This window comes from Opisthocomus hoazin, chromosome 3 (genome assembly GCF_030867145.1).
Source record: "Opisthocomus hoazin isolate bOpiHoa1 chromosome 3, bOpiHoa1.hap1, whole genome shotgun sequence".
Taxonomy (NCBI): Eukaryota; Metazoa; Chordata; class Aves; order Opisthocomiformes; family Opisthocomidae; genus Opisthocomus; species Opisthocomus hoazin.
Genome location: NC_134416.1, coordinates 33836732 through 33980910, shown reverse-complemented (window position 1 = coordinate 33980910; position 144179 = coordinate 33836732). Strand labels below are relative to the sequence as shown.

General features: G+C 41.9%; 4 protein-coding genes across 8 annotated transcripts; 1 reads left to right on the top strand and 3 right to left on the bottom strand.

The window, feature by feature from the left end:
• Window positions 1–25088: 25088 nt before the first annotated feature.
• Window positions 25089–36414, bottom strand: IMPA1 (inositol monophosphatase 1). Of its 2 annotated transcripts, none has more exons than XM_075415939.1 (9): window positions 36350–36414; window positions 34687–34768; window positions 33379–33512; window positions 31377–31481; window positions 30023–30068; window positions 29781–29889; window positions 28951–29059; window positions 27349–27500; window positions 25089–26932 (listed from the first exon to the last, which is right to left on the bottom strand). In XM_075415939.1, the coding sequence occupies exons 2-9, from the start codon at window positions 34747–34749 to the stop codon at window positions 26814–26816; spliced, it is 837 nt and encodes a 278-aa protein (XP_075272054.1). In that variant the 5' UTR covers window positions 34750–34768; window positions 36350–36414; the 3' UTR covers window positions 25089–26813. The 2 variants fall into 2 exon arrangements, with proteins under 2 accessions (XP_075272054.1, XP_075272053.1); XM_075415938.1 differs by having other exon boundaries at window positions 36314–36410.
• Window positions 36415–42836: 6422 nt separating this feature from the next.
• On the bottom strand, window positions 42837–57367 carry ZFAND1 (zinc finger AN1-type containing 1). Its single transcript, XM_075415937.1, has 8 exons — window positions 57290–57367; window positions 56549–56591; window positions 55785–55824; window positions 55304–55431; window positions 55129–55220; window positions 54185–54309; window positions 43842–43997; window positions 42837–43696 (listed from the first exon to the last, which is right to left on the bottom strand). Exons 1-8 carry the CDS (start codon window positions 57342–57344, stop codon window positions 43526–43528), a joined length of 810 nt encoding a protein of 269 aa, XP_075272052.1. The 5' UTR covers window positions 57345–57367; the 3' UTR covers window positions 42837–43525.
• Window positions 57368–57560: 193 nt separating this feature from the next.
• Window positions 57561–74595, top strand: CHMP4C (charged multivesicular body protein 4C). Its single transcript, XM_075415936.1, has 5 exons — window positions 57561–58054; window positions 65383–65560; window positions 66515–66629; window positions 69054–69162; window positions 71367–74595. Exons 1-5 carry the CDS (start codon window positions 57859–57861, stop codon window positions 71429–71431), a joined length of 663 nt encoding a protein of 220 aa, XP_075272051.1. The 5' UTR covers window positions 57561–57858; the 3' UTR covers window positions 71432–74595.
• Window positions 74596–84760: 10165 nt separating this feature from the next.
• On the bottom strand, window positions 84761–114429 carry SNX16 (sorting nexin 16). 4 transcript variants are annotated; one of them, XM_075415931.1, is made up of 8 exons: window positions 114349–114429; window positions 109781–110244; window positions 105921–106007; window positions 99618–99766; window positions 93839–93908; window positions 89223–89359; window positions 86852–86968; window positions 84761–86587 (listed from the first exon to the last, which is right to left on the bottom strand). In XM_075415931.1, the coding sequence occupies exons 2-8, from the start codon at window positions 110150–110152 to the stop codon at window positions 86479–86481; spliced, it is 1041 nt and encodes a 346-aa protein (XP_075272046.1). In that variant the 5' UTR covers window positions 110153–110244; window positions 114349–114429; the 3' UTR covers window positions 84761–86478. The 4 variants fall into 4 exon arrangements, with proteins under 4 accessions (XP_075272046.1, XP_075272048.1, XP_075272049.1 ...); XM_075415933.1 differs by lacking the exon at window positions 114349–114429 and adding an exon at window positions 113537–113673; XM_075415934.1 differs by lacking the exon at window positions 114349–114429 and adding an exon at window positions 113380–113450.
• Window positions 114430–144179: the final 29750 nt, after the last annotated feature.

Below are 144179 nucleotides of genomic sequence, written 5' to 3'. Positions count from 1 at the left end.
GATCACGTGCCTTTCAGCACTGATTGTCATGCTGGGTTTGGCTGGCCTGCCTGGTTTCCGTGAGGACAAAACCACTGAAAAAAGAAAACAAACAAAAAAAATCAAATTTTGTAATCTCTGCCAGAAACCTGAGCAAACTCTTGGGGAATTGAATGTCTTCTAAAGAGAAAAGTGGTGCTAATGGGAAATGTAAACATTTCACAGCATGTGGTCTTGAAGAGCTCTTAATATCTGTAGTATTTAATTTCCTACTGAAGATAGGATATGATGTATCATCTACTAAAGTCAGTGGCTCTTATTTGCTAAGTAGAAAAGACATTTTCCATTGTTGCCAGGTCACTGCTGTCCACTGCTGTCTTTTACAACTGCCTTAGAAATGCTTTGTGAGATATTCCAAATGCATGTAGAACTGCTACAACGTGCATTTGGAACAGCACTTGTGAACAGAATGCACTTCATGAGGTGACGGTAAAGGCATATGTTAAACCACCTACATAATATGAGTTATTGCTAAGGGCAATTGTGCATTCCCCTTTCCAGCTTTCCTGGTTGGATAAAATGTTAACAGCAACTGAGTACTAAGTGGGGAACTGGACACAAATAAGGCTAGATGCTTTTGGCATGTGTACTGGCTCTGGGAAGAAAACCAGGTGCATAATAACATTTAGAGCTGTAGGGTTTCTGCCCACCATCTCCATTTACTGCCAAAGCTGCTCATGACCAGACAAGCTGAAATACAAGATTCAAACATCCCACCAGCATCAGGCCTGAAAACAAACCAAGGAGAGAGGCAGATTGACTCACTCCTGTAGCAGGACTCTTCCAGAGTCTGAAGATCCTTTGTGCTGAAGAATGAAAATCACGTAACACCCCAGCTGGTTAAATCTTGTTATCCTCTCCTGAGATGCTGCTTAAAAGGGAAGGTGAATCTGCAGAACATATTGCTGCTCTATGGTATTCCCCTGCACCTTTCAATCAACATATCCCGTTTCATAATGAACTGAGAAAGGATCCTAAAAGTTTAGCATAGTAGTCAATCTTGAGTCAGAGAAGACATATTTTCACATGGATTTCACACAGAAATGACAGTGGCTGTAGAAGCTAAACGTGCAAAAACACAAAATACAGTGTCCTGTTAATTTCTGGGGTGATACCAACTGAGTTATTGCCAGGTTGTCTGATGTTAAAAGAAACAGGAAACTTTGTCCTGAACTTGTGTCCCAGCTGCCTGGGTGGTCCAGAGCTGAAAACAGCCAAAATCACCACATGCCCTATATGCTGTAGACACAGACGTGTGAATGCTGTGTGATGAGGGTGCTGTCTGTGGCCACTCTGCCTGTGGACCGGAGGCTGTTCCCACCCGCAGAGAAGTCCCTGCAGACCAGCAGTGTGTTCGGCAAACAGCTGCAGCACACGTTTCTGTCTACCTGGCCATGCAATCATGCAATCAAAACTTCTCCCAAGCTGACTGAGGATGAGCCGCAAGCCTGAAGGAAAAATCCAGGAATTCCCAGAGCTGCTAATAGACTGAGCAAGCTGAAACAAATTCACATGATCAATCTAAAGAAAAATACTTGCAATGTTCATAGCTCTGCACCCTTTGTGGAAAGCTGTTGGGAACTTTCTTTCCAGCTTCGGCTTTTCAAAGCTGGGAGATGGGCAATGACACAATTGCTATGGCAAGTGCCCTTATATCTATGGTCTGGCGAGATGTTTTCCCAAGCATTGCTAGTACATTCTGAACTCTATCTGACTGGCTTGCTCATTGCTGGATAAAGATACCTTAAGGAGAGCAATTCTGCAAGTGTTTTTTATGCAAACATCAACAACATTACAGTTGATAAAAACTGAGACAAAATGATCTCTTCAGACTTCATTCCTTACAAAGACAAGTCTAGGAAGGACATCAACAACATTACAGTTGATAAAAACTGAGACAAAATGATCTCTTCAGACTTCATTCCTTACAAAGACAAGTCTAGGAAGGACAATCACAACAAAATCTTATTAGAAGTCCCCTAGGGAGATTCTGTCACACCTCGAGGAAAGCAAAGTTTTTCAGGAATGATTAATGGAAAGTGGTTGTGCGCTTAAGGTGGGGCAGCTCAGAGTTCACGGAACACCTACCAGAACTAGATGGATTTGGGAATTATTGAACAGGCATATCTCAGGGTAGAAAAGGGGTCTGAGATAAGCTGTTAATGTCTCAATGTTTGATTGCAGGGGCATTGCAAAAGAGAAAAAAAACAACAACAAAACCCCCAAACATAATTTGCTTATTTCTAGCAACTGAAGAACAAGTGTCTCTGCTTTTATCTTCTATGCCTTCTTCCAGATGTTGGCTCTTTTGAAATTGTTCTTGGTATTTAAACAGATTTGCATTGAAACATTATTTCTTTGCTTTCTAGATGCAGGATATCATCCTTTCAATTAGGGTCCTGGATTCATTATTCTCATGGGAAACAAAAATGATCATTAAGATATTAAAACCTAGTTTACTTTTTAACACTATTCCATGATAAAGATACCATCTTCAGCAGAACTGCTTGAGTTAGAAGACTGACAGATGGGTTATCAGCAAGTGGATGTAATAACAGAGACTTGACACTCTTTTCTAGGTGAAGAAGATTACACAGGCAGTTTCCTCTACAAAATAGGTTACTCCCTGCAGTTTCATTTCCAGTCTCTGCCCAGTCTATTACTCCTTCTCTCCCTGCAGGATATGTTATCTCTTCACAGTTATTGCCTTCCTATTCTTGCAAATAAGATAGTAAATGATTTCATTCTTTCTCTTCTATCCTTATTTCTCTTATTGTCTTTTAAATTGTCTCAATAATTTTTTTAAGATAATGTCATACATATACAGTCACATATATTTTTACATATATACTACACATATATATAAACTGCATATCATCTAGTTCTTTCATTTATTATTCAAATTTATCACAGGGGGTTGATCTCTACGTTCCCAGAAGATGATCAGCCACCTTTCTGGATGTGGTGAAATGCTGTTTCTGAAGGATAAAAAGAAACAACTCTTTTGTTAGCATAATCCAAAGGGGACTCATTTGCAATCTGTCCCTTAGTGTCCCTGTGTGTGTGACACATAGAAAACAGCATTTTCTAGTGTATGATGGCATGTGCCACTTAGCCAAGACTGATGGAAAAAATCACCTCAGAAGCCAATCCACAAGCACTTCACTTTCACATCTCGGTCTTCACCTCACGACATTTCGGTTTTCCCATCAGCAGTTCAGGAGGGTAGAGCAGCCTCGCTGAACCTGAGTAAAAGCAGTAGCTAAAACCAAACACAGACAGGACTGGATCTGCTTCCTGCTACTCTGCTCTTTTCATAAAGGCATCAGGAGTCAAGTCTACACAGGTGATTTTGCGCTTTTTTTGGGGGGAGGCTGATAACACTGGTGTGGCTTCTCAGAGGCAAAGGATGTTCAGCGCTCCAGCCCTTGGCTGAACATCAGCAATAGGCAGGATATTTCACAGGGTGGGGAGCGAAGGTCACCCAAGCAGACATAGGAATAGTTAGTAAATCTGAGAATTTGTGGTTTTGAGAAGCTGATCCCACAGTGACAAAAGACCATTTCTGCAGCCTCTGAAAGACAAAGCGGAGTGAAAGAACTGCGGGAACTGGGGAGGAAGAGATTGCAGTTGAAAAGGAGGTGAGGAGATTCAGGGATCTCCTAGAAGTGGAGAAGAGATGAGATTACTTCTGTATGTTGGCAGAAAACAGAAAGTTAAAAAACACAAGCATGAAGAGCTCTGCTCAAATAATCTGAGTGGTTGTGGGGAAACCTGCCAAACACGGTTTCAAATATCCAGAGGAGAAAGAAGAGTTGGGAGTTAACCAGGCAGGATTCAAGGACTTCTCTGCTTAGTTGCTGGACATGTTGTTGTCAAGGGCTGAAAGCTGTATTTGTGTTTAAATGTTAACCAAACAGCTATCCCTGCCTTTTGATGGTGCTATACGGTTTTGATCTGAGTTTTGAGCCTGATTCTCCATTACAGCGTACAAGGGCTGGAGCTGGGACACCCTGCTAATGCCACTGTGCAATGTGAAGTGGGGAGGCCACATCACAAAGCAGTTTTCAGTGTCTCAGCAGGTCCCATCAGGATGCTTTTTAGTGTTGCTTTTTTAGCAACAGCCAGCGAGAAGGTGAGCAATGCAACCTCTGAATAAAATTCCTATAGAGAAACTGAAGGAAAAATAAATTTTCTGGGTAGAGATGAGTGCTGAAAATCTCACTTGTTTTCTATTACTTTAGGTCCTTCCTCGGTGTCAGAAGCAGCAGCTCGTTCTGTGATCCTTTACCATCATCATATGATTGTTTTTCCAACTAATTCACTTACTGTAGGTTATCTGGAACATAGCATTTTAAAATCAACTCGTGTTTCACTCCTGGTGGATGAAAATCAAGGATTTGACCAATTTGTTGTTTCAGATTTTGAGAAAAACTTTCATGTTTTTGGAGCGGCTTAGTCCAATAGGGAGGTAATATCTTTAATTAAACCAAATAAAATCATTGGGAACAAAGCCAAACACACTTCTACTCATGTAAGAATTTTCTTCATATCTGAAATGGATGTAATGGTCTGTAAAACCAAGATTGGGTTGGAAGCAAGAAGATTTTCTCAAATGAATTTCTTACTCCTGTCTAGTTGTACTTGTGGCACTACATTTTTTTCCCTGCGTGTAACATTCAGACTCCAGACAGCACAGCTGAAAACTACTGTTTTCTTGGGAGTCACCTGGAAGGTTTTTTCAGACAGGCCAAACCTGTCGCTGTGTTAAATCTGATGTGATGTCGTGGGTGAACGTAGCCCACTACTTTGGAGTTTTAGAGAGCTGTGTTATACCCACGCCTGGGGAGAGGGAGGGTGGGTGGCCCTCTGCTCCATCCACTGTGTGATGCGAGGACACCAGCACAGGGCTTGTGCCCAAAATAACCGGGTGTGATGTAAACAACAGCGAGTGATGTAAGCAATTACACCTACTAAAAAAGATTAACACTTCCTACCGAAAGACTGTTGCCCCATGACTCTCTGTGGAAGGACCTGGGAAACCCAGGTGCATTGAAGCTTAATCCCAATGAGATGCATCCCACTACAGCTAATACTGGCCAATTATTCAAGCTACCAGTGTGTCATTTCTGGTAGGCAGCTCTCCATGCCCTTACCATTTCCCTAATCTTCTTTTCACCAAATCCCACTCTAAACAATTACTTAAGAGAGAAAGTGGTACTGGGTAAAGCAGGATTAAAATACTGATCTCTCAATGAGCTGAGACTCAGGAAAATGAAGGTATCTCACAAACATGAAAGTCACTAAAACTTAGATTTACTACTGCTGAATAGGATTAAAAAGAATTTGACAACTTGCTAATATTTCGCCTAAGGCTTTCCTCCCCATCACACTAACGTGGACAATCATGTAACATAAAGAACTGCAGAAACCTACTGAAGAAATTCAAGAGTACTCTGAATCTGAAGTTTAAAAATGAATCCTTGACTAGGAAGAGAGTGAGAGGCATGGGCTTTGTGTATGAAAAACACTGAATATTGCCCAGTGACGGATAAAGCTTTGTGATGTGGTGAAAACTTGTTATTCAAGACGACACCCTTTAAACAGTGATTTTATCATCCTTAGGGCATAACAGTCCAAATACTGCTTCCCACACCTTTGCAAGACATGTGCAGTTTGCCCTTGAGAACATACCTGGAAAAATATGCACACCTTCCAGTAACTGATGGGAGTCTTACGTGTGCAGGCAGGGCTGGCTGACAGAAGTCTCAAGTGTGCCAGCAAAGCTGGCAGATTGCTTCCACAACATTTTCTTTCTGGGGAAATGAAGGGCTTTTTTAAAACGCAGCAGGTGCCTTGCTAAGAAAAGCAATTCAAGCTATGTGCCAAAGCCCTGACAGGAACTGATGATGAAAATAGCCTGTAGCTGGGTGGCTTCAGCTTTGGCGAGTGCAACTGTGCTCTGGAAGTCTTGTCACTGATATGAAGACTGACCAGCTGTGAAGTAAAAAAAAAAAAGGAAGAAAAAAAAAGTACGTTACCATTTATCTTCCCTAGCAAAACAGGATTTATCGTGCTGTGAGCAACAATAGAGCAAACACTTCTTGCCTTCACAGAACACAGATGATGATGCTTTCTGCTATTCAGCTTATTTATCTCAATATCAGTTATTCTGTGGTATCATAAATTGGTTTTGCAAAGCATCTAAAACCAGTCAAAAGACTATAATAAATCTGATCTTTCTTATAGCTTTCTTAAAAATATTTTTTTCTAAGAAATGTGACTGTTTTCTGATTCCATCATTTTGGAGATATTCCCCATAGTATCTGCACAGATTATCTCTACTCTGCTATCAGTGTTGACAGTGATGGGTTTACCTGCACCTCTCAACATTCAGTAGCTTCCTTCAAGTCCTGTGAGAGAGAGAGGCTTTAATTTAAAACCTGAGTTTCTAGCTTTGATGACTACGAAAAAGAAAGAACCTGAAAATGTGTACTCAAAAAGAAAAAACATCTAATTTATTGATTCAATATGCAGATATTTAAAATTAGCTATATGAGCTCATGGTTGTTGGGTTTTTTGTAATGTTGGGGACTGACTACACTGAATTTCTTAATGTATATTTATTTATTTATAGTGTGCCAGGTCAGAGCTAGGTGTTGATCGGCTGACTGACTATGTCTTTTCTAATACCAGTTGTGTAATGCCATCAACTAAAGAGGAGACCTAGTTCTCTCTGTCTTGTACCATCAGGAGACTGTGAATTTCTGCTAACCCAAGCCAACAAAGACGTCTAAGAGAGTGGCAGGGTTTGTAAGGACAATAACCGTATTTACAGACCAGCTGATCTGTAGGGAAAAAATGGACAAGCTTCTGAACACACCAGCTCTTCCAAGGTTTTCTTTGCTTTTCAGTCTTATGTGAAGTCAGGACTGCAGGTGTATCAGCCTTTGTGATGGGGGCCATGAGATACAAACCATATGTGGTTACCTTCTGCCTAAAATCAGCCAAACTGTAATGGCAGCCCCAAAGCTTGCAGAGATTCACCAGTCTGTCCACAAGTTCTGCAGGCTGTAGCAAGCTCCTGGCAAGCTGGCTTGCTCACTTCTGCTTGGAGGGTTTCCCATCAGACATTAGGGCTGGTCATGGCAATGGCTTCTTCAGGGAAATTAGGTGTCAGCTCCCAGACCTGGACAGGTTCCCAGAAATGTTGTCTTGAACAGTTCTGATGCCCAACAGTGCCAGCAGCGTTGTCCACCTATATTATTGCCATGACAGTCATGACCCTGGCCTTTGATCCTCTCCTGGCTTTCCCAGGTCACACTCACACTGTGTGGCATGCATGGCATCTCTCTCCCATCACCGTGTGGCACTGGAGCCTCTGCTGCAGAATGAAGTCTCCTAATGACTGGTCCCAGCTCCAGAGGCAGATCCAGTGGGCTGGTAATGGGAACAAGCTGAGCAGACAAGATGCCCTACTCACACAACCTGCAATCTTATGGACCCATTATCCAAGAAACTTTAAAGTTAGTAGTGATATAGTGATACATTTCTGATAACCATCATCATGACAGATTCAAATGGGTTTCTCACCATCATACACTGTGCATGCATAAGCATACTCAAATAGCTTGGTGGGTTATTTGAAAAACATTTCCCAGGCTCATTAAACCTGACCTTCTGTTCCTGCATCAAAAGTAAAGCTACAGGGCCCAAGCTACTGCTGTCTGCTTTTGTCCAGTAAGGGGAGAGGGATCTTTGCATTTCAGAGACAAACCATGGCAGAGCACTCAGAAAACACAAAAAAATAAAACTAAAACTAAAGATCACATGTCCCTTGCCTCCTCACTTCTATCACCATCCTCTAAAAAGAGATTCTCTTAAAATAAACTTGATTTGAATGATATAGTGTGGTTTCTTTCCAAAAAGTGATGTCGTCAAACTGATGGCTTAGCAGGAAAAAAGGGGTTTGCTTTTTCTTGATAAACACGATGTATGTTGTTGTCAAACTGACATGCAGAAACAAGTAGCAAAAGCAAAGGAAAGGGCTTTCAAAAGGAGAGAGAAAGGGCCCAGCTCACTGTGCGTGAATTATAATATAACTGAACAGGGAAAGGCCTCTAAGAACAGTGTGAACAACAGCTGTCACACTGAGCAAGGGCTGCCCGGTCCAGGCAGAGCACACACATCTAAAAGTGAACTTGGGTGTGATTTCCTTTCGAAATCATTGATGTCAGTTTTATGAGTACCTAAAATCGAAGGGTCTAAACTCAGGGGGCTCCTACAAACCACATCTCTGCCTTCACCTCACACACTAATATTACTGAGCATACATCACACTCAGCATCGCCCACTTGTAATTAGCCAGTTTGTAGCCAGGAGGAACAGTTTTTAGCAGCATTTTTAGGAGCATCTTTTCCTAAACATAGTAGAGGACCAAAGATCTTACCCAGTAATTTTTCACTCTGCTTTTTGGCACCAAAATATGGTTCATACACAGCAGAATATCATCAGGAAGGAAGGCTGAGATCGCTGGCTTCCACAATGCCCTGCAGCTTTTCGACTAGGTCGTTAGTCTTAAAAGGAGGCGGCCTTGGTGTGCCAAACTGGGGGTAGAAAGTAATTTAGCCTGGGTTTCCCATTTCAAACTATTACAGTTATGAAGAATGTAGATTCCTTGCTAGCCGTTTTCTGGCATGAACAAGAAATGATCTGACTGTAGGAAAGGAACTGGCCTTTGACTGGATGGATGAGCCTTTCCCTGACCTGGGTAAAAATCAGGTAAATCTGAGCTGCGTGAGGCTTCTTCCACTCCTTGCCTACGTTGAGTTTCTTCCAACCATGCTTAGTTACTCTTCCCTCCATGTGCTGGCTTTCGTGGTTGCCACTCCTATGGGTCTACCTTTCCCCCCTGCTCTTTGTCTCTATCCCTTTCAGCTCCATTGTAAAGGAAGGAGACCTGGGCAGGCAGCTGGAGAGGAGACACAGCGTGCTCTGGGCAGCTGGAGTCAGGGTCCCTGGACCCTGCTTTCACATGCACTGGTCACCCTGTCGAGGTGTGCAGCCACATTTCTGTGTATGTCTGTTCCTACTTTGCAACTTGGGTCCTATTTCTCCATTTGCTCACTACACACCCTTGAGCCCTCTCAGCCCAACAGCTTGAAAATCCAGCTGTCCCAGAATACTTGTAAAATTCCCTTGTCAAAAATTTTTCAAATCAACATGACCCTGGTCAAAATACTTTTTTTTTTTCCTACAGAAACATCTTCTTATTCCTTTCCTGCATTGCATAACAAGTAGAGTGTTCGGTTGCATTATGAAACACCTGGGCTGGGCCACTTACATTTTGTGGCAAACGTGGCTGAGTGTGGAGGGATAGTGTCCAAAAAGCTGAGATCAGAAATCAGCAGGTCTTGTTTCAACAAGCCAGTAGAATTACAGGTTTTTTGCTGAGTGTGCAAGCAGCAACAAAGAAGAAAAACTGCAGTGCTCAAGTGGTGTAACTGCTCCTCACTCTTCCCCGGTGGCTCACGTCTGACAGCTTAGGATGATTAAATGTGCTAGTCTGAAATCTGCAGCAGCAAATGGGACACCTTTGGCTCTCTTCATGAACGGCTAACAACAATTTTTCCCGCCTTTTGTTGGACGAAAACCGTATCACTGCATCTGGTGCAGTGTACCTCTTAAAGATCAGGATTTTGTGCATGTGGCCTCAATTCTACCAATTTGTTAGAGGTTTGTCTAACTCCATAATTAATATCCTGATGGTGCTGCCATTAAAGCTGTTGGACTCATTTGACTGCTGTAGTAGTGATGCATACTAATGATTAGAGGACCTCTCCATTCCCTCCTGGTGACATTGCAGACAACGAAAAGCCTGTTATTAGCTGCTACTGTAACTATTTACACATCTTCCAGCTCTGCAGCAAGCCCAAGAGAAATGAAAGTAGATTCTGTTTCCATCATCTAAGTGTCTTTACGCATGTCATTTAAGCAAAAGTTTTGGTTTCTGCTTCCGTGTTTGTCTGCTTTTTGTATTCAGACACTGCCCCAGGGACCTTCCAGTCTCCCGAGGCAGAGCAGCAAAGGAGAGTAACTTTCTAAAGTTTTTAATTAGTTGGATTTTCTTCCAGTTGCTAACAGCTCCTGTCATATCTGCATCTGTTCTGTATCTTATCATAGAAGTACAGACAATACTGCTGGAAGGGACTTTGAGAGGTCATTGTCCCTGAAGAGATGATCACTAACATCCCATTTCTGATGGGTATCTGCATAAACTGTTCTTGACAACTTGCAAGCAGATATTTCCCAATCTCTTTGAGTTTCTTTTCTAACGCAAATTAGTCTTTCTTGCTGCAGTTTATGTCTATTATTTCTTGTTCTGTCTCCACTGAATGTTTTATTCCTTTACTTTTTGCAGCAGCTGCCTGAGCTCTTTCGGTAATATGAAGTATGCCCTCAGTTTTCTCATCTCTGCTTAACAACCTCCCTTCTTCACAGCCCTAGTCTTCAAGGTGCTTTTTTCTGAACTCCCACTGACAAAGATGGGGTTCTCTAACTTGCTGCTTCTTCACTGCTGTCAATGCTTAGCACGCCATTCAGTAGTGACCAGCAAAAAAAAGACTTCAGTATGTCTCTGTGGCTGGTCCTTTTGCAGAAACCAGTTTAAAATATACTGTTATTCTGAGATGTATAAAACCAGCTTATGAGGATAGTCACAGTCTTTGGCTTTGTTCTGTTAGTCATCCTGCTGGCAGAAATACAACATTTGTGCATGAGCAGCTCCGAAAGTCTTCCATGTACAGACCTGTAAGTAGCAGGAAAGGCAAACAATGACCCATTTGTGTGTAGGAGGAGAAGTGGGTTCATGAGGAAGTTAAGAGGGATTTGGAGAGATGGGTTTCCAAATGAGGCATTAATGGTCCTAACCATAGAAATCTGGTCCTAAACAGAGAGATTTGGGGGTTGCTGCACACAGGCACACAAGGTGTTGCTTTGAAGCTGTATGAACAGAGTGCTGGATGCTCAGTCTAACCTCAGCTGGTTAGAAATGCTCAAACACTACCTGCAACATTTTCTCCATGACCAGAATATTTGCTTTTGCCACCAGAAAGCAGAGCAGAGGCTTCTGCTGCCTCCATGCCTGTGCTCCTGACACATGCGATGCACTTGGTGATGGCTGAGGCAGATTGAGCCCTTAACTAAATCAACCACCTGGGAGAAACGCAAAGAGCATCCCCAGAATCTGTATCACAGCGTCTCTTCCCTGTAAGCACCTGCCTGTCGCTTGTGTTCCTCTGTCTATGCTGACAGCTTTTACTGCTGAGAACTCAGCAGATATGTCTGACTTTTCCAGTGTGCCTTATCTGCTGCCTGGACACAGGGCTAACATCCTTGCACTGTGGAGGTTTTAGATGCTGTTTTCACTAAATAAACTTTTGTGAAGTGTGAAGCTGCAAGTGACATAATAGGTTTGGATCTAGTGCTGTTATCAAGATCAAGAGGCCATATTACGCACACAGGGTGTGAAGCAGTCTTTACAGTCACAGGTGTCTGAATCATAGAAAATTATGTCTGGAAAGGGCTTCCACAGATCAGCCATTCTACCTCCCACCCAAACACTGGATAAGCTCTACCTACCACTTCCCTGGCAGATGTTTGTCTTATGTCTTGTTAAAAGTCTCCCATGATGCAGCTTTTCACAGATTTCCTCAGGCAATTTATTCCAGTGCTTGATTATACTCACCCATTTACTCATTTTCCTAATGTATAATTTAGACAGAACTAATGCGTAACTTATCATTAGACAAGCAAGCAGTCTGATCAGAGAAAGGTAACATTTCTATCTATCTCTCGTACAACTGCAATAAGACATCAACACACTTAAATAACTCGAAAGAGCTCACCGAGAGAGACCTGTATAGATACATACGTGGATTCAAGCATGGCAGCAGCAAACCTGTCAGGGAGCTATGGAAATTAGGTGGCTGGAAGTGCTGAGGTCTGACATTTTTCTTAAGTTTATCCCTCTCTGGGCCGTAGGTGTCTTTCTTAGTCAGTGCTATGAAGTGATGCTTCCCTCCATGCAGGTTTCACAGCTCTGAGCCTGCACCTGGAGCCTCTCCTTTGGCAGTAGAGGCAGAGCTCACTCCCTTTCTGCAACATAGATTGGCAGGAGGAACAAACTCTTTTTAGAAATCACTCAGTTGCAGAGCACTCATGCAAGTCAAGGAAAATTGGGTTCAATGCCCTTTTTTGCCTAATGAGTCCAGGCTCACAACTTGCACTAAGGTGCCTTGCCTGCAGATTGCTCGCAGTTTTCCCCTGTTGCAATGCCCTGCTTGACGTGAAAAAAGTTTCGTCGCACTGGAAAGCAAGACTGTGATTTTCAGCCTTGCAATTAGATGCTTGCGTTGAAGCTTGGAACAGTGGGTTTGGGCCTGGCCACAGGGATTGCATCAATATTTTATGCAATATTTGTTCCATGCAAAATGCATACACAAACTTTGGCATCACACTCCACCTCCAACCGCTTTTCTCAGGATTTCTGCTCACTTTCCATGACTCACTGAACGTTTTGTTTTTCCACACAGTGAAACAAGTTCAGCAGGTGAAACAGAGCCTACCCTGCCCTCGTTTACACACCCTTTGAAAGGTGAGCCATGGTGGTTTGAATCATTTCCCACTAAGAGAAGAATGAACCTTGTAGCCCCCTTCTTGGTGGCTACTACAGAGCATTCAACATTTTCCATCCAGCTGCATGTTGAGGGAAAGCAGCAGCTTCCACTGGACTTCATGGGGATCCAAATCTGGGAGCTCAGAGCGACTTTGCCCGCCCACAGGGCAGGCAGGACACAGTCTAGGGGAATTTAGACAAGTAAAGGCAGGGGCTGAGCTGCACATTGCCATCCCAAAGGGCCCAGTAAATGGAGCTGCTGCTGCAAGAAGGGAGGTCATGCCAGAAACCCCTCTCCCTTCATGGTGAAATATGAACAAATACCTTGAGGGCCCCAGATAGAGACAGCTGGATTTAAATTTAAATTTAAATTTAAATTCTCTTCCCAAAAACCAGCAAGAAAACTACAAATCTGAAAACTTCCCATGTCCTGGTGCAGTGAGCCAGATCCTGAAAGAAACTTACTCCTGTTACACCACTAACGTGTGAAGGGATGTTGACTGCTTTTAAAATTGTTATCCTGCATCTTAGAGAACAGGGTACCAATTAATTAACATAACCTTCTTGCTGCTATTCATCAAAGAATTTTTATCTAATTACAGTAATTTACTACAAACTTTTCCCCAGGGAGTTTCAGACTGTGGTATTGCTAGGTGTGCTGAATGAGTTAAGAATGCACATTTCTAATTTGGCCATTCAGCAGTATTTTAGTGCCTAATTCCCATAGAGTTTCTTATCTCTTTTTTTGTAATTTAAGATGTGGTTAAGTTAATTCCAGAAAATTAATTAACAACCAGTAGAGAGAATCTGCAATTGAAAACAGCTTGCAGGAATGTAGCCGAAAGAAAGAGAATTCACAATTGAAAGGTGAAGAAAAAAAGGAGACTAGCAAAACAAACAACAGACCTCAGGAAGGTAGGTTTGACTGAACTGAGGTCACGCATCACTAAAATTTCATGGGAAGCCGATGAGAGGGAAGGCTAAGCTAAGCAGAACAGCTGGCACTCAGAAAGGAACACTATGAAGGACAGATACAGATAAATTCAGACAGGACACAGAGGCAGCTTGCCTCTTTTCCAGTTTGTCCCTGTCCTCAAATGCAAGAGGAGAAAAAAAAAATGGAAAAGAGGGCATACGAGTAGCTACAGAAAAAGAATAATGATCATGAGCAGTTAGGGGCAGGATCTGAAAGATCAAGGCATAAAGGAAGATGCACCTGGAAGAAGATGGCAAATAACAAGAAATTTGGCTATAAACAGTCTTAGTAAGGGAAGAGTCAGGCAAGAGGAGGGCCTCTGCTTCACTCGCTGAACAGCTCAATGTGAAAAAAGCCAAAACATTCAGTTTCTTCTTTTGTTCGACTTTCCCTAAAAAGTTCAATGATGAGCAAATCTATAATAATACCAGCCAAAAATGTGTAAGATTTCACCCTGGAATAGGGGAAGGATAGGGTAGGGAGGTCTTGGAAGGTAAAACTCTTAGATGTTTGATGTTTCAGCAAGGCTGGTAAATTCCCTGGTATGATGTTTAAAGACAGGCTGAAGCAATCTCAGTGGAGAACATACGGGAGAGGAACAGGAGTTCAGGAAAAACACTTGCCCTTAGGAGAGAGGGAAAGAATTGGAGATGAAATAGGGAATAACAGGCCTTACCAACAACAACTGAAAAATAACTGTAAGTATCTGGATGATGAAAGAAAATCTGGTACTTGCCAATATAGATGTCAACAGCAAATTCCGTCAATTCAATCATATTTTCTTTTTCAAAAGGGTAATGGGTCTTTTGGTGAAGGAAGAAGTAATATGCCACCTAACCTGACTTTAATAGGGGCTTTTGACACTCTCTTTGGATGCTCTTTTAAGGGTGTTAAGGAGACAGAGATAGGACTAAATTAGTACAAAATTACAAGGAAAACTGTATTTCTCCATGGTTTGTTGTAAAAATGGAAGGACTGGGGTTTCTGCAAGACCCTTACTTAGGTTCAGTTCTGTTAAGTTTTCTACTCAATATAAGAATAATTTTTGTTTTACATGCTTACACAGGATGGAACAAGAAGTAATGAGCTTAAATTTTAGGAAGATTCATTTCAGACATTAGTAAAAACATTTCCAACCTTAAGTGGCACAAGGAGAAGGCAACAACTGCAGAGTGTCCCTCACTGGTAGTCTGTAATAACAGCTTAAACAAACATCTGTCAGGGATGGACAACTGTAGTTGACCCTGACTCTCCTCTCCCTCTCTTTTTGCTGTGATTAAAGGCATTCAAAGAAAAACATTTTGACTGCAAATGCAATAAACCCTCTCACTTATCCTGACTTTAAAAGGAGAAGAACCCTCCCATTGGTTTGTGGAGTCAGGCACTTACATAGCTTTGAGAATAAAAGCCTCAATCACGTCAAATGCTAATGATGTTTGTGAAGATCACTATTTATCTGTATCTTTTATCTTTGTTTCTAACAGCTGTAATCATAATTAGATTCCAACACTGCTGTTGTGGTTCATGATAAAGTTTCTTGCTTTGCAATGGTATAGCTGAGACAGTGATCAGTCTCTGGAGCTGTTAATTAAAGGACAAACATTCATGGCAGAGAATTCTGAAAAAATGTGTTTGTTGTGGGAGACAAAGTGTGAAACGGAAATGCAGGCATCTATCAAGAGAAGCAGTAGCAACACAGAGAAAATAATTCCAATGAACAAACAAGATAAAAGAAAGCTTCAGCAAACACAATTATTAAAAAGAAATGTTAGCATTGCCTCCTCGGGCTCAGCACATGCACTGGTGCTTGCTGGGGTGGGGGGCTCTGCTGAAAAATGCTGTTCTGCTGAAAAATACTGACAGAGAAAGGCATGGAACTGCGAGCCAGGGGACTACGCCTGCGAATCAGAAACACCTTTGAGAAGTGCGGCTGGCGACTTTGGCAACTTCTTGTCTGAAAAACGTGGAAACAGTCTGGGAAAATAAAATGGGGCTGAAAGAACAGAAAGCAGCATCGTCTATTGGCTGTTACAGGTGAAAAATCGAAATTAACAGCATCTATTGGCTGCTCAAGGTAGTGATGTCCTATACCCTCATGCCTCTGTGACATGAGAGGGATTTATTTTTTTTTCCAAAACGAAGCCCCTCTCTCTGAGAACTTCCCATGCTGCATGTGCTTTTTCTTTCCTGAACAAGTTGAATTGCACACAAACTTTCTATGATCTCTCGGATGCTCACCAAAGACGCCTGACTGACTCCAGACTTGGTGACAATGATCATCTCCGAAGTGAGACTCTGTCTGTTTATCTTACTGGGCCCCATTTGGACCCAGTTTTGGGGGCTTGTCCTCCCACTTGTGGGATGGCAACAAGGATCCATTTGTCTTCTCCTTTGGGATCGTTTGGCCCTTTCTGAAATCTGTCTAAGCTAATTCACTTGATACCAGTATTATATATCCATAGAAGTCATCTATCATAAGTATATCTGCTGCTACATTGTTGATAAGTTGCTTCACTAATGATAAGCTTGTAGTAACCTGCAATAGTGTATGCCTACTTGGTTGTTGCTGTAATTGATTCCTGCTACACTATTGGTTGCTGCTATTATTGACTGCTGCCATTCTGCTGACTGATACCATATTACTGATTGCTGACTGTAATTTCTAACAGCTTGATATATGTATATACTCACTTTATTAATCACAGAGGTACTTGCTGTTGGTGATTTTTGTGGTATTTGTGGTTATATCTGTAAAAAAGTGGAGATACCTAGAGGATCAAAGCCTCCTGTCCTTGTGTATCACGGAGCCCTACGAACCCACGGTCGTGATCTCTACCCACCCGCAGGCCGGGTAGCCCTTTAGGTCATGACATATTCCCAGGCATGTCATGATTTTCCCTAAGTATGCTGCATGGCACCATAAGGAATACAATTGAACCTAAAGGTGAGCATGTGACAAAATGTTTTGCTGGATGTATATGAAGCTGTAAAAATCAGTAACAGCCCACCAACTGACAGGATCCTGTAGGCGCTGCAAGGAAGGGAAAATACACCTGCATCAGTTAAATGGCTTGTCATCCACTAACGGTGTTGAGACTGGGCTGCTGTCTTCGTTCAGATCTACAGCGTCGCAGGATCGGGCTGTTGAGCAGGCAGCGACTCATCGGGCCGGCTGCAGCTGAAGAGGCAGCCGGTGGTCTGAACACTTGACCCCCAGAAGCTGGGGAAAAAGGGACAGTTCCCCCGTGCTGCCTGCTCCTCTCCGACATGGTGTTGGTTGGTCACTGTCAAAAGTGGAGGCTCAGTGATGTAAAGCATTTAGGTGGTGTCGAGCAGAAAATATTTGGCACCAGATCTCCCAGCCTAGCCATGAAAAAAGCACATTGGTGGGTACAAGTTACATTACTATTTACCAAGCTAGAGTTTAAAATTTTAAAATTCATCATGCCTGAATTTATACAAGAATTTCAGGTTCTCCAAACCAGTTTTGTTTTGATGTATGTGGACATCGGCTAGGTAAAAATATGTACGATATAGATTTATATGGATTTTGGTGGAGTAACGTAACATTTTCTCATGATGCTACGAGGAGGCATTTCTGTGGCTCACGAATACATCACTTGCAGTTCCAGCATGAAGTCGATGGAGTTAGTTACACATAGAACTACCTTGCCCTTCCAGGTTTCCTCATCTACCTTCAGTCACCTAATTAGCTCATATTGCATCAACTACAGTCTGGTTTGATATGACAAAGTACCTGCGGTATGTCTATTCAGGCCCACTTGCGTACCTGCTGGGAATGTCTCTGCTTTAAAAAGCTTGTGAACTGAGTGGAAATGAAACCAAACCAAGCATACTCTTGCTTGGAGCTTCAGTTTACCCAAACGTCTTCCCTTTAGGGGAAAGCTATTGCAAAATGCACTCTCTACCATTAGCTTGCGAGATCTCCGCCACCATAAGACAGCCCTCCCTTACATGCCCTTTTCAAAAATAAATTCATCTTGTCTTTAATGGTGTTTCAGTCTGAGTTCATGAAGTTCATGTTGTCTCTGAAGTTGCTGACAGAAGACGTTACAACAGGCAGGGTGGGAATGGGTTTACAGCTACTGTGCTAGGTTTGGAAATGCTAGGGACCAACTTTCACAAGCTGTAATGGCAGAGTCGCACATCAGAGACACTGCCTCCGCGTGTCGTCTTGCATATCTTGGAAGATATGAAGCAAGCGGGGGAAAAAAAAGCCTTCCAGGGAAACAAATCTTGAATGAGTATGCTCAGGTAAAGGCAAATACAGCAGAAAATGTGAAATGTGATTGATACAATAAAATTTCCTCTCCAAGACAGCTTAGGCTATTGCTAATTTTCCCACAGTATTACCTAGTCTTTTTGAGTCTTGGCTCCATAATCCAAACAATATTATTAATGTAGTTGCAGATCTCACTTGTTTTATTTTATTTGGTGCTTACATTATCTCAACAGCCGTAAATTGATTTGGGAGTTTTTTATTGTAACTGATGCCACCTTTAGAAAACCATTAGTCTCTTTACAGGTTAAAATCATAACTGAGTCCTGCTTCTTTATCTTCTGTTCCATCTTCTGTGCAGATGGTGCCTTTTCTTGTGAAGGTTAAGTCAATATAATAGTTTTAAATATCTGTGGAAAAACTGACCAATGACTTTTTTTCCTAGGTGTTGTGCTACAATAAAATTATTCTTCTAATAGATGCAAATGTGTCTTTTCCAGAGAGCACTCTATAAAAGCTTCATTCTGGATTACATCAGAACTGCAGGGCTCCACATGGGTACAGACTCTTCTGGAGCAGGTCCGCGTGTGAAGTCGGAAGTAACTGGGTTCAGCGTTCGTTTTGTTTTCCAAGTATTCACTCGGACTTGTTACCACAAAACACAAGCTAAATAAGAAACATCTGACAGATTCCATAAGGATAGTCTGTTAAACGCTCAAGCAGTTGAACCATCTCACTGTATTCAGGAAGTATGTTCTTTAGTTAAATATGTACAAATGTCACTGCCAGAGCAGACTGTGGTTCTGATCCTGTGCTGCTGAAGTGATGGACCACTCAGTGGGTAAGGAATTGGTTGGATGGTTACACTCAAGGAGTTATGGTCAATGGCTCGATGGCCAAGTGGAGACCAGTGATGAGTGGCGCTCCTCAGGGGTTGGTATTGGGACCAGCACTGTTTAACATCTTTGGCAGGGACATGGACAGTGGGATTGAGGGCACCTTCAGCAAGTCTGCCAATGACATCCAGCTGTATGGCGTGGTGGACACACTGGAGGGAAGGGATGCCATCCAGAGGGACCTTGACAGACTTAAGAGGTGGGCCTGTGCAAACCTCATGAGGTTCAACAAGGCCAAGTGCAATGTCCTGCCTGTGTGTTGGGGCAATCCCAAGCACAAGTACAGGCTGGGCAGAGAATGGATTGAGAGCAGTCCTGAGGAGGACCTGGGGGCTTTGGTTGACGAGAAGCTCAACATGACCCAGCAGTGTGCTCCTGCAGCTCAGGAAGCCAACTGTATCCTGGGCTGCAGCAAAAGCAGCATGGCCAGCAGGTCGAGGGAGGTGATTCTGCCACTCTGCTCTGGTGAGACCTCACCTGGAGTCCTGCGTCCAGCTCTGGAGCCCTCAGCACAGGAAAGACATGGACCTGTTGGAGTGGGTCCAGAGGAGGGCCACAGAAATGATCAGAGGGCTGGAACACCTCTCCTATGAAGCAAGGTTGAGAGAGTTGGGGCTGTTCATCCTGGAGAAGAGAAGGCTCTGGGCAGACCTCATTGCAGCCTTCCAGTACCTGAAGGGGCCTACAAAAAAGCTGGAGAGGGTCTTTACAAGGGTATGTAGTGATAGGACAAGGAGTAATGGCTTTAAACTGAAAGAGGGGAAATTTAGATTAGACAGAAGAAAGAAATTCTTTACTATGAGTGTGGTGAGGCACTGGAACAAGTTGTCCAGAGACGCTATGGCTTCCCCTTCCATGAAAGTGTTCAAGGCCAGGTTGGACGGGGCTTTGAGCACCCTGGTCTAGTGGAAGGTGTCCCTACCCATGGCAGGGGAGTTGGAACTAGGTGATCTTTAAGGTGCCTTCCAACCCAAAGCATGCTATGATTCTATGAAATACTTCTGATAGAGTCTACTATTTACTCATTTTTTATGATATTTAAATAAAAGAAGGGAGAAATTAACTGAACAGGAGTGTGCACCAGGGGAAAACTTATTTTCTTTCTCAACAGATTTGGTCGATGGAATAGCAGTGTTTTTCAGAGTCAGATGCACAAATGACTGCTGACGGGAATCATTATGTCTGGGTTTGCACTTCCTTTCAGTGGAAACTGCTATTACGATTTAAGTGCCTACAGAAGTCATTAACCTCTCCCTGCTTGACAGTTTATCATTATGAATTCCATTCAACATAGTGAGCAAAACAAGGTGCACAGCTGAAGTGGGTTACAATTTAATTTTACACAGCTAATACATTGCTAATTACACCTGAATAAATATTAAAACTGGAATTTCTTCAACATTAACCATTATTCTCTTTTAAATGTGTTTTGCTGGAGGACTGATCAGAACTGCAATCACAATTTCAAGTATAATGCAGCAGAACTAAAAGGGAGTTTTTATTATTTTTAGTTTTTAGTAGTGAGGTGAAAATAATAAGTATTTTTCAGCTGTTTGCTTACACGAGGCTAATGCAAACACCTAGTAATGTGGAGGTTTCTGCCATTAATAATACATAAAGTCATCCTGATGATCTCATAGACCTGAATTCACTTTTTTTATTCTGGAAAAGATGTAGAAAATTGAAAATCTCTACAGAGGCTTTCTATACGGCTACACAGAAATCTATACGATGTCACTCTGCCTGGAGTGACATTCTGGAAAAGAATGACCTTACTAAAACTAGGAAAACCCCCTGTAGGTACTAATATAAGCGGGTCTCAAACTAGAACCTCTTGTCCAGTTTGTAGCTACCTGCAGCTGCTGGCCTTCTCTGGCCAGCTGCTCTCCTACCTTCCCCAGATCACAAACCCCATGCATCCCCCAGGTCGACACATCCCCTCCGCTGGGCCCCTCTTTCTGCAGCTATTTGTCCTCAGCCAAGGTCCTCACTGCCAGAAACAGCATTTGCAGCTTTCCTCCTGTCCAAAGGGGAATTTGCAACTGAGGATAGGTGGAAGAACGAGAATATATGTAGCTGTCTTGCAACACCATAGAGAAGCCGCAGTAGAAGACCATTCTATGACGCTGATCCCACACTAGAGTAACTTGCTCGTTCTTAGTCCTCCTGACCTGTACTGACAGCGCCTTGCAGACGCTCCAGCACGCATCTGTCCCTTCGCTACGTGCTGTCAGGAAGCAGAGAGCCTTGGGGCCCGTCCAACAGCCTGTGCTAACGCTGGGCATGCTCTGGGTGTTGCGCTCTAGCAGGGCACCTCCGGACATGTCACAGGGAGGGCAGGGAAGTCTTTGCCCGAGAACTCTGTTGAGGCAAACCTTAATCAGTCACATTGACATAAATAGTGAACCTTTAGTCAGTAATACTTTGGCACTTAATCTCTAGGCCACCACCTTCCTGAAGAAGGTCACAAATACACAAACTTTTTCTAGGATGCAGCACATACAGCTGTGAACTAATGAAATACGGGGATGAGTTGCCTGACCATGCTTGAACAGGTTCTGAAAAATATAGACTCAGTATGCTATATGGCACAGTGACAATGCAGACATAGCTGGTAAAGGTCCTTTACATCATCACAACACATCTGGAGGTAAAATACCGGGTTTGTGTTCTCTTTGGAAAATAAAAGAGTTGCGTCTCAAAGATCATAATGAGCTGCTCATTTGTGTCTGGGTTTGTGGCCCTTCGGGTAGTTGTATCTGCATACAGATTGAGGCATGCATGTCCTGTAGATTTTCTGGTAGGTTTAAAAAAAGGCTTCTAAAAGCCATGTCCTAATTTATGGCAGCAAAAATCTATGGGAAATGACTGCAGCCTTAAATGCAGTATAAGCTGATCATTTGTACAGCTTTTATCCTATTTTAGAATTCAGATTCATGTTCTTGTGATAGATAGCACAACCTTCAATACACGTACATGGAAAAGGAGGGAATGTTAATGCTGCTGACACAAGTCCTGTTTCAAATTTCTTGTCAAGTCACAGAAACGTAGAGCCCAAGTCCTCAAAAATTTGTGATATAAGTCTTTTGAATAATTCTCAGATTTGCTCTTAGTTGCAACCAACATTAATTACAGAGAGCAGAAGGAGGGTGGGAGGGAGGAGTGGAAAAGCGAATCTTACCTATGGAACAGGAACCCTGGTCCTGCCGGTGTTCTCCTGGCTGCGGCTGCCATCTAGTGCTTGTCAGGCATGGTGAGGTGCTGGGCTTATTTCGAGTCTGCGCGAATCTTCTCCAAGACTGAACTCCGCCTGTGTACACAGGCAGGATAAATAGCACAGAACCACCTCTCTAAGGGGCAGCAGAGGAGGGAGATTTAACCCAGCAAGCTGAGGAAGAGCTCCTAAGAAATCAGTTCTCAAGTATCAAGTATTTTGAGTAGCATCACTTCCTCCGAGTTAACTGCTTGACGTGGTTGTAAGCGTGGTTTCTACTGAGCCAAGGACAGACATAACGAAGAACAAACCTTGATCTTCCACTGCATAAAAGGGTGTCAGGCTTCTGTTCTTCCCTACTGCTGTGTAGTTGCTGTTGTATTTTGAAATTCTTTTCCTTTCACTTAAATGGCTGTACAGAAGGCCTGATTACAGCAACATTGGTGTAGCGAGAATCATGTCAGTGTAACACTCATCACTGGAACTGTGCAAGCCAAGCGTACGTATGGCACACAGCGTATAAACTCCAGCTAATGCAGCTGTCATTGGCATAGACTGTAAGCTTCCGGGACAGGATGCACATATGTCATTATTTTTAGCATTTTACTACCTTCGATTGTGCTACAAGATTATTTCTGCTGGATTTATTCTGATTAGATCAGGGAGATCTAATCCACCCTCCTCAAACAGGCAAGAGTTTGTAGCTCCTTAATACAGTGGGACAACGTGCTCTCAGCTGAGTGCACTCCTCCGGCTGGTTTGTTCCAGATGGTGCACGTGGCTTTGAAGTGTGGCAGGTTGTGTTTGCCCTGCTGTTGTAGGAGGCAGACAGCGGACAGTGGGCACAAGAGACGTTTCAGAAGCTCCTGCTGATCTCGGGGAAGCCGTGGACCTTTGTGTGAATATTGTACAAACTGACGAGTGAGGTGACAGACTACATCCACTGGCACTTTTGGTGCAGGACAAGCAGTAATCCAGAGATCGAATGGATTATGTTGTCCAGGAGGCCTGGCTGACTCCGGCTCTGGCAGAGACTCTTGAGGTGTCACATCACTGACAACGTCCTTCTGATGCCTGGAGTTTGTGCAAACAAACGAAGCCATGCCAACTGCTGTGGATTCAAAAACAATGTGCCATTGGAAAGTTGCCTGTCAGCACTTTCGCTGCAGGATCAGACTCGTGAAGCAGTTACTTCACTCACAGGTAACGAATAGAGCTGAATTAGCAGCTGGCTTTGAGAGGATGGGAAGCAGCTCAGGAAAAGAAAGAGATCTCCCTTACTGGAATTGCTTCATACCGAGGTCACAGGTTAATGTCTTGTATCTAGTCAGAACCTCTAGTTCACACCCTGGCATCACACCATGCAGAATTAAAACACAGCTTTGAGTCACAGGTATTACGAGGAACAGTCTGTATTCCAAGGGGGGCGGGGGAAGGGATTTTCTGCGAGGCTGCTTAACAGGGCTGCACACAGGCCTGAAACCTTCTACGACTTTGTCTTCAGCAGTTTTTCATGCTGGCAAAAGCTCTGACGGATGGAATCTACTGGAACACCTGCTTTGAAGACGGAGCAAATCTTTGCAGTTTGTCACAGAAAACAATCACAAACTATCAGCAAAGCAATAAATAGAGAGGGCTAGCAAAAAGCAGTGATAGCCAGGACAGTAGGCTAAGGCTACCTCCCCTTTTTCATACGTATCAGTGCTAGAAATCAGTATTACCTGTTTTGTAGTACTGATTGTTTTAGTCTCAGCTGAAGACCTTTGTTAAGAACAGCAATAGGCTCTCTAGCAACTATAGTGATGATGTTGACCATTCAATCAAATTCTCAAAGTAAAGGTTAAGGGACTGGTTAAATTTGCCCATACATTCCTTTAATCTCCAGTAGTGTTTCTTGGAATTTTTCACTCGCTCCAGTTGCTGAATCTGTCTGCCTGTCTCCTCCTTCCTGCACTTGTAAGTTTTGAGTGTTCTTCGCTCAAAATTCAATTTCAGAGTTGAAATTCAAACCATAGTAGAATTTGCCAGCTGAAGGCATGAGTTGTTCACTGAAAAGCTATGTAAGAAAGCTTCCTGTATACTGGACTGTTGATGTATTCGAGGAGGAATACTCCTGATTTTAATTTGACAGTCTACCTGTTCAATCTGTGGTAAATGGGTTTCCTTTCTGATAGTCTCATTGCCCAGAAAAAGCTATCTTATAAATATATACCTTTACCTTAAATTATAAAAAAAAAAAACCCCTAAGATGATGATCTCTGTCATTCCATCTTTCAAAGCAACAAAACCAGGTATTTTATCATTCTGAACATTCAGGGACTACCTCTCGTATATTATCTCTCAAAAGCATTTTGATTACACAGCAATCATGACTTCTCCGTTTTGTACGAAAAAAAACTTACTACAAAAATTTACCAAAATTGCAGGCTAGCACAGAACCAAAAAGAAAATGCCTTTAAACCTAATAATTACATTTCGGTTTCCTTTTGCATATTAGATGAAGAATTATCTGAGAAGATAACGCTTAGCAGAGTAGCAAGTAGCAGGGGCTTCTGATCTCCCTGAAAGGGAGACTAACACTAAAAAAAAAAAGCAGTCAGTTGATAAAAGCTGCCATTTACAGTCAAAAAACAATTAGGTTGGTCTCCAACACAGAGAGGGCCAAGATGGGAAATTGATATAAATTTTTCCTCTAAGAGTAATATTAGGAAAGCCAACAGTGAGAAAGCTACATGCTTCTACCAGCTGATGGACCTCCAAAACAAATCCCAGGCAATCCATAAAGTTTGAGCTCTGAGTTTGGAGATGATCAATGCACCATGATCTTGTTGAAAAGTGTTGGAATATTCACTCTAAAAACCTACTGCAGGTGTATACATAACCCCACTTGTATAAATGCACAACAGTTTATGATCTCTCTACATCAGTGGCCAAGGAGAGAAAATCTTCAGCTCAGACAAAGTTTGATGCCCCCAGATCCAGCTTGTTGGGGCCCAGCACTGTACTCTGGTGAACGTTAAGAAAGGAAGCACATCTGAAGCCGCTGCTGCTAAAGCATATTTATTTCAAATGTGTTCTCCCATCCCAAATATTTTTTAGATGTGTCTCCATTTCACAAATAAATCATTTTAAAAAGTTATGCAGAATTTGTTATACAACAGCCACAAAAATGGTACAGTAGACATACTTCTCAAGAAATAAGGATGACCCCACATCATTTACAGCAACAAAGTTACAGTGAAATGCTCAAAAAGTTTCTATATTTGTCAATGGGAATTTAAAAAGCAACATAAATGCAAGTCTGGCTTTTTAAGAAGACCTTTAAATAGCAGGCTGATTTCATTAACATTAATCATCTGGCATTAGATATAACTTCAAATTAAATATTTCTGCAAAATCTGCAAAAATCAACTGATACTAAAGACTGAAATTTATAATACAATATTCGCTGAAACTTCAAGACAGGGAACATCACTGTCCAAAACAAAAATAGTGGGACACCAGTACAAAAAGTCAGATTTTCCAAAGCATTGCTGTGTCTTGACTGAACCACCAACGAGACAACTTTCTGCAGGAAACTTTAGACATCAGTCTGAAAACTGATCCAAGTTAATTAAATTTTTAAAGTGCACTAAATATTTGAACAGTATGCTGATACTTTTAACAATCTTAAATACAAAAATTCAAAGGACCAGTACAGTTAACAAAATTAAGAACTGGCACCAAGAACAAAATTACTAATATTTCTTAGCTTTATAAACCCTTTAGGTTTAGATACGTATCTTCTTTTGTGCCTGTACACTCTATAACAGAATGGAAACCTGATCCTGGTTGGTCACTGTTTTCACAACTTACTGAAAAGTATGTAAAAAATCTGGACTGTGCGCTTTTTTTTTTGCCAGCTGAGTAACTCTCTTGGATTTTAATGCTTCCTTAGACTTTGAAACACACTCATCCATGAAATCCAAGGAAAACGAACAAGAATTACAACTGCCAAGAGTAATACAGAGGACCTACTATCAGCCGATTCCAATGGTCAAATGCAAATCATACTTCATCTTAATTTAGAGGAAGTCCATTTGGTGATAGAAGGTGTGCTCAGAACTTATTTCTGGGAGAGGCACATACTTTGTGGCACAATAATTATTATCTTTTGCAACTGCAATGAATTTGCAAGCGTACTTGCCATGTAAAAGGCTAAAGAGATTGTGTTTATCTACCATAAGAAAGGTAGAACGATGACTGAAAAAACAATGACAGCGAAGTAATAAAGGCTTTAAATTAGAACCAAAACTACAAGCAACTAACAATGTTTGGAAATGTGTGAACTACCTCTACAGAAATTGTAACAAGGTAAGGAACAATAATGCCTTCATCTTTTGGGGTTCCGGATCAGATGTGATGATGATGATGTGCTAAGAGGGTGAATTTTGTTTGCAACCTATGGAACTAGATATTTTTATTTATCTATACATCAAAGAGTCTCTTATCGTGCCTTCTGTGTAGTATAAAACTTGAAAACATCAGTTGTATGTATTTGCTTCTTTTTATAGATCTTTAGGTAATCGTGATGTTAAATAAAACACTTAACAGTAAAAGCTTACTTAGAATGTTGGTCCAATCTCAAAACACTACTCAGCAGTCACACCAGCACTGAAAGACTACCATCTATTTACGTATCTTTTTATCAGGTTCAAGGTGTAGAACAACCACCACATGGGACTATGAGACAACATTTTACAATCATCACATTTAAGGTGTAGTTTTGGTATTCAGTTAGCTGCATCATCCCTTTTCAGAGGAATTATTTGAAGGGCTTTGGCTATTCTCTCTCCTACAGCTCGACTACTTGCTGCAATTATTCTTCGAGACATCAAATCAAACGGTCCACCTAGAAATCAAAGCAAACAAAGTAACTATCTTGTATCTGCAGAAAACTGAATGTTGCTAAGAAAATGAGCATTGCAAAAATCAAGCGTAAGGGACACTTCACTATTTAGGACCAAATTTTGCCCCTGGACACAACAGGTATCTCATACGAGCAACATTTAAAATCTCTTCAGTGTATGTTTACTGCCTTTTTTCACCCTTTCAGGTGCTCAGCCAAGGCAGTAAAGGTTGTCTTGTAGCTTAAGAAGATACAATTGACCCTCTCTTTGTCTATGAACTGGATGGGAACTCTGTTCAGTTGTGGTAAGTTTGAGAGAGGATTGAAAAAATCTCTTTGCCTTCTCATTTCAGCTGTGTTTTGCTCCCAACTGGCTGTTTAAAAGGACAAAATAGTATCACGCATGCCTGTGTATTTACCTGATGCATCTAAGAGTACTCCGCCTGCTTCAGTAATAATGATTCCAGCCCCTGCCATATCCCAGCAGTGAATCCCCATTTCATAATAGGCATCAGCTCCACCCGTTGCCACAAGGCACATGTTCACAGCTGCTGTACCAACAGCTCTAATCCTAAAGGAGACATAGTTGTTGTTTCCGTTGAGAACAGTTTGTAAGAAAGTCACAATGTCTGTGTACACTGCATGAGAACACAAAAGCATCACATGCAAAGTGAACTGAGCTAGAGGAAATGTGATGGAATGCTGCACTAAAACAAATAAAAAATTGGATATGAAGTTATGCCTGAGTAGCTTGAAGACCTCTCTGAATATAGCAAATTTCTAGAAATAACATTTATGAATTCTATTAAACAATTTTTTTTTTAGAGTGAAAACACATCTTAAACAGCTTCCATATTATGGAAGATATCCACCTGTGAAACAATAACAGATATTCTGCTTTGCTTTTTGAATGTTATAAACCAGTTACTTCTGTTTCTCTGGTGATGCTCAGTAAGCATCTCTGACTTGCAAAAAACCCTAACAGCAATAAACACAAAAAATAAATTACATAGTATAAATTTGGTCTGGATAACTTCATCAAAACCCTTGTGTTCCAAATTCCAGTTTCTTTTGGAAATGCTGATGCACTTAGAAAGTGTAACTTGTACGAACAACTGCAGTTATTTCAATTATCAGTAAAACATACATTAAATTGTAACTGATAGCAGCCAAGATACTGCAAGAAGCAACTTAAATCAACTCCAATCTCAATCTAGTCTTTACAAATAAACACAAAAGTTAAACTGACAACATACCTAAAATGTATTCCCTACTTCCAATTTTGCATATATTCTTTAATGACATCAGAAGACTTTCTGAACGTAGAAAAAAATCTACATGTTAAGTGTCAAAGCAAGAATCCTGTGAATCTCAGCATAAAACTACAACCCCTTTTAGATCAGAAACATGAGTAGGGTTGAGTGAAACCACCTTTAGATGTAAAATGGTTTGCAGAAATGTAGGCTTTGGCTTATCTGGAGGAGAGGAAGCAGGGAATGTAATCAAAATAAGGGCAGTTTATGGACAATTTCAACTACTTTGACATATTCAAAAAAATTGTAAGGTGTTGAAAGAGAAAAGGGAGATCTACATTTGTCTTCTGATATATATAAAAAAACCCTACAACGATTTTCGTTACTACATGGAAAGAAAACTAAGAAACGTAATATGGCTTCTGTTTATCCAGTTTTGCTCCTTGTGTGTTTTGGGGAGGGGGGGGAAGCACAAAATTGTTTTGTTGTTTTTTTTAAATAGTAAACATCATGCTTTTTAGTCCTACAAAACCAACCATGCTTTGCTTCTCAATACTGATGTTAGGGCTCTCTTATATACGTCCCAGATTGAAAAAGCTAAAGACACTTAGAGTTTCTCTGCAGAAGCTACTAGACAAAAACATTTAAAGCATATTTCACATTTAAGGTGTCAAATGTAATGCAACCAATCCTTCCTAAAAATTATCGTATTAACATATTTACAATATTAACAGTACCATTAAATATAAAAAATAGGCAGTATCTTACCCATGAATTGGAATACTAAGTAGTCTTTCCATGTTAGAAAGAATTATTTTTATAGTCTCTGGATCACGATTTGATCCCAGTTCTGTTACTAAAAGAGATTTTGTAATGTCTGGAAAAGAAACAAAACCTCACTTTTACAACAGTACAACTTGTATAATAACACTAATTAGCAGAGTTTACTCCATTGCTTTCTTATAAGACTGAACAGAAGTAAGGTATTTTAATATATTACATATATTGAATGTATAAAAATCTGTTCTTACATGGAAAATGGTAGAAAAAAAATACAACAAATAAAGCATGATCTGTTTAAATTGTGCATATACATTAATCGATGGCATTAGTAAATAAAATTCTACTGCTATAAAATTTAGAACAGCCCTCAGATCTTTAAAGGTCCCACTTCAAGTGCGGATATTACTTTACGTAGGGTAGTAAGTATACAAGAGCAATACTGATTTAAACCACTAGTTCACACCTGAAGAAGTTGAATTGTTTGGTAGATTTGTTACAGACTCTGAAGAACAATCACAGAGAGATTGCAGACATACAGGGAATGAAAAACAAACAAACAAAGAAACCGCAGCACAGACATACAGGGAATAAAATCTTCAATTGCCGAGTCTGCTTTTGCAAAGATCACAAGCATGTTATACTCATCAAAGAGAACATAAAAGCTATTTCTCAAAACTGAAAAACCTGTGGCCAAACTGTCTTTGCAAATGAAACTATGACCTAAGAAACAGGAATATATCCAGATGTAAAACTGTTAATGCCTCATTTGCAAAATCAAAGTCGTTACTAGAAATAAGCTACTCAGTTCAGCTTACCTTCTTGGCCTGATACTTGAAGTTTTTGACCATTGCAAAATGCACCTTTTCCTTTTCTGGCAGTATACATCTTGTCTTCTATACAACTATACACAATTCCAAACTCTATCTGCAAGAAAAAGTAAAGACATCTTTTTTCCCTTTCTTCCTATTTGCTGTGAAAATACAGATTGTACTTATAACTAGAAACAAAGAATTAATTTGGTTTGTCTTGATTAGATATTAAGTAATAAAAAGTATACCTTTTTGTTTACAACAAAGCCAATTGAAACTGCCACAAATGGAAACCTACAAAACAAAACATTTCACTAATTTATAGTGAGATACTATGCTTCTTTCATTACCATGCTTACTCTTAATAAAAACAAAATTCAGTTAAATGTAATGCATATTTCAAAAAGAAACTTGGACTACATAGGAAATATCAGTTTTCTGAAACTTGCACAATTTACTATGAAAACAGACCCAACAACACTGATTACCATTTAAAATATAAGCTTTTCCAACCACTGAAACTAAGCCTGTTACAGCTATTACTAGCTTAGGGACTGTCATTTTACAGCCAAAGAATACAAACAAGCCTCTATGCTAACCTTTCTCAAAAGGAACAACCTGGCCAGAACTGTCTCATGAAAGAAGTCACCTCTCCTTCCACCTCCGCCTTCTCCACCAAAGCAACGAGAAAGACAGACATTGAAGTGAGAAGAAAGAATGCAGGGGGAAGAGTGAAGGCGGTGGGAGTATGTAGGACATGACAGGCTGCATCTCAGTCTTACTAAGTTTTTAATGATCAACCAATTAATTTATTTTCATTGTTTGGTTTTTTTTAGTCTTCAAAATCTGCAGTTCCAAAACATTTGCTTTAATTACTATCTGCAAAAAATGCAGACTATTAAGCCTGTAAATTCAACAGAATGGGTTCTTTTCTTATAGCTTTTTGAACATGTTATTTAGTAGGATTCAGCAGCTGTTTAAAGCCATGGCACACATAGCAGCAGTCACTTCAAAATCGGAATCAAGTACGCTCAGAAAAGCTCATCAGCACCAAAATCCATCATGTTCCAAAGACAGAAGGAATAGGCAGTCAGCATGACAGTGAAAGCACCCTCCCTACCCTGGTGTAAAATACCACTAGACAACCACTGGTGATATTCTTCTTTCTTTCATGGTAGCAACTCCTACATCTCAGTGAACTTGAAACTTCTTAGAAATCAGCACCTGCAGCTGTTACTGGTTCTCACCAAAGCCTCTCTGAAAGAAGCTGCAACTCCTAAATTCAAGTCCTGCGTTACAATCTGTCCATCTGCCTTTGGCATCCATGCCAAAGGCTGCTGACCCCTGCTTTATAGTATGGGCCTCTCATGGAACAACTGGTGTTGGTTATAGAGTGACACTACTGTAATACAGAAATACTAAAATGATTACAAAAACTGCTCAACGGCTCTCAATAAATGCCAATAGCAATTTGTAACTATTAACAAGTTCATAGTATCACTTTAAAAGCAATTTATAAGTGAAAAAACCTTACTTTTGCAACTGGAGAAAGAAAAAAGGTAAACAGATGACGCTGCTAACATAAAAAAATAAAAAGTGGACCTGTGTACGAAATTGGTAGTTCCGTCAATAGGGTCTATAATCCATGTGGGGTTATCTGTCAAAACGCTGCCCTCTCCAGCTGCAACAGATTCTTCTCCAATGAAGCTAGAGTTGCAAAAACAAGATACAAAGAAATTGTTTAAAAGGTTTGAATTACAACACTGTCCTTGAAATTAAAATTCTTAGAAGTGAAATGTAGGCTTTTGCACCATCAGTGATCATATCGAAAAAGTTGAGAAATACAGTTTATCTGGAAAGCACCAACGACATCTGACCAAGCTTACACCAATATTTATCATGTCACAGATAATCACAATATGTGGGGAAGAGATCTTAATGTAATTAACTTTACATTTTAATATTGAAGTTTTCATCATTTTTTTCCAGTAACATCATCATCAAATTTTAGTCAGAATAATTGTAGCTATTTACACCTTTCAGTTTATTTGTACTATAAACCACTACTTTTTAGCTTATGTTTTAACTGAAGAAAGCCTTTGTGGTCATACGCATCTGGTTAGACCACTGCAGTAACTGTCAAATTCATAGTCTAATTTCAACCCAAACAAGACATGAAGCTGTTAGTCTCAAAACTGTTCAGTTTTACAAGTATTACAAAAACTGAAGAAGGCGGCAGAGTGCATGCTCAACCCTAACACTAAACCCGAGGTATATACAAGGCACAGTGCTACAGGAACCCAAATTTCACCATTTTTGCTGCTCATGAAAGTATTTGTTTTGAACTGCAAAATTATTGGGATAAGTGGGTCGAATTCTCTTCTATGCCTTTCGTATGTTGTTAGATTTATCACATATTACTGATCCTATGAAAAGCATGCATCAAACACATGCCTTCCTCCACTATCATGTAAAATGAGGAGAACTGCTGAGTAAACAAATAAGCTCCTTTAATATTAATTAGGATTAACTATGGAAGTGAAGATGATTGCTCAGAAAGAAACAGCATGTTTCCAAAAAGCAGTGGATCTTCACCAAGAGAAGAGGGAGACTGAATAGTTATCTAGGTGGATGAGTAATTTATTACAAAGAGAAATCCAACACCAGTACGTCAAATATGGTATCGATTATCTAATATAAAAAGAAGCTACAATATTCTAAAATGTTTATCAATGCCACAGAAACTGTTATTTCAAGGTCATTCCATAAATCTGTATGCTTACACTAATTTGGTTAGATTACTGACATTTTGCATCACCTCAGTTGTTCCAATTCTATGCATATTTATTACATTTCACATAAACGGCTACAATAAGAAAATCTCCAAGAAAATGCAAGAAAAAATAGTAAACCCACTTTAAGGAAACTGTATTAAACCTGAGGCACTATGTCAAAACGGGAAAGAAAGTCCTATGTAAGTAAAAGTAAGTGAAATACATACAATTCACCCTTCAAGCATAAATTTATTTTGGTGGGCAGGAGGAGCAGGGGGAGTAAAAAAAAAAAAAATGGAGGAGCAATAAAAAAATCAGTGTTTTCTATGACAGACTTTCAGTTGTGCAGAATCAGAATATTCTGTCTTCTTTTAAGGATGTTTGATGTTCTTAAAGTGTAGGAGATTTGCCAAAGGCACACTCATGGGACTCATCCAGCACAGACAGTGAAGGCATGCTAGTTTCAACAGCTACCAGCAGACAAGAAATTTGGGTTCTGGGTATCTTGGGGCCACCTTTGATTCTCCAGCACAAGTAACCAAGAAGTTACTTACAGCTGGCTCTACTGGAAGTGACTTTCAGCATAAGTCTTGAGCTCATGTCAGCAGACCCTGGGGACACCTTGTTTTGTTACTACAGCCCTGGGCAAAACTTCCAACGCACTACTACTCTAAAATACTTAATATATTGAGGCGAAAAGAGAATTCTGTAACTTTCCAGCATGCCAATCGTAAAGAAATTATACCTAGAAAAACCATAGACTTTCCATTTTCTTCTTCAAGTCACCTCTCCCCTTCTTCTGCCAAAAGTGTATCGATAAAAAGCCATACCTGTGAGAAGGATACTTTTCTTTTATCAAAGAAATAATGAAGTTTTCTACTTTTTGATCAGTTTCTGTCACTAGATCTACTGGTGAACTTTTAGTCATAATAGATATTTCTTCTTTGAGTGCTCCACGGATTATCTGTTAACAAAAGAAAAAAAAAAAATCTTTCTCCAGTAACAGTATGGAAAATATTAGTTTTCCCAAAAATCTGATCATCATTTTTAGCGTAATTTTCTGTACTGCACATACAAAACAAACACAAGCAGTGACAAAACGTGGATTTAATTGCAGGAGCTGAGGCTTACCCCTGCATCTATCTCCAGTCCCTACCCCACACAAAATTTTACACGACCTTAAATCTAAGGACTACATGAAGATCCACTGGTACATGAAATTGAGCTCTATTTTGTTATGACAAATTTTAGATTTATAAATTTAAGTAACAGAGGTGAAGGAAACACTTAAGACTGAGCTTAAGTCAGCTACTTTTAGCCAGACTCTGCATTTATGATCTTAAAACTGTTAGTATCAGCTTAAGCAAGAATCCATGCCTCACAGCCCACAAAATTATTTTACTATAACTTAGAAAGATTTTCTGAGGGAAGACTCTAATGAGGTCATTGCAGGGGCAATGATCTGCAGATTCTGCAGCTCCAGGGAACAGAATTAGTACATGTGCCATCTTGTCAAGCTGCCATAGCATTCAAATGTACCAGGCAGAACTACCAAGAACTGAACATTTGGTAATCACTCTTATGCTGAGGCTCTGCCAAGACGTGCAAACTACTTGTTCTGAGCCATCTTAGATCACAAATGGGCAAATTACCACCACTGCAAGGGATGATGCTTATTTATAGAAGTAAAGGAGCCTTTATGAAGAGAACACGATGAGGTACCTTGTGGCAACAATAAGCCACTGTATAAAGTTGACTGAAGTGTTTGCAAGACACACTGTCAACAGCTTTCAGATGGTAAAATAATAAGGTGCAGTTTAAGGGGAAAACCAGAGATGCTCTTTATTTACCACAGTTCAATTTTTTTTTTTTTAATAAAATTTAAGGAGCAAAAGATACTCCTTAGTCTTTAATCAGACTCTGGTCTGAAGAAAAGTGCAAAGTTGTTTTCTTCAATTAACTAAGCTGTGAACATGAAAGACACTTCAGTCTTAAACTTGAACACTGACCGATTCTACTAATTTATGCTTTTGATAAAATATTGCTCAGAATAACATCCAACATCAAACTCCTTCAAAAGCTATATACATGCTAGACTCAATAAACAATGTTATTATTTACAGATAGTTTATACTTACCTCCCCAGCTTTCCTTGCTAAAGCAACTGCATAATCCATACACTCTTGCCAAGGATCTGCCATCTTTTCTTAGATATACAGCCTACCAAAAAGACAGATTAACACAAAAATGATTATGGCTATTTTTTTCACAAATTCTAATTTTCTACGCCCCCCTGTTCTGCACTGCACTGTTTTCCCCTTGCTGGAAGCTTGTCCTATCCTTTACTCTGGGGAAAAAAAACAAACAAAACCAAACAAAACGTATTAAAAGCTTAGCCTAAGTTACCAGGCATAATATAAAAACATTAACAAGTACAGAACCTCAGACCTGAAAGATACATGTGTATACAAGATTCCACATTTAGACACTGACCTCAATGTACATAAAAGCTCTGAAAAGCAACAGTGTGGTTACACACAAGGACATTCTCAAATACAGTGTACAGCTCAGGGCCTTTTTGCTTAAAAATACTAGAATCTTCACTGTAAATTATTGCTGCTGACATACAGCTTAGCCTATTTATAAGCATGGTTTAAATTACTTTGAGTATTTTAAAGTAGAAGATTAGAATCTTAAAGCCCAAATCTAACCTTTCTGTATTTTAGTCCTCCATGCCTTGTTCTAGGGGTTTACTCAAAACACAAACATAAAATGGTTTTGATTTTACATTATAAAGTTACAAAATCCCACAGTCATTTAAAAGTATGTTCTATACCTCCAACAGACCACAAATTCATTCAATGACGTAATGGTATTCTGAATTTTGGAAGTCTGTTTCATTTTTGAGCCCTAGCCCTCTCAGAAGCCTTCTGGGTACTTCCTGCTTAAAGTGATTCAGTCTTTAAGTGGTGACCTGGGTAACAGTTTTGCAACACTTGCACATTCACAAAAATTAGATAAATGATCATTAAAAAAACCAGCACTGAAACAGAATAAAAAAATGTGCGCAATTAACATGATCCACAAGTCCCAAGCCCAATCATCCTGATCTAATGGTCCTCGCCTCTTTCCATCTTGGTCCTAAACAGGTAGGCATAGCTAGAAAAGCTAAGTAAAATGCAAAGGGTATGATGCTTCAGTTATGCTGATAACGTTCTTTACTTATCATAGCCTTTACAGTATAGGTTCTGTTATATAAACAGAGAAATAATTTGTCAGGACACAGAACTGGGTACAACACCACTAGATAAAGTTACTCTGTTACCCATAAAAGACTGGTAGTACCAGGGGAACCTTGAGTACACTGATACCCAGCACGACGGCACAACTTCATGTAGCAGAGGGAAAAAAACCCACAATCACTGACATTTAAAACCTCATCAAAACAGTAACCCCAGAACAGGTATTCTAGTTAAATAGCAGCACCTACATTGATTGGAAGAAGTGTCTCCCCCCCCCCCCCCCCCCAGCTTAGTTTTGTCCTCTCCGAATGCCCCGTGACGAGTTTGTCCCACAAACTCAGGGCGTGCGTTCAGAGCAGAGGTTTGGCTGCCGGGCTGGAAGGGTTGAAGGGCGGCCCGGCCCGGGTGACAGCACCTCCCGCCCCGCCGGGCGGCTGCGTAGCCCCGTCACGGGCACAGCCCTGCCCGAGCCGTGACAGAACCGCACAGCCCCCGGGGCAGCGGCGCATCCCCCTCACGGTACCCGAAATGGCGGCTGAGGCAGAAGGAACCGGCTCACCGCTCCCGCGCTCCGCTGCCGCCGCTGCCCTCCCCGCTCGCCGAGGCGCGCAGCCGCGCCAGTGCGCAGGCGCCAGGGGCGACGCCGTTAGCCCCGCCCCTTCCTCGCGGTGCGCAGGGGCTGCGGCCGCACCTGGGCGGTGGGGCCTGCGCGGCCGTCGTTTGGCGGCTACGGCGGGGCTGTGGAAATTACAGGTAAGATGTTGAAATTAGCCTTTAATGTCGGCTTCTTTTTAATAATTGGTCGTGGCAGGATGAAGATGCCGTAAAAGCCTTCCCATGGAGCACGCGGTGGGCGTTCACCGGGGCCTTCAGCTGCTGAGGGCGTCGCGGTTGGAAATGCGACAGCGTGATCCAGCGTGAGGAAAAGAGCTTGGAAGGCCCGTGAAAAAGAACGTGAATATGTGTGCAACAGTCCCCTCGAAGTGAAACGTCATTTAATCCATTTGGGCTACAGTGCTTAAAAACAGTAAAACGAGCAAGTTTCTTGAAGATGTGGCTCTTCTCTTTTCTGTCTCGATTTTTTCCTCAGAACCTGTCCATGCCCGTGAACCAGCTGCCTTTGTCCCCTCACTAGCCCCTCCTGCTGACAGTTCTGCTAACCAGGATAATACCAAACCAGTAATCAGAGAGGCAACCAGTATTTTTAAAATACATGGTAAACACATTTTCCAGAACACTTCCTAGGTTTCAAACAGATTTTTTAAAACAATTTGCAGTGTGAATGATGCATTTTGAAGAGTACTATAACTGAAGTTATACAGAGGAGAAAAGCTTTCCTTTGCAAGGCTGACTGAAACCAGTTTCATTGTTTTTCCGTGGTCTTTTGACCCCGTTGCTTCTATCAAGTAAAGGTAAAACATCGAGGTGTTGCCTTGCGTTCACAAATTGCAACTGATGTAATTGACTGTCAGATGTAAAATGATGATCTAATGTAAACATGACAAGGGCTGTAGTTTGCTTTATGACTGAAATGATCATAAAATGTCCGCACCACCAAAATTAGCAGCCTTACCCTGCTTCCCCAGTGCCAATCCAACCCACAACTAGGCACTCATTCAAGGCCAGGCGGGGGTAGTCTTGTCCTTCTTTCCACATCAGTGAAGATACGGTTCCCATTCCCAGCGGTCTCATATAGTCCCATTCCCATTTTGTAAACAGGAATAGTCACTTATGCCTGGTTTTTAAAGTCTCCACAATCATTAAAGAACTGCGGAGATGATAAGGTGTGGTTTTATCAATTATTTTGCAAGTCATTCTTTACAAGGTTATACTAAAAGCACACAGCCAACCGAAAGAGGCACTTGTGCTCTCATTCAGTTTTCGTTGAGACAAGCTGCCAAATGTGCCTCAGTACAAGCTGTATTGGACTGCACCAGTATTATGGAAAAGAGCTTCTTTGACTGTTAATAGTACACATAACATTACAGCAAGTGTTTTACAGGGTCTATAAGGGGATTTCAAATTCTGTGTTGATCCTAAAATCAGCAGAAGTAAAACAAACAAACTCCTGAAATTATCTCCTATAAGTGTAATAATTTCCCTAATCCAAACCATAATTTCCATTCCAGATGAAAGGAAATTTTCTATTTCAGATAAGAGGCTACTGTGAGGAGAACTGAGCTGCAGGGAGGTGTATATTTATATGACACCTGATAAGTAAGATGAACAGAGGTGATCTGTTGATAAAAGTCTTCAAACCAGACTGATCACACTCCAAGGCACATGCTTTTCTGTCTTTCTAAAACAGACACACAAAAGGAAAATGATGAAAATAAAAGTATGAGAGGTTACCACCTGCTTTTTTAATGTGATGTGTTATTTCTTGTTTGCTACAGCACTGCCCAGCTGATCCAACAGGTCACATATCCAAGCAAAACTAAGCTCTTGATGTTAATATAACCCTTTCCAAACTGTGTTACGTGTATCACAAATATATGCCGGACAATTTTGTAGCAGTATTTGAACTAGAACAACGCCAGGAGCTGCCACCAAGAGCGTTCTCAGCAGTAAAATGTTTGCAAAGCCTTGACCTTGTGCTGAAGGGATTAAAAGGGACTTTAGTAGAAGTGGCATTACCTAATAGTTGCTGTGCATTTAAAAAAAATTATAGTGCTTATCCATTGTGTAAATTAACTGAAGCAGAGAGTCTTGCATCTCCATACAAAGGGGTTAGCTCCTGATAGGGGCTGGGAGTCACCTAGAACTGGTTAAGACCGACCCTGCTGTATGGATGGGAGCCAGGAGAGAACTGAGTTTGGGCAGAAACAAAGGTCAATCAGTGAATGGGCCTTCGTCTTGGGACCCCCGACGACCACCACCAGGAGGCACTGCGCAAGTGCAACTGCGAGGAGTCTATGGCAATTACTCCTTGGAACTGATTTTAATATGGAAATTACTTCTTGGAACTGATTTTAATATGAAGCAGGATAGGTTATGCATAGGTATAGGCGTACTGGTCAATCTAATGCATATGTAATACTTGATTGTATAAGTTGAAGAGACAAGTTGCTGCTCGGCGCGCACGACTTTGGTGGGACTGCCCCCCGTGCCACCCGGCACCGAATAAACATACCTACTTTACAGTCTTACAAATTGTGGAGTCTGCTTTCCGCACGTCAGTGCATTCTGTGAAATCTCTATACAGACATAACTACCAAAAAGCTTGATATTCATCTATTTTAAGTTTGTCTGAAAATACTGTTTATTATAGAATCATTAAATATTTCTTTTGACAAATTCATCTTCTCAGTTAAGTAACTTTGCATACATTTTCTTTGCATCTAGAAGTGAGTTTAACATTTCATTTATTAACTTTGAAGTGAAACAGTTCAGCACCTTCTAAACACAAGCCTGCAAAATTCACAATGGTTTCAAATGTCAAACAGCTCCTCCAAAATGTGGTGGTTTTTTTTTTCAAATCCATTTGTTCAACTTTCCCTGTGAAAAAGTGCTAAGATAATAAGCTTTAGAAAAACCAAAGAAATGTATATGCTGTGTAAAGATATGTAAAGATCTGCTAGAATCTAAACAGCTAAAATGTGGGTAATTCTAGCCTGGGCAAGATAGTGAAGCTCTGGGAAAGTTTCTGCTTTTGTTCCTGGAGTTGATGATTAGGACAGAGTTTTCACCTCTCTCCAATTCTTTGTCCGTCAGACTAGATAAATTTGGTTTTGCTTCTCAGTTCCTGAAAACTAAGTGGAATGAGCTTCTACATACAATGCCAGACACATTCCTGGAATAAGATGAAAGTGAATGTGAAAACTTTTTGGACTCCTATCAGCTGTGACTTGCTGTATTTGTACTGTCATTTACCGGCTGCTAGCCCTTAGCAGTAACTGGTGATTGATGAAAGCAACCTTCCTGGTAAAGCCTTTGAGATGTCCCCAGAGATTTCCTTCCTGCCTCCCAAGTCTATTTTCTCCCTACCCACAACAAACGTTATTTTAATTATTTTGCCTGCAGAAAAATGAGGGGCAGAAGGAAGGGGGTAAGTTCTGCTTCATTTTCTGCAAAAAAAAAAAAAAAATCACTGTTCTGTAGCAGCATTTTCCACTTGCTTCGTTAACAACGGCAGGGGGAGCACGCTCTGTTTGGGGCTCTTCCCTGACTCCCCTGTCCCACCACCATCGCCTTTCTGAATATTCCTTACCACAGCAGCTTAAGGTGCAAAGAAAGGTGAATAGAGAATTGTGGAGGAAAGGGAGGGCAAGAAACAGCAAGGGAAATGTGAGTGTCCCTCTTGCACTGGAAAGGGAGAGGATAAACAGCTGGAGAGATAGGCGGCGGAAAGTGGAGAAATGCACGTATACTTCCCGCTGCCAGGAAACAAAGATGTCCAAAGTATTCTGTCACTGAAGACCCTTTCCATCATGGAAACCAGAAGCACCCTCCTTTTTGTGGCATCCACACCACATCCAGTAAAATAATTTGTCAATACCTAAGTCATGTTAGAACTACAGTACTGTAAAGCAAAATAAGAACAACTAACAGTGACACACTTACAGAGATGTTTTTGGGTTTTATGCAAGTCTAATTAAAATACAATAATCCTACAGATATTTCTAAGCTGTTATAAAGATATACTGCTTGGTAGTACTGAAAACCACGATACTTTACAGCTGGTGGAACAAGGCCACTTTACTGTTCTGCCAATGGAGAGTACCTTTTGGAAAAGATGCTAGGCAGACTCCTCTTACGTCGTGATTTTTTTTTTTTTTTTAGCAGCTGGGTATGTCATGCATGGGTATCTGTTTGTTTTCAAACTGGTACAGATGAAACAGAATCTCGCATTATAGCTGGTGGACAATGGTTCCCTTTCGGCAGGCACATACCAGAGAAAAACCTGGACAGTTTTTCTCAGTTAGTGAACACGGTAACTGAATGAGCCAAAACACCAAACCCAGAGCTGTGAATGCCCAGGTGACCGTGGTGCAGTGTCCACCTCCACTTGCAGGTCTGAGTACACTTCTCTGCCTCATGCCAGCTCTCTGAACCAAGCTCCATCTCTCACAGGACTGGTAATATTCCTTAGCCTCATATCACCTCCCCTCCCCACAGTTTCTCGCCACTTCTATGTATGTCCTGCAATGGCAGGACAATGTCTCTGACATGCACCATATTAACATTTTTGAACAATGCAGGCATTCAGTCTCCCTGTAGCCCAATTACACCTCCAGGCATTACTGATTACATTCAGTCACAGTGTACGCACAAGCTGCAACAGCCTTGCGAACATGAGAACAGCACATGGAGGCAGTTGTCTGAAAGAAAGCTGTCCATGATGAAGCAGAATCACACACTGGTCGGGGTTGGGAGGGACCTCTGTGGGTCATCTAGTCAAACACCCCTGCCGAAGCAGGGTCACCTACAGCAGGCTGCACAGGACCTTGTCCAGGCCGGTCTTGAATGTCTCCAGAGAAGGAGACTCCACAACCTCCCTGGGCAGCCTGTTCCAGTGCTCCGTCACCCTCAGAGGGAAGAAGTTCTTCCTCATGTTCAGACGGAACTTCCTGTGCCTCAGTTTCTGCCCATTGCCCCTTGTCCTGTCACTGGGCACCAGTGAAAAGAGTCTGGCCCCATCCTCCTGACACGCACCCTTAAGACATTTGTAGGCATTTATAAGGTCCCCTCTCAGCCTTCTCCAGGCTAAACAAGCCCAGCTCCCTCAGCCTCTCCTCGTAGGAGAGATGCTCCAGTCCCCTTATCATCTTTGTAGCCCTCCTCTGGACTCTCTCCAGTAGCTCCTCATCTTTCTTGAACTGGGGAGCCCAGAACTGGACACAAAAGAAAAGAAAGGTAGCTCTTTTCAAACGTGTTGAAAGGCGAGTCACGCTGATCTAGCAGTGAGTCAGACTGTGGGAGCCAGAGATTTCTCCCCCTCTACCTGAATACTGCGCCCTAACCACAAGCCACTAAGTCATTTCAGTAGCAATAGCTCATGCCTTACGCGTTGGAGGTGATTGCAGCTGAAAACCTTACTGCATGGTGCTAGCCTATTTAGTGACCGATGGATGGGTTTGCCTCAGTAGTTCATTCGCACTGCACGGCACTGTGGAGCGGTAGAAACACACCGTGGCTTTGCAAACGGAGCTTAGGCTTGTGCCTTCCACTGCTCTGTTTACACTCGATGACACATTGTCCTTTCTGTCATTGTAGGCTTGCCTTTCCAGCTCCTCCCAGCTGGAGAACATTGGCTGAATAATTGTAAACAGCTGAAAGCAAATCGGAGGGATCGGTCTTGAAAGGGTTCTACTCCTCCAGCTTGAGACAGGCTCAAGGCCACTGCAGAGTGAGTTTAGGTTGTAACAGGCCCATTCAAGAAAGATGAAGCAGGCTCCTTGGTTATACATCAGAACTTCTGGTTAGGGCTGTTCAGCGTGGAGAAGGCTCCACGAAGACAATATTGCAGCTGTCCAGTACCCGAAGAGGGCCTACAGGAAAGGTGGAGAGGGACTTTTTACAAGGGCCTGTAGGGATAGGACAGGGGGTAATGGCTTTAGACTGAAAGAGGGGAGATTTAGGTTAGATATAAGGAAGAAATTCTTCACCATGAGGGTGGTGAGGCCCTGGAACAGGTTGCCCAGAGAAGCTGTGGCTGCCCCCTCCCTGACAGTGTTCAAGGCCAGGTTAGATGGGACTTTGAGCAACCTGGTCTAGTGGAAGGTGTCCCTGCCCATGGCAGGGGGGTTGGAACTAGGTGATATTTGAGGTCCCTTCCAACCCAAACCGTGCTATGATTCTATGTTTGTGTGTTTCAGTAATTTGAAACAGCTATAACTGCAGTGAAGATAATCTTGCGGTTCTTCCTTGCTATGTTCACTTTGAATTTACAATCCAGTTTTGAAATCCACCAGAAGAGATCCAAAAACTGGAGTACATCAGCTACTGATATTCTGAACAATCTTTTTAATGAGCACCAAACAATTTCAACACACTGACAACTGAGAAAGCCATTAATTCTATAGGTCATACTTATGCACCCAGAGGTCTAACTTCTTTACGTACCATCACTGTAAACCACCCCTTTAAAACTTCGTAAGTCCCATCTTGCAGACTGCTGAAGAGGAAACAACAGTGATTTACCTAAGGTCAGAAATGTCAGGATGAAACGGCAAGCTGTTGAATGCTATGCTTCTAGTTGAACTGTATTTCTTCCTCTTACACAACAATTAGAAAAGGATAATTTCACATTCTCTTTTTATCCCCCACTTAATCACACAATGATGCCGAGATTTACAAACAAACACAGGAAAGGCATCTGTTTTTGCAGATGTAGAAAAGACACTGCAATAGTGTAATGTGTTTCTTTCAGAAAACTGATACATTGCAAGTTTACATTTTCATTATTTATTGTTTTTAATAAATACTTTTCATATCATTTACATGAAAATAAATATAAAATTTAAGAAAACATTATTGACATTATACAGCTAAATAAAGTAAGAATTTATTCTAGAAAATGAGTGTCTGTAATATTAGTTATTGTAATAACTAATTTTCCTTTCAGGACATAGTTCTTCTGTCAGTCAAGCAATTGTGAAATAGATGGAACTGTGTCTTTGCAACTGAGGACAGATTCTGGCATACCAGTGAATTTAAAAGAAAACTGGACTTGGTTTGAATACCATACCTCAAAAAAAAATTCCGTTTTTTTCTGTTTGTGGTAATTGACTGATTAACTAAAGTACGACTCTATGTCTTCTATAAATAGAACATCATTATTAAGATACTCCAAAATTATATTTCCACCATTGTACAATGGATATTCTTCATCAGATAGCCACGTTTCCAATGTATGCTCAAATGGCAAGGCTTCTCCAGAGGCAGTATGGCATAATCTCAATTTCTGCAAGACAAATAGCACAGAAATTAACATCAAGATTTGCCTATCTGAGATGCAAGAAGTGGGGTGAGGGAGGGACAAAACGGTAAAAAAACCCCAAATCAAAACCCAACAACCTGGAAAATATTTGCTTTTATTACTGATTTACCTGGGCTGTTGATTTGTTGTTGTCATTTTTAAGGCTTGCTAAGGAAGCTGCAAAATCTACTACTTTGCCAATACTCCACTTACTGCAAAAGAACATGGGCTTGCTTTTCTCTTTGCTCCCCTTTGGTAAAAATACTTGAAAGTAAATTCTTTCTGTCTAGGAAAACATGAAAAATGAACAAAAAATTACACACAGAAGAAACACATAATTCCAGTCATACAATCTAATAGTTTTTCAGTAAAAAACTTTAGCTTCAACCCAAAAATTACCAACTGAAACTTGTTCCTATTCCATCAGGACCAAGGCCCCATTTTATTGCAGAATATAAATGACTGAGATCACGAAGTCCAATCCCCTCCAGCTGCAGGCACATACATGATGGACAGCAAGTTCAGAAAGGTGGAGAGAAGATCTTTCAGCAGAGTCCCACAGGAGACTGTTATATATAGACAGACATGAAAAGTTGTCTGCCCCGGCTTTATTAGACAACAATGACTGCTCTGGGGAGAAAAAGGTGAGTTTAAATAAGCAGTGCTGGCATTTGGCAGCAGTACAATGTCTCAGATTGGAATGCAACGGGGGTTAGAACAGAAGAATTCACTGTACTAGAAATGCCTGCTTCACAAACCAACATTCCGGTCATGGCCAGCTGATCATTTATCCTATTTTTTTCTCCTTTTATGTACTAAATGCTCCTTCAGTATCTACTAAACTGAAACATTTATTTAAGAAATTTCAAGAGTAACCTATGAGGGAGAAGTTTTGAATGGAATTGAGACAATCCCCTCTTCAGGTTTATTTCTTCTTGGCACTCAACAGAAGACACAGAGCAAGCATGACTGGTCTATTCATCAGTTAAGAGTGGCCTTGCTGAGTCCAAGCCAGACACCATTAAACAAGACAGAAGTCTGATTTTGAAAAGATTTATTTATGCCTTCCCTGAAAAATATGGAACTACCCTTCCCCCAGCTATGCTCATAAAACCGAGTCTGAATTTCAACCTGTGCATTTTCCCCATAACTTGAGTGCTCTCCACACACAAGAAAATATTTAACATCCAGGAATATTACAAAGGACAAGGGAAGCAGGACCTGAATCTTGCTAAAAGGTAAATGACCACAACTTGTAAAACAGCTTACAGAATGGCCATCCTATTATGGATGCATGCTAATACCACTCAACTGCTATCACTACCCTGGCACCTTTCTACAGTTGCTCCTCCAGTTCGAAGGACGATGAGACAGTCTCCCACAGTTCACTGGACCTTAATTCACAACACAGTTAATTCTACTGTTGCATCCCTAACTATGGGATATGCCTCCTGGAATTTCTGTGCTATATCCAAGAAAATACCGGTCAGTCAGGGACACAATAACCTGATACTCTATTGCAGCATGGTCCTCCTGTTTTGAGCTGGTCAGTCTCAAGAGGGGTAACTCATATCAGGTCTGACACCAAAAGAAGCAATCATCTGCAGAAAGCTATTCTCAAGAAAGAGGTCAGAGAAAAGATATTTCTAAGATAGCCTGATTTTCCAGATGACAGAATAAGAAGGTCCAGAAGGACGTCTGGTGGTCCAAAACCACGTTGAAAGCAGCGACAACTTTAAAGCTAGACCTAACCATAAAAGTAGATCACGTTGCTCCAAGTCAGATTCAATCACGTTTTGAACAGCCCAAAGGTGTAGATTCCACAGATTTTCAAAGCAGCTTGTTCCAAAGTCTGACCACCCTCACTGTGATTTTTCTTCCCATTATCTAACTGGAATTTCACATGTTGCTGCTTGTGCCCATTGCCCCCTGTCCTTTTGCTGTGCACCTCCAAGAAAAATGTGTCAATCTTCTCTATACAGTGATGAGAGAACTGAGGTGCCTAAGAGGCATTCCAGAAACTTCACATTCAGAAGATCTGTCATCAAACTGGAACAAGCTGGGCACAAGAAGGCTAGAAGGAGTCTAGGAAGCAATTTAAACGGCGAGGTGGTGAAGGTTAACAGGCTTGATTTATCAGTGTTAGAATTATCGCTCTTCTAGATGATTAAACAATTAATATTCAAATGAGAAAATGAATAGTGGGAGAAATTAGCATACAGTAATTTGTGCTACATGTTTTAGAGCTTACTGGCTTTGGAATTAGGAAGCAACTTTTAACATTTTCTTATATATATTGAGGGTGGATTTTTTAAATTATGTTCTGCAATATTTGAAATGAATCACTTTCCCTCCAGCACATATTTATTAAAGTGGTACTATCTGTGAAGAATGCTACAATCAGGTGTCTGTATTATGACTTCTGCCTAAGCAGGGTTACCTAATTTCTACGCATGACAAAGTATAAAAAACAAAATTTATAAGAGGACTCAGTAATGGCATAGCTGTAGTTGTTTTAGAAAAAACAACTAAATGTACTCTACTAAGATAAGACCTAACGATAAGACTATCACATAGAATGTTTTCAGTACTATAAAATCAGTATAACAGGCCTAAACTTGGTGTGCCTCAACGTAACAGTGTGGTGAAAGGTAATTTAAATACAGTTCAAGAGGATCCATAAGTACAGCTCTAAAGTGAAATGGCAGACGAAAGACTCAAGGTGTTTCTAAATCAAACATAATGTTGGTGTGTGGAAAAAGGCTTGAACACCAGGTTTGACTGGCCACGGTAGTGAAAACCACTAAGGACTCTGTGAAATACTGCAAGAATCAAATAAACTAAAGGCCGAAAGAAACATAGACAACTCCCAAAACCCTTTTCCAACCCAAAGGCAGGAACAACTGACCTTAGGCCTTTAATACCTCATCCAGAAATGTACCAGATGTCTATTAAATCTGAGTAGCAGAAATAAGAATGGAGCTTGGCAGAACGCAGAGCTCAGTTTTCTGGTACAGGTTTGTTAAGCTGTGTCCTGTCTGTGTCAGAAGCCTCCCAGTACCCAGCATGAAAAGCATCCTTTGCTATGTGCGACTGATAATCCCGGCTCCTGACCCCTGGTAATACGGTTAGCAAACTTACACCACTTTATACGGTAAACGGCCATTCCCTGTGACCAAGCTGGTCACGTATCAGTCCCCTGTCCCCTCCTCCTGATGGCCCTCAAGGTCCTGAGCACCAGGCACACTTCTTCTCCCCTTCCCTATTGGCCTCACAGTCCCTGGCCACCAGGCCGACTATTCCCCTCCCCTCCTTGGTAGCCTTGAAGGTCCCAGGCACCCGGCCAGCGTGGTTGTTGTGACCCCATCACAGAGCAGGGAAGCCGAGCAACACACAGACCCCTGTCCATAAAATCAAGCAGTTACAAGCCCTAAGTGGGACCTGGACCAGAACTGCTGCTGGAACGCAAATCCCGTGATCCCACAGTGGCCAGGGACACCTCCACTGTCACCTGCTTCCCCAAGGACTGAGTGACTCATATCCTTTTACACGTTTCCAGTCCAGACGATGACTGCAATATGGATGCTGCAAGCCAAGTATTAAGATTTGACGTGATCTGCAGAGGGTCCAGGTGATCAGGAACCACAAGCTAAGCTGTGCTATAAAATTCTGTGCTACGTTACTTAAAAAAATTGTGCTACACTGATTCCGACTACAAAAATCCTATGCTACTCTGATTATAAAATTCTATGCTATGCTGATCATCAAAGTCTGGTAAAATAATAAAGCTTTAATTATAACTCAGTGTCATCATCATTCTGCCCAGGATCCCCAAAAGAACCTGTCCCCACAGTGTGGGGTGACAGAATAAATTGGCATAGTCAGCATAATCCTTGGGTCAGTGATGACTGACTTCCCCTATAAATGGGACTCTTGGAGAAAGGGGTTTACAGAAAATAGATGGTGAGATCCCAAGCAGGACAAGAAGTGGCTAGAGGCAATAAGCCATGATCCAAAAGCCATATGGAATCAGTTTAATAAATGGAAGGATACGCTGAAAGTGAAGAAGAACAGACACAAGGAAGGAATTTGCTGGCTATTAGCAGCAGTATGGAAAACCAAGAATGAACAAGTTGAAAGGTTAGAAAAGGAAATTATAAAGTTGAAAGTGAATTGTCAGCGAAGGATTTAGAATTAGTATAACCAAATTAAAGGCTGATCGCGAGTCTAGCATCTCTTGAAAAACAGTGCCACAAATTACAGAAAAAGCACGAAAAGATCACGAAAAACTGTTAAAACATAGCAATATAGACCCCATAAAGGTCTGTGTAGCTGTGTATGATAGCGACTGGGCTGGAGACATTTGGAGCAGCCCAGATGAAATCTGGTGAGGAAGTAATTGATTCTGTACCAGTACGACCCCTAACTAAACAAGAAATTACTACTGCTGACCCACAGGGGAACAATCTGCAGAGAAGGGATACTATTAATATTTGAGATTTTAATATGGATTATTTGCAAAAAATGCAGGCAACATACCAAAACCGACCTGAGCAATCAATAATTAAACAGTTGCACTGCCTCTGGCATGATAAATCAGCAAGAGTATCTCTCTTCGCAGGAGAGGCAAAAGACTTCGATTTAGGTCTTGGAATTTTTCTCACCCTCAGAGGGAGCGTCGCCTGAACCTTATGGACCTCAGCTATTCAGTGGGCAAGAGGGGTCCATTATCAAGACCAGAGCGAGGAACTTACAGTTCCTTGGCCAGGTCCAGATGAACTGGAGGAAGCATAATTACAAGCAGCTATTACAACCTTTTTGCATCGAGCTGAAACCCCAGGTGATGAACCTAGTCCTTGGGACATTCCTGCTACGTCCTCTGATTTGAGGTCTGATGGGAAAGGAGTTGCAGGGTCAAATAAATTAATGTTTATGCAAATATGCCAGGGTTTACCTGCGGAAATCCCTTTTTCACAAGTGCTCCGCAAATGCAAGAACCAAGCCCTGACCCTCCCACATGAAGGGAGCAGCACTGGGTCCTAACTCCCATGGTCCCACCTGGAGGTCGAACAAATGCCCAACACAGCCATCAGGCGAATTTAAATAAACAATATAATATAATATATAATCAGGAGACTTCCTAATCAAACTGAAAATGTGCAATCCGAGCAAAACAAGCGGTGGTGTGCCTGCATAAATCAGGGATACACCGGTGACTTCCTTCACGGTTTGCCTACTAAAAAAACTACAATTTCTAGCGAAGGAAGGGGACAACGAGGAAAAGCTATCCACATCTCTACCTAGCGCCCCTCCCATATATGGAAACCCTTTTAAACCACAAAAATATCCTGACTTACCTCCTATCAGGGCAGTATCAGGGAAACTAGACAAGGGGCTCGGACTGGCGGAGGTACAAATGGCACTACCCTCTGCCACTCAAGGACTGAGTCCCACCCATTGGGCCACAGTAAACAACAAATTAAAGACTGATTTCCTCATAGATACTGGAGCACAACTATTCATGATTAAACCAGAATCATGTCCTGGAGCTATCCCTCTGAAACATCAGAAAACACTAGTAACTGGAATAAATGGAGCAGTGGTTACTTATTCAATTGTTACGGTAAAACTGGAACTTCCCTTTTGCCTCCCCTCGCCCCCCAAAAGAGCAAATGTGACTAGGAAACCTAAATATATTTGGTATGGATATGCTGTGAGCTGGATACAGGGCAATGCAGACCGGGCTACTGAAACAACTGATGAATAAACAATGCCAGGGCCCCAGCCAGGAGATCACCTTTTTGGGGACCAAATGGATAGTGGGTAAGAAATAAGTCCCCTGATCCACTTTGCAAATTGATTATGTCGAACCTTCCCTCGAACACCCGAGGGGTGGCATTATATCCTTACTGGAGTTGAAATAATATCAGACTTATGGAAAGTTCTTGCTTGCTGGAAAGCTGATGGTCTTACCACTGTGGCAGTATTTAATCAATGGTTTGCTGACACTCCCATGCCCTCTGCTGTGCAGTCTGACAACGGCACTCATTTAAAAAACAACAATCTCCACAAATGGTGTGAACATCACAGAAGTTGCCTGGGTCTTCCACCTGCCCTACAGACCCCAAAGTAATGGCACAGTGAAGACGTGGAATGGTCTACTAAAATGAGATTTAGGGCAAAGTTTATATATAGGAAAATGGGGTAAAGCCCTACCTATAGCTGTCTGATGCTTAAATAACAGGCAGGCACCCACCAGATGCCTGGTGGAACAAGCTCATTTTCCTGCTCCCCAACCCATAAAACATCTAAAACCCCCACTGTCAGCCTGATGCTTTTCTCAGAGTGACACTGTTCTTACTAACTACCCTTTGATGGTTAAAATGCCCGTCTGAGAAAAGGGCATATGGAAAACTGTTTCTAAATGGGGACTCCTTTAACTTTCACTGAGGATTGGATAATTCCCAAGACTGAGTAATTTCTTATTGATTCAGGTAATGAACTATACTTGGACAGATTCTTTGGCCTGAACAAAACTGGAGTGCGCCCAAGGAATCATCACTTTACTTTTGTGGAAACCTCAGCTGTAAAGAGATGATCACTACACCCACTGTATTGTACTTACCCTTATGTGTACCCTCTTCCTCCCTGTTTCAAGAATGTGATGATAATTGTGTCATTCAGTTCATGAACATCATTTCTCAAATGGGTAATGAGTCAAACTGTTGGTATTGTTTACACCACCCTCAATCTTCAGATGCTAATTCTGGGTGGGTAGCTGAACCTGCTCCTGAAAGGTCTTGGTACCAACCTAAGTTGGCATACTCACGCCCCAACCCTCCAACTTATCCAACTCAACCTTTTAAGGCACATTCTTATGACATTATGATAAGACCCCATGGTGCACTGCAATGCCCCAGCATATAAATTCAACCTGGGTGGGGAAAACAAGCAATTGTAATTATACCCTGCTGTACAACTGGACACAAACTCAGTTTCAGCTGATACACTATAATTGAATCAGAGTTTGTAATGAATTCAGTTTAAGAACCACATGGATCTGTAAAAACAAATCAGTGGTTACAAATACTACTGTGTTGAGTATTTCGCCACCCTGGAATCTCACATGGACTGTTAATGGCACATTTTGCCAAAGATACTATAATCTCACTGGTCGTAATTCTACATTCTACAGAGTAATGGTTGGTTAAGAACTAATGACAATGGGACCATCTGTAACTGGAATAACACATCTGGCTGTACATACACCAAACCTTTTCATATCATTTCAATGAGCCACACTTGCCTGCTTACATTTGATCATCCTGACAAGGAACAAGAGGCTCAACAATGATGTGAGGAATATTTCCCTAGAAATTTTACAGTACCAAATCAGCGGCCCATCACTGCAGCATCCAGGTGGTTCTGACTCCATGGCACGAATGCCTATAAAAGTCTGCCACCACAAGGGACAGGTGCTTGTACCGTAACATGTCTAGCTCCCTATGCATTTCAATAAAAAAATTAACTTCCACCTTTTTACACAACCATTACCCTGAATGCAATAAGCATGTTGTGATCAATCCATTGGTACAGAAAACTATGAAATTCCATCAATTTATGCATGCATTGTTTCCAAGTTTAACTATTGATGAGCTGGAAGGAACTACTGTAAATTTTTCTACTATGCTTCAAATTGTCCAAAATACTACTGTAGAAGCTTTAAAAAATCTCTGCAATCAGAAATCAGTTCACTTTCACAATCAGCAACTCAAAATCATTGGGCCTGACATTCTTTTAGTGTCACAAGGAGGTATATGTATGTTGTTAAACACCACTTGCTATTTTTATACTAATGAATCTAGACAAATTTAATATGATACAAACATCATTCAATGACAGGTTTGTACTTTTCACCAAATAGCTCAAGAGCAACTCTTCTCAGAAAGTCTATCTGCTGACTGGTTTTGGCTGTGGTCCTGGATGCCTGACTTTGGAACATGGGCCCATCGTGTTTTGTTAATATTCACTCTTATTCTAGCTGCTGGAATTATGTTATTTTGTGCTATATCTTACTTCAAATCTTTATGCATATCAGTTGCTAAAATCAGTGTCTTATACTCTCCTCCTCCTTCAGAACAGCCTTTGGAGAACACATGGCCCATTGCTGCCGTGGAGTCCTCTTTATGAACCTGTTGTTAAGCTGCAGGCCGTGGGCAAGAGGTGATGGTATCACCTACCATCCTTCCCTGTTCATGATGGTGTCAAGGGGTGGGGTGTGCCCAGTATCCCGGCTCCTGACCCCTGATAATACAGTTAGCATAACTTACACCACTTTATACGGTAAACGGCCATTCCCTGTGACCAAGCTGGTCACGTATCAGTCCCCTCTCCCCTCCTCCTGATGGCCCTCAAGGTCCTGAGCACCAGGCACACTTCTTCTCCCCTTCCCTATCGGCCTCACAGTCCCTGGCCACCAGGCCGACTACTCCCCTCCTTACCAGCCTTGAAGGTCCCAGGCACCCGGCCAACATGGTGGTGGTGGCCCTGTCACAGAGCAGGGAAGCTGAGCAGCACACAGAGCCCTGTCCATAAAATCAAGCAGTTACAAGCCCTAAGTGGGACTTGGACCGGAACTACTGCTGGAACGCTGTGGAATTAGTAGTAAAATTAAGGTTTTACATCCAAAAATTAAGGTTTACATGAAAATGTAGCAGTGTTCACCCATTGAGGGAAAGCATGAAATCAAAAGGAGCTCTGAGGATCGGACACAGTTGCAGCAGGCATGTGAGGAATCCACTAACACAGCAACTCCCTGCAACATACCATAGAGGATGGAACAGAGTGGACACTCTGTGGCCATGCTCCGTGATGATATAGTGGGAAGAAATGGTCCTCTAGAACTGATACGCAGCTCATCTGGCCCCCTGAGCCAACAGGTTTTCGAAACCTTGCCAAAGTGCTATCCTCTCGTGAACTTTGCTCATTTTAATATCATTTTAATACCAAAACACACCTCCATCCCAAAGGCTACCCGCCTCCAAGGTGCGACCACCCCTCTTCGAGTCTGCACTCTCAATTTTTCGTAAACTATACGAATGTGAAATGTGAAGTGAGAGAATTTTACACCAATCATGATAAAAAGTATGTATGACTACAGTCACTCAAACTCCACCTTAAAGGTAGAAAGGATATAAAAATTGCCAGGGAAATGGGGGGTTTTCGGAGAAGATCTTCGGACGAAAAGAAGATAACACCGTGAGCAAGTCAAGGGAAACTCCACCTCAGACTGCCTCCGACAGCCGGGATTGGCCGACGGGCTGAGCCTTGCTTCTCTACCCCTTGGGACACCTTGGGTGAGACTTAAACCAAGCGCTTTTCTCAGGAATAGTTACTCCCTAATGTTTATAGCCAGGCTGTATTATTTATAAATTTTTCACACATTTTATATTTGCACGTGCTTTCTTGCAGACAGTCACTATCACCGGCAATTCAAAAAACCTATATACCTGTTGCACAAATAAAACTGCACTGTTTAAGTAGCCAGTTGTCACAGTTTCTCACTGAACGCGACCAACTGCGGCCGTGCCAGTTCATGAGCACAACTGGACTGAAGGTGCAGACTCCTATTAGTGTATCCAGAATCGTGGTAGTTTAACATACATATTAAACGCGACTGGACTGGACTGGTAGTGGCAAATTGGATATCACTCAGAATTTAAACCTAGCCGCACCTACCCTCCCACTCCGGTGAAGAGAGTTAGAACACAAGGGGGTTTATTTTCTGCCAAATTAATGCGACAAACGCAAAACCCGTGATCCTGCGGCGGCCAGGGACACCTCCACTGTCACCTGCTTCCTCCAAGGACTGACTCATATCCTTTCACACGTTTCGAGTCCAGATGATGACTGCAATATTGATGCTGCAAACCAAGTATTAAGATTTGACGTGATCTGCAGAGGGTCCAGGTGATCAGGAACCACAAGCTAAGCTGTGCTATAAAATCAAGTGCTACGCTACTTATCAAATTGTGCTACACTGATTCTGACTATAAAAATCCTGTGCTACTCTGATCATAAAATTCTATGCTATGCTGATCATCAAAGTCTGGTAAAATAATAAAGCTTCAATTGCAACCAGAACTTAGTGTCATCATCATTCTGCCCAGGATCCCCCAAAGAACCTGTCTGTCCCTGCAGTTGAGCAACAGCTGCATGGCAGGCAAATACTTTTCTGCTATAAAACAAAGGGATTTGACGTGACTGCTCCAACTCTACACAGACACCTTATAACAGACGTAAGATTAGTGAGATTGCTTTTGGGTACCGGGCTGAAACAGATGTATAAATGATTGTGGGCTTGAAGAATTAAATCCAAAACCAAACTGAGCGAACTACAGACGAAGAACAAGAAATTTAGAAAACTTCCCATTTCCTTTGAGAATTCAATTATTGAAAACAAACATGACTGACCTGAGGCAAGGACTTGTCCCCACACGCATGCATTTTCAGTTTCATTAATGCCACTTTTGCTGCTGTCTCACTGTTTTTTGCTCCTTTTCGTTTTTTGCTTTTTGCTTCCTCGGTTTTTTTAGAATCTGAAAACAATATTATTCCTGTTAGTGTGATGATGCAGACTGTCTCCTGATCAGGCATTGGAATTAGCCTATTGGGCCTCATTATATCTCCAAGGTTCCCATTCCTTTCATGTCCCTTTCCCCAAGGCTATGATATCAGGCACTCCAAGAATATTTGCAATTGTTACAGTCCTAACAGAACTCCTTTACACTGAAAAGTAGATGAACACTATCACAAGGTAAACACAGGTTGCAAAGCCGAACAGATACAGATTCCTAAGTTTCTACACCTGTGGCTATCACAGCATTCACATGGCAACAGTTTCAGGTCCTCCCTTCTGCACACAACCCCACTGTCCAGTAAGGCAGCGCTGTTTCTTCTCTTTCCTGTCCCAGCTCTTATCTAAGCTGCAAAACATGACATTGTAGACACACATTTTTTTTGCCAGCTTGGTTGTGTAGATACAATGCCAGCAGATTGGCACATGCACCAAATACAACACAACTGCATTATTTGCACATGAATTAATACACAAATAATAACGGCTAGGTACAATTCATTACATTACAGTACTTGCAGAATGAGAACAAGACAATAATTCTGAAAGAAACCTGAGTCGTATTTAAACTTTAAAGATTCTCTTTATAGACATACGTTACTGCTGTCTTGTCTCAGTCTAAATGAACAGCATTACATGTTGCCATGTGAGTTTAGGGATATTTAAACATGGAACCCCCATGCTTTCTTCTTATTTGGTCAAACTTGGACCCTCGGAGAAGGTCACAAGCTCAAACAGCCTTCAGAAGTAAATTGTAGAATACGTATCGCGCTGTACTTGCCTACAATACGTTTAATGAGCTGCTGAGTGGCAGCCATGCGAGGTTTTGGTGCGTCTAGTTTCTCACATTCATGGTCTGATTGATGCCGGTGTCTGTAAACAACAGTGTAAAAGATTTATTACCTTTTCCATACACTAATGAAGGAGTACTGATGTTTAAACACTGTTCCACTCACCTGAGACAAAAATGTTTTTCACAGTAGGGACATAAGACTGGCAAAAGCTCCTTTCCGTTGCAGTCCTTGTATGAGCACGGGTAAAATCTGTGCTGATCTGGTTTCATAGAATGGTTTCTTATATTCACCTAGGCATTAGTACAAAATATTTTGTGTAAATAAACAGATATTACAGACAAAAGTCACCATCCCAGCTTTACATAAGAACTGTGCTAGCTCTCTATTCCATGGGCAAAACCAGTCCAGTGATTCTCTCCTACTTTTGTCCTCGTTAAGTTTAGCTCAGAGTTAGAAAAAGAGCCATTGTCCAAATAAAACTCAGTTTACTTGTGACAGGCAGAAAAGGAGTAGGTTCATTTTTTTTATGCTTATCACATTCTCAGTCAAATAATTCATACTTATATACTATATCTAATCTGAAAACAGACAGTTAAGTTGCACAGAATTTTAATTTTAAGGTGGTCATATACTATTAGGTTACCTCAGAACACCCATGAGCATCCCGGCTCCTGTGCTGCAGGCTTGGTGGCAAAAGAAGAAAATATCACACTGTTATCGACGTTTCAGGAAAAGAAAACTGCCTGTGAAAACATTTATCTGGCAAGTTTTATCACAGGAACACTTGAATTAAATAATGAATCTTCTCCAAAAATTTGTACTAACCAACGTATTTCACATCTTGAAGGGACTGATCATGCTCCTGAGTATGTAAAACATTTAGCCTGTGAAACTTAAGCCCCAAGACCACAAACCATTTCAAGAGAATAAGGACATTAGCATGCTTAATAATTGAGCTCCAAGGAACTGGAGTTTGTCTGTTTTAATGGATTTTGAATCACCTTCCACAAGAGCAGAAATATCTTGAAGGCTTCTAACATGTCAAAGTGAAACCTGCCCTCAGTTTATCTGAGCTTATCTCAGATACCTTCTGCTAACCTGAAGGGTAAACCAAAGTGCAAGCCCTGATTTGAGACCTTGAAAGCGAGTTCATTTTTTTTCTACAAGAAAAAATACCGACCCCCTCAAAAAACCCACAAAATCAATACAAAACAGGGTGTAGATGCCTTTCAAAGTAATCTACCTCTATTGTACAGATATTTCTACTGATTTCAAAGCCCAAAAAAGTGGCAAGTTCAGTGAAACAATTATTTTTTAATGAAGTGTATCTAAATTGAGTCACAGAACGTTTTATATGACATTTAGGTCTACACAACTGCCACACTGAGGTCTTACAGGAGAACTTACCAAAAGACACCTGAACAGCCATCACATACAAAGGGGAGAAAATCTGAAACAAAGAGATTTGTTTTCAGCTAGACAACACGGTCATTGTTTTGGTACTAGTTTTCAGCTTCATGTTTAGATTATTAACTTTTGCTTACCTACACCACGGGGTACGTATCTTAACAAGGACACTTAGCAACTGCATCTACGCAGTACCTAGAAGTGGCTTTTGTAACACAGTTACGCTGTCAACTCTAGTTAGTATTACTGAAAAACACATGGGTAGGTAAATTATATTTACATACATTACAGAAGATGGAACTCTGCATTAAACTACTATTTTTTCAACATCACACGTTGAAGCTAGAATGTTTAGGTAGCCATCAAATGCACCAGTTATGCTAAAAATTGAATCTGTTGCGAGACCACTCAGAATACTATTTACTGACTGCTGGAGCACCGGGAAAACTGCATTTTTATCGCGGCTGGGCAACTGGAGGAGACGCCATCCCTTCCACAGAGCCAGCACCTCCGCCACCTGACAGTCCTGACGACCCTGCTCCTACCTCGCACATGCTTCTGCAGTCCGTGACAGCAGGCGGCTCCCGGGCCGGGGACGCAGCCCCCGCCACCGGGCAGCGCCCCGGAGGCCGCGCCCAGGGGGAGGCACCAGCTCCCGGCCCCTCACCGCCGCCCCGGCCCCGCGGCCCGCCGGGCCCTGCCTCTGCGGCGCTGCCGGCCGCACGCCGCGGCCTCCCTTACCGAGCTGGCGGCAACCCGCCACCCCGCAGTGCCGCCCCAGCTCCAGCTCCGCCATCTCCCGCCCGGCACCGGGCGCGCAAGGGCTGCCGGACCACCGGAGGGCACCGCAGGCGGGGCGCGCGGGGAGGGGCGGGGCTGCTGTGCTGGAGATCCCCGCCCCGGGGCGTGGCTGGCGGCGCTGGGGGCGGGGCCTGGGCGGCGGTGAGGGGTCGCAAGGTGGCGATGCTCCCTCGGGGTGTTGCGCGGAGCTGCGGTGGGTCCCGACGGGCTCCGGGAACCCGGCGCCGAGGCGGGTCGTCCTGGCCCCTGAGGGGGACAGAGCAGGCGGGGAAGCACGAACTCGGCAGCCGCCCCGCCCGGGGACCCCTCCGGGCTGCCGGTCGGCCTCCCCTGGGCGGGCAGAGCGGGGCCGGGCCCGCCCCGCCGGCAGGTGCGGTGCCGCCGCCCGCGGCCCCAGGAAGTGCCGTCACGGCGTGTGCCGGGCGGGGAGGCTCCTGAGGGGCCGGCCGGGTCGGGACGGGCCGGCCAGAGCCTTCCGTCAGGGCCGGTGCCGAGCCGGGGCTGCCGCCATGAGCAAGATTTCCAAGTTCTTCAAGGGGGGCGGCTCGGCCGCCTCCAAGGGCCGCGGGGGGCCCTCGCCGCAGGAGGCGCTGGCCCGGCTGCGGGAGACGGAGGAGATGCTCAGCAAGAAGCAGGAGTACCTGGAGACCAGGATCGAGCGGGAGCTGGCGGCAGCCCGGCAGCACGGCACCAAGAACAAGCGAGGTGAGTCCTCGGCGGCCGGGCCGGGCGCCGCGGCCCTCCGCCGGGGAAGCCCGGGCGCGTCCCGCCTGGCCGGCGGCGGCTGCTCGGCCGCTTGCGAGGCTTGGAATCCAAGGGCTCAGGCGGCTCCGGGTGCGGGGCTCCGCTAAGAAGGCAGGGGGGTGCTCGGGGACTCGCCGGCGCTGTGGGTGGGTCGGGGCTCTGGGCTCCACAGACGTCGGTGCGTTTCGTGGCTCAGCCGCGGGCCCCGAGCAGGGGTCACCGCGGTGGCTTTGGGCCTTGGGCCTCTGCTGGCCTTTGATGTATTGTGGGTTCGTTATGGTGGGCTGATGACGGCGTCTTTTATTCTGAGTTAATTTAACGTCTGTTGTTCCCGGTGCGGTGCTTTTGTTGGTGGTTTGCACCGCAGTCGAAGCAGAGAGGAGCTGGGTAAATGGTGCTGCATCGAACTGCTCAACGCGCGAAGGGGATCGCAGCCTGGGTGTTGAGCATCAGTTGTGCGCGTAGCAGAGGAGCTGAAGCTTGTGAGGATCTCCTGTATGGTCATGGATGAATTCACATTACCCCCCACTCTGAGGGTTGGAGAATATACTGCGGGCAACTGAGGAACAAAGTGATTCAATGATTTGCATCGACTCATGAAAGAAGTACGTGATATCACTGAAAAATGAATGATAGTTCAGAGCATTAGTGACTGCTGGTCAAAGGAGAGGATACTAAGGGATAATAAGGTCTGGATCCTGCTTATCCTGATGTTGTCATCTCTGGGAAGCAAATCATGGTAGCCAGTGTCTTGGGGATATACAGGCCTTTGAGAAACAAGTTAATGGCTTCCTAAAGTCATTTGGAGTCCTGTTTGTCTACTCTGAGCTTTACTTTTCTTTAAATACTTAAGAACAGAAGCAAAACATTTCACATTAAAGAATTGTGATGTAACAACAAAGTAGCTCTCTCATCTGCTCTTTCTGTTGCTTGGTAATTAAACAGTTGATGTCATGTGACTTAGAACTTGTGAGGAGTTACGTGTTAAAGGTGTTTTGATTAGCCCTTTAACGTATTTGTAATAGTTTAGCATTCGCAGAATCACAGAATGTTCGGGGTTGGAAGGGACCTCTGTGGGTCATCTAGTCCACCCCCCCTGCCGAAGCAGGGTTGCCTACAGCAGGCTGCACAGGACCTTGTCCAGGCGGGTCTTCAGCAAAAAGCAGATTAACTAAACTAACTGTTATAGTTAGAAAGGATTTAAAAACATGGGTCGAGATGGGACCGATTTGAAAGCACAGACGGTGTGAGGGAGTAAAGCCAGCTCAGCAGCACAACGGAGCCTGCTGCTCTGCAGCACAGGAGCTGTCAGGGTTGTCACGGTCCCACGCTTTCTAGTCCCCTGGCTTCAACGGGAGTGTCTCTCTTGTCCCCTTGTGCAGGGGGTGGAACCTGTGTGCTGGTGCAGTGAGATAGTTCAGGAAGGTGATCCAGCTGAAAACTCTTTTGCTATGGGACAAAGTGACCAGATAGCTCCTGGGGCTGGGTTCATCGTACAAATTTGAGTGGCCGGGCTGACGCAAGAGGCACAACAGGCCTGCTCCTGTGACTGTAGCAGTTCCTGTTTGGATCCAGACACACGGCTGTGGAACTGCATCCCAAGGGTGGACTTTCAACTGGCACGGTTGCAGGAAGAAGGAATGCTTCCTGCCTTGCTCCTGCCCCTGTGCTGCTCCCTTCCTTCCCCTGGCAGAGCTCCCTGAAGGGGGTGTTTCAGAAAGCTGCATGCAGCTGTAAGAAGTCGTGGGGTGTTTTTGGCTGGGTTTTTACCCAGGGTAGGTTAAGTTCTACTCACCCACTTGACTCTACAGCTGCACAAGTGGTCGGGTACCTGTGAAGGAGAGGGCGGTGCACAGGCAAGAATGAGTACTTGTTGCTGGGAGAAGGTGGAACTGCTTCTCCTTTAACTTGGCTGGTTGATGCTGGTTCCAGGTGTTTGTCACACTATGGCCTTGTGCTTCAGGTGGGCAGTGTTTGAGGTATGAAGCTTTTCTGCCAGATGTTTGTTTCCACTGCTGTTCTCAGTATGTAATTCCCCTAGTTTTATCTATGCCATTGTTTGTGGAGTCATGCAGCAAACTGGATTGTTGAGCTGATCGTGGTTAAAAATAACTTCTTTTTATCTTGCTGTTTGCTCAGGAACCTCTAGTTGAGGACAGTAAAGAGACAGGAGTAGGGGAAGAAGTACAGAGTGGGATTTTTTTCATGCTAGAAATGGTTTTAAAGCGAAAACTGGATAGCGTAACTGCAGTTGGAGGAGAAAAGAGAAACTAACCTTGCTGTGCCACAGTGCTGGAATTTAACAGCCTAGTGAGTGAACTTAACTTCTGAAGAATACTCCTTCATTTGATATGTTAGTTGCTTTACAGTTTAATTGCTGTTAATTTACGTATAACAGTGTATTAGCTGGTACACTGCATAGTTCAGAGGAAGTCTGTGCTAAACAGCATCTGTTGTAGCGTTATGTAAACGTACACACAAAGGAGAGAATGAAAGTTTTCATTTACATTGTCTTGTTAAGGTGAATGTTTCAAAGGGACCTCGCAGTAATTTTTGATGTCACTTTTTTCTTAGTTGCATCTGTGGAGAAGCCTGTGGAAACTAAAATGGGAGTGTCTGAGCCTGGAGCAAGATGCATCTAGGTACAGGAAATGCACCAAATGAGCATAATCTCATTTGATTTTTAGACACGTGTGTCTGAGTCAGTTACACTGACACAAGAGAGAGCAGATTCAAGCACCAGCAATTTTTCATGAGTTGAGATGATTCTTGGATGGGTTCATATGACATCAGTAGGCTTAGCTTGATTTAAAAGTTGTAACACGTTAGCTATTCAAATAGATGTGAAGCATCACTTAAATATTTTTGGCTTCTCCATTATGAAGTGAGTATCTCTGCAGTTCCTGTACCTAATCTGAAATTAGCTACACTTTTGGGGTGATAACATCTCCAGCCTTCCCATTAATATCTTACCATAGCTAGACCACTTTAGCGTTTTTTGAAGTGATGCGGTTGGAATTCCTCTTGCAGAAGTTATGTCACAATAAGCAATATTTCTTTTCACAGTTAGCACTGCCTTTTAATGTCACCCCATTCCAGATACAAACTCGTGATTTTTTTTTTTTATGTCTGTTGCTGTATTTTTTTTTGAGTATCTCAGTTTTGGTCAGTGCGCAGCTGCCAACTCTATACAGGAAAATTTAAAGGACAGAAAATGATACTGAATATTTGAGAACTTGGTTAAAAGGAAATGGATTTTCTGAAGCTGGCCTGTGCCCGTGAAAATAACATACATGCGAATGAGTGTTGTTTCAGCCTGACATCTTCTACAGATCCTAAAAAATGGCTAAAAGGAAAAAAAAAAAGTTAAAAGAAGTAATAGCTGCTGCCTTTTTTTTTTAAATCCAGATTAGAAGTAAAGCTTAACCATAGAGATCCACATAATACTACTGAGGATGAAACCTATATAGAAAATTGGAAGAACAGGTAGGCTTTTACAAGTATATGCTGCTAAATGCGTTGTGTGATACATTTGGGCAGGGCTTACGTAGCTGTGTAGCATTCCTTTTCAATGAGTTAGTTGTAACCAGAAGGCTGTTGAAACCAAACAACAATATAGTAGTTGCGTGTTAACATGGACAGGGCCGTCATACCTCTGTCAGGGTGTATGACAGGCTGGGACTGAGGGTTTCTGTCGGGGAGATACGAGGAAGCTGTTAGTGTGTCTGAGTTCTGTGAGTTACAGCTACTGTTCTCTGCTCTTCATGGTCACGTTTCAAGTGTCTTGCCATGAACTGGAATGGTTATAACGAGTCAAGTGCATTACTGTTCTTGAATTAGCACCTCAGTTGTAACTGTGTGCGGCTTCCCCCACAAGGTTTTAAGGATTATGAATGCTGATAATGAGCTTTCTTAAGGTGGTATGATTTTTATGGCCTCAGCAGCATTTCTTTTGGTTGTCCCTGGAGATCAGAAGTTGTAATTCATCAGTCCCTTGCAGCACTGAAGTGGAGGGCTGTGAACTGTATCCAAGAATGAGATCCAATATTTTCACAGTGGTGTTATATCTTCTGAAGGAACACTCTTTTCCCCCTTTACCAGTTTCCCCCTGGAAATTTTAAGGATTACTAGACAATGCTTTTATTTCTACTTCAGATGACGAGGTTATCGGTAACTCCTGCACTGATGGTTGTTGATGGTGGGCTTGACAGGTGAAGGTGGTGTTAGCACTGTACTGTCTCTTTTCATTCTGATCTGCCATGAAGCCATGAGGAGGGTGCCACAACTCTTTCTGTGTCATTACCTTGGTTCTTTCCTTTAGAAACCTGGATATTCAGTGTGGCCAGGATTACTGTTGCCCAGCTGGCTGTTTCTGCTTTCTTAATAAAGTATCCGCATAGTAGTGGTACTGGAAAAGTGTCCTTCTGTGTGTTAATAACAGTAGTTCTGTAGCATGCATACTTAAACTGACATAATAGTCTGCTGTTGTTCCAGCCACTTATCTCAAAAATAAAATAAAAGCTCAGATGAAAAGCTGTGGTTCCTAATCTATGAGCTGTATCCTGCGTTGGACTCAGAGGATAGGAAATGTGCTAAAGCCAGGCCAACTGCTGACCACTTGGTTATGAGATGCAGGAGTTGAATCTGCTGCTTTGGAGTGCAACAGAGACAGTGTATGAGGGTGGTGTTTTTTTTTTTTCCGGAGAAGACCTCCACCTCTTCCTGGTTGAATTGGTACTAATTACACTTGCTTCCTCAGACTCTTCCCCTGCGTAGACTCTTCCTCGCTGGGCTGTCTTTCTTCTGTGAAATCTTTGGAATGGGCAACACTCTTTTTCAGTGCCATTCTTAGACCTTCAGTGAAGTAAGTTTATGTTCTCTGCTCAGTTTGTTTATTTTTTGATAGATATGTTCTTCTTCAGTTTGGTTATTATAATGCAGTAGTATTTCTGTGAAGTATTTCTTGTAAAGTCTTCTTGTAAGAGTTATACACATTTTAAAATGCTTGTGTATGCATCAGAAAAGCACGTGCAGTTCGTGATAATCTGTAAAACAGAAAACCATATCTCAAATAACAAGGAAATTCTCTTAGCTAAAGGAGCTACTATTACAAAACACTGTGCAGTGAAGGGCATTCATTTAATATAAATGAGAAAAATCATATAGTGTGGTGTGGGAGTTACGCTTTGGTTGATGAGGAAGGAGTATGAATTGATTTCCTATGAAGTGTTTTGTTCTGTAAGTCGCTGGTTGAAACTAAAGAGAATTAATAAAGATGATATGTTGCACTACAATAATTAGGAAAAGCTGTTTATGAATAGGTGAAGTCACACAGAGTCTAGCTTCTTCAGTGGTTTCTTAGTTTGTGTGTGGTTTAATTAAATCTTAATACAGGAACCTTCAGGATTTTGAAAACAACTGCTCTGTGTGTAATTGAGGAAATCCATTTTCTCTCCGAGCAGTCAATAACAACAGCACCATTACAGTCCCATTTCTGAAAAATGCTGACTGGAAGTATTTCCCTGTGGTAGCTACTTACTCCAGCTGAAGCCTTTCTGCATCAGCCAGTTAGTGGTTCTCAGTCCACAGAGCTTTGGAGTCCTCCCTGGCACAGCCGGTGTTATGCACAGTTTCAGCCCATGAAATTTACCTGGAATCTCTGGCTTCCAAACCTGAGAATCCAGGATCAAATTTTGACTCAGCTGAAGCTGAGGAAGGGAGTGGCTAGTGTCCTAATGCTACCAATAACAAGCATAAATAAATAGGGAAACAATAAGTAGACAAAAAGATTATTTGGCATTAAGTCAAACTGATGTATTTTGCAATTGCCAGTGAGAATTCTACAGTTCTCACATTTGCCATCATCTGGGGTTCATGCATCTTTTTCAGAATATGCATGATCTTCAGACCATCCCCCAAAACCTGGGAGAATCTTGAATTTGAGTACTGTGATTAATCTATATTGATTGTGGTTTGCTGCCCAGAAACGTTTTGCTGCAGGTGCTAGAAGGCATTGTGTGTCTTGGCCTGTGTGAGTGCTTGTCCCTGCGCAGCTAATGATGAGCTATTTTGACTGTGTTGATTTAAGCATTTGTCAACAAAGCACGAAATTTTTCAATGTGTTGTTGCACAACCATTGGTCTCTGTCACCTCTTTGGAGGGATCCTAACTTCATTTGGTAAGTTGTGTACCCCAGTGTTAAGGTTCAGTGTTACTGCACGTGGGCAGTTACAGCGACAGTAACTGCTGCTGTCGGTCATTTGAGGTTGGGGGGCTGCAGTGCTGCTGCTGTTTGCTGGCTCTGAACCTGGTTTAAAAATTGCAAGGCAAGGGAAAGGACATGGGTATTAATAGCATTGAAAAAGCTAGGGTTCAACTTAGCCTCTTCTGGATTTGTGTGATTTTTTCCTTGCCTGACACATGGGTAGTTTGGAAAGGACAGTTGTCAGGAAATGCTCGTGGCAAGATTGTGTGTATCCCACACCCAGAGGCCGAGAGAAAGCCCTTTTCTCCTCCTGCTTGTCACGTGCATTTATTCTGGTAATGATTTACTCTGGGCAAAGTATGCTGCTCATAACTTAGCAAATATAAAAGACTAATCGCAACGATTTACAGCCATCATGGGGAGTAGCTGGATTTGACTGTGGCCGTGTCTACAAAGTTCTGTATGTTTTCAAGTTCTAAGGTTTAAAGATCATGCTCCGAAGTGATTGCAAGAAACAGATGCAGCTGAAAGCCAGAGAAGTGCAAGTCCTTCTCTGGTCTCACCCACCTGCTTGGTTAGGCTCTTTGGGCTTTCCATTGCATTTGACAGTTTCCGCTGCTGAGACAAAGTTCAGAAGGCAGCATTGGTGGAGGTGTGATAATCATGACAGCTCTGCTTACTCTGTCTTCCTTAGTTTTTACTTACATTTTACAACCTCTTCTTTTCTTTCTTTCTCCTGTTTCCTCCTTTCTGGCTTCTCTCTGATGTTTTTCTTTTTCCTCCCCATCTTCCCTGCTTTGCCTGTGTGCACAGGATGGAGTTCAAGGTCTCCCGCAGTGGAGGAAGAAGCTGCTCTTCCCTGTGGTGCTGAGGAGTTAATCTAAAAGAGGCTTCCCAGCATGTTCATGCAACAGCATGTTGGTGATAAACAGGCTGCTGATCTGGTGTGGTCAAAGTTTGTCTCACTGCTAGTAAGGTAGGAGAGTGAGAATTATAAATTCTGCAGGTCGGCTTGGTGCTGAACTACTTATCCTTGCATTTTGCTATGAAAATACACAGTGCACTTTGCCTCTTTGCTTTCCAGCTGCCTTACAAGCGCTGAAGAGAAAAAAGAGATACGAGAAACAGTTGAGTCAAATTGATGGGACGCTTTCGACCATTGAGTTCCAGAGAGAGGCATTGGAAAATTCCCACACCAACACAGAAGTGCTCAAGAATATGGGTTATGCTGCACAAGCTATGAAAAAAGTGCATGAAAATATGTAAGTGCTTTCTAATAGCTTTCAGTTTGAGCTTACTAACGACTTTCAAACCATTTCATGGCTATAGTCCATTGTATCAAGTCAGGCAGTTTTGACTTCGTTTTGGGTTCAGGCATTTAGTATCAGGAATGCTATTGGTGCTGTAATGTTACATTTGGCAGAAAAATAAATTTCTTAACAGCAAGTCTAGAAGGAAGTCCAGCTAACTAGAGAGATCTGTGTGGTACCTGTTTTTTTTTTTAAATCTGCCTTGGCAGTAGAGACTGGCCTCTGCCCTTGATTTTTCCAAACAAAAACTTAGTTGAAGAAGTTAAGTGGACTCTTTTCCTCAAAGTCCGTAAGCTGAGCTGTGCGATTCAAAGTACTTATCAGACCTGTATAAAAGAGACGGTATTTTTTTGTGTGTGTAGTATTTTAATATGTCCCATATTGTTTTGTGAGTCATTTTTCTGCCTGAATAAACAGAGTTAGATCAGAAAGGTTGTTCTGGGAGAATTAAACAGGAACTCAAACAGTGATGAAGTTAACAATAAGGGGAAGCTTTTAAATAGGGTATAGTCCTGTTAAGTTCTCCCAGTTCTGGTGAAAGCTTAACATCAAAAAAGATCCCTCTATAAACATGCTGACCTTGGGAATGAGATGGGATCTGCCCAGGGCATGTGACTCTTGGCTGGCAGAGGTACGAGAAGCACAGAGAGGGAGAGAGACACAGACTGCTGCAGGTTGACTTTTGTTACAATCCCACAGTGGAAGAAATTGGACTGGCTAAAACACACAAAAGCTTCCCAGGAAACATTAAGGTGGAGGTGAGGGAAATTATTCCCTGTGAGTTCTGCTGTCTATACAGCCATGGACATAAAAAGAAAATGGGGTCTGTTCAAGTTTCTCGGGAGTCCCTTCTGTAGGGTTTGGATGATCTGTCTTTGAAAAAATGTTTCCATATTGTCTTGCCAGGGACTTGAACAAAATTGATGATTTGATGCAAGATATCACTGAACAGCAGGATGTTGCCCAGGAAATTTCAGACGCCATCTCAAACCGAGCTGCCTTTGGTGAGGAGTTTGATGAGGTTAGTACTTCGGTAAAGCCTATGAGTTTTAGCTGTTAAATGACTCCATGGTTATTTTGTTGTGCGGTAGCTTGTTTCAGTGGTTTATTTCTCAAAAGGTGCAGAAGTGAAATCCCTTGGTTCTAGCTTACCATATCTAGGATGTTTTTATATACACACACGCACATACATAAAAATAAATAAAATTAGTAATATATGTAATATTTTAAAAATCTATATGTAAAATATAAAAATAATCTTATTTATATATAAATTTTAAAATGGCAATTTTAACTGCATTCCTGTTGTTGTTATTTGTACTATGGAAGGAGAAGGTCACTAAAACGTGTAATTTGTACTTCTCCAAGTAGACACTGAAACATATAATTTTGTGTGCTCCAAATAGACATCCGTTTGACTAAGTGCAGGTTCCTATGCCATGAACAGGCCGCTGTTCACAATTCTGAATATTTGGACCATTTTTTTAAGGTCTGTTTTTGGTGCTTGAAGGTGCAGGTCCTTTCCCTGTTTTCCAGATTTTCCACAGAAGTAGGTTAGGTAGAAGTAATTCCTGTTGGAGGCAATAGGGTTTCTTCCTTGAGGTCTTTTCTTCTGAAATCTCCACAAGGCACTTAGGATCATCTGAAAATTTGTTGTTAAGGAGATTGTGGAAGTGTGTGATTTCTGCTGCTCCAGATAGACACAAAAACACAAGGGTTCTTTCTCCCTGGATTGACACTGTGTATGTCATGAAGAATGCAAAAAAGCTCTGTTCTACCTGGGTGGGATCCTCACTGGGAGGGAACATCCTTGCCTGGAGTCCCGTTTCTGGTAATAAAATGCAAAATACACACATTCCAGTGGACAAAGCCTGGAACCTGAAAGTTCACATGCTGTCTTCCCTCTGCTCTCCTTTTGGCCTAGGTTCAAAAGGAGAAAGGGGATTTGTTGTAGCTATTGCAATACTACACAGTCTAGTCGTAGAGCAGTTCCTGAGTTGTGGGAAATAGAAGTTAAATCCATGATTGAGGATGAGAAGAACGTAAAACTTGAGTCTCCTTCTTCAAGAGCAAATGTTCTAGCCATTACAATATTATGTTAAAGGTGTAGGGGTCATGATCACGATTTCCCTTACCTCTTTTTTTTTTTTTTTTTCCTTTCTTTCTTTTATTTCCTTTTTTATTTTTTAAGAGAACTTGTCATGGCTGACACACCTCTTAATTGTTTACTTGTTCAGCAGAGGTTGGTAAGGACTAATTTGGTGTGGGATAGTGTTAGATGACCATCTAGAGAGAGGTCTTCAGAAATACCTGTTTTCATTGGCTTTATGACAGCTTGGATACTGACTTTGTAAGAAACTTGTATTCACACCACTGACTGAGGCACGTCAAGTACAGATGTGTTTGCAGCTCAGCTAGGGGCCTGAGTTAGACGTGGGGCCCCAGCTTGCGCATGTCTTTCAGAGATCAGCTGTCAATTGAACGTTAGCAGGTGTAGACCTGATGCTGGAATTTTTAGATGATATCTTAGGATTTGCACTGTGACCTAGGTCAGGTAGGCAAACTGTAGCCTTTTTTTGGCCTTAAAATACTAAAACATGAGAAAGTCAGTCTAGGAAGGCCTGTGGTAGCTATGTCATTATCATTTTAACTTCCATATTGGTGATAAGCAAGGTATAAATAGGTAGGCAAAGCCCATTTCAATACCTAGTAGATCTAACTTTGCTACAGGCACTTTTTCCTGAGCCACTTTTGCCTATTGTTTCTTTCAAAATCATTTTATCAACATGGCAAAGGTACATTTCTATGCAAATATGTAACATTTAGCTTCCTTTCTTTGGGAGACTCCAGCCAAGGGATAAGTCTTTGTCTTTTTTAAACTGCATATAGCCTTTTTTGTATGATACACATGGATTAGATCATCTGTCCAAATCGGCTTCTGCAGCTAAAAGCTGAAGAGTGTTACATGCTTCAAGAGTGAATAACAGGACCCAGGAGGACAGTTCTGATTTTAGTGCTGCTTTGAAATCATATATAATTCTGAACGTGTGTGATAGGGCTGAAGCATGATGATTAATGACAGTCTAGCTTGTAACCAGTGGAAGCTGTTTGCTTTTTAAAATGGGAGAAACCTCACGTTAAAATTAGAATCTGTTAAAGAGTTACACGCTCTAGATTTGGAACAAACCTGAGGAAGGCAGAGGGAACACACACACACCCGCCCCCCGTTTGCCTTTGAGTACTACACTGCCGTCAGTTTGCTTACTAATTTTATTCCTTGTCCTGTTTCTAACTTTCAATTGAGGTTTATTGTTATCACTGACACTTAGTAAAAATTATACTTGTGATATGCTGTAGGATTTTGTGTCCTGATTGTTAAAAGAGCCCTTGCCTGAGATTGCTGTCAGGACAATGAATTTGTAAATAATGTTTTCCTTGAATTTAGGATGAGTTGATGGCAGAACTAGAAGAACTGGAGCAAGAAGAATTGAACAAGGGAATGAGAGACGTCAGACTGCCAAGTGTTCCATCCACATCGCTGCCTTCTCGCCCTGGTAAACTGCTTGCTTGCCAATTTAAACTTCTCATAATTAAGCTATGCTGTTAGTAGGAGAGGGAGGTCCAGATGTGTATTTAACTCTGGTTTAACTTTTAAAGCTTTATAGATGGCTTTTCCTATTTTTGTATCTGTTTATCAGAAAAAAGCAGAGTGGAATTCCGGTTTTCTGTATGAAAGCACATAGGACCAAATTCTCTGTAGATCTGGGGAGACAAATTTGTGGAACTTGACCTTGCACATACCGATGCATCTCCTACTGAAATGTAGTGAGATCGCAGAAGACTGGGAAGACTTTTTTTTGCGGGGGGCAATTAAATCCGTAGTCTTTTTTAATTAGAGTCTGACCTAGATTTAAAATGTTTGCGTCACAAAGATCCAGCTTTGTAGGGTAGTGGTTTGATATTTGTCACTGGTATTTTAATTACAAATGAAGGAGGCAGCAGGAAGTACGTATTTAAAGAAATATTGTCATTCCTTTGCTTGCTTTCTACAGAACAAACTTATGCCTGGCATTAAGCAGTAGTCTTATTTTTGCTGTAGTTCTGCCTTGTTCATTTTTAAGTAAGCCAGAGACAGTGGAGTTTTAACTACACCTTTCACTGTCTCCCTGTTGTCCTCTATCAGCTGAAAGACTTGCTGTGTACTGATGCTAGTAAAAGAGTATAAATATTTGATGGCAGGGACAGCACATGTGGCACAGGTTGTTTATGGGGCATTCTGCTGACGAACACGTTACCTAGACAAGCTCAGCTCAAAGGCTAATATGCGTGTTTTGGCAGACGGCACTTAAATCCATGCCAAGCAGTTTAAAATGTTCAAACTGAGATTGTGGGCTCAGCTACTTAAGCAAATTGCAGAACAGCTATTGAAAAAATGGATTCAGGAAAATCCAGTGCAAATGCAGTCTGGGCGTGTATGGCTTGTTCATACATCCTCTTCCAGGTCCAGCTGTGCCAGCTGACATTTTTATTAAACCCAGGCCATCTCCATGTACTTCTCACTATATTGATTTGCTACTTCGTGTGTCTGTGTGGCTGCTTCAGGCAAAATTAGCTGGTTACAATTACATAGTTTAAGGCCTTGCAAAACTGGCGTATCTTTTCTGAAACTGGATGCTTACTCTTAAACAGCAATGGCAAAATAAGAAGAACAGTTAATGGTTCTATAATGCTTCTAATCGAAGTTGCATGTTACTATCCTGATTTTAGAGATGGGGAAACTGAAATGGAGCAAGGCACAGTGAGCCAGTGGCGCTTGCCTCTAGAGTAGGGGCTGGACCCCTGGTCTCCCCTGTCCTTCTCCCAGCTTTAGTCCCCGAAGGTGGCAGTTGCAGCCTCTCAGGATGGTGGCTCCTGGCTCTATGGCTGCCACAGGCGGCAGCCGACTGGCTGCTGTAAATGTACATACGAGGGTGTTGCACCCAGTAACAGTGTTCCACTGCTGTTTGGAGGAATGCAGATCCTGACACGCACAGCCCACAGATGGAGACAGCCTGAGGTTGAACCTGGGCTGGAGGGCGTGCAGTTTGTAGGTCAGTGAATGAAGACGATTTGGGTGAGGTTTTAGTTCAGGGAATGTGAAAGATGTGTAGTAGGAGATTTGGGTAAAACAGAGGGAGAGGAAGTGTGTGTGGGACCTGGTACAGAGCTGGGAATTGCTGTTGCTGTGACCACAGCAGTCAACAGATGTCACCTGAGCAAACAGAAGTTCAGGAATTTCTTTCTCCCTTTTAATAAACAACACCTCTCATTAAAATGGGGTGAGTCTCTTTGGAGACTGGACCTGCACATGCAGAACCCTTCGTCACTGTTTGGAAAGGTAGCAGGGTGCACAGTTGGCCAGGGGTTTGTCACTTGTGCCTCCTCGAGTGGCAGTGAGAGAACTGGCAGCATTCTGGTGCACTCTTGCTCTCTGTGACAGCTTTTAGAGGTTAAATGTATTTTCTGTGATAGTCTTGCAGTTGGAGTTACATCAGACCTATATTGCTAACCTCAGGGTAATATGGGAGAGAATGGTGGGGCAAAATAGTCGCATCTCTCTTCAGCTTCATTACTGCATTATCTCTGTTTAGCTTGCTACTCAGTAAATTGATCTGAGATCTTCAGACTGAAAAGAACTATGCAAGTCCCCATGCTAACAAATAAAATGGTTCTGACTGTTACATTAGTTGATGGTTATTGTTAATCTCTTTCTCTGCAGCATCAAGCAGGAAGAGAGCAGAGGATGAAGATGAAATGAAGCAGCTGGCTGCCTGGGCTTCATAAGAGCATGTTGTTTGTATGACACTGAACATTAGAGCTGTAATGCTGTTTTATAACCGTACCAGTTTAATGTGGTTGGATTTCATACAAGCTGGGTTTTTTTATGGCCAGTATTGCTAAGAATAGTGTTACTGCCATATTGCAAAACTAATTTAAAAATAAAAAAAAAAAAACAAAAAAACAAAAAAATGCAATAGTTGCCAAAACCTCCAAGTATCAAAGGGTTTTTTCAGCATTGGCCAGAGATTTGATTTGTTATTAGTATCAGTTTTTATTAGGTAATATCTTACTGTGTCTTGCTGGTTTGTTAAACCTGTGGGCCTCGCTTATGCACACAGCCGGATTCATTGTTGAAATGACAAAGTTCAAGAAGTCATCAAGGCCCTATCCTAGAGCATTATTTGGTTCAGACTACCTGAATATTAGCAAAACAGCTTTATACGTGTCCTGACTTGCGAGTTCCTTTGAGCCCAAGAGTTAACAGCCATTCGTTTGGGCATGGAGATTTAAACAGTCTGTATGGGGCAGCTTCTGGTGTCCTAGATATTAAGAGGAGACTCTTCTGTAGATTTTTTGCAGTGGGATAGGTTTTATGTTTTGTTTTAAACTTTGGCCAGAATATCCCATGCGTTTCTGTAGGTCAGCTCGAATTGTATTTTGAACTATTTCCAACTCAGTTAAAGAACAGTTTTACAGTGGTTGAAGAAAATGAAATGTCCAAGTTCCTACAGATCCCTGCCAAACAAAACTGGTTTCTGCTAACCCTGTCAAAAATCCAGAAGAGATTTGCCCTGTGTCCTTCTCTTACACCGTGTCTTTCTAGGGCTAGTCTTTCCTTTGTGTGATAATACCCCTCCTCAAAGGAATTAGTAACACATTTTTTTAATTATACAATTTCAGAGTAATTTTAATTTCTCAGCATTTGGTTCTCTTCTCTTATTCAGTTTCTGAAGGGAAGCAATGTCAGTGTGTTGTATTTGAAGTGCCTTTTTAACACCAGTTAAAAGCTGATTCTGAATTACTTGTAAAGTTGGCGTGTTACTGTCCAACTGACAGCTTTTTAGCTTAAGGAACAAATGCCACTCTGAGTGCTAGTACTGCTACATATACAGAGAAATCACTGTTCAAATACAAAACAAAAATTAAATAGGCTGCTTTGTGCTAACAAATGTTATTAAATAAGACTTCCGCTCTATGATAGTAGTCTGCTGTCAATCACAAGGAAATAGTAAAACACTGTGGAGTTCCTAGGGATGTGGGAAATAGTCACACTGATCTAGGCTTCTTGTTTTCAAGTTAATTTAAATTTACTGATGATTGAACCACTTGGGGAATAGCGGGAGACTTGGTTTCTGTAGGTCTGTAGCAGCAGAAGACAGACCCCTTCTCCTGTGGGTTTTAGCCTGTGATTTGCTGGGTGTCCAGCTTCAGTAGGCCGCAACAGGCTTCAGCTTACGGGGTTTTAGGTTAAGCATGAGCTAATGTGTGTCTCTGGACATGGCTTGCTAACATGCTCAGAAGCTTTCAAGTTGAGTTCCATGGACGAAACTCCAAATTTACAAACCCTGTGGAGCAATTCAGTTTTTCAGGACTTTTTTATTCCCTGTAATGGAATTGCTTTTGTTTTGCATCCATAATGAAAGGAGAATCAAGCCCTGCGACTTCGGATAAATTTCCTACTGGAAAAAATTATGTGTTAATTCCGTCCCAAATTTTGGAGATACCAGGAAAATCGTCCCTTTCTGTTGAGAGTTGAGAAAATCTGGAAGGATTCTTTTTTTGTTTGTTTGTTTTAAAACAAAAAAAAAATTAAAGACCTTCCTTAAATTTAAAAATGTATTTTGAACTCTCAGCAGGAAACCAAACACTAACGAAGTGTTACCCAGTTCTAATGCTTGCTGAAATTCAGGATGAGATGCCAGCTGAAAGCAGGCATATCTAATAAAACAAAAAACTTTCTGCGTTGTTTAGAATCCTTTTGGCTGGAATCCTGTTTTCAAGGCATGCAGTCTATGCCAGTCTTTTGAACTGTGTGCAGAAAGCACTATCGTACGCTGATTGCATCACCATGTGAGGCTGGCTGTGTGCTTGTGGACACATCTGGCATTTCTAAATGTGAGGCCATGCTAACATAGTCCCATGCTTAGCCTGTAAAAGCTGGCTTCTAGCGTCTGTTCTTGGTCAAATCAGTAGTTTTCCAATACTTGGCACTTACATAGCACTTACTGTATTTAAAGTGCTCTGCAACCTAATCAAAATAGGTCTCTCAGCTTCCAGATTGAAACTAAACTGATTCTCAGTCTGTTTTGGAAAAAGTGGACCTGATGTTTTTGTGCAAGAACTTCCCATGTGAACACCCTGCAGGGGAGAAGAAGTGCTAGGGAGGGTCTTCTCCCTTGCAAGCTACTGTCTGACTGCTGATCTGCAGCAATGTTTTGGCCAAGCGTTGATCCTGGGAAGCTTCAGGTGTCTTCAGCCTATTGATTTCAGACCAGGCACTTCAGGAGCAAAATTTGTGAGTGGTGAAGAAAAGAAACTGTGGTCATTTGAGTGAGCTTCTCTGAAAGCTTGTGGCTGGTGGTTCTGGAGGACGGTCACATACCAGGGCACAGGCTAGGATGTGTGCGGTCAGTGAAGCTGTACTCAGAGACAGTGTAGTCCTATGTGCGCAAACCAAAATACAGCGTGGACCTCCAGAACTGGAGTGCTTGTTGCCAGATTTGTTTGGGAGACAATTTTCTGGTTTTCTTCAAAAACCAAAAAAAAACAAAGACTGGTTTTCTTCAAAAGCAAAGGGGTTTTAGGGATTTCATTTAGCTGAGGATGTGGCTCTTTTCTGTGTAAATTCAGGTGACACTGGGACAAATGGCTCTTCCTTTTTTGAACATATGTCTCTCTTCATGTCAAGATGGTATTTGTTTAGCGTGTCAGCAGACGAGAGTGAATGGTGTCAACGTGTTACTGTAAATGTACTCTCCATTATAAACTGGAACATGTTTTACAAAAGGACTGTGGCAGCAGGTGGTGTACTGTAGCTGACATTTTCTTGTTATTTATTTTGAGAATGTTTTCTTCTCTTAACAGGCTTGGACATTTGTAATCTGGATAGCTTTAAAATGGGGAAAATAATAAAAAAATAAAAATAATATATATATGCTGTAAATAAATACTTTGGTGTTGTATGATTGTATTAAATTTATTTTCCAATCAGGCAAAACTGTAAGTACCCTCCTTACACCGTCATTAGGATACGCTGCTCTTTAGAGGGTGTGAGGATATTTTGAAACAGTTTTTGATGTTTTAATCTTTCAAAATCAGGCTAGAATTCAAAAAATCTTCAAAGATTATTTGGTTTAAAAAAACTAACCAACGAAAAACCCCAGTGTATGCTGTGGTGTTTGGGCTGCATTCCTTCACACTTAACAGTTGTGTTGCAAGAGATTATTTTAATATGTCTCAAATACCTACCTTCTCCTCCCCCCTCAAAGATCACTTCATTGTTTCAGAAATCGATGTATTTCATTTTCCAGGCCTTAGTGGAAAGGAAGAATGGTCAAATCTTTTAAACATGAAAAAGCAAAATTACTATAGGCAAGGATGAATTGAAACAAATGAAGTAACGCATTTTTTCGTGCATCTCATTAGCATCTCCTGAAATAAAGTGTGTGTGTGTGTGTATAGCAGCTCACATTTCATGTACACACACATGTCTTTATTTACACGTATGTATAACGTGTTGGGGCAGAGATTTAATACCATTGTTCGTTACCTGATTGGAAATGTTGCAGGTGCTTGGGCAGCTTGTCCTTGCCTCTTTGTGAAGTCTGAAGGCTTCATTACACGGTGTCAAGGAACTGTTCTGTCCTGTACGGGTTCCTGCTGTGTGTGCAGCTGTTGGGGGGGGAGTGGAGTGGAAGAGGAGGGTGAGCAGGTATGGGGAGTATTTCTGATGAGAAAATCTCACAGTTTTACGTGATCTAGAGCCTAAATTATTTTATGATGTCATTTGTTGAAACATAAGGAGGAAGCTTTACTCTCAGAAATTACTTAACAGCAGGGACTAGCTTGAACATCTTAAGAAATGCCAAGTATCATCAGTCTAATCTCACATAGCTGTCATATTTTCTCACACCTGTCCCCAGTGCAGAGACAGTTGCAAGGCCCACCAGTGCAGCACTGCTCAGTCAGATGCACATTGTAGGGAAAGCCTGCCCTGTTCATGCGACTGATCACGGTTTACATGCTTTATTGTTTTGTTATCAACATGTAATTAACTGGCCATCCCTGAACTATACTCTTGGGATCAATACCTGCAGTGGAGCAGATAAAGCCAGACAATATAGTTACAAAATGCGAGTATGTGCCTAGAAATCTCTAAACATCCTCGTACAACTGGGATGGCTGCGTCTGGCAGGGTCACGCTGGCCCCTCTGCTGCCCTGCTCCCCTCTTCTGCATGCTGCAGATCCTGCTTGAACGTCGGCTCAGCTGGCTCTTCCCGCCGACTAGCAGTCTCCCGGTAGAGTCCCGGTTACTGTTTCATGGAGGTGATCGTTGTCTTCCCCTGTAGCGAGGCGAGGTTTGGGGAGCCGCTCGCTGGGCCCCTGGCACCCCGGTGCTGTCACCCTGGGCCTTGGCGGGGCTGCGTCGGCACCGCAGGGAGCGGGCAGCCTGTGCTCTGACACCCGAATGGCAGCGGGGGTCCGAGCGGAGGATCTGCGGTTGGTGAGCCAGCTAGGTGGGAGGCGGTCTGAGCGAGCGGTCTTCTCCACGTGGGCGATGAGTCTCGACACCTCGCACGGGTCCGAGACGTGCTGTCTCGCCGGGCGAGGAGCGCTGCGGGGGTTCAGGCAGGATTTACGTGGGCTCCCCTCCACCCCGAGTTTAGCACCCCGAGTTTAGCGTGGGTGCCCGCAGGGTCGCCGCCTTGCCCGGTGCCTGCCCGTGGTGCGCACCCCGCACGCGTACGGGGCTGCTGCGGGGCCTGGCGCGCTGCGCTGGGTGCGGAGCTCCGTCAGCAGCAGGGCTCAGGCTCTGCGGACCTCCAGGAGGAGCTCTGGGTTCAGTGCTCGGCAAGAAACGCCAGCGGGCTCGGGGAGGCTGCGATTTTCTCACAGATCCCGACTTCAGCCTTGCTGCTCGTGCTGGAGGGAAAGGGGCCCGCTGGAAGCGCTGCTCAAAAAGCAGGGGGGAACCCTCCCACCAGCCCCGCTCCCCCCACCGTTCCCCACTTTCTCAAAGCCAAAATGCTCTTTTAAATAGTAACCCCCCCTCTTGGCTGCTTTTCTGGCCTCCGTCTCTCACCTTCCCCTGTCCGCAGCCACCGTGGCACCCAGCTGGGTTCCCTGCTCTGGACTTGCAGACATGCGGGACAGCAGGACCTCAGAAGCAGACCTTTGTGCAGCAGTTTGCCAGCCCCCTCCTTAAGTACCCACACCGTGACAAACTGGAGCTACGGACTCGGAGATTAAATCTGTTGAAGCGCCCATTTTTGAAGAGAAGTTCAGCCCAGCATGATGAAGGGCCTCAACCGCTTTAATACTGGTTCGGCAAATCGTGGTTTGTGGGGGCCAGCTGCCAGCTGGACGTCACTGCAGCCCATCGAGGACACTGAGCTGTGCAGAGGAGTTTCTCAGCCAGGTGTCCATTGCTCAGCCCTTGCTAGGGTTCAGAGCGTCTCTGCCATTGCGTGGTAGTGTCTGTGCTGTGCTGGCTTAGGTGGGAACACGTGGGACGCGCCGATAGGAATTGCAGCTGTTGGTTTTGAGGCTGTCGAGGGCGTTCAAGTGTAGAATGAATCACTTTCATTTCCTGGGGATCTGGATCTTCCAGGTGATATCACCAAGAAGGAGAGATCTCATTTGTCAGATGAAATTCAGTCTGAAGTGGGTCCATCAGCAGACTGGCTGACTGGCTACACAGTAAAGCTAAATAGGATTTGGGCTCTTTGACCAGCAAGGAACAAACTCTGCAGCCCTGTCAGTGGTTCTAGTGCAATGTCTGTGTGTAATGAGGGTTGTGTACCGAACTCCCAGAAAAAGCTTTGCCATGCCTGAGGTATCACTATGCCCCAGAGCACCTCACGGATGCTGCTTCAGGTACTGTAAGGGTACCCAAAGTAAGGTGCTACAAAATGTTCCTCCTGAGGCTGGGAAGAGAAAACTGCAATAGGAGAACCATACAGATAATGCTTTGATTCTTTCACCTTGCTTTGAAAACATACTTTTTGCACTGCACAAGCAAGAGCTTGAGGGGAAAAAAACCCTTCAGATCTGCAACAGGAGGCTGGCTAAACTGGAAATGGTGGCAGTGGCCACCAAATTTGGTGGTGAGAGCAGGTTGCTCAGGGCTCCTCTGAAACTACCTTGCTTACGTTAACGCCACAGTCAGCTTTCCTCAGAGGTATCACCAGGACAAGGAGTTAAGAGTTCTCTGGGAGGGGGAAAAGTTGCCTTTGGCTCAGGTAATTTCTGCTGAAACAAAACCAGGCACAGTGGAAACCATGTATGGATGCACGAATAAAATGGATTATGTTACTACTGATCAATGTACTGGGTTTATGTGGCAAGGTTTTGGTAGCAGGGGGACTACGGGGGCGACTTCTGTGAGAAGCTGCCAGAAGCTTCCTCTGTGTCCAATGGAGCCAGTGCCAGCCGGCTCCAAGACAGACCTGCCGCTGCCCAAGGCCAAGCCCATCAGTGACAGTGGTAGTGCCCCTGTGATAACATAGCTAAGAAGGGGTGAAAAAATGCTGTGCAACAGCAGCCGGGACAGAGGAGTGAGGTTATGTGAGAGAAACCACTCTGCAGACACCAAGGTCAGTGAAGAAGGAGTGGGAGGAGGTGCTCGAGGCACCAGAGCAGAGATTCCCCTGCAGCCCGCGGAGCAAACCATGGTGAGGCAGGCTGTCCCCCTGCAGTCCATGGAGGTCCACGGTGGAGCAGATCTCCACTTGCAGCCTGTGGAAGGGACCCCACGCTGGAGCAGGTGGATGCCTGAAGGAAGCTGTGACCCTGTGGGGAGCCCACGCTGGAGCGGGTTCGCTGGCAGGGCTTGTGACCCCGTGGGGGACCCACGCTGGAGCAGCCTGTTCCTGAAGGACTGCACCCCGTGGAAGGGACCCACACTGGGGCAGTTTGGGAAGAGCTGCAGCCCATGGGAAGGACTCACGTTGGAGAAGATTGTGGAGAACTGTCTCCCATGAGAGGGACCCCACGCTGGAGCAGGGGCAGAGTGTGAGGAGTCCTTCCCCTGAGGAGGAAGGCGCGGCAGAGACAACATGTGATGAACTGACCATAACCCCCATTCCCTGTCCCCCTGCACCGCTCGGGGGGAGGAGGGAGAGACAATTAGGAGTGAGGTTGAGCCCGGGAAGAAGGGAGGGGTGGGGTGTTTATAAGATTTGGGGTTTATTTCTTATTACCCTACTCCCATTTTATTGGTAATAAACTAATTTCCCCAAGTGGAGTCTGTTTTGCCCGTGACGGTAATTGCTGAGTGATCTCTCCCTGTCCTCATCTCAACCCATGAGCCTTTTGTATTTGCTCTCCCCTGTCCAGTTGATGAGGGGGAGCAATAGACTGGCTTTGGTGGGCACCTGACATCCAGCCAGGGTCAACCCACCACACCTTCCTATGACTGTAATGCAAAGTTTCAGAAGTTAATAGCTGAACACGGATAGCAGACACCACCTCACACTTTTCAGGTTAAAACCTTCAGCTCCCAATGCTTCGCAAGCTGTGTCAGCAAAACGTGTCTAATCAATTTAGTTTCCTAAGCTAGGGAAAAAAAAATCTCCCTGCAAAGACCAAGAAATTCTGGAGAAGGTTTGTAATAGCATGAACCTGATGACAGATCTTATCTATGTATTGTGTCAGACACTTGTGGTTGAACACAAAGGGCTTTATTCCCACAAAGAAGACAATAGGAGAAAAAAAAAATTGATGGGGGAAAACAGTAAGTAGTCAAGACATTAATTTATGTAGACTAAGAATCTGCCTGGAGCACATATTGTGTCTGAACCAACTGAGATCTGAGCCAACAGACGCTTCACCAGCGCAGAACAGAGCAGCCCCTTTGTTGAGAGAAGAGATCTCATGCTCTGACCTTCGGACGATCATGAGTTGTGCATAACTCACGTCACTTGGGAAGTGAAAGGTGTTGGTCTTTCCGTGGTTGTCTAGATTCAGAACTGAAACACTCCCATACCACACAGAGGGTGCCAGTGATTGGCTACAGCGTGCCGACAGCACAGACAGACAGATAAAAGTAATTATTTGCACATGTTCTGTTTCTCGGGTTAACTCACAGCAAGGCTGAGCTTAATTTTTCATTGTTTAATAAGCCTTCATAATACATTAGTTTGCACATTAATTTTGAAACTCTCAGCTTATTCTTTAACTGCCTATTTAAGCAGGGACGATTGAGTCAGCTCTGACTGGTGTGAGATGGAAAAGCAGTGATCTCCCCCAGAAGCTGGCTTTTCTGGGCTCCTCTTGTACCCGCCTGCAGAAGGAGCACCTCGACAGGCACAGCAGCGTCGGACTGAATGGCTGACGTTTAAAGCTTTTCAGAAGATTCCATCGCACGGACAGTTTTCTCATCTGCATCTTCCCACGCAAGTCCCCTTGTGTAACCCGAAGTTTAAGCGGAATCGCATGAGTTTTTTGTTAGGTTTACATTATTTTACAAGCTGTGCTGTTAAATTTTCTGAATTAACACTGCGCATCGACACAAAAAAATAAACTTCTCAGAGCAAGACCTTCGCTAAACGTACAAAGCAGCCGCCATAATAGGCTCTAGATCTCTCACCCAATGCCTCTGCTCATCCCCATAACAGGCACATTTTTACTAGAGAATGACAGGGAAATGGAGACCCCTTTGCTATCTACCGCACAACCCGGCTATCAGAAATGCTGAGAACATCCAGTAAGGAGCCACAGGAAATTTGGGAGGCGAGCTCCTGTAGGAGGTTTGCCACATGTCCCAACTGCTTCCCAAATGGCATTTATTTATTTATTATTACTTCAAGCATGCAAACCAGTAATGAGATCTTGAAAGTTCAATGCTCAACCTTCTCCCGTTAGGCACTTGCCAGATGAGCAATGCTTGACAAACCCACATTAATTGCCAGACAAACAAACGAGCAGCATTGCATAGTCATCCTCAACATTTCCATAAAAGAACTGTGGCAGCTGTGGCTTCTTCTAGACGAAAAGCATTAATCCACAGGGGCTTCAGAGAGCAGAGGCTTGTTTCTCTACCACAGTAGTGCAAATGTCCCAGCATTTTCAGTTTGTACTAGTAGAAGAAAGGAATATTATCAAATCTACAAGCAGCTCATAATTTATGAGCAAGGATATTTAGACCTACCTGGAACCCTGTCGAGATATCCCAAGTCAAGGTTTCTGTATACAGACAGGAGTCTCACCGGGTCAGCGAATCATCTAATTTTAACCTGCTGACAAGTCTCTGGCTCAGCAGTAACACTAGGCCTGCGCCGACTGACTTGCCGTGCAATTAGGGTGAATCACATAATTGCTTTCTTCCTCAGTTTTCCTCATTTGCAAAGCAGAGGGAAATACAATACCTGTCTCTCAGATACAAAGTGGGAACAAATTCACTGTTTTCAGAGCACCTCGATGACCCTCAAGTCACAGGAGTGCCGAGTACAAACAGCGAGCATTTGCGACCTCCACGAAGAGCTTGAAAGGGGTAAAAAGGGAGAAGGTCTCCATGAGGATTGTGTTGAAAACCATGAAAACATGGGTTAGAGTACTACTCCCAGAGGCTTAACAAAGGGTTGTGCAGAACCTGCTAACTTCCCTTGAGACAGACGAGACGCAGCCGGCGCTGGGAGCTGAGCCCAGCATCCCATTGATTGGGCCAGTGCTTTAACCAGACGCGCCACAGCACCCGCTGGGAGGAAGACCCACGCTGGCGGTTTCTGCACCATGGGGGAGGAGGGGGTGGAATCTCTTCTGTGATGACGCTTGTTCCCGTCTCCTGAAGCTGAAGGGTTCAGCTCTTTCTAGCAGTGAGCACTTTTCAGGACTGAACTTATTACTCAAGTTCACCACATCCAAGTCTGCTCTTCCTCCAGAGCCACGCAGCCCCGCTTGCAGTTCGGGACCTCTACAGGCAGTTCCAGAACTCCAGCCTGGGCTGGTCCCTGGCATGGCACCGTGATATCCTTCGTGAGACAGAACAGGCACAAGTCACACAAACAGGGACAGGCAGAGGGTAAGGATCTGGTTACACATGAGACAAATGTGTTGCAGACTACTTTGCTGCCTGTCAGTTGGAGGTTAAAGGTATAAAAAGAGAAAGAGGAGCTTTGCCAGTTCAGCTGGAACATCATTTGCTTTCCTGAATTGTCATTTCTGTGTCAGGTGCTGTTCTGTTGCAGAAAGACTTCATGCTAAAAATTTTCAGTGTCTGTGAAGTAAGCATGGCTTATATATCAGGCTTTCTGGTTTATCCAGCTACACAGATTTACATTTGAGGCCTTTGGCCATTTGCGTAGCTCCTTCAGCCTTCCTGTTACCTCTACACGACAGTAAAAAACGCCTGTCACTCAGAAACAACCTGCCCACGCACACCCTGTGCTCTGGGCAGCCTGAACGAATGCAACTCAGACTGACCCTTGCTGAACAGGGTTCTTCAATGCTTGAGTCACTTTATTTTGATGGCGCTGCATAAAACTACAGTTTGGGACTTTAAAATGTGCTTACCAGAAGAAAAAAGATGCCTTGTATGTGACATACGGGGCTATGCTTAGACACATCTCATGACAGCCTTTTCCTGACTCTGGAATAACCATCAGAATGGTTCTGAATTCATTGAACCAAGGAGACATTTCAAGAGATTTAAAGAAATTTCATTTTCTATTCCAGCAGAACACTCGAGCTATCCAAATGGAGAATAATCTACAAAGCAACAGCAAGATATATACGGCCAACAGTCACTATTACTCGTAAGTGGGGATGACACAGGGGCAACGGGCACAAACTGAAGCATAGGAAGTTCCGTCGGAACATGAGGAAGAACTTCTTCCCTCTGAGGGTGACGGAGCACTGGAACAGGCTGCTCAGGGAGGTTGTGGAGTCTCCTTCTCTGGAGATATTCAAGATCCACCTGGACAAGGTCCTGTGCAGCCTGCTGTAGGTGACCCTGCTTCGGCAGGGGGTTGGACTGGATGACCCACAGAGGTCCCTTCCAAACCCTACCAGTCTGTGATTCTGTGATGACATAGGTTTGTCATTTACACCTATTACAAGATAAGAACACGTTAACATTTTATTGTTCAGAGTAAAGGACTGCATTTTCCTACTTTCCCAGTCTTCTAAAGCTGTACAGTTGTGTCAGAAACAAAAGGTAAGTCAAACTTTGGAAGAAGACTGAAAACATTTAACGGAAGTTCTACCTCAGTTCGTTTTCCTTCCGATGTGCAATCCGAGAAGGAACAAATACAGAAGGTTGCCCTTGGAAACAAGACCAGGATAAAGGTTAGCACAACAAGCGATTACAGAGGAACGCCAGTGCTATGGGAGAAGAAACCCTAGAAACAGGTTCCTGAACGGGTTGACTAACACAGAACGGAAACCACTCACGACGCAAAAAAGGGACATTTGGTGGAGAAGTGCTTCTGGTGAGCAAATGACTGAACCGATTTTCACTTTCAAAGGGGAAAAATTCTCAAGTGTAAACTATGGACAAGGTGATCCCCTCTTATCTCCTCTGCCTTTCTGGCTCTCTCTCATCTTTGTTTTCAGTTAGGATCCTGTGCATTAAAAATATGATGAAGATAAAATCAAAACATAGAACAAAAAACTAGTCAGTACCAGCGACTGCTCACCCAGAACACAAACTGTTCTAAAGAGACGTTCCGTTAGCAGATAGCTACGTTATCAGTTCCCCAGCTTCAAGCAAAGACACACGGAGGCAACGATCTAGCTCAGTTACCCCAGCACCCCTTAGACCAAGCCCTGTATTCCATCAGAAAAGCAGGTATCTAGTTCTGAATGTTGGACTTGTCTAGAAATCTGAATATACTCATCTCTGGGACAAAGATTTAACTGAAATACAGAAATGAATGATAGGAAAAAAGACCCCTGGACCTGGTATTCCATAAAGAGATGCTTGAGCCCAAGTGGCGAGGCGCTGATCAGAGAACACCCTGTGCAGGCCACTCCTGCAACGGCCAGGTGTGGTTTTGTGAGTTAGTGGCTTTGCTGCTGTCCTTGAGCGGGTTCAGTGGGACTGCTGGGCTCACAGTAACTAACGGTTGTCACCGTGGGAGAGGTATGAAGCGGCAGTTTTGCAGGGACTCGTTCATGATTCACTACTAGTCAGCATTTTAATCGATTTAGGAGTATACAAATCAAGAGCAGAGCTGTACGGGCAGACTGCAAGTGCTCTGGAGTATAAAAAAAAGCCCGCAGGATTAGGAAATTGAAGGTGTAGTATAAAAAAAAAAACCTAGTAAGATTAAGCTCGGCACAACGTATCAAAAACTAAAACTAAAGAAAAAAAATCCCATTGTAAATCAGTGGCTGAACTATTAAGACAATTACCTTTGGAATGATTTAACTACACCAGAGAAGAACAAAGTGTTACTGGTTGCAATTCTTCCAATTACTTCACTTTGCTACAATTCCAGTTTGAGTACTCCTCCGCTCATTGCGAAGAGCACAGAATTCCACTGTCAAATTGTCATGAATGAAATAAAGTTAGCTTCTTCTGTACTAAAACTGCAGCAAAGAGTGAAATGAGCAGGAAATGGGTGGAAAATAGTGCCAGAATGGAAGCAAGTGCACCAAAAGAAACTCAGTACAGGACACTCGGAAACCACCTCCACCAGGATGTTCAAGGCCACCACGGGCTGTACACGTCTCCCTTAGGCAGGTAACCATTACCAGTAACACAGGCCAAGTGACACCACATGGCTGCTGAACATATTCACATTTTTCAGCTCAGTTTAATTAAAAATCAAGGTCCCAATAAACAAAAATGTCTATTGATGTGACTAAATATTTTGGGTCAGCAAAATATCTTACAAACCCTTAAAGACAGAGCACAACAAAATCTCCATTCCTTTGCATCTCATGACTAAACTGTAAGTTATATTAATGGTTTCTTTAGTGACTAGATTTGCAGATTTTCCTGAGCAGTTTAGAAATGCCTAGCATGTATGACCGAAACACCTTTTCAAGATTTTTAAAAGATTTATAGTCATAAACATAACACTATTTAAATATACACAGTTCAATCCTCTTTTCAAATGTGTAAGTGACATCCGACAAAAGATTATATGAATTTTCAATAAGGTGTCAAAACTTTATTGAGTTCACTCAACATCTATGAGGATTCATGTAGAATATAAAAAAAGATTAATTCCTTTTTAATTTTAATCTTCAACAGAAGTACAGTAAGTTTTCTGGTGTCTTGTTACAGCATTCTCATTCATTTTCATGCAGACAATTTTTGGTACAAAGACAAACAGAACTCAGACCAAAAGTTGAGTAACTGTAGGAAATCACTGAGGTAAGAAATGTTTCTTTCTAACAGTATTTTTGTCCTACTACTAGACAAGGCATTGAATTTTTATTTTTTTCTATAATGGAGAAGACAGGTGTTTTGTCCATAGTTTTATTTCACCAGGAAGGTTTATACAGTTCTGCATAACGGCCATTGTATGCACAGCCTGAAGTACAAAGCTCCCTTTGAAAACTCCAGCACAAAGACACTGCATGTTGACAACATTAAACAACGATGTGGGCAGTATAGGGAAAAAAAAAAAAAAGATTAAAACAAAACAGCATTCTTCCTATTGGAAAGGCAGAACAAACCAAGGCACTTTCAGTAAATAAGTGAAGAACAGAAACAAACTGTATCAAAGGTTCCACACAGCTGACCCAGAGCACTGTAACAGAATTCTGCAGTAATGAACAAGTAAAATACAAAAAGGCACTACATAATCCCCTCCCTGCAACTCCCCTTTCTCAACCAATTAGCCAACTGAACTTGGCACAATGGAGTCTTCATTATAAAGTGCATCTCCTGTCTTAACACATGTTGAAAAATAGGCTATAGAACACATGTAGCAATATGCCCATGTGTACAACACATTGAAACAAAAATACACTGCAACTAGATTCAATCTAGTTATGAACTGTGCAGGAAAAAATATGGCTTCTTTACAAGTCTTTCAATAACCTCCATATAATCTGGCATATTTTTAACAAATATGAATGCATTAGCAAGATGGTAAGAGGTAGTGTTCCAAGTAAAAGGCAAACTCTCCAATTTTATTGTTACATGGGTGTATAGCAAAGGTATCCCAGATTTTCAAAGCAGCATTACCAAACAAGAAGTATTACAGCATGCTATCTTGGGATGAAAATACACAGTGTTTTGGGGGTCTCATATTAGTTCCTCCAGCAAAAATGACCAGTTTCTTAAAAATGTCCAACTATAATCCCATTTCTCAAGTACTTTTCTCTTGGTACTGTAAGTTTTCCTATTGCATTGCATTAAAATTTCCAGAGAAATGTTCAACTTTAGAATTTAAAAACAACACATTCTACACTCTTATTAAACGTAAGATGAGTCCATTTTTACTTCAACAAGCATTAACTTATGGTTATAAGAATATGCAAACACAAATACCAAACAAATGAACACATCAAACGTGTCACATCAGTGGCAACATATGACATGTTAGTTAGATGTGTTTGGCGATTTAACGTGAAGCTTTCGTCACTCCGCTAGGAAAGCCAGCCAAATTGTGTATGTCCGCTATCTAAACTTCAGCTGATTTTAGCCCTTATTAGACTTTAATATGTTAAATATATAAAGGCTAGGTAAAAACTGAAATCAAAGCAGCACTGGGTATATTTCTTACATTAATAATTCGTAAGGATTTATGTAAACATTCAATATGTGCATTCTTGCTCTTCGCTGTAAATTCTTCACAGCTGCTCTATGCACCTACCCACAGAGTATGTCCCAAACATGGACCTTTCCCACGTAACAGCAGCTGCTGCTCATCTATTCTTCTTCTTCAGCGGTATATGCTACTTCAGCGACTTCAATTTCTGGTACAGAACTCTCAGCCAAAGAGCCACTCCAGCATGCCTCATGGTTCTCTTTATCTGAGCTGCAACAACAGATCAATAAGCTTTGTCAAATGGAAACCAATATTTTATGTCTGCCATCCACAAAACATTTACAAAGCTTGTTCAACTTATCAATTATCCCAGATCTAGAATTATGTATCCTGAGTGCCTTTATGAAACATGGCATAGCTACAGAGTGGTGAGATAAATTGCTGAATTTCTCAGCTGTGCAGAGTTTATACAAGACCAAACATTTAAAAACATACTTTAAGAAAAACTAAAACGAGTAAAATAATAGTATTTACCAGCTGTCCTCACCCAGGGTACCCTGGTCTGCTTCTACTGCAGAAGACTCCACCTCACCACTGCACTCACTTTCTTCTCCTGACATTTGACGAGTCATTTTTCCTAAAGATAAATCCCTACAACAAACAAGAACAGAGTACCACCAATCCATACAGCAAACATTCATCACTGAAGAGCTGTTTGTTTCATTTTAAACTTTGCAGTTTCTGGTAATCTATCCATCTCACTCCTACATGCCCTGTTTCTTTTATTCCTACAGATATGCAGGCTTGCACTGGATAGCTATTTGAACAGCCTATTTGCTCCAGCTGCTTATTTCTAAACTAAATTCAATCCCCTGGTTGCATCACAATTTAGAAGCTTTACAAAATTCAAGTCCTAGAGGAGCGATTATGACTTTAGGTAAGAAATTACAAGCAGATGATCTAAGCCACACACATCTTGCCTGAATAGCAGAAGGACTGTAACCAAAACACAGTCAGAAGGAAGACAGGCAGTATGATAAAAAGACTTCTTGAACAGTTTCCCAAGTTTCTCATCGTAACTTTAGAGTCACATGTTAAGTTTCAGAGCAATACATTTTCCCATTAATGATAAAGATACAGGGAATAATTTTTTCTTAACTGCAACAAGAGTTGGCAGTCCTATTAGCCTGGCTACAAATGGGAGTAGGGTCATGTCAAATTAAAAAAAGAAAAAAACAACTTGTTTCCAAAGTATTGCTCTGTGTGGAGAACAAAGATCAATTTAGTGTTGAAAGCTGCCACTTGAATTGTAAAGAAAAGCTTGTGAACAATTTTGTGTTGAAAGTGATACTACTATATTTCACCTTCTTTTTAAATTACTCTACTATTGTTTCTGTAGTCTTACTTCAATGCACGCATTTTAAGTAATACCTCAGCAGCATTCTCTAACATAATCACTGGCCTATGTTTGTGCCAAATCCAGCATGGTATGTAAAGCCTTGCAAGTCCAATGCCTTGTCCAACTGTCCCCTCCTACCCCGCATACACTTTGGGTACCCGGCCTTTAGAGCACAAAGGCAGAAGATGCTTAATTCTTGTTCAGCCATCAGATCAAAATTCCACCTCAACAAGGCCAAAGACAAACTTGTTTTTTTCGGGTTCAATTCCCATCAGACAAGCTGAAGTTCTTACACAAGGTCACTGGTTTACTTTGTAAATTTTACGACTAAAAATCACAGGAGTTATCTTACATCTAGACTTCAGATACTACTTGGCTGACTTTCAACAATTTTAAACATCTGAGAAACTGGCAGGACGCTTGTATGTTTAAAAAAAAACTATCTTCAGGGAAAGCATTAAAAAATAAAATCCCTTTTTGCTACTCATGCATTCTTATTTTATTTTCAGTCACACAGAACTTCTTATCACGTTTTAGCCAAATGTGAGTTATTTAATTTTTATTGGCCATTTCATTGCTTAAACCAGTAGTAAGTCGTAACTTTCTCAAAGAGGGAAAGCATCTTTCAAATGTAATTACTTGCCTCCAGGATTAAGTGACAAACTGAATATGGTATTCAGATCAGAATTTTCAATAAACCAGAACAATTCTATTTAAATCCTTTTCCAAATGTAGTTCACTTAAACCTTGTATCCAAAGACGTGATTTGTTAGTCAACCTGGATATGCTAGACTCAACAATCCAAGCAGTATTAAAATGGGAATTTACTCCTTCGCTAAGGAAACCCCACAATGACTGACTCAGCAGGTCTATCGGGACACTGAATAACCCAGCATCAGTTCCCCTGGGCCTGCTACAAAATTAGCAGACAGGCACCATAAAGTTTTATTATAAAACCCTACCTTTTTTTTCCTTAGATTTCAATGGACCATCTGCGGCATCATTCCAGGCAATTCAGAACAAAGTTAAGTACAGACATATAACTGCTTGATTACTATGCTCTGTCAAAGCTTTGAGTGCAGGTGGAATTTTATAACTCAAAGCAATTTTTCCACTGCTCTCATCTCCAGCAGGGCATTTCACATATTCAACATTTCAAAAGCAGAAGAGAATCTTTGCCTTATCTTTACAGGACTTAAAGGATTAAGAAACATAATCCCAGTTACTTCAGAGAGAAAGAGATGGCACATCACTTTCTCGGTCATTTGTACTTAACAACAGCTTTTTAGCCAGCAGATGAGAAACAGCCTACTGAAAATATTGTTTTGTGCGTGGTTATGTGGGGAAAAATGTTTCCAAGAGTACATTTAAAGCTGGTGCTTGTGACTACACAGAGAAAATGCCCTCATGGAAAAAATCATAGAATCATTAAGGCTGGAAAAGACCTCCAAGCTCATCAAGTCCAACCATCAAGAAACTCCTAAACCCCATAACATTTCTACATACCTAATTCTTCTTTCAATAGCATCTATATGAAGTTGCTTTTCACTTAACAATTTCTTCAGCGATTCAACCTCCCTTTGTTTTTCAAGCAGTTCTTTTTGTAGACGGTAATTTGTTTCCTCCAGAGTTTCACAGAAGGCCTAAAAGACAAATTTAAGAACATCTTCCATTTAACTTCAGTGGACTACCTTTATTGATATATCAATCTGTAACACACTTGTAGCTGCTTTTCTTTGTATTGATTATCATGAAGAGTTATATAAACTCTAAAAAAAAAAAAGGTCCGTCCTTAATAAAACAATGCCACTTTGCTTTGAACAACAAATTTATTATGCTAAACTGCAATGTGAATACTGTATCGCATCTTTTTTTTGTCTCACAAGAGACTCTAGAAAAAGATTTCTCTCTTTTGATGCACAGTCCATAATTTTTGAACCTTTCTGCCTATATGGAACATCAGCTGATACAAACTTTGCTTTCCCAGGACTTCGAAGTCAACTTCAAACTATCTAATTATTCTCAAGATGTTAGGAATATTTGGATAAAGTGCATATTCTTCCCTTACCGAGGATAAAGACAACATTGTACAGTTCTGTACCAAAGAGCTGTTACACATACGACAATCATGAGAGTCAGAAGATCAACACAAAAACATTCTGAAAAAGTTTAATGAAATGCTAAGAACACTAACTACTCAACCATGATAAGTAAGCTGTGTTACTCTGCTGAGCATGACATATATACATAGTATACCCTGATGAATGTGACAGTGAGCGATCTCAAAACTTAATGTGAAGAGCCAACGCATAATGCAGCATCCCCTGGATGCAGGGAGTGACAGAAGCGCTGACACAGAGCCTGCTGATCTGTTACTGGAAAGAGCAAGTCTACCAACAGTAATGTGCAATTCCGATTTAATAATTTGCTTGTTGTCACTAAATAAGAAACCCATGTAGAAGGCTTTCTTGGCTTGACATCGCACGCACCCAACCACTAAATCACAGAACCCATTGCATTTAAACAATTTATATGAGCTCAGTTGAAAACAATGCTGTTTTCCCTACAGTTTTAAAATGGGCTACAAACAAGAAGATACTATTCTTTGCTTCAGTTGAAGCAGACTTATCAACTCCTTTAAAACACAAAGTTTTCCTGTAATTATACAAGTCAAACAAATGCAGCATTTTTCAATCCAATAACCATTCAGATTTTTTTTTGCACTAGTTTTAATTTATTTTATTGACTCAGATAGCGAATTTATCTTGGTTGACAAGCACTGAAGACCAATCATCACTTAAGCCACAGCTTTATTCACATCTACTAGAGCTGAGAATATGTGGCATGCAATTTGTGTTTCACGCAGCATTTTTACTGTTTTACTGCTTTAGCAATCATTCCAGTTAAGCAGTCATCCTGTTTCATCCAATCCAATTACTTGAATTCTAGCACATTTTGTAAAACTGTTTTGGGTTTCTGGTGCCCTGACTGAAAATTTGCCATTATTTCCTTAAGAATATAATTAAATTATGTTACTTCTACCTTTAGATTTATGCACATGCAAATTCCTCTATTCACAGAATAACCAAACATATTCCACACGTGTTGTGAACCGTTTCATTGTTCTATATGACAACTGAAAAAGTCTTTTGGAAAAACTAATTTCTAGCTGCAATCTGTGTATCACCTGCCCAAGGAAAGGTAGTCACTGTTAACAACTGAGCAAGAAAACATCAACATATTCTGAAAGATACCATAACAGCAGAAAGGTGAACCGACGCTGAGGAAGACCTATCAGGGAATTGCGTGTAAGGAGATATTTTGCACCTTGAAGAGCTGGACACTTGAGTCTGGTACAGTTCTAATACCCAGGTGGGACCAACTTTCCCTGTAAGTTCTGAAACAGCAACAGAACTAAGCCAGCTGCAAGAGAGCTTGACTTCCTTCCTCAGTGGATCATGAAACAGAAATGGCTGTGAAAGGACCGGTGGAAACAATTACCAAGGACATGACAGAAAAAAAAAAAATTGCTTTCATGAATATTTTGCCTACATTTCTGTGATTAGATTTCTCTAAGGCCTAACTGATTTCTAACAGGGGAGGTACCTGTACCCCTCCCCAAAAAGATAAGCATGATTCGGCAAGTCCTTCTTGAACTGGAAAATAGAATAGACATGAAACAAATAGAAGATATCCATATTTTCCATTCTCAGGAAAACAGTAATAGAAGATTTTTTTTTTTGCAATGATTTGTATGACAATAGTAACAGAAGTGATTTCTGAGATACCTTTAAAAATGAACTCCAGGAATAAGTATGTGAATCATAGCGCTTGTCCTGTAGTTGGACATTGTTGGACAAGGGAAAAAAAAAAGTGAGAGATTGATACAGATGCTCTGACGTGAAGGAGTTCAGGATCCTAACAGGCAGGAGCAGGGCAAAAAGCAGGACCACAACCATGGATTTCAGGTGAGCACTCAATCTCTTCAGAAAGCTGCTTGGAAGAAAGACTCCATGGGAAACCACCTTGGAGAGAAGAGCAGTCCAGGAGAGCTAGTTGATATTCAAGGATCACCACCTTCAAGCTCAATAAAGGTCCAACTCAACAAGTAGGAAATCCAGCAAAGGTTGCAGGAGGCCTGTATGGATGATCAAGACACTCCTAACTGAACTCAGACATAAAAAGCAAGTGTACTAGTGGTGGAAGCATGGAGAGGTATCCCAGGAGGAGTATAAGGTTGCTGTCTGATCTTACAGGGACAGGGTTAAGAATGTGAAGGCCAGCCTGGAGCTGAATCTGGCAAGGCATGTGAAAGCAAACAAGAAAGGATTCCATAAGTACATAATCAACCAAAGGGAAACCAGGGAAACCATGGACCTGCTGCCAAATGGCGTAGGGGAACTTCTGACAAATCACACTGAAAAGGTAAAGGTACTCGATACCATCTTTGCCTGCCTTGACTGGCAAGACCAGCCTTCAGGAATTCCAGACTTCTGCAACCAGAGGGAAAGACAAGGAAGGGCAAGACAAACTTACCCTCAGTGGAGGAGGAGCACTTAAACATGGGGCTTGACAGATTGCACCCTTGAATGCTGAGGGAGCTGGCTGATCTCCAGCTTGTTACCCACCAGGACCCCAGGTTTCATGATTCATATATCATAATCAAAGATAATTAAGGGACCTGAGCATCTTTCATGTGGGAAGAGGAGATGGCAGTCAGGACTTTTCAGTCTGGGGAAGAGAAGGCTTGGGGTGATCTTATTAATGGGTATAAATACCCGATGGGAGGCAATGAAGAAGAGAGAGCCAGACTCTTCTCAGTGGTGCCCACTGACAGGACAACGGGCCACAAATTAAAAGCCAGGAAACTCAATCTGAACACACAAAAACACTCTTTTTTTTCTCCCCCCCTTTACTGTGATGGTGATCAAACACTGGAGCAGGTTGCGCAGAGAGGTTGTGAAGTCTCCTCTGTAGAACATTCAGATCCTGACTGGACATGGTCCTGGGCAGCTGACCTTGCTTGAGCAGGAGTGTTGGACTAGATCTCAAGAGGTCCCTTCCAACCTCAATAACTCTGTAATATGGTGCAGTATCCCTCAGACACCAGAACTTTATGACAGCTGTCTCTGACAACTTTACAGAAATGATTAATAGCCAAAACTACAACGGCACAGCTATTTTAATAGTGTGTCTAAATTCCTATGGTGGAAGAATAACCCCGAGACTTCACCACAGTACGCGTGATCAAAATCTCGATGAAGGTGGCACTTAAATTTCTTAATTAACTACCTGAGCAAATAATTCCTGTAATTTTTATTAATTTTCATCAGCTTAAATAGCTATGATGAAAAATAATTGTATAGAAATCATGTATGAGCTCATACCACAAAAAACATACCAAATCCTTCAGATGTACACAATAATGTAACAAAAGCCAAGGCACTCCCACACAAAGCAAACTGGTAAATATAAACTTAGTTGAAGGAGTATCACTTAACATTCATAGTTTCTACAGTATTAACAGTATGTGCAATTCCAAAACACAGTTATTCTATAAAGCAAAAAAACTAAGACCACCTGTTCTAGACAGACTTCATACAGCTCTGCAAGCCAGTGAAATCTACTTCTAATAAAACAGGCTGCAGCACACAATATTATTTATTCAATGTGCTCATATGCATGTTGAAAGGCTGTTGTTTTACAACACTACTTGACACTACTTAGTTATCTGCAAGGACACTATTTTTGGTGGTCATAATGAATCCTTTCATTACATTTCATATTAACAAACATTTTATTGCAAGACCTGAAGTCTAAGGTGTACACATTGTGACGTGTTGAATGTAAGCCTACAAAAACTCTCCTTATATTCAGCAGTTGCCTTAAAAACAAATTTAATCCACTGGTCATAAAAGGCAGAAAGGAAGAGATTGTATTTTGGGACAGGATGAAGTACAGCAGTCAAAGATCATGAGCGTGCACCAATAATCAGACTGTGTCAGTTTCAGAAATCCATTTGCAATGGAGGTTTCATTCCATACTGTCCAGAACATTTTCAGTATTCTAACAACAACTACTGCCTTTTGCATTCTGCTTTTATTATATTACATAGCACTTACCCTGCTCTCTTCTAGACTGTCAAAAGGACCTGGAGGATCATCCAGACAAAGAAATTCTCTCACTGCAAGACTTACCAAATAAAAGAGAGTGAATTACTTAAAGTACAAAAAAGCAGTGTTTAAATATGATCATACAAGGGCAGTATTTCTTTAAGCGACACAAACATCCACCCTTATACTTATTCCCGAGCATTCAAAATAATGTTAATAAACTATTAAGTCTCAGTTGCATGGGTGTTAACCAGGTACAGTGTTTAAAATGTTACTTAGGAGTTGCACAAGTACACTTAAAGAGTATTCAAACAGAGAGTAAGTCAATTTAGAACATGATTTTTCAAAACTTCATTGAATTTGTTCCTATATGACAACTGACAAGCAAGTTTATCCCTTTGTTATTGAAGAGGTTTGAAAAATTCTCCTGGTGAAAAATAAATATTAAAAGATGGATGAAAAAGTATGCTCCTAGAATCCACACGCAGATCCCTTCAGGAAATATCAGTGGAACTAAGCATAGGTACTGAAACATGCTAATGTGTCTCCATTTTGCTAAGATCATATACTGTGCATATGTTGATGGATTATAATTTTTATATATACAGTATATATTTATTAAAAAGGTATAAAATATTAAGAAGTGACAAGGTTAATGTGACATGGATATATCACATAGCATCTCTAAACATACATTTCAAACTAAGGTGTTCAACTTAAAATTGTGTAAGATTGTCTAACACTTGTCATGCCCCTCTGTGCACTGTCTTGCAAAGGCCAGAAGGAGTATGTATAATCCTGTGGTTTACTATAGAGTATTCTGAGCATCTTGCTCATTCTATCTCCCAAGTTTAGATTACTTTTCACAGAATTCTTCAGTATCTCCAATAATGTCCCTTTACCCACCTTTTTAAGACTTTCCTGCTCAGCTGTATTCATTCTTCTATAAATAACCTCCAACAAGAATATCATATTCACAATTAACTAGCAAGTAGTAACTTATCAGCAATTCTGTGCTTGCACTCACTACTACAAATCTTTAAATCATCTCCTACTGCAATGAATGCACAAAAATGGAAGACACGAATCCAAACTAATTCCCTGTCTCTTCCTCCTACAGGAAGGTGAGGGTAAAATGAAGTTATTTTTGTGCCTTCCACTCTTTCTCTGCATTTGAGGCAGATGCAAAGTACAAACACAAGAAAGGAAACTTTTACTCAGCTACCAATCTAACCAAACAGCTTCAGGTTTGGCAAGCAAAATGAGAGAAATTTCTTCAGCTAACACTAATCATTGATTATACCATCACTTTTAGTTTTAGGAAGGCTCTGGATCTAAAATATGTTGAACCTTTATTTTGTTGTCGGATTTTTCTAAGCCTGCTTTCAAATGCTTATTGCCCATGTGAAGATACAGGTGGTTTTTTTGGGCCAACGGCTGGCGAGACTTCTTGTCTTCGTATCCACTTTCATCCCATCAGCCTCCACATCAACCTAAAAAAATTTCTCTCGTAATCATGATCATTCCTTTCCCCACTTAATCTACGTGACAAATGTGATAAAACCTTCCTGAATCAAGTCATCTCCACTATTTTACATTAATCAACCCACGATCTGTGCAAGCCATAGCCTAAACCTGTACTATTAAAACAGCTTCTTCCACATACTCAAATAAATAATAAAAAAATTTCTGCTACTTAGAGATTATCACTCCAGTTAGCACAAAAAATGACAGATGGTAACAAGTCATTAGTTAAATTATCAGAAAACAAAACCTCAAACCAAATGGAAAGTTATTCAAGCATATAAAGTACATTTTCAAGGAGAAGAGCAGGGTTGGTTTTTCCATCTAGTTTAATCCGTTTGAAGTGACCCTTCTCCAATGTGATGCCCAAGTCCATTTTATAATTGTTGAATTGTTCTTTTCATGAAGATGCTGAATGAAATTTTTTCAATACCTTTATCCTTATTCACATAGCTCAGTTCAAACATATTTTAGAAGTATTTAATTTCTACATTTTTCTAGTAATTTTATTGTATTATAGGGTAACATTAAAATAGCATAACATGCAGTAATGCTTGCGAGTGAAAAATGAAATATCCAGAAAAATAATGTACAAAAATATCCAATCTACACATATCTACTCACATCAAGCCAAACTAATTTTTTTGTTTGTCCTACAGCTGCTGGCAGAAAACTGTGTCACAGAATCACTGAATGGTAGGGGTTGGAAGGGACCTCTGTGGGTCATCTAGTCCAACCCCCTGCCGAAGCAGGGTCACCTAGAGCAGGCTGCACAGGACCTTGTCCAGGTGGGTCTTGAATATCTCCAGAGAAGGAGACTCCACAACCTCATTTTCTGTAGTTTTCAAAACTTCTTGAAATTGAAAGCTGTAGATTCATTATTTTACATAAGGAGGTGAAGAAACTTAAAGCCACAAGTCACTGAAAACGTCGTTTCTTTATCTAAAATATGCATCTGATGCCATAAACATTCACTTGCAGCCTAGCTTTCGTCTGAGAGTCTGTTCTGCTCTTGCTTTCCCCTCCATGTATTACACCTCCTCCTTCTATTTAACAAATAGGGTAAATTTCTGCTTTAAAAGCACCATAGAAATCTTCCACATTATGTACCAGAGATTGCTGTAGATGGCTTCTTTCTTTGCTCCTACGCTAGCTGAGGTCTTTCTCAGGCGAGGCAGCAATGCCAGCGTCCACCAGCATTAAGAAGGGCAGCAAGGGGCAGTGCCACACATGGGATCCCTGACAACACTCCACAGCTGACAGAGTTCCTTCTCACATGGGGTGGAGGCAGAGGAGAGCTGTGTCATCTATATAAAGCCAGATGACACTTCTGTTTATCAGGTTTAACTTCTTTCTCCCACTTCCTGGGTTATACGAAACTTTCTTGAACACATTAAACTCTGTGGGTGGATCCTTCACTGAATCTTCAGTACAAGGCAAAATATGAGAAGAAACCCACAAAACACAGACTCTAAATTTAGTCACCTGCACGCCATCCTACATTTTATCTTCAAACTACTTTGTGAATCTAGTTTTATTAATAGGTATACCAAATAAGGTCTCCTATCCCTGAAGGGTGAGCTTCTCACTGTCGGTATGTCTCAATGACAATACAGTGCATAGAGACTTCTCTACAAAGCGAAAAGACTCATTTGGTTTTGGTGCGATCCAAGCAGTTTGACTTCTTTGCAAAACTGTAGAAGTAAATGATGAGCTTTTAAGGAGGAAGCAGGGTCAGATGCTCACCACTGCTCATGTAAGCTGCAAATACTAATTTCCATTAATAGTAACTTCTATTCTCTGGTAAGCGGGTAAAAAATCAGATCAAATCTCCCTAGTTTTAATCAATTCCTGAGAAATCCAGACCTTCCACAGATCCAAACATCAGAACATAAGTCATACCAATAGGTTATAAAGTTTATTAAAAAAACTTAATCGTCATGCAGAGCCTTACACAGTCAAGATCAGAGTATTCCTCAAAACTACATTTCTGTTAACTATCTGTTCATTAACCAAAATACAAATTGATTCCACAAACATTTAAATTCTCTTGTGTATCTGATGAGTGATGCAGTCCAAAAGTTATGTTTTGGGTTTTTTTGCCTTCAATTATGACAAACACTGTTTTTTCCAATATCGACCATCATCAAGATACAAACAAGCTCCCTGAAATACCCAACGCTGCAACAACATGAAACATAAAGCCTTCAGATCTATTTAAGGAGACTAAAAGTCTATCCAGCTCACTAGTCTGTCTCCAGCAGCATAACACAAATGACATTTAGAGAATAATTGCTTTCTTTTTTTTGGCACAGGTATTATTGTGTAATTTAATCAGGAAGTTCTTAAACTTTTTAGCCACATATTTCACCCATATAATCATGTTTAATAGCCGCTGACAGAAACTAACAGGTTGATCCCAATTTCTTTTTGAAACCATTTAAGCTTTCTGTCTCTGATACCTCACAACAAAGCTTCACAACTCAGTGTGACATATTGAGAGATGACTATGAGTCAGCAAAAACATTAACATTCCTTACTCAGCTTCCCTATCCCCTTGATGACTTCATATGCCCTGTTTAGCCAGCCCTTTCGCAAGACAACAGACTAAAGAGAACAGAACTGTTCCTTCAGGGAAGTTTGCCTGTAGCTTCATCTGTTCTCACTTGCCTTTTCTGTACTTCTAGCAGACCCTCTTTCGAAATGGAATGCTGTGTTTTAACACTGGACTATGTGTCAGTGCAATTCAGACTCCCACAGCAAAAACTTTTTCAAGTTCCTCTTCAACAATTTTTATGCAACTTTTTGACTACTGATGAATACTGAACTGATTCAGAAAATTGTATCGATACCAGTAGTTATTTTCCAGGTTGTAAAAAACAATTGAGTTGATGATTCTGTATGTACATATTTACTGTGATTTTGCACCTTGTGACATGAAATTTAATGTTAGTCATTCAGTGCCTTGGGATTCTTCTACAATACTTCATGATCTCATCGTTCATTTCCTTTTCCAGGTAACTTCTAGATATTCTGAACATCAGTGTCTGTAACTGTGACCCAGCATTCCACGTGTAATACCCCTAAACATCCACCAATCCTTTTCCTCCTGCCTTTCAAGCATTTCATACGAGCTCCCTCATAACCACGTGTCAGATGTCTTTTGCAGAGCGAAACCTATTATTGCTTTTTCCAGATATAATTTTACTTACCACTTCAGGTTTTTCATTACAAGAAGTACTGAAAGTCAGACTTACTAATTTCTAGTTCCCAGACTCAACAGTCAAATGCCTTATAAAAATGTGCCAAATGTAATAATAGCCATTCTACTAAGAAGTGGATATGTGCATTAGATGGTTTCATACCATACCTCAGTAATTTTGCATTCTAGTTCCTTTAAAAATCTTGAGGGAATGCTGTTCGCTCTAGAGAATTTCTTGCGCTTTGTTTTCTGTGAAGTTTCAGATGAGGACAGTTGCTCAGACTCATTCCTCAAAGAATCTCTGGTACAGCAACCTCACAACTTTTTTTTATTTCTGGTGTTAGAGTAGGTTCTTCGAACTAAACGCTCCGTCTTTAGCAACTTGCTTACTAAAATTCTCTTTTGGCTTATATTACAATGATTTTACTTTTCATTTGCCAGAATCATGTTCTACTCATCTTCCAGCTTTGGAATAATCTTCCACTTTGTATGAAAAAAGATACCGTTCAAAGAGACTTCTGCACTTGGTTGTTTAAGCACACGAAATTTTTTCTTAATCCTTTTTTGATTTGTGGTTTACATTTACTTATGTAACGCAATCCATGAAGGTACTTCTGTTACTATCATGTCATGTAAATTAAAAACCTTTAGTTTAACACACATTTTAAGAACTAATCACATAATAGAGTAGGTACTTCCATTATGAAAGCCTAACATTTAACCTCAGTATAAATTATACAATACATCAATTCTGCATTCAGCACACAAGTAATGTTTTAGGAGCAAACGTGGGATTAGTCTAACATTTTAAATATCACAGTTTTTAGTTAGTAGTTAACCATGTACAATTCAAAATACTACAATTCTCCATTTTTGCTTAGATTAAGATGGGATTAATTTAATCAGACCCCAAATAATTCACATAATAACCAAATACACAACATGAATGTTAATGAAGTTCCTTACTATGTTGCTCAAAGATGACTGCTAGAGTCTAGAAGCCTATATGAGAGTTTGAACACAAAAAAAATCCCAATCCACAAGTAAAGTTTAATCACATACCAGTTAGCAATATCTTTGTGAGCTACTAGGTTCTGGAGGAATGCTTGTAGTCCCAACTGCCGATCCTCCAAGAAGTCAGGATTATAATTGTCCTTGAACCAGCGCTTTGGTGGAAGGGCCAGCCGAAAGCCCGGAAACATATCTTTCAGCTGAAACAGAAATTGAAGCCAAATGAAGGAAACCAAGAAAACTCTTGATGAAATACTGAATTTGACACAGGCACTGGCTCTACTCAGAACTACAGGATCTTTCTGTCTTCTGTGAAGTTCAAGCACAAGGTAAATCTCAACCATAAGTACAATTCAAACTATAGCACAAATTGTGGACACCATTCTGTCACAGAATCACAGAATAGTAGGGGTTGGAAGGGACCTCTGTGGGTCATCTAGTCCAACCCTCCTGCTGAAGCAGGGTCACCTACAGCAGGCTCCACAGGACCTCGTCCAGGCGGGTCTTGAATATCTCCAGAGAAGGAGACTCCACAACCTCCCTGGGCAGCCTGTGCCAGGGCTCCGTCACGCTCAGAGGGAAGAAGTTCTTCCTCATGTTCAGACGGAACTTCCTGTGCCTCAGTTTGTGCCCATTGCCCCTTGTCCTATCGCTGGGCACCAGTGAAAAGAGCTTGGCCCCATCCTCCTGACACCCACCCTTCAGATATTTATAAGCATTTATTAGGACCCTCGCAGCCTTCTCTTCTTCAGGCTGAACAAGCCCAGCTCCCTCAGCCTTTACTCATAGGAGAGATGTTCCAGTCCCCTCATCATCCTTGTAGCCCTCCGCTGGACTCTCTCCAGTAGCTCTTCATCTTTCTTGAACTGGGGAGCCCAGAACTGGACACAGTACTCCAGATGGGGCCTCACCAGGGCATTGTAAAGGGGAAGGAGAACCTCCCTCGACCTGCTGGCCACACTCTTCTTGATGCACCCCAGGATGCCATTGGGTTTCTTGGCAGTCAGGGCACACTGCTGGCTCATGGTTAACCTGTCGTCCACCAGGACACCCAGGTCCCTCTCCGCAGAGCTGCTCTCCAGCAGGTCCACCCCAAGCCCGTACTGGTGCATGGGGTTGTTCCTCCCCAGGTGCAGGACACTGCATTTGCCTTTGTTGAACCTCATCAGGTTCCTCTCTGCCCAGCTTTCCAGCCTATCCAGGTCACGCTGAATGGCAGCACAGCCTTCTGGTGTGTCTACCACTCCTCCCAGTTTGGTGTCATCAGCAAACTTGCTGAGGGTACATTCTAACTCTTCATCCAGGTCGTTGATGAAGAAGTTAAACAAGACTGGGCCCAGTACTGACCCCTGAGGGACACCACTTGTTACCAGCCTCCAACTAGACTCAGCGCCGCTGATGACAACCCTCTGAGTTCTGCCATTCAGCCAGTTCTCTATCCACCGACCACTCATCCAGCCCACACTTCCTCAGCTTCCCTAGGAGGATATCATGGGAGACTGTGTTGAAAGCCTTGCTGAAGTCAAGGTAGACAACATCCACGGCTCTCCCTTCGTCTACCCACTTCGTCACTTGCTGTGTTGCCCTGCGCCAACAAAATGACCTCCCAAATTCACCATATAAAAATAGGAATGAAAAACTTTGCTTTGTCTCCGAGTCTGTTACTTAATGCCGTTGAGCCAGTAAATATAAGAAAATTGTATGGAAATAAAAAGTATCAGATGAGTAAGCATTTCAGTGGTGTTTCTGCTAAAGCACTTAGGGATAAGAAGTTCTATATAAATAAAAGATGTAAGAGCCCATTACAGACCTACAACTCTGCAACTTGTCTTTTTGGGGGGGCTAGCAGAACACATTACAACACACGCATAACATACTTCTAGTAAAGAGTAGGTCCTTGTACACCCAGAATATTAAAATTTCAATATGCATGGATATGGCTCAAACCCTCAAGCCCTAGTAGTAACATGCAAAATTGTATTTCTGAGTTACTTCAATAGTAATGGGGTATACTCAATGTCAGAAATACCTATAATTTTTCTTTGAATTCAGAAATCAAATATGCAAGTGAATGGAAGCATGAAATTATACAATGGACCTGTCCAAGGATGCCAATTAATTATTTATTCTAATATACATGAAGATAAAAAAAAAATCAATGCTTTCATAAAAGAAAATTTTAGATGCCTTTTCTTAGAAGGGATACTTGACGCAAAAATCTTGAAGAGGATTTACAACCAACAGGAAAAGCAAACAGGTCTTACAAAATCTAACGTTCCTCCACCTGCCACAAGATTTGTTTAATCTTTTTCTGAAGACAGGATCAAGCCAACTTCTCTCAGGGATGTGCTGCATACACTTAACTTATTTGTATGAATGTTCCAATGACAAGGATTCCAGAATCTGCCTTGAAAACAGCCGAGCACTCAATGTTTCCATAGCTGCCAGACAATTCTTCAGTGAGTGTCTTGATGCTTTCATGGCAAAATTTAAGCCTTCTGACAATAAACTTTATTTATTTAACACTCCTTATGGATTCTTGGAAAAAGCTAATGGGTAGTTTGTTCAGCAGATTAAGTTTTTTAAAAAGTTAACACAGATCCTGCATTTCAGCTAGAATCTCTCTATGGTTTAAAGAAAGAACCGCATTAGTGGATCACCCTTGCTCATCTAAGTACCATTTCACAGCAGAAAAAGGGTGCTTTTTTAACTTCACAAACATTGTATATTCAAATAGCCCATGATAACTATTAGTTTCTTATTTATACAATGGTTCATTGTCAAAGCCTTGCTCTTTATTTCTGCATTTAATTATTTAAGTACATGTTTTCCTCTTTTCTTAGTGAATTTCAGCTTGATATTAGACTCTTCTTGATATTTTTAAGTTTATCTTTGCTCATCCAAAGTTCCTTCATCTCTTACCAAGTTATCATTAATACCATGTATGTAAATACCCTTTTTGAATAGAACTGAGCCCAGAAAAGACAACAAAATTAGTTCCTGTGTTGGTTGTAGAAAGGACCACAGATAACCATTGCTGGGAAAGCATTTCAACCACACAGTTTTTACTTAGTGGTAATTTTACTTGTTTGGTTATGTAGATCATGTAATTTATTTCTAAGGAAAGAGCATGCCTACCCACAGATTACTCCTTTTGTGGATGGAGAGCATGAGAAAGCTAGCTGCTGTCAGCAGACTAATTTTCAACAGCACAGTCCCGAGGCACTCTTTCCTGAACAGTCCTCAGACACTGCAGGAAAAACTGTGGGTCAGACAAGTTGTGCTGCCTGTGATTGTTTGCGTGGATCCAGCGTCATTTCTAGATGTCTCTCCCTTACATCATCATGTTATAGATGACACACGTCACATGAGGCACAGTCTCAGGGAGAAATAGTTAACCTCTTGGTTCTTAAGGCCATTTCATTATTTGTTCAACATCTCTACTAGTATAGTAATAAACTTTGCAAAGTTCTTTTCCCACCATTTTTTGGGACAGAAAAGAACTCCTCACGTACTTCTCCAATCCACTAGGTGTTCTTAACAAACAAAACTTATGCATCTAGGCAAATGCCTTTGCTCCTAACCCCTCAAATTCTGTCATGTTCCAACATCCACTAAGATTAAAATTTTTGTTAATATTACAGCAAAAGACAGTATTTCAGTCTTTGCTGTATCATTTGTTATGTGCTTCCCACAGTTTGCTCTCAAGTAATGGATCTGTTATTTTACTGCCTCCTTCCCTTATCTGTCTCCTGCATCGCAGCACTTCTGCCCTAGTCTTTAGAGGTCTGTACTACTCTCCTTGTGCTAATCTCTATTTGTGTTTGTTGTTTTTTTTAAATTACTTTTGACTTTGAGATCACCATGTTGCTTCCTGTGTACCCACACTGCCAATATCTCATCTTTTCTTTACACTGGATTATTTTGCCATCATCTTCTATTTGTCTGCTTTCAGTAGGTATGGAGTTTTCATAACCTTTTCATTGCCTGCAAAGTAGATAGCTTTAACATTCAAAGGACTTGTTGCTCACACTTTAAATCTGTTCTTTCCAAGTCTTAACCTGCTGCTGCACTTACTCTTTTCCTTCATAAAGAGTTCATGGTTTTGAGCTCTTTCACTCCCATTCATTTCTATTTTATTAGCTCTTCCTTACTAACAATATTTCAGAAACTAGTAGAAGTACAAAAAGCTTCCTAGGATCCTATTGCTATCTATTTTGCCTTATTTTCTTTGAGGGATCACGGCAAATAAAGAATGCTATTACTAGGTTCACTAGCTGCTTCTATTAGTTAGCTGAGCTGCATTCATTCATCTAGTCCCGATTCTATCTACGCATGTCCCCACTGTGCCACTGTCCCTATTCTCACACGTTCTCCATTGCTAAAGTCCAACTCTCAGTTCAGTTTGGACTTGCGAATAAGTATATGCGTGACACATACAAAACATGATGCTCTTATCTTCACCTGGTCTTCCTGAAAAGCCATTTCCCCTCTGTTAATACTTCAAACTGATTCACGTAGTTATCAATGATTCAATTCAGTTGGCATTTAATGCCAAGTTTCTAACACCATTTCAGAGAATGAGTAATTTGCCACCGACCTCAAGAAGTACAACAAGGAAAATAATTTATAAGATAGTACATTTCTCTCGTTTATATGGGATTTCTAGGAGATAGGGTACAGAAAATCCTCAAAGTATACGTGCATGGAAATTCATGTCTATATTTATCACTAGAAAAGAAGGAATTGCAAGTGTTGAACCATGCCTTTTGAAACACCAATGCATGTATATAACCATTTACCCTTCAGTTTGTAAGACATCATGGTTTTTGTAACACAGAAATGCCAGCTCCAGGAACTGAAATGCACCATAACTCTGAAGCTTCCAGAGAATTACAGAATAGTAGCAACATAAAAGTTTAGATGTATACTGAAAGATGAAAAAGCTTCAGTCAGTGACACAAGGGAAAAATAACATTCCTCCTTTTAAACAGAAATCCTAATACCTACAAATTGTGTTAGAAGCCAAACATTTTTGACAAAGATTTGACTCCAAAGACTACGGACTTCACTTGTAAAATCTATGTATATATTCTAAAATGAATACCCGTGGCATTCTAATTTTTCATACTACTGATAACCATGCTAAAAGTCAATGCGTGTAAGCCAGTTCTAGGCCTATATCTGACACAGCTGTTCAAAATGCAAATTGTTGTATGACTTGGTTTCTACAATTTGAATTGAAATTTCCAGAACATCATCATCTACAAAGTCAGGCTTCTGCCAATACCAAGGCATTCTTTCATTTAGGATAGACTGAATTAAAACACAGATACTTCTTTAGAAAGAAATCTCTAAACTAATTCACATTCAACAATTCGTGGTAGTTTTAGACTGCACTGACATTTTAAAGGTAGCCTAGAAGATATCTAAATAGGTCAAACCCAGAGAAATGTTCAAGTCCATGTTCAAAATTCCTGCTGGAATTACGTTCTTAGTTGATCAGGCACATTGATCCAAGGAGAACAAAAGGTATACAAAAAATCTCTTACTACAGGTTAAAAACAGCAGTGTTAAAAAGTTACAAGTTCGAACACGAAAGAACATAACAGAGGAAGATATGTTAAACTTGCAATGAAAGATTATTCTTAGGAGCGGATGGTAGAACAAAGAAAAGTGTAATTCTGTTTTTCTACTTTTACGCTTCTATAGATATAACGGTAAATGGGACAGCCAAACGCTATTTACCTACTAAAAAACCTTGGGCTTTTTGGACAAACATTTTTTGCTTTCAAATGTTCTAAAAATATTAAGTTCCTGACCCAGAACTCCAATTTACATGGTGTCTCTGTCTTCAAAGATCTGATCATAGTATTTCACAATTAACTTCGAAGACACTGAAAACAACTAAAGACGGACCAACATACGGAGAACTTCTGTTCATGAAACTTCAGTTTTATAATGAAAAAAGCAGAGTTTGTTGCACTGAGAAGGACTGAATAATTATTGGAACATTCCTGCAAAAGAACACAGGCCCCTAATTATATTTCCATGCAGAGGACACAACCATTAAAAAGTTAATTTCCTTTATCTCATAGATTAGGAATAAAGTACGCAGCACACTACCAGCTTTAGACGAAGAAATATCTTCTTTACACTAGCTGCAGTTATTTCATGTATCCTTGAAAAAATTAAGAATCATATGTTTTTCATTCATGAATATAGTGTATGTTTTCTATGGAGTAGAAAAAACGAAGAAAAGAAAAAAGCGACAGAAGTGCGAGACAAAGAAAATGAAACATGAAAGAAGAGTGAGGCAAGTTAGTTGAGAATTTACCTGTGTACAATTCTCACCTTGTCATTAAGCCTGGAGAAGTCAGTGTACCTTCTGAAAACCACCCAATTTTCCTCTGGACTTCTTTTTACTAGTATTTTGTATACCTGTGCGGAAAACCAGGAAAACCAGGAATATCAGAGAAATGTGCAGAACTTCATGCTGCATTGGCTGGAAGGCTGGTATTACCTTTTATTTCTTAATGAAACAAAACTCATGGATAAAAAAAATATCCTTAATTGGATTTTTTAAAAAAACTCCATTATGAGTATAAACAGTATAAATTAATTTCAGAATTCAAGGAAGGTGTTTCTGTAATTCCTAAATACATTTACCTATTTTCTGTCTGCAAGAAAGGGTTTGTGAAACTGCATCCAGATTTCTTCTCCAGGAAAAAACAAGTCTCGGCTATCAAAGAGGTGAAGTACGTTGTAGTGATCTACGTTAACCTTTGCTGAATTACAGTTTTACTCATTAATCCTTGAGGCCAATCTGTTTAATATGACTGTAATAATCAGCTGCTGAGTGTTATATTGTTTTAAAATGTCTCAGCTGACTTGGTTCACAAGGAAAAGCAATGCAGGATAAAAAATAACATCCTGCTTTGGTTCCATTTGTCTTGAACATTAGGTTTTGTCTTTCCAGGCAAAATATGACCACTTCCCTAGATAACTGCATCAGAACAAGTATACTAGCACTGTAGAACTGAAGTAATCAGATTTAGCAAGACAACAGCACAGCAGTAGCATTCTCCTATTTAAAACCAAATGGAAAAATAAATACATCAATAATAACAATAAAATCAAACAATTACCTTTTAGCAGGACTGATACTCAAGTGCCTGAATCCAGCACCACACAGCTTGAACTACAAAATATTAAACAGTGTCTAGGAAAGAAGGGTTCTCATGTAACAACGTTACTTTCTCCAAAGAAAGGAAAAACAGGCTCTGCAGTTCTACCAGGTTAGCTTTCCCAGTCTAGGTATTCTCTAGTCAAAATTAATAAAACACAAGGAATGAAAAGATATTTTTGGAATTCTAATGATAAACAGTCCCTTACAGGAGTTTAACCATAGTCTATTTAAAACGTTTTCTAATCTGTTACATAGTAAAATCTTTCCCAGTATTTCATGTTTTCACAGCAGGTTGTCTTAGCCAATAAACGTATTTTTCTTGTTGCAGTGCCAGCATGTGATAACTGCAGTGCTAGCCAACTTCTGTACACGTCCGAAGCTGTTTATAGCAATTTTGTATTCTATAACGTATTAAGTTGCAGACAGTTACACAAACTACAGATAACTACCATGCAAATTAAAAGCAATTTTTCAGCAAGTATTTCTCTTATTTACTTTTTAAACACCGAATTCCACTTCCAAGCAGCAGCATCTGTGGAACTCATGTACTGCGACAGAGACAATAATTCAGTCATTAACAAAAAGCTATTAGCCTTTAAAATTCATGCTGCAAGACATGCCTGTGAAGACAGTATTAATATGTAATTCTTCTTACATTTTTTGTGTAAATGTTTGTCCAAATGCTTTAGTTTTCCTGTCATAATAAAAGTATAAACAGTTTAATTTTACAAAAATTTCATAAAGCAGAACTACTATATAAAATTGTGAAGACTCTTTGCTAGTACACAGTAAAACATAGAACAAGCAGCTTTGGAACATGCTTGCTGATTTACTTGCTGATCAGTATTGCATTCTTTTATTCCACTAAAGTTCTGTAAAGGCATTGCTTACAAATGCACATGTGAAAAAAATCCAGCTAATCTAACCCTCACTTTGAATGGCTTCCAAGTAAATATTAGACAATTTAAAAAAAAGTCTTCACAAACTGTGGTCATAAGGAGTACAATTAACTCGTGATTACTGGCCCAGACAACAACAACAAAAGGTCAGCCTGAAACATTTATTTATGGCTGTCTTCCCAAAGCTGACAAAAGTTGTGGGTTGTTTTTTTTTTCTCCTTTTTAACATTTGTAATTAATAAACAAGAAAAACCAGATCATTACAAAACCAATTGTCAGTTCCTTCACACAAGGTTTTGGGAAAAAAAAGTACAAATGAATTCAACAAATTCAAGTGATTTCAGTCGATCCTAAATTGCCTTATTCCACAAACACAAAATATTCAATGAAAATATGCCAATATTTAATAACAATCTCTGTCTGATTCAGCATGCTATTATCATTTCTAGTTGGCTTAAAAGTTCTAACTGAACATTTCCAGGACCGCCAACATTTGAGACCAACTGGTTACAGAGACATTTTTCAGCCTAGGTTTTATCTCCTGTAAGCTTCAGCAGCTATGGACTCCAACATGCACTAATGTTTAACTCTTGAAGTTAGTACATCACCCAGCTCAAATAATTTAGATTCATATTTTTGAGAAGTACTAGGTGCTAACAACCAGTAAAAAAAAACTAAGCAATTGAGTCTCTTCTCTTTTACAGACTTAAATTTCCACTGTCTTCCATCTCATTGATTCTGCATTGCAGAAGCAACCAAAATTTCTAGGACTAATTACGTACTGGTTTTAATGCACAATATCAAGCTTATTTTCAATATGCAGCTGAAAACAAACAGTTAATTATGTGTATTCAGAAACAAACACATCAACAGAAGTGAATTCAGAAAGAGCAAAAATGCAACCAAGCATTTTAACAACAAAGAACGTTTCATTTGTACTCTAACCTGGCCTTCTACATACAATGACAACTTTGACTCCTTTTTTTAACTACAGTTGAAGAGCACCTTCCATACAGATTGGAATATGCCTTGGCATATTTTCAGACTAAATCGTGTCAATATAACAATAGTGATAACTGCTTTAGTTTTGAAGGTATTACTTAAAACAAATCTTTTAATCTACTTGTCAAAAAATTTTGGCTCTTCTCTTAAGCTATCATGTATAAAGATGTTAGAAACTGAAAAGCGTAAGACAAGCTATCGTTCTCAAATAATTAAAAAGCAGCATTGTTTAATTCTTTGTAGAAAGATGATTTTACTAGTATTTGAACTGTCATAAGGGCATTAGCTTTCACACTTTTCTAATTTAAATAGCAGGAAAAAATTTGTCTGCTATTTCCTTCTCCTCACCTATCTGAGATTAATGTTGCTCTCCTGAAGTAGCATAATAAATGATTAGTAACAAACAACTTCCATCAGTCCCACAAACATTGCTGAATTATCTCAAAGAAATGCTTCAACCACATGCACAAAAACAAATGCAGAAATACCTTAATATATTTATGGCATGTAAAAAACCTGAATTGCTAGCTACAGTACACTGAGAAATATCAATACAAATCAGTTAGGCTGGTGTTCGGTCATGAGATACTGCATATGTGACATCTCACTCTGATGTTTTCAGAACGGATTTCCCCATATTAGAAACTAGACCTAGCAATGCAAGATACAAACTATGCATTTGCACTTCTATTCAAATGTTGTATGTTATCCATAACTGTAAAAGGCAAGTATCGGAGTGTCTTTATCATTCATTTCAAATAAAAGACCACATTTTATTTAAGGTGTTTAACTATCTGGAACTTCCAGAAGTTCTATTTCACAAGGAATTGTAACTTTGCTAGGAATTCCTGATTTTTCCAGCAGAAATTGTTATCTGGAGTAGAATGAATCCTTCTATTCCATGTACACAATCACAGGAGAAACTACTTCTGAGTCTCAATTTTCCCACCTGTATAATGGCAATAATATTTTCCTGTCAGATGGCAGTACTTCGAAGCTAAATTGCTGTTTATAAAGTACCCCAACAACCCTGAACTGCAGGATTAATTACTGAAAGAGAATACAAAGTACATTCAATCATTATGTTGTCATTACAGGACAAACTACACTGTCTCCAAACTTACAGTGAATTTTGCCCTTTCCTCCATGACCTCATAACCCAGTATAGTAGGCGTGGACGGTCGATCTTCCCAGCTTCTGGAATCTGTATTCTCCTCTATTTCTTCTACGGGCTGAGTACAGTATTCTATGGATGTGTCCACGCCCGTAAATTTAGTCCTAACAAGCGGACTACTACACACAGATGACGTAGAACCAGTCTGGTCAGGCACACTCATCTTCTTAAAACTACCAATTGTAGAGTCCTCCAGTTGTCCTTTTGAGGAGCTGGAACTCGTTGAGATGCTCCCAAAAGAAGAACTTCTTTGGTTTCTGTTTGTAAAGCTGGATGATGAACTTGCGATAGGAATAGGAACAGGAACGTATGGTGTTGCCATCCTTCACGAAAAAAAACCTCAGTTTTCGGTCCAGAAGTTTAAGGTTCATTCACCGTATAAGCCATGTTTTCTCTTTCTTTCAAGAACAGTACCTAAAGTGAAGGACAGAAAATGTCATAATTTTCAAGTGAAAGCAACACTAAGATACTGCTTTGGAAGAATCTATATCAGCATTGAAATGGTACATAGCAGTATGGATGGTTAAATATTTTCACAAGGAATTTGGCTTCATATAAAACGCTGCTTTTAAATTATACATCTACAATTTGATGGACAGCTTTACAGGAGTTCTCTGCCTTTCACAGCTACTAAAATTAAAATGACAGAAAGTGAAAGTAAGATTACAAAAGAGAAAAATCTTTTTGTCCTTTATGATTTAAGTGCTATTTTGTTTTATTGAAAAAGTCAGCAACTTTCAGGCATATCTAAGCATCTGGTGTAGTTTTAGTGACTATTTCGTATAAACAGTACCACAGCTTTTTTCAGAATTTCTTCTGTAAGATGTCCGGAGCAGACTACATGAGCCAAACATGCATACAACAACATGCACGACATGAATCAAAAGACAACACAGTAAACGACTTAGGTGGAAAACATATTTGGATATATTACATATTCACTGAAGTATAATAGATCTGTTTTCAAGGCGAAACATTTTTTCAAAACAACTCTGTCGCATATAATGCTGCAGACAGTTGTAACAATGTTAACTGGGCACATTTTCTGCAGCTTGAATTGGAGCAATTAAGTTTTACAAGCAGGCACATCAAAAGCAGTGTTGTAATAGCAGCTAGTTTTCCATTCCAGCAGATTAAAAAGGAAAAAAAAAGTTCAGGGAAAAAAAGATATATAAAAGATCTAGTACTTTTTCTTCAAGAAAACCATTTTAAGCCAAAATTATTCTTTTGTGTGCGTGTGTGCACATTTTTAAAAAAAGCAAAAGAAAATTAAGACAGCAGTATCAAACTGCCAAAAAAGCACCATCTCTTCATTTGTAAAAAGTACCCAAAGAAGAGTTCTTGCAAGATACAAATCAGATGCCACCTCTTTGGATTAACAGGACTTGAGTCACCACCTGTTTCTCCCAAGAGTACGCCAATCAACCATGAGGCTGTAGGCAGCTGTGAAATGGGAAGTGGTCAGCCTGATTCATTTCATATACATAATCAATCATCTACTGAAGCAAAAACCAAACGAGCTTCCTAATTGCCAGGGTGAAGGGACGCTTTCATTCTCTTGCTCTGAATAAATCTTAGAGAACATGAATAAGGAAATAAATACGAAATGAACCAGCATCACACACTGTATGTCTCAGGGAAAGCTCAGGGAACTTGACCAACAAGAACAATTTCAAACTGGCAGCTGCTCGTCGGGAGCACCTCTGCTTTACCGTGGGATGACACCGGACACTCGGCAGCATCCAAAGAAGCAGAAATGTCCATATCGTAAACCCCTGCTGACTGACTTTGCTGGTCAGGTGCAGAATTTGGGCTACCCAGCAGCTTCTATTGTAGCACAGTCCTGTGCTTGGTTGTGTCCCTTAACCCCACGTGTCAGACAGCTGACCTGCTTCAGCCTCACATAGTTTGAAAGAAGCAAGTCACAGCTGTCTTGGAGACAAGACATTCTTCTGGAGCTCAACCAAGATCTAAATCCCTATTTCCACCTGTATCTCAGTAAGTGAATCTGTTTTCTGCCTTGAACAATAAACTTTGCAATAACATTGTTTAGTAGAGGTAGAAATAGCAAGATATAAAGTATTCTCTGGTAGGTTTTCTCTAGCAATATTCTCATCTGTATAAAACACTGAACAAGGTAACTCCTTTTTCACTTGCCACTTTAGTGACTCTTCCATGTTACCAGCACAAGGCATTGAGAGCATTTCCCTGCAGAATGCCCCACCCAGCTATGTTCTTGGCAGGTGTGGGATTAAACCCCTATAAACAGAAAATCCCAATTGAGTCCAGGTTTGCAACAAATCAAAGGATCCGTAAATCTTAAAAAAAGTGGTTATCATCTTCTGCTACATGACTTTATGAATCTGAACCAGCAAAGGAACAAAGGCCAACATCTCAGAATGTGGTGAAGTTCATGCAGGAGTTCATGGAATTTTGAAAAGAAAAAAGCCTTTGCTTTTCAGCACTTTTTGGAAAACAACAACAACAAAAAAACCAATACTTGTGATCAGTGTCTTTCCTAGAAGAACTTCTTTCTTCAAAGTGAAATGCCAGTCAAAATCTTACTATCTTGAACTTACATACCTACTACTACTCTTAAAATCACATGCACTACTGAAAGGCAAAAACTACCTATATCAGCAATATAAACAGCTCAACACAAACCGACCTGCAGAGTTAAGCACTTGGTGTTAACAGTCCAACATCTACACTCTACATGCTTCAGCAGCTTTTATGTCAGACTAGCTGTGATTTGGTACCACTGACTGAATGCTTGTTAGGAGCTGGACTGCATTAGGTCTGCTCCCAGCGTACATTTTCTGGTTTAGTTTCTTTCGTACTCTGCAAGCCCATCCCAAATTGTGAGCTGATGCATATTGAATGGTCATGATCACGGTGTTTGCTTCTAAAGGGCATTCTTGACTCGATCTGGCACAGTAAACACAGCTATAGATAAAGAGGCTCATGCTACCAGTGTCACACCCAGATTCCTATAACTCTGAAGAGTAACAGAGGTGTCAGGTCAAGTGAGCAAAGGGCATTTTGGTGTTTTTATTTCTGTCAAGAAAACAAAAAAAGAAACAACAAATATATCTAAAATATTTACAAGGCATGAATCACAACAGGGTTTAAAAACACATCAAATTGCACTTTATGAAGGCTAAACATTTGAAAAAGACTACAATGCTCAAATGAGGGTCACAACCAAGAATAAACTAGAACCAGGCTTCACTACAGACTGGTCTCACAAGTCACTGCACCACACCAACTTTCAGAACAAGCAGGTCGCTCACGACACCCAAGAGAGAATCCAGTAACTGCACTCTCTTTCTTCTCTAGGTATTTACTTCCTTCACTTTTCATTAGAGATTTCTTTCCTGTTCAGGACCTGTATTCGGCTCAGTTTGATCCCCAACTGAAACTCAAGAACGAAATAGTAAGCAGAGAACTTCTGCTGGAAGTACTGAACGGCTCGATCTGCAACCGGTCAGCGCAGGGTCCCAGGAACCCCTCCGCCCCACGCCGCGAACCGGGGCGACGCCAACTCACCCCGCCAGGTGCTCACAACAGCCACCTCCCTCCTCGCGGGTGAAGCAAACCGGTTGCAACAAAACCACTCGCAAAGGGTTTGCCGCCCGCTCGCAGCTGTCGCCGTCCCAAACCCTGTCGAGCCAGGGTAACAGATTAGAAAGAAAACAACCCTTACTCAACAGTTCTAGCGGGACTGAGCAGACTCCCAGCTACGCAACACCGCGGTGCGGGTGCACGCGGCACGTCTCCGTCCGGACAGCGAGGGGATGCCGGCCTCGGCTGCGCGGGGCCGAGGCGCTGCCGCGGACTGCCAGCTGGAGAACCAGGGGAATATTTACGCAGGCAGCCTCCTGAGTTAGGTTTGGTTTTTTAAAAAAAAATTAACAGTTTCGTGCCCACTTCAGCCAAGTTACTCAACAGCCCATTTCCCCTGGCTCAGAACCGGGGCCCACCCGTCCCGCCAGCTCCCACCCCCACAGCCGGCGGGACCCAACGACGGGCGGCAGCTGCCTCTCCCGGCCAGCCCCCCGCGACTGGCGCCGAGCCCGCTGCGAGCGCGGCCCCAGTCCCGCCGCTCCCTTATACGTAACTTCGGGAGCGGCCGGCGGCAGCGGAGGGGCCGGGCGGTGACAGGCACAGCCGGTCCGGCCGCCTAGTCCGCCAGGTGCCCCAGTGGGGCCGGCCTCCGACCCGCCCGCGAGGCGCCGCGCCCCGCCCCCGGGGAGGGGGGACCGGCCCCGGCCGCGCCGCTGCACGCGCGGCGCCCCCCTCCGGCGGGGGCCGGCGCCACCGCCCGCGGCCGCCTCCGCACAGGCGCGCGGCAGCTGCGCCACCGGCCGGCGAGGCGCGGCGAGGCGAGGCGAGGCGAGGCGGGGGCCGGCCGTGCCCGGGGCGGGGCTCCGCTCCCAGCCCGAGCCCCCTCACCGCCCACCGCCCTCCGTCCCTCCGGCTGCCTGCGGCCCGGCTCGCCCCTTCCCGTCCGCTCACCTGCTCGCCGCCGCGCTCGCCTCCCGCCGCCGCGCCAACGGCCGCCCGTCCCCACCTCGGCCGGCACCGCCCCTCCGCGCGCCGAACGGGAGTCGCGCGGCTCCCCCGGGTCGGGAGGGGCGGGGCAGCGGGCTGGCACCTGCGGCGCGTGGCGGGACCACAAGCCCCGGCGCGCCCCGCCCGCCGGCAGCGCCTTCGTTTCCCGGCAGGCAGCGCGCGGCGGCGCGCAGGGGCGGTGGGGGCCGGCGGGGGCCGGCCGCGTTGCATCTCGGGTGCCGTAGTTCCGCGGTGCCCGCTGGGACCTGTAGTTCCTCGGGGCCGGGCATGTCGCCGGAGGGCGGCTGGGCCTCGGCGGCGGCCCTCACCGCTGCGGGCCCAGGGCCTCCGACCTCCTCCCGCCGCCAAGGGGAGGGGGAGCGGGGCGGGAAGCGGCCCGCGGGCAGGCAGAGGCGGCGGGCCTTCGCCCTCATGGAACCCCGGGAACTCCGCCAAGCGCGGGGTGCTGACGTCATGTCGCGGAACAGCAGCGTGACGTCCCGGTGTATCGCGAGGTGCGTTCGCACGGCGCCGTGGCGGGCCGTGTGATGTTTCACGGATAAAAGTGATGAGGCACTTTGCCGGGGGGTTGGAGGGAGGATCCCTGTTCTTAAGTCGCGGTGGAAATAAAGCAGTATATCTCGCTATCCGATCGTGACCTGTGCACCTAAACAGGAGAACGGTGTTCTGGGGAGGGCACAATTTGTGTTAAAAGGTACATTTTCTTTATAACACTGTTATCGTAAAGGCCTTAGCACAGCTGGAATTGCAGGACTTCGCTGCTTATTTAGGGTAAGATACAGGGAAGCGTTTGAAACCTTTGCCCGCAAGCTGCCCAGGAGAGGCTTTAAATCCAGGGAACCGTCCTTGGGGGAGGTAAGAGCACTCCTAGCAGACTGCTTGTTAGGACTTGGCTAGCGTTAGGTGGTTCTGGCCAAAAAGTAGTGTCAGAAAGTAACCTGTCTTTCATTATAATACATTGTAATGCTGAAAATCACACCTGCTGGGGGAAGGACCCCCGCTCCCCTACTCACTGCACATGCACAGGGTGAAAATGCTGACCAGGTGTTGTGTACATGATGTAACCGGTTGGCAGCATGGGGCTGCCCTGTGGGCTGAAACTTACTGATAAGAAATTGAATAAAGGAATGCCTGCTTTGATACGTGGTGTGCATGCTAGGAGGAAATATCCCCCGTGCAGCCGGCGATGCCATGAATCATAGAATCACAGAATCGTAGAATGGTTTGGGTTGGAAGGGACCTTAAAGATCATCTGCTTCCAACCCCCCTGCCATGAGCAGGGACACCTTTCACTAGACCAGGTTGCTCAGAGCTCCACCCAACCTGGCCTTGAAGAATGCTCGTTTTCTAAAATTTTTCTAAAAGAGAGTCTTTGTTTTTGCTGACTTATGGTATCAACATCACGTAAAAATGCGACGCCTAGGATTTCTGAGAAAGTCCGTTGAGTCCTCCTCCGGAGGTTACCACGCGCCTGGATTTCTGGGATTGCCTCCACCCCTCCCACCCCGGTCTTTTTTCTGGAAGGTACTTGAGTGCTTTGGGATTTCAGGGTGTCGGCAGCCTGCTAGGACAGTAGCTGTGAGTGCTGCCCAACACGCGGCTCGTGTTCGTGGGTCTGGAAGCCATTAGATGCTTCCAGAAAACATTGCACCTCCTGTTCAAATACTGCACAACTCGTTTATAATAAACGTGATGCTTTCTGCAGGATGTGGGCATGCAAATGGTGTAGCAGGGCTACTATGCTGGTAAGGTGATCTGAGCTGCGACTGCAAACAGTGGCGCAGGCCCGTTGCGTTACCCCTGTCAGCAGACACTGCTCTGGAGGCTGCTGTTACCACCCGAGTGTAATTCTGCTGCTGCTGGAATTACATTCTTAGGGCCTTAGGGAATTCTTGTTCTTTGTTTTTTCCTGTGTCATATTGCTTAAGCAATGCATCACACTGTTTGGAATTAATTTTTGAGCTTCGTGGGGTTTATGGATGTTGGTCTTTCCATCAGTTTTCTCAGATTTGGCAGGGTAGCTAGCATTCATCCTGCGTAAAATTAATAGATTTGAAAAGTGTTTGGGAATGACTAAGTGAGAAGCCGTGCCATGGGGAACTTTTTTGGATCTAATTCTCTCGTTAAATTCCTAATTCTGCTTTAAATATGTAGTAGTCAGAAGAGATAATACACTGGATTTTTTAAATGTGTTACATTAATGCATATATTAAGTCAGAAGGAATTTAATCAGTTACAGTTTGAAAATTGCACTGCCAAACCTCAGCTGATAAGCTGAGCACATAACTATTAGGAACTTTAAACTTTGTCTCACTCAAGATGAAAATGTCCTCTCACATACAGCAGCAGAGAAGAAAAAACTGCTAGAAACAAGATAATCCTAACTTCCAGTTGTTCAGGACAGTTTTTTCTGTAGTAGTTGATAATCTCTGAGCATTACAATAATTTAGTTGTATATTCTATTTTTTTTTTACTGTAAACAGTTATTTTTAAATTTTTTTTACTTATACCAAGCTACTTTTTAAAAACAAATTAGATATTTTTCACCTCTAGAAATATTTGGTAGTTGTAAATGCATGGTTTTTGGTCTGTTAGTCAGCTATCCTAACAGCTTGTGACTTGATGTTTATTGTACAGGTTAACATCAAATTTTTAACAGCCCCCCCGACAATAGTGAGGTCAGTTTGCACTATGACACTGTCGATTAAGCAAGAGTCCTGTCCCAAATCCTTTGAAGAGAACAGGACGTTTTTTGTCACGGCCGAGCAGGTGTAGGAGCGAGGCATGAGGCTGCATTTCTTTGGTCGTTTGCAAATTCCAAGGAAGTCAGTGGGATTTTTCTGATTCCTGCTGAGGAATGTGGGCTCAGGGCCTTCGCATCACGAGGCGCTGCTTACCCACGAAGTCATCAGGAATGACTGTTGCTTCACTGGGGTGGGGGAGACTATGCAGGGTTAAGGTGAATTAAAACTGTGTCTGTGCCTTTCCTGGTTTTCTGTCTGTAGTAGTTCTTCCCCGTGTGCTCCGGCCGTAGCAATCCGTGAAGCTTTGAGACTGCCTTGCTTCGGCTGCGAGCAGAAAATCTTGGGTTAAGCAGAAAATCTGTGGCTCTCACTGCGGGCTGGATGAGCCACCCTGTGGCAATGCCGCGCGTTTCACCTGCACCGAGTCGAAAGGGAAAAAAAACTGGTCGCTGAACGTGTGAGAGGCTGGGAAGTATTTGCTGGACTGCCCGGGAAAGTATTCGCTGTTTTTTTTCTGCACACATTGGTACCAGATGCCACCCATGTTCTGCCTCCATCCGCTAGTTGTTTGGTCTTCCAGGGGATTGGTGTATATTATAGGCCTGATCAAGATCCATCAGGCCATCATAATCCTTTGTGCCAAAGACAAGATTTTGCTAATGGTGGCTGGTTAGCTAGCTTAATTTAACCTTGTTTAGGGGCTAGGGCTTGCAGGATGAGAAAAACCTATTAACATAAAAGAACTTAATGCAACCTCTGTGAACTTCCCAGCACTTTCTCTGCTGGGAGGAAGAATGCAGGAACTGCCAATTGTGTAACCCTGGTGGTCCAGCAATTCGATCTTCTGTTTTAAAAAGAAATACAAATAATCCTATAGATGAGAACTCTGGGATAATCTGTTATTGAATTAAATGTAGCTTCTGCTACATTATGAGGCATAAGGCAATATGTTTTCAAAGTCCCACCTGCCATCATGATCAGGTAAAACACTGAGGGCGGATTTTCAATCAGGTTATGGGATTTAGGCACTCAAATCTCATTACATTTAATTGGATCCAGTCACTCAAATTCCACTGTGTTTTAGAGTAATTCAGTCATTCAGTCCCATTATGTTTCAGTGAGATTTGGGCCCATCTCTCTCGGGATACTGTGAAATGTATGGGTTGGAGGATATTTGTTTTACGACAAAAAAAAGCCAGTTTAGTTTCTCAGCTCTAGAGTCTTCAGCATTAGAAATGATGGAGTTTCTTCTACAGGCTGGGAGCCGACAAGCTGGAAAGCAACATTGCAGAAGAGGGCCTTGGGGGTCCTGGTGGACACCACATTGAACATGAACCAGCAATGTGCCCTGGCAGCAAAGAAGGCTAGTGGTGTCCTGGGCTGCATTAGAAGGAGTATTGCCGGCAGGCTGAGGGAAGTGATCCTTCCCCTCTGCTTAGCAATGTTGAATAACATCTGGAGTGCTGTGTCCAGTTGTGGGCTCCCCAGTAGAAGAGAGATACAGACATACTGGAGCAAGTGCAGCAAAGGGCTGTGATGATGATTGCGGACTTGGAGCATCCGACAATGAGGAGAAACTGAGAGAGCTGTTGTTCGGTCTGGAGGAGAGAAGATTCAGGAGTGTCTTACCCAGGTGCAGAAATACCTGGTGGGAAGGTGCGAAGAAGTTGGAGCCATGCTCTTCTCAGTGGTGCACAGTGGCAGGACAAGAGTCAGAGGGCACAAGCGGAAATACAGAAAATTCCATTTAAACATACGAAAGCACATTTTACTGTGAGGGGGATCAAACACTGGAATAGGTTTCCCAGAGAGGTAGTTGCTTGATGATATTTAAAACCTGGCTGGACATGGCCCTGAGCAACCTGCTCTAGCTGACCCTGCTTTAGGCAGGGGCTGGACTAGACTCCCTTGCAACCTCAACTCTTCTGTGATTCCATGAGCTCAAAGGCCCACTGTCCTGCTGTTGCTGCGGAACAAAAAGATGCCAGACACAGTTTCTATTTCAGTTTTCTTAAAAGTATCTACTCTTCAAAGACTATGGGAACAAAATTTGTCATTTGCTGTTGTGTGATAACCTAAAATTCACCTTGTTGCAAGCTGACAGGCAATCTCTGAATGTACTTTCTGCTATTTTTTTCTGAATAAGGCTTTTTTTCCCTTCTTTTTTCCTCCCTGTAATCAATGTGAAAAGAAAAGAAAATTGTAAGGAAAACCCAGGGAGCAGAGAATAAAGAACTGTTGTTAATTGAATAGTAGACTACATGGTTTCTTTTCAATCTAAATAAAATTATTGTGGCAGAAATTTCAAGCATTTTGATTGATGAGTCATAGTCACGTGCAATAATAACTTCCTTACATGCATTTGAAGCTTCAAGTTTAAAAACGGTTAGTTTGACCTTAGCTGGAAGAGGGGGTCTAAATGTTCTTTGTTTTACATCATTGAAACATTGACTCACTTTCCTTGCAGTGAAGAGGTGGTTCTTTCCCAATAATAGCCTTTTGGACGCAATGGTACCCTGCACTGTAATTTGATGTGACACAGCTTCTGGTCCTTTGATGCAGCCTTTGTAGAAAGTTTTTGTTTTCCCTCCTAATGCTCTGCAGCTTGCTGTTTTGTATGGCACAATATATTTTAGTATTGATCTGTGAGAGGTCTGAAAAGTATTTCTTTCTCTGCAGGGTAAAGAAGAAACTTGGTCTTGTTAAAATACGAGTGGTCACACAAACGGGACAGACTCTGTTCACCGTTTCACAGGTTTCTGTGTGACCGTGGACAAATCGCTTCAATTTCACTGTACTGTTGATTCCCGGGTTTTGCTGTAGGCTCATTAAACAAGCTAGCAAAGTTACAGTGAATATAATCTTCTTCTAAGTCTGGAAGGCATCACTATTACTTGCACAACCCTGTGTTCTGAATTTAAGGTGATGCTTGTCTTTCCCGCACAACACAGCTCTGTTACAATGCGTTCCTTCTGCACGCAATTGCTCGTACAGCCCTGTAAAGGGCAGTGTTCATTAACTGTATCCTGTGCACAAAGGATGTGAGTCTCATTGTTTTTAACAGTAATACAGAAACCTTTCCATTTATTTCCAAAGTTCAAATAGCAGCAGTGGTGTGAAACAGCTTTGTCTTGGAGAAACACGTGGCGCATTGGTATGGAAATGAGCACGCCCTGTGCTTCAGTGAGAGCCAAGGGTGGCGGTGCTCGGTGGTGCCACACTGAAGTGAGCCTCTGCGCTGTGCTCGGCTGGTGTTCAGCTAGCCAAAATTCTAGCAGTGTTTCCTTCTCTATTAGGGGTAGACCTGGAAATAACTGCTATACTTGACATCATTGCATGTAAAGTTGGATAGAATCATACTTTATCCCTTTTCTTGTGAAGTCGCAACACGTAGTTAGTTATTTTTGGATGAACATTACACAATTATGTATTTCACTTACAGTAAAAACACCAGATAGTTTTGACTTTTGGCTTTGAAGAAGAAACAAATCTCTGTCCTTCAGAAGGACTCGATCTGTTGCTTTCTGTTTATTTAGCCTTATAGTCTTTTTCTGTTTCAACTCCACCTTGTGAATTGCAATTCAAAAGTATGTTGCACACTGACATGTTAATTTAGCACTAACATTTGCAGGCTATTCTAGGGCTGGAGGCTACTGTTTAGTGATTATTATTATTGCTGTCTTGCAGAGCCCAGAAGTGTGCTAAATGTTTGCAGACATATAGAAAAAAATCATTATTTTCTGGATGGATTTGTAACTTGATATTGAACAGGATGAAACAAATGATGATAACAAATATTTCAGGCAGAAGTTGGTAAGAGAGAACAAGGGTTATCACATGAAGATCAATCACTTACTCATTTTAGGCCTTGACATAGAATTTTTTATTATCAAAGAGTATTTATTGAGATGGATGATTATATGGCACAAAGACTCTTTTAGGAGAGATGAGCTCTGGTGGAAATGCCTCAGCTGATGTCAGCTGCAGCAAGTTTCGCTGCCTGAGTGTGGTAGGAAACCTCCAAATCGCAGAAACTGAGAGGCAGGTCCACGGCACTGTGTATTTTGCACCGCTTGTCTCGCTGTCCTTCGGACACGGTCTCAGCGGCTGGAATGCCCATCCCTTCCTTCTGGACTGTCCGCGTGTCTTATTTCCCAGTGAATGTAAGAATATGGGAGGGAAGCAGAGGGTGGGATGGTCCCAACATGCAGGTAGGACACAGCCACATCTCACACCCTCATCCAAGACTGGGCAAGAGCTCCCAGGTACCACAGCTTAGACTTAGTAATAGATACCTGGAATGTCCTTTCACCTAGAAACCTGGACACAATCGGTCACTAGCATATTGAAGTGTTCCCGCAAACTCAATAATTTTAAACAAAGGGGAAAATTAGACACTTGGATGAGTGAATAACATCTTTGATGCATTGATTTGGAAGGCAGTCTTTAATATGCCACTTGAATGAAAGCATTGCTGTGGCTGGATGTCATGGAAACCGCAGGCATTACAAGTGTAGGGTGAGGTGGCAAAAAGCATAAGGCGGTTGTAAGAAAGGTAAGCAAATATCAGATGGATTTTTGCTGTCGGAACTGTCACAGATGTTTCTAATGTGATATAGTATGTGATGAAACACAGTCAAAATGGTCAGTTTTTAAAAAGAAATCAATATTGCTTTTCATCATTACAGGCATGAATACCCACATCCCCACAAAAGCATACTACTTCTGTAATTTAAAAATGAATTTAGTTGTGATGGTGTTAATTTCATTGCAATAAGTGTTCCTAAATGGTCTGATGTGTTGGCCTGACTCCCTTACTGTATGATATTAAGGATGTGAAGTTTTAGCATGATGACCTTGGCCTACTAAGTCCATAGCTGCCACTGAAAACAATCTTTTAATAAAGGCACAGATAAAAGGAGGAAAGGTAATTAGAGCATTTGAAGTTTTGAAATATACATTTTAAAATAAAATCTGTAACTATAAAAAGACATAATACAATAAAAAGTAAAAAATTTTCATTTCACCAGCATCCCCTAATTGCTTTCCTTTTTGTATAAAAAGATTTTAGAAGGAAGTACTTCCCCCTTTTAAACTATGTTATAGCTGGTATTAAAGACTTTATCAAATGTCTTTTTTGGAAAAAGAAATTTTTATCTGAGGTGGATTCAAGCAATTCCTTTTCCTAAGTTTACCATAGAATGGTTTGGGTCGGAAAGGACCTTAAAGATCGTCTAGTTCCAACCCCCGTGCCATGAGCAGGGACATCTTCCACCAGACCAGGTTGCTCAAAGCCCCATCCAACCTGGCCTTGAACACTTCCAGGGAGGGGGCAACCACAGCTTCTCTGGGCAACTTGTGCCACTGCCCCACCACCTCCAGAGTGAAGATTTTCTTTCTTGTATCTAATCTAAATCTCCCCTCTTCCAGTTTAAAGCCATTATCCCATGTCCTATCCCTACAGGCCCTTGTGAAAAGTCCCTCTCCAGCTTTCCTACAGACCCCCTTTCATGTACTGGAAGGCCTCAATAAGGTCTTCCCAGAGTCTTCTCTTCTCCAGGCTGAAACAGCCCCAACTCTCTCAGCCTTTCCTCATAGGAGAGGTCCTCCAGGCCTTGGATCATTTTTGTGGCCCTCCTCTGGACCCACTCCAACAGCTCCATGTCTTTCCTGTGCTGAGTTGACTCAACTGGAGGTTGACAATAAAATGAAAAGGGGTTGTGTCTTGGTTGGCTGAATCAGATTTCTTTCACACTGAAGAGGAATAGAGAAGTTGGAAAGAGCAAAAATAATCCAGAGCAAGAAAAAGAGAAATAGAAAAAATGTTACATGTAGAACCTAAATCTTATGTTCTGGATGATGTTACAGATTAATCTAAAGAGCTGTGAACAATTGTGTGACAAAGGGAGCTGGACTTCTCTTACTCTGTGCAATGTAGCATACAGGATTTTACACCACAAAGCTCAGTGTATGAATTCTCCTTGCCTGGTATTAAATGGAGTTTCTTTGGTGTGAAATGAATTGTGTGCTGTAATTTGAATGGTAGCAATCTGACTTTTGTGCAAGAGAGATGGTTGAGAGGAAGCATAAATAATACTTTACCATTTCTTTCTGACATGTAGATCATGCTGCACATTAGATGATGAAGATATTTCTGTCCTTTGATATCCTGTGTTCTCACAACAAATTATTATACATCAAAGAAATGAGCTCTAAGTCAAAATGATAGTAAAAGTGGTGAGCTAGAAAATAATGTAAAGAGCTAGTACCTATGAAATTACTGCAAATATCTGAAGAGATGGGGTAAAGGAAATTGCTCACAAAGTTGTTCAAATGACTTAAGCTGCTGTCTGAAAAATAATCTAGGATATGACTATTAAAAATGAAATGTGGTTAAAAGCTGAAGTTTTTGAACCACTGTATCTGATACTGCTTTACAAGCCATCTTTCCTTAACCTCCTTCCCCTGATTAAAGCTTTAGATTGTTGCAGGGGCAAGTAGAGTGTGAAAGGACTGCCAATGTCATAAAGAATCCTTTGTATCTAAGTCATTAGTCCTTTTACAGCCATGTCAGTAGTGGATTGAAGTCATTATTGCCAGAAGACTATTTGGTGTTCTATATGAAATGAATTGGTTGTTTCATTCTCATTCGTGTTAGATATTTACATCACAAAAAAAGGATGCTAGAATCGATACCACCCAACTGATACCAGAGACTGAGCAATGGTTGAGGATTCATTGCAGAGAGAAAATTGTAGTTAACGTGATAGATGGTCTTTTTAGGAAGGGGTTAAGTGAGTCATGTACAGTGGCAGGGAAACTTTTCCTTTGTGCTGACCAGGCTCTTGTGTGATCTGGTCTAGTCTCACTTCAGTGGAGTGCTTTTCCATACCCACTTGGGGACAAGGCTTCTTCTTACCTATGTTTTGCCATCTAAATTTATGTTTGAGATGGTTGTCTAGGGTCAGACAAAAGCATTTTCAGAGGACTTAGTTTCTCTGAGATATCCATTTTTGAGATTTTCTGGATGACTTCGCACAGGTTGTCCATGTAGTACCATTCAGAAATGTTGAACTCCAGCTTATCCCTTCCTGCAGAAATGGCCGGGTCTTTGTTTTATTCATATGCCCAGAGAGGAAATTAATGTAAAAACTCTAAGTAAAATGACATGTGGGTTTACTTTTCCTTGATAGCTACAAGATTAAGAGCAGAGATGAACAGAAGACAAAACGTTACGTATTCTGGGAAACTCTGCCTATAAAAAAACACGAAGGAGGAGAATGTAACATTTGGTGGGTGTTAAATATTCACACTGAAAATGTTAGTGATGAAACTTACTCTGAAGGCAGAAAGCAGTGTTTCCCATGACTCAGGGTATAGACTTTCCACAAATTCCTGCAGTGTAATCTTGTCTTTGATAGCTCTTCTTTCTGGGGCCTCAAATTCATTATTTAGCTCTCTATTTCAGTTTATCAGTCAATAAAATGGGGATAACAGTACTTTCTATCTCCCTTGAAAAATGTTAATTAAGAATTTGGTGTTGAATTACAGATGAACGGTGGTAGGTATGTGTTATGTCTGCTCAAAGGCCTGGACTAGCACCAAAATCTCTTAAAGTGGATGGCACAGACTTGACTCTAGATATCTAACTATCACACTTCTGTCAGCAAACAGTTATACGCTGTACAGAAATTTTTCAGCTGCAGCTTTTGAGCCCTCTATTGTACTTCCTTTTTGGTTGTGGCCTTATTTTTTTTTTTTTTTTTTTCCAGAGGGAAAGTATAGAGCAGAAGGGTTAGTCTAAGCTGTGCTCTTGGTGATATATGTGGATGTTATGGAAAATTGGACAACAAATTATTGCCTTGTCTTATTAAAGATCCATGTGTCTGGACCAGATGTTTACTCTACAGCTAGTTCTGCTAATGAGGAAAAGGGTAACTAACCATAACGTGATTGATTTCTGGGTGAAGGTCCATTTTTGCCTCTAACCCTAGCAAGTGTGTGTGTTTTCTGTATTGCAGAGAATACACGTTTTCTGTGTTGCAGAGAATATTATATAGTCTGTGCACTGCCAGTACTTACGAAAGAAAATATGCTGGCAAAGACCAACAGATAGGACTGCTTCTTTAGGACTGCTCCTTGCACCCCCCCCCCTCCTTGTTTATTAAAAGTATCTAGACAAGTGGCAAGTGGGTTGCTTTAATTATACTTATATGCTGCTTCTTTTGCCTTAAATTGTGAATTGTTATTGCTTACATAAATACACTGAAAGACTATCTGTTCTCATTTTGGCTTCCAGAAATACCTCTTTTATGTTTTTCAGTGAGGTGTTGTTTTGTAATTTATAACATCAGTCACATTGTGTGAATCTCTACAGATATCTCAGCAACCTCTTCAGCAGTAATACAGTGCGGGTACCATTTCTCTCTGCTTGCCAACAGTAAAAGAATAATGCTTTCACAAAGCTGTGCTAAATTAGAAGACTAGCTTTTTCTGTAACTCCCTATTGTTATGTATGTTTTTAGTCAGTATGGTTAAAGAAAAGGATGAAGCATCCCAGCTTTCGGGGTGGTCTAAAAAATCTGTCATCTCCCCTCAGGTTTTCCACAAATGCACTTGTGCTTTCCTTTAAGTCTCCCGTCTGAATTTGGCAATCCCCATAAAGGAAAGAAAGATTCAAGCAATCTCTGAATGTGACTTTTAAAAGTTGGAAATAGGACTAATGAAATCTCAGTGTAGGTCCCTGAAAGATAATTTAGTGGTATGTACTGAGTAGAGCATGCTGTGTGATTTGCTGATGAATCCTGTGAGATTTACTTAGACGTAGGAACAACCACACCGAGACCAGACCAATAATTCAAGCATTTCTCCTGGGTGATAAAATTGCTGCCTTCCTGTAGCTGAGTTAGTACTAAAAGGTGCAACAAGCTAGCTCATACATTTTCAATCCTTTTTTTTTAATAAAAGGCAATAAATTTAAAGCACCCAGCTGTTCTATAAAGGCGTCATAAAAAAGGAACAGTGTGTAATAAATTACCCATGATTTATTTTAAAAAGGGTTTCTAATGAAAGCTTAGTACTAATTGGATCTAATCACACTGGGAAAATTTGGCTGTCTTTCAAGACATTTAGATCCTGTTTGTAGCTATTCTACTTTAACACTTTCTAGATTTCTATCTCATCGGCAGTTTGTCCACTGTTCTTCAAAATTACTCTTCCCCTAAATACCGGAGGCTATGTATCCATTTATAAATCATAACTTTATGTAGGCAAGCAGAATTTGAATCTTGACTAACTAGTCCTACTTACAGAGCTACTTTTCCTTTTTGCAACAAAAAATGTGTGGAGATATTAGTTGTTAGAAATGTACATGTGCTCTCACAAAGTCTTTAATCTCTTTTTCCATATTTTCTTAGCTTAGCGTTATGTTTTCTAACAGGAGAAGTTCTGAGTTTTTTTTTTTCATGTCAATCTCGTTCTAAATTTAAGTGCATATACTGTCTGTGTGCTTGAGGATTTAGTTTAAAGCTCTGCATTCTCTATCATCATTTGCTGTGCTTTATGTTAAGTATCATCTGAAAATTTGGCTATTTCTCAAGGTATTTGAACAATTCATATTTTCTTTTTTGCCTACTTTCTTTTCTGTTTCTTAAAACCCCTTAAAATATAAAGCAAAGGAAGATTAACCTGATCTTTACATAGGTTAACATCCCAAAAACAGAAGAGGCCTTGTTAAATAAATGAGGCTATGTTAGTTCTTGCAGAACTCTCTTCTGTTCCTATTTAACTTCTTTTTCATTATGTTTAAGTCAATTCAGTGATTTCTACTAAAGAATATAAAAAATAAATTGTTTAATGCAGAGTAAAGACACTGGTACATATAATTTTCCATTTAATATAATCTAATATCCTCTATTTTTTCCCTCCATGCAAACAGAGGAGGCTTTCAAGGACAGTGACTATACATGGAAATTGTCTGGTTTCCTCTTCAGTAATTTTTAAAGATCTCTTTAGATACTCCTGTTCCTGTGGTTTGCAGAGTGAAAAGACAACTCCTACCCTCATCAACTGTCTGCAATGAATTGAGACATCAGTGCTTCTTAGCACTGATGAAATAACACCCTGTCAAAAGTTTGATGGTGGAGGGACAGTGAGTTGCTCACTCAGATGACTGAACAAGTCACAGTCTCAAGATTTCAGGGTAGAGGCAAAAGTACTGCTTTTGTTAGTGCTTTCTCTCACCTCAAGGTGCTGGGAAGTCAGGTGAGGTGAACTCAGTCTTTTATAGGAGAGAAGCTTGCCTGAAGTCACTTTTACCTTTCTGCCTTATGCTTGGTTCATGTTTAACCGTTTTGCCTTCATCTAAATAAGCAATGCATATCATTGGTAGAAAATGAATTAATTTCCTTCAGAGCTGATCTTCTCAGGTGATACTTAGAGTTTTTATTGACGCCTTTCTCTTACTGAGTTTTGAGCCACAGTTCTTTGGACTGCAGTCATGTCTCAACATTTATGATAGACTGATATGACTTCTTAAAAGCTAGCATGGTCTCAGGGACTCCCACTGGTGGTGTAAGGGCTGCAGTTGCTACTATTGTAGGATGTCGTGCTTTGCCCTTTTAATGTTCAAGGATCGGTGGCTGGCCATTTGAACCTCTGACAAAGGAGTGGAGCACTGGCTGTTGTATTGCTTTTACTGCTGTCGACGTTAGGTCACGCACACCCATTCAGTCATTCGTCGTTTGTCTTCTGTGCACAGGAACACCACCTGTGCCTCTGTCATTCGCACTGTGCACCTTGCTGATGGCTTTGCATTATGCATGGATAGAAATGCACGCGGGTTGGGCCTGGTTTTGATCTAACATAGGTGTTTATACCCATTTCAAGGTCCTTTTGTGCTGCTGGAGCAGTGTAAACAGGCAGTAGTGATGTGTACCTGAAAATTAAGCCCTATTTAAACAGGAAGGGCTCAGTTCTGTCACTCTGACTCAATTTTGCGTAATATCTTACTGCACAAGTGCTGCTAGGTTCAGTGTATCTGTTTATGGGATATAAAGTGCTGTTTGTGTGACAAAGGGCAGCAAAATCAGGCTGCTTGCACTTAAGCCCAATGAGAAATAGGATATTAACTGTCTCTGCTACAGAAGAAGAGGTGTCATAAAAGAAACATTTGACACAGGGGAAGAAAGAACGTATCAGCAGGATAATACACCTTGAAGAACACAAGCAGTGATTGTATGTCATTATTTGTCAGTATTCCTCGTCTGTAATCTAGAGCGGTGTTGGCAAAGTTGGCTGCAGAGCTCGGGTCTAACTGTAATGGGATGTTGGAATACCTGAATGGCTTAAGCAATGTGAACTGCGCGTGATCTGCCTTTATCGGCAGCAGACAAAGAGAAGACAATTTGATCATAATTCCTTCTATTATATTTTCAAGGATGTTCTCTGTAGATGAGAACATAGCTTTGAAATATATTTGTTTTGAACCTCATTTACCTCTGAGACCTCAAGAATAAAAGTTTGAGAGGAACCTTTGTGCATAACTGACACTATGCTTATGAACTACATTTTCCCAGCATGCAAAATTCTAAATATTGAATGATGGCAATTACTAAGGGCATTTGAAGAGTGGAACATTGAGGAGTGTTGTCATATTATATTAGTTATGGGTAATAGCTGCTGACTTTGGAACAGTGGTGTGAAACTCAGACCACTTCAGAAGCTCAATTTGGAAGGTGGGAGAATCATGCAAGGTGACAGATCAGTACTGATGTAGGAAATGTCTTAGAGGCAGATAACTGCTGTTTTATGCATAAGTAGTCAGAGTTCCAATATTTTTCCTATGCAAATCAATGTCAAAATTCAGGTTAACCTGATTAGGATCATCTCCTTGCAGAGAAGGATTGTCTGTTGCTATATCACCAAGAAGAGTTATAATTGCATTTTAGATCGAGGAAGGTTATGAATTCCATCATTTAAATAATACGTTGAATCTAGCGGTCCCTAGGAAAGTTTTTAATATCAGTTATTGTCTGTATAGAACAATTTTTGTTTAGAGAAACAAATGAGGAAGGTGCTTTTCCATGAATTTAGGAAGCCATTTTGAATTTGTATGCATGGTATGCTTTTGTGCTGACCCTGCAATGTGCATTTCTCACAGACACATTCCTAACCCACACTTATTCCTAACTCGCACTTACGTTTGGTGAGAGTACATTGAACATTCCAGTAGACTGCTCGCTCATCTTTGGTAGTGTGCCTAAAACGGTGTGATCTCCATAGCTAATGATGCTTAAGGTTTTTCATTGCATCTCATTCCTCATCTACCTGGGGTCACCTTTCCCATTTTTGAAGAAAGACTCCCACAAAAGAAGGGTGTTCAGGAGACATCAGCGGAGATATGCAATATGTTTCAGGGAGGAAGGAAGATTCCTTCTATCTGTGCTATAAGTAATAAAATGTGGCCAGGCAAACCATTCTTCTTCTCTGGAGAAGTTCAAATAAACCATAAGGGATACTGTGAACTCATCCAGCATGTAAAAAACCTCAGGTTCTCATTCATTCATGAGGCAACAATACAGAATTTATTTTGTGTTTTGCATATTTATCATTTTTGGATGGCAGAACTATTGCTTTCTGTCATCACTTAAAAAGATTTTCTAGTGAACCCTGCACATTTTCCAGGAAAGGTGTATTTTATACTGGGAAGAGAGTTCTTTTGCTATCACAATACAAGATGTATTTTAGAATGGAATTAACTGCATTTGCAAAGGACCGTTTTTAACATCTGCGTATCTAGGTTAGGAGTGTTGCCATTGTAAACAGAATTTCTATATGGGAAAATTTTATAAATACGGAATTACTTTCGACTATGTAGTAGCTTACTGAATTTAATAAAGTGTATCAGTCTCAAGATTTGCATAAGCTGTGCCTAGTTAGGAAGAAGTACATGTTGCAATGAGATGGGTTTAGTAGGATGTTTTGCTCAAACATAAGAACACACAGTGCTCTTGGCAAATACATCGTTTCAAAGTTAATTCCCCTGATTTGTCTGTTTTTCACCTCATTCCCCCTCTCCAAACAGTTCTATTTCTAGAATATATCTAGTGTCATCACCAACATTAGTCCTTAGCTGATAAATCCAAACATTAATGCAAGTTTTTGGCCATTGAAAATGTTAGAAGTGCTTTTCTATATGTGCTTTTTCAAAGTAATTTCTTTGCCTCTTTGTTCCAGTGCTACTATTGCTTTTTTACAACCTGATTTTCTTTAAGTGGTCTGACAGAAAAATACATGTGCTGCTGTTCAGATTATTGCTCACATTATTTTAGGATTAAAAATTGAATTGTTGAGCTGTGATGTGTTACTATGTACAGTGATATGCATCCTTGATTATTAGGGTGAGTTGGGGTTTTTTTTGAAGACTATGAAAAGAAGGAGAAGCAGAAAAATGCACAAATTTTGAATGTATGAATGCCTATCGTTATCTCTTGGATATAGCCCCATTTTCTAAGTAGCAAGGCTCATGCTGATTTTAAGTACAGAAAAGCTGTGTAATTTTTAGTATTTAAAGTAAGATTTGCTTTTGTGTCTTTTGACAGTTCTGGCCCCTATTTCTGCTTAGGTACTGCTTTACATTTCAAGCAAAGCATAATATAAGTGTACCTAAAATTCAGAAATAAAAATAGAGCATAATATGCACTGAGTCTGAATCCATTATGTGATGCTAGGTGTTACTTATGACAAGAGTGATTGTGTTATTACCTAACTTGGACTACTTTTTGTGTAATTTCTGTATTAATTTTCATAAGCCTTCCCTTTCTAAGTATTCTTCTAAAATGGATTTTAGAGACAAAATAGTGGGGGGAATGTTCGCTTTTCAAAGCAAACAATCTGGCTGTACTCCTAGGAGGTGCTCCTTGTATCTCTGTCTTCCTCTCTTGAAAACTCTGGGGAAGAGAGGTTAAATTGCAGTAAATCTCAGTGCATACTACAAATTACATACTTAATTATGCTTATTCCCTAATAGATAGGTAAGAACTTTAACATTCCCAGGTCTGCAACCTAAAGTTGTTATTTGTTGCAGATTTTTTTTCCTAAGTAAATGCAATGGAAGTACAAGGAAGCTTCCTTTCTGGAAGCAGGATGGTGATGTTTTCTGCCATTCAAGAAATTTCAAAACAATAAGAAACTCTTGAATTTGGTGCATTTGCATGTACTTGGAAAAAGTCAACTTTTAAATAGGACAGCACTGTATCATTTTAAAGCACTGAAGAGTAAGTAATAGAAAATCAACCAAGAGGATAATCTCTGACATTTACAAACATTTATAATGGCATTAGTTCCAAATAAGTTAGCTGAGGCAATTTGAGCCTGTAGACCTGAACAAATAAATAAACAAGGCTTGCCATCAGCTATTTCAGAAATGCACTAGTATTGCTGTGGAGCTTTGTGCATCCAAATGAGAAGGGAGATCTACCCGATTTCTCTGCGGCTTCCTTTGGTCAAGACATAGTCTGCTTTGCTAGGAAGTATTTCACAAACAGGTAGAAATGCTGTGGTGCAGAAACCTCTGGGCTTTCTGGAATTTCTGCTGCAGTGTTTTAGAACTGGTCTGAAAATAATGGGCTTACAAAAGTCTCAGTGACAGGGCTTAAAGGTGAAAGGGTTTTGATGAAATGTCCCTGATTGACAGGTCTGGCAATAGTTTCCTTTGCTTACCATGACACGAATCCATTCCTTATGCAGCTGTAGGCAGCGGTTAGACTGTGTTGGCAGCGCGGGCCTGAGCTTGCACTTGATCCCAAGCTGACTTGTCCAAATTCTCTGAACCCAAGCCAGTGCTGAAGCAGCTTTCTGCAAGCCCTGAGGAGTGCAGGAAAATAATAACAGCCTTTTGTGCAAATTTTAGCATGAACAAAGTGCGTGCTTAGTCAGGAAGGAGAGCTAAGCATAGGCGTGCCTGCTCTTGCTTAGCCTCCGTCCCCTGCCGTGAGTGCCACAATGACTTGCTGTCACGTAATATGGCCGTGTGTGGATCAGAAAGGCTGATGCTATGGTCAGCACGCCCTTATGGGAAATGGGTCACTGTGGCACAGGTGACCTAGGCAGTATGAGCGTGCAGAGCGTGACTCGGGGAGCCCACAGTGCTTTAGCTCGCTCTTTGGTTCAGCGGGCACTTAGCAGGGTGGGCACGACTTTGCTACCCTGCCTTGCCACCGGTATGTATTGCCATACAGGGGACAGGAGCACTGGTATTCATCTCTGGACTGAAAAGATAATTCAGTTCCCCACCTAGTTGCAACTTGTCTTTAGGGGAAATCTTGTTTATTAAAGATATCATCCACATCATTCCTCAGGAGAAAATGTGAAGAAGAGTAAGAAGAGATGTCTGAATTAGCAGTCTGAGGGCCAAAGGAGTTTGGAGAATATTAAGCAGACATCCCAGCAGTTTCTGCTCAGAGACTCAAGCAGAAGTGTGCAGAGTGGGGCTGACCAGTGGCAGAGACCTTTGGTAGGACAATATTCATCAGGCTCCCAAGTCCCTACATCAGCAGTGCTCCGGGAAATCTCTAGCCCTCCAGTCTCAGTTCCAACAACTTTAAATATTTGCCCTGGGTACCATTTAAGACAATTAACCTGATGTGGTGTTCAAAACCAAAAGCTTGATTTAAAAGTGGGGAATTTACAGAAGCACAACTAAGAGTTAAATTTGGCTTGTGAAGCCTTTATTCCTGGTAGTAATGTTTAAGATGGAAACAACCCAGCTTGACTTCCAGTTCCTTAGAGTGAATTCATAGGCCTGAGATTTAGAAGAAAAAGCCCTTTTACTGGTATATTCGATATATTTAGCCTGCAAATCCATGAGAGGAGACAAAAATGCAATTCTCACAATGCTTTGTTTACATTTTTTTGAGGAAAACCACATTTAGAAAGATTTCCAAAACACTGGAAACAGTGCTAGATGCCAGTTGTAAGATGCATACTTTAATGCTGGTTTCCTGCTAACATCTGTTCTGTAACAAAAATGTAGTCTCTTAGTTTCTGGGTCAGAAGCAAGGCTCTGGTAGTAACTTTGTACTGCTTGAAGGATGTCATGTGCTTTAAACCAATTCACTCCTGCTGTGCAGTGCAGTGGGAGGTCATCTGAAAAGTTTAAGATAACCCAGGACAATTTAAATCACACAGTTTTAGCAAGGGACTGTTAGTTTTAAGCACTAGAACAATTTGGCCAAGGACTACGTGTAGATTTATTCTTCAGACTTGAGTGCACATCTAAGTAAGACCTGGAGGCTTGCTGCAAATGGTTTTATGTTTATCCTTTTTAAAGACTTCCTTTATAAAAGTTTCTAACTGGGTGACACCTTCTAGTTTATACCAAACTTTTGTAATGTTGAAACTTAGAGTACAGCATGATTGTCCTGTGCATAACTGCAACTACAGCCTCATGGAACATAGATCTGTTGTCCCGTTCTCTACATTATTGTTCTAATGAATGACTGGGGTTGTTTTTTGTGAAAGATGTCACACAAGTCATCTTCTGAGTTAACAACATACTATATTTTCAAAATAGTTAAAACTGAGTTTTAGAACTACCTGAAATAGTTATTGACCACTGGTAAAAATTGAAATGGCAAATTATTGCATTGCCAAGGTGTGTGATCTAATGCTTTTGTAAGTATGGAGTTTTGTGGGAGCTGAAAGACTTGCTTTTTGTTACCAACTTTCTGAAATTACTCTTCTGCCCTATTTTTTTGTCTTGTTTTCATTCCTTTTGCAAATGAAGTTCATAGATTGTTCATGAAAAAATATATCAGCTGGTAAGCATTTTTGTCTGCTAGAATACCATTTAGTTAGGGTTGTTTAGAAGAAACCCAGGAGACCAATGTTTACAAGTATCACCATTTTGGAAATGAACATTGAGTGTTCTAAATAAATCTGGAAACGTGTTGAAACTGGCAAAAGAAAACCCACCAGCATTCAGTGAGGACCTAGTCTTCCTAATGTGAATGTCTTCCTCTCTCCACTGGCAGCATATGGAATGCTGCACCTGCAGCGTGTGCTGGAGTTCAGTTAAACTGGGAATATAGGAAAGCCATAGGACACACAGAGTGGTCCTAGTCACCAGTGTAGTGTTGGTATTGCCACCCACCTTCTGCACAAGAGTCCAGGAGCACCAGGGGGTAAAACTGACATGACAGCCCCTTCTCCTGGGGAGTGGCATATGCTTTGCGTGGCTGGGTCACCACATAAGCAGATGGGATTCCCAGTGAATGGACTTCACTGACCCTTGTTCCCTCCTTCTGTGGAATGAGTGGAAATCTAGGAAATCCCGCTTGCCTGGTGTTTGGGCTCACCCTAGGAAATCCTACTGCCTGGCACTGGAGCTCACCCTTCCTGGGAGAGCGTCCTGCGGGCTGGCCTACCGCACTGGCGCAGGGCAGCGGGCCTGTCTTCCCTCCAGTGCCAATGGTAGTAAGTCACTCGTAACTTTTTTAGCAACTGCAGTCCTCATGCTTGTCTTCCTTGTCCTGTCTTGCCCTGGGTCTTCACTTTCAGGTTCGGTGATGAGTTCCCACTGTCCTCAGCAGCCTACAATGTGGGTAGATGTGCTTAGTCACTTAATCATAGATTACCATAGAATAGTTTGGGTTGGAAGGGACCTTTAGAGGTCATCTAGCCCAATCCCCCTGCCGTGAGCAGGGATATCTTCAACTAGATGAGGTTGCTCAGAGCCTTGTCCAACCTGGCCATGAATGTTTCCAGGGATGGTTTCTCCACTACTTCTCTGGGCAATCTGTTGCAATGTTTCACCACCCTTAATATAAATAATTTCTTCCTTATATCTAGTGTAAATCTACCCTCTCTTAGTTTAAAACCATTGCTCCTCATCCTACTGCAACAAGCCCTGCTGGACATATTTTCCCCATCTTTCCTATAGGCCCCATTCAGGTACTGGAAGGCTGCAACAAGGTCTCCCCACAGCCTTCTCTTCTCCAGGCTGAACAGCCCCAACTCTTGCAGCCTTTCCTCATAGGAGAGGTGTTCCATCCCTCAGATAATTTCTGTGGCCCTCCTCTGGACCCACTCCAACAGCTCCATGTCCTTCCTGTGCTGGGGGCTCCAGAGCTGGACGCGTTATTCCAGGTGGGGTCTCAGCAGAGCAGAGTAGAGGGGCAGAATCCCCTCCCTCGACCTGCTGGCCACGCTGCTTTTGATGCAGCCCAGGATACGGTTGGCCTTCTGGGTTGTGAGCGCACATTGGTGGCTCATGTCCAGCTTTTCATCCACCAGTACCCCCAAGTCCTTCTTGGCAGGGCTGCTCTCAATACCCTCATCCCCCAGCCTGTATTGATAGTGGGGGTTGTCCCGAGCCAGATGCAGGACCTTGCACTTCACCTTGTTGAACCTGAAGAGTTTCACACAGGCCCATTTCTCGAGCTTGTCCAGGTCCCTCTGGATGTCATCCCATCCTTCTGGTGTGTCAGCCGCACCACTCAGCTCGGTGTCATCTGCAAAATTGCTGAGGGTGCACTCAATCTCGCTGTCTTTAGTCATTGATGAAAATGTTAAACAGCACCGGTCCCAGTACGGACCCCTGAGGGGCACCACTTGTCACCGACGTCCACTGGGACATTGAGCCATTGACCACTACCCTCTGGCTGCGACCTTCCAACCAATTCATTATCCACACAGCAGTCCACCCTTCAAATCCATATTTCTCCACTTTAGAGAGAAGGATGTTGTGAGGGACTGTGTTGAAGGCTTTTCAGAAGTCCAGACAGATCACATCCATAGCTCTTGCCTTGTCCACTGACCTAGTCACGCCATCATAGAAAGCCACTAGGTTGGTGAGGCAGGACTTGCCCTTGGTGAAGCCATGCTGGCTGTCTCGAATCACCTCCCTGTCCCCCATGTGCCTTAGCATAGCTTTTAGGAGGATCTGTCCCACGATCTTCCCAGGCACAGAGGTGAGGCTGACAGGTTGGTAGTTCCCAGAGTCCTCCTTCCTACCCTTTTTAAAAATGGGCAAAATGTTTCCCTTCTTCCAGTCACCAGGGACTTCACCTGACTGCCCTGACCTTTCAAATATCATGGAGAGTGGCTTGGCAACGACATCAGCCAATTCCCTGAGAACTTTCGGATACGTCTCATCAGGTCTCAGAGACTTATGCATGTTCAGGTTCCTCAGCTGGTCCTGAACCTCATCTTCCCTTACGGTGGGAGGTATGCTAGGAAGTAACTGCTTGGATGACAGTCTTGAACATTCAGTGAGTTTTCTGGAGCTTTCATAATATTTTCCTGTCCTCTTTCTTCTCCTGTTAACCCAGGAATGCTAATAATTTAAATCCTTTCTTTATTTGGAGACACATGAGCAGTGGCTCAGCAAGGCTGCACATATCACAAACACTTGTAATTTCACCTTGCCTATAACAGAAGCTGAGGACAGAATCCAAATGGAAAGATTAGAGTTAATTGTTGGAAGTAAGATAAAGTTCACAAAATATTCGTTTGACAACTTAGTTTATTTGTCTAGCTGCTGCCGTCTATATAGTTCACCTATCCCTTCTTGATAAAGAGATCATTTATCATTCAGAAGCATGGTTCAATTTTTTTCTGTGCTGGTGCACACAACTAATGCATGTCATTAATGTGATCCAGAGGGAGCAGTTCGGAAGATGAGAGGATAATTTACTCACCATGTGCATTCAGTCCTTGGCCTCCTTGTTGAGATTCCCCTGCTGGTTTGGATTCTGTTTTCTGACATAAACCTGCTCTACCTGTAATAACCAGAAACATAGTGAGCCTACTAGTTTAATCTGAGGATAGGATGGTACAAATTCTGTTTGCAGTCTTTGGAATTCAGAAAGCTCAATTCTGTTTTAATCTGCAGGCCCATGCCTAGTTCTGGCTTTGCTACCTCTGTACTAGTTGAGGGCTACGTTAGGAAATTCTGTGAGATAATTATAATCACTAAGATATGAATAAATTTTTCATATTTTTTGCACTGGAAATAGGTCTGGAAGAAAGTTCTGGGGGTGGGGGGCCAAATGCCAGTTGCAAGATGTGCTGTGCTGCAGGGGTGTTGCGCAGTGCTGTAGGTACCGAAGTGCCTTGGCCTTAGCAAGAGCCTGCTCCTTGCAGCTCTGTAACCTCCCCCTGAAGCTCTTGAGCTGTTAGCTGGAGCCTCTGTGCCAGCATTTTTCTGTTATTGTTTTCATGTTGTTATTCTTGTATCATTTGTGTGGACTTGCACCTGCAAATCCTGACAGTGTTGTTACGGTGTGCTTTCATGGGAAGTAGCTACCACTGGTGTGAGAAGCACCCCTCCTTCCCTATTTCTTTCCCTCCTGTTTTGTAGATTTCAGTGTATATTAGAGAAGCCAAACACTGTCCAGCAAAGTAGGTAATAGTCATCTAAATGCTCAATAAACATTATCCGATAATATATGTGGACAAAAGATTAACAATCACTCAATGTACAGCACTTGCATCTGATTAGTGTACTCTGTGCTAACAGCATCATGAGTAGGAGCAACCCGCAGGGAATTTGGGTGGGTCTCAGTGAAACGTGTAGGAGGAGGGCAAAAGTCCTCCTCTTCTTCGTCATCACCAGCTGCCTCCATCAGCACTGCAGATGCTGTCCAGAGGATGACACTCACCTGGGAACCTATGGCTGCCCTTACTGGCTGGCCTCTGGGGAGTTTTTCCTCCTCCCCTCTGCATTTTCCCCTCTCTTGTCATCTCCTCTGTCCTTTTCCTCTGCTTTTTTTTGTTTCTCCCCCCAAATTACTTTGCCTGTTAGAATCAATGTGTGTCATCAGCAGTGGATCCTGCTGATAAATCTTCGTGCACATTACTCTGCCTCAGCATCCTTTGTGCAGCAGGGGAATTGATGATCAAGGCTGAAGCAGAAAGCTGTAGGAGAAAGTGAAAGGTTATGATCCACACAGGTAAAAGCTGAAGAGGAAAGAGGGATCAAGCAGCAGGACCTTAGGCCAGACATGGCGCTGGTATGGATATGCTGGTATGGTTGTGCTGATCTCTGCCGTCAAAGTGCTCTTGCTGAGGGTACAGTTTGTAACAGGAAGATTGTGGGATGCTTTCAACTCTCTCTGCAAAAGCAGAGTTTTTTGTGGAAAACAGGCGTCTGTGCAAGGACTTCCCTGGCACTGATATGTCAGTCACAAGGACTCTTACTGCCAGCAAATGTTTCTAGGCCACCGGAGTGTGTTTGTGTGTGTTGAAGAAAGCAGGATGCGCGCAGAGGCACAGGCTTACATCCCCAGCTGGGCCCAGCACGTTTCCTCTGACAAAATGGGACACAGAATCTGTCAAACTTCGCTTGCAGCCCATGAATGACTCTGCTCATCCTGCAGTTTGCTTATTCGATGTCTGTTAAATTGTTTCTCCTCCTTTGTGGTGCAGCGGGTGATGGACACTGCATAATCCCCCCTACAGATGCGAGCATCCCAAGCAGTGCGCAGTCGTGAGAGTGTGTTAGCCCAAAGGCTGGCTCGTGTGCGGGCACCATAGGGCTCAGGTCCCCAGCATGGGGTGGGCTGGGCACTGCATTGCACCAGTGATCGCTGCCTCTGCCTATCACCCTCAGAAAGGCTTCCAGCAGCCGTCAGAAGCCTGTCTGCAGATCTCTAGGGCCAGGAGGCTCTGTAAACTGACCTATTTTCACATTTGCTACTCCTTTTCCTTACAAAAGCAAATTTATCTCAGTCCTTATTTTGTTTTTATTCTATTGTGTATATACTAATAGTATATTCCATGGAAAAGTATAACTAGCTGACTTATTCACAGAGAGATATAATATCAAATATAATGTTATTTTTTTCCATTCATAAGTAATTGATAGAAAACAGCAGGTGTTATATTTTGTCTTGGAGCAGATAACATTCAAGGAAGAAGAAAAGAAAACGTCTCCTTTTCATATGGGTAAGGGACTGATAAATTATTCCATGATAGATAAGGATAGAACTCACACAGGTAACAAAGCTTTGAGAAAAAAAAGCACATAAGTAATAGTGATAGTAATAACAGTAATAATAAAAGATGAATGTATGCTTAGACAGCTAAAAATTTGTTTGGATGCGGCGCTCCAAAGCTTTCCATATTATTGAATCTAGAAGAAAAGCTTTTTATTGCTCTTAAATTAAAAAACAAAAAATAAAAAGCAAGTCACTATACAAATGCAGTGGATTTGAGGCTTTGGCTGACAACAGATAACCCCAAACTCTTTTGCTTTTACTTGCTTTTCTACATTTGTGTGTGGTACAAAATTGAAATTCCAGTATAAGAAGAATTTCTAACTCCAGCTGTCTTTACATCTATCAAATAGGGAGAATACATGTGTCAAACACTTCTAAAACTCAAGAAAATTCACCTGTGAGGAATCTGAAATAAGAGAAAAGGGTCTGATGGTACCTTACCCATTCCTTTCCCTATCTCTCCCATTCGTCTCCCTTCTGTTTCCATTGGCTTGTTCTTCATCACGAGGAATATTGCTTCAGCACGTTTCTCCCATTGCTCTTGAGCTGGTATTAATGCTAATAAATATATCATACACCCAGTGAGTTGTCAAGATTCAGTCAAGATTCCTGGTCTGTTACACAATGTCTCTAAGTGCGCTCTCAGAGCACTTTGCTTGGGAACAGAATCCGAGTTTCCACCCCATTTGTTCAGTCACACTGAACTCTCCTTATTCTGGTGGTCCTCATTCATGCTTGGTGACCTGCTGGGTGGTTTGGCCAAGGTCTGCTCTGCGGGAAGCTGAATACCGGGTCTGGGCCTGCCATGCCAGCGGTGCAGTCGGCCGACCTGTGCCTGGGACCTGCAGTGCTGCTGTGGCTGCTTTCATGGGCCAGGGCAGTGGCAAGAGAAACCCACGCGGAGATGTCCACCAGTGAAATCCACATCTAGGCCCTGGCCAAGACAAAATTTTCCAGTGGTCTGAGTGTTGGCAAGAGTCTGTTGTTGGAATAATTCTGGCAAGAACAAGGTAAGAACATTCACTGATTCTTACGGGCTAGACCATGGGCTCTGTGCACAGATTTATACTGCTTTAAAAGTCTTGTCTTGTTCACTCCATCCAATTTGTCAATATGAAAAAAAGTTAACAAAAGATTAAAAGTTGGTTTTAATGAAATACAAGAGAATTAACTCACAAAATGTGTCCGCGTTCTTATATTTCATGCAGTTCCCTGCTGATTACATCTTTTATTGGTATCCATCTGAGTTGGTGATGAATCTCTGCTATGTATTCTTCACTCCTCCAGCGTAATTGAGCCTTACCTATCAGAGGTATATTTAGGTAACTGGCTAACTGTGGTGCTGTGCAATTGATTTTAAATTGATGCTGAACAGTGGAATAGTTGCTTGTGGTACAAAATAATAAATGGAAGCAGCTCTGAGGTCTGTCCAAAAGAAGTTTAGAGATCAGGGTTAAATCAGACCTTGTGAAACTGGGCACATATCTGCACAAGTCGATGGAATCGCTTATGACAGGGCTGAGTGTGGCGTAGTGAGCTATGAGCTGGGTGTGCAAAGCTTTCTAGGTGCACAAAATACCATTTGAACTGAGCTTTTCTTGTTAGTTTTTGTCTAATGTAGGGAAAACTTCAGGTATTTTGAAATTTGCTAGAAAATAATAAGAGCAAGAATGGAAACCTGCTGTCTTGGATCAGAAGCTATTCAGATATTTAGGACACTAAAAGTACATAATGGTAAGTCTGAATCTCTGCATTCTCTGGCTTGGAACAAGGACTTAAACACAGTTGTCCCTCTTTTCAGAGGCAAACACAAAATAATTTGCCATTTGGCTCTCCTGTTAGGTCATTCTTGACCTGTCCTCTGAAATGGTGAACAGATCTAAGACATGTTTCCAGCACAAAAGTTACAAATGCCTCATTCTGGAAATGTTTACATGAAATGAACTTTTGTCAGAAGTGAAGTTAAGCTTAACATCTTTTCACCTAACTCCTTAGTACATCCTTTTACCTGAGAATATGGCCTGGCCTGATCTTCAGCCAGCTCTCTGATCTGTGTCTTCAAAGCGACTAAATTTTGTGTTAGGCATCTAATGACTCTTTGGAGATGAAGAAGAGCTATAACTCACGATTTTAAAAGTTTGAATTTTTAGTATGGATGTCAACATAAGTGTTTGGACTTGCTGATATGGTAGGTAGGAGCTCATTGCAGCTTCACCACTTCAGTAAAAAAAATTTCCACTGTGTTTACCCTGGGAAAATGGTGCCTCTCTGCTAACGTCTGTATGTCAGAAACAAGGATGCACTTATTTTGAGTTTAGCTTATTAGCAAAAAACTCAGGATCTACTCTCTTTCTTGATCTGAAGGTTTGTAAATAGACTCAGAGCTGAATCAGAGATTTTGTGTCACGTTGCCATTCATTAAGTAGACTGAAGTAAAAGAAAGGGCTGAAGGTCTAACTTGCTTGACAGGCAGCAGAGAGAAATCCTGAGCTTGCATCTCTGCCATTCAATTTACAAATGTTGAATGCATCTGATGAAATGGAACATTATTCCTGCCCGTTTTAATTCTCTCTGAAACTTTTGTGGACTGACTTTCTACAACAAAATGCAAAGGTTTCTGTGCTTCTCTGGACATGTCCTGAAGATGCGTATTGCTCCCAGCTGCCCTTGAACCAATTGACCTGCAGCTTCAAGAACAGGACTCTCAGTTTTGCCAGTTGTGTTAATTCGAATTTATTGAGTAGGTGAGAAGAGAAATGAGAATAACTGTGCCAGAGTTACATTTTTGGCAAAATTTGACATAAGGAAAATGTCCTTTTACTGGTTACAGCTGAAAGGGAAGGTATATTTTACAGACACAAAGGAATTTTTGCTGAAACAGTTCTTGTCCATTTTTCTTGAAGTGAAAGGATGGAATCAAGTATTGAAGCAATTTATTTTAAAATCAAAACCTTACTAATGGGTTACAAAGAATAAAAAATAGTATAAGGGTGTCTGCAGACTAAATTGTGTACTTGGAAGGTTTTGTCAGTTATTTCCCTTGATGTGGTTTTCTGTTTACAGATAAGAATGCTTCAGATTCGTGCATCTGCAGTGCAGATGTTTAATATCATATATCAGAAATTTTTAAATAGCAATATTTTTAGTAATATTTTGCAGATCCTAACAATGATTTTGAATTCTTACAGTCTTCCTATGTTGAATGATTTCCTAGTAGTTTTTTCCATGTGATCAGGGGGCTGAACATTATAAAATGTGGATGCCATAGTAAAACACTTACACTGACTTTCATGTTTTTTCAGTGATGGAGGCATGGTCTCTTGTTTTTAGAGTATTGCATAGCTTTCAGCTGACTGTCGTCTCTTCTGTCCAGTTACATACTAAATAATCTATGTAATTTTGGATTACTCTCCTGATAGAAAAAATGTTTTGGGGTTAAAGTTCTAAACTAACAGCAGGTCTAGTGTTAGTGCCCAGCTCTGCCGCAGACTTCTCGACTCGTCCTTGGCAAGTTGCTTTATCTCTCTGAGCCTCCTTCCCTGTCTGTTAAAGGATGGAAGAAGGTTGATGGTTCGCCCTTGTTCCCATTCTTCTTCTAGAAGAAACTTATTCTGGAGAGTATTTAAACGTGGGTTGAATGCCACTGTATTGCTAGCTTAAGTGCAAGTTCACAGCTTTTCTTAAATAAGCATAGATATATGCCATTAAGTTCTTTCCTGAACCAGGATCATGAACGGAAGTTTGATCAAGGCAAGAAGCACCCTTGAGAGTGTGCCTGTGTTTGTACATTGTGTAGGGGCACTTGCCCAGGAGGAGAGCCCGGAAGTCTCAAGGGGTATAAATGGTTGTAAAGGGTGTCACTGTTCAAACTGTTCCCTTGCACACTGGGCCTGCATCAGTTCTGCTACCACAGCACTGTCTGCAGGATGGGCTGAGGTTGCTACTTCTCACACTAAAGGATTCATATATGGTCTATTTCTTTGATTTCAGCATTATTGTACCTGGGCTGCATGTGAAACTGCTCTGTGATCCTATTAAAGTAGGAATAACTTTGTCTCACTGTCCTGTGACAGAGGAGAGTACTGGGTTTGGGTGCCAAGGTTTTGGCAGTGGAGGGGCTACAGGGGCAGCTTGTGTGAGGAGCTGCCAGAAGCTTCCTCTGTGTCCGATGGAGCCAGTGCCAGCCGGCTCCAAGACAGACCTGCCGCTGCCCAAGGCCAAGCCCATCAGTGACGGTGGTAGTGCCCCTGTGATAACATAGCTAAGAAGGGGTGAAAAAATGCTGTGCAACAGCAGCCGGGACAGAGGAGTGAGGTTATGTGAGAGAAACCACTCTGCAGACACCAAGGTCAGTGAAGAAGGAGTGGGAGGAGGTGCTCGAGGCACCAGAGCAGAGATTCCCCTGCAGCCCGCGGAGCAGACCATGGTGAGGCAGGCTGTCCCCCTGCAGTCCATGGAGGTCCACGGTGGAGCAGATCTCCACTTGCAGCCCATGGAGGACCCCACGCCGGAGCAGGTGGATGCCCAAAGGAGGCTGTGACCCCATGGGGACCCTGTGGTGGAGCAGGCTTCTGCCAGGACCTGTGGACCTGTGGGGAGAGAAGCCCACAATGGAGCAGGTTTGCTGGCAGGGCTTGTGACCCCATGGGGGACCCATGCTGGACAGCCTGTTCCTGAAGGACTGCAGCCTGTGGAAGGGACCCATGTTGGAGAAGTTCATGAAGAACTGCAGCCCGTGGGAAGGACTCACTTTGGCAAAATTCATGGAGAACTGTCTGCCATGAGAGGGACTTCATGCTGGAGCAGGGGCAGAATGTGAGGAGTCCTCCCCCTGAGGAGGAAGGCACAGCAGAGACAATGTGTGATGAACTGACCGCAACCCCCATTCCCCATCCCCCTGTGCCACTCGGGGGGAGGAGGGAGAGAAACGGGAGTGAAGTTGAGCCCGGGAAGAAGGGAGGGGTGGGAGGAAGGTGTTTTAAAGATTTGTGTTATATTTCTCATTATCGTACTCTGATTTGATTCATGA

Excerpts from the sequence above, each read along its gene's own strand:
- IMPA1 (XM_075415939.1), bottom strand. The coding sequence starts at position 34,749 with ATGGCAGATCCTTGGCAAGAGTGTATGGATTATGCAGTTGCTTTAGCA. Across the intron at positions 31,482-33,378 it reads GAAAAGTATCCTTCTCACAG|CTTCATTGGAGAAGAATCTG; the intron begins GTATGGCTTTTT and ends TTGCAACTCTAG. Across the intron at positions 27,501-28,950 it reads CTTAGTATTCCAATTCATGG|GATTAGAGCTGTTGGTACAG; the intron begins GTAAGATACTGC and ends TGTCTCCTTTAG.
- ZFAND1 (XM_075415937.1), bottom strand. The coding sequence starts at position 57,344 with ATGGCGGAGCTGGAGCTGGGGCGGCACTGCGGGGTGGCGGGTTGCCGC. Across the intron at positions 56,592-57,289 it reads GGCGGGTTGCCGCCAGCTCG|ATTTTCTCCCCTTTGTATGT; the intron begins GTAAGGGAGGCC and ends TCTTTGTTTCAG. Across the intron at positions 43,697-43,841 it reads ACAACAAATCAACAGCCCAG|AAATTGAGATTATGCCATAC; the intron begins GTAAATCAGTAA and ends TTTGTCTTGCAG.
- CHMP4C (XM_075415936.1), top strand. The coding sequence starts at position 57,859 with ATGAGCAAGATTTCCAAGTTCTTCAAGGGGGGCGGCTCGGCCGCCTCC. Across the intron at positions 65,561-66,514 it reads AAAAAAGTGCATGAAAATAT|GGACTTGAACAAAATTGATG; the intron begins GTAAGTGCTTTC and ends TTGTCTTGCCAG. Across the intron at positions 69,163-71,366 it reads ATCGCTGCCTTCTCGCCCTG|CATCAAGCAGGAAGAGAGCA; the intron begins GTAAACTGCTTG and ends CTTTCTCTGCAG.
- SNX16 (XM_075415931.1), bottom strand. The coding sequence starts at position 110,152 with ATGGCAACACCATACGTTCCTGTTCCTATTCCTATCGCAAGTTCATCA. Across the intron at positions 99,767-105,920 it reads TCTCCAGGCTTAATGACAAG|CTGAAAGATATGTTTCCGGG; the intron begins GTGAGAATTGTA and ends TTTCTGTTTCAG. Across the intron at positions 86,969-89,222 it reads GCTATTGAAAGAAGAATTAG|GGATTTATCTTTAGGAAAAA; the intron begins GTATGTAGAAAT and ends TGTTTGTTGTAG.